The 144,179-nt window shown below is 42.8% G+C and overlaps 3 protein-coding genes across 3 annotated transcripts; 2 read left to right on the forward strand and 1 right to left on the reverse strand.

Annotated features, from left to right (window-relative positions):
* Positions 1-12,821: 12,821 nt before the first annotated feature.
* PRKAA1 (protein kinase AMP-activated catalytic subunit alpha 1) lies at positions 12,822-38,508 on the forward strand (the record flags this gene model as incomplete). The annotated part of the gene is made up of 9 exons (XM_084277993.1): positions 12,822-12,966; positions 23,040-23,181; positions 25,758-25,851; positions 27,765-27,909; positions 28,944-29,031; positions 29,897-30,121; positions 34,422-34,908; positions 35,249-35,375; positions 38,264-38,508. Exons 1-9 carry the CDS (start codon positions 12,837-12,839, stop codon positions 38,506-38,508), a joined length of 1,683 nt encoding a protein of 560 aa, XP_084134119.1. The 5' UTR covers positions 12,822-12,836.
* A 3,745-nt stretch (positions 38,509-42,253) lies between these two features.
* On the forward strand, positions 42,254-102,300 carry TTC33 (tetratricopeptide repeat domain 33). The gene is made up of 5 exons (XM_084278101.1): positions 42,254-42,308; positions 43,010-43,238; positions 72,957-73,038; positions 85,026-85,157; positions 101,613-102,300. The coding sequence occupies exons 2-5, from the start codon at positions 43,018-43,020 to the stop codon at positions 101,961-101,963; spliced, it is 786 nt and encodes a 261-aa protein (XP_084134227.1). The 5' UTR covers positions 42,254-42,308; positions 43,010-43,017; the 3' UTR covers positions 101,964-102,300.
* Positions 102,301-126,543: 24,243 nt separating this feature from the next.
* On the reverse strand, positions 126,544-135,506 carry PTGER4 (prostaglandin E receptor 4; the record flags this gene model as incomplete). The annotated part of the gene is made up of 2 exons (XM_084278619.1): positions 126,544-127,137; positions 134,676-135,506. The coding sequence occupies 2 exons, from the start codon at positions 135,504-135,506 to the stop codon at positions 126,544-126,546; spliced, it is 1,425 nt and encodes a 474-aa protein (XP_084134745.1).
* Between the last annotated feature and the right edge of the window lie 8,673 nt (positions 135,507-144,179).

Here is a 144,179-nt window from a genome sequence, read left to right on the forward strand (position 1 = left end):
GCCCAGGTGCACAGCCACTGCTCTTACCAAAACATTCCCAGGCACAGCACAGTAAGATGATGAGCAGTACAGCACCGGAGCAAGCAACAAAAGCAAGTAGCTGACACAAATGAGCACTTAACTCTACCACAGAGTAAAGCAAGGAAACACCATGGCAAGCACAGGAGCCTGTCAATTCATAGATAAACAGCAATGACAGCTATAAATTTGATCTAGCACATTCCAATCAAATCTGTCATTATCTCAAACCCTTTGTGCTCCAGACTGGGGAGGCCAAAAAAGGTCAAGGTTTAATCCCAGCTGGCAGTTAAACCCCATGCAGCCTCTTAGTCACCCCCCACCAGTGGGATGTGGTAGAGAATTGGAAGAGTGAAAGTGAGAATGCATGCATTGAGGTAAAGACAGTTTAATAAGTAAAGAAAAAAGCCACACACACAAGCAAAGCAAAAGAAGGAATTCATTCACCACTACTCACGGGCAGGCAGATGTTCAGCCATCCCCAGGAAAACAGGGCTCCATCATGCCTAACGTTGACTTGGGAAGACAAATGTCATCGCTTCTTTTTTTGCCAGCCCCTTACATTCTGAGCACAGTATCATATGATATCCTATTGGTCCACTGTCCCGGCTGTGTCCATTCCAACTCCTTGCGCACCCGCAGCTCATTGGCTGGTAGGGCGGTGTGTGGCGCAGAAAAGGCCTTGACTCTGTGCAAGCACTGTTCAACAACAACCCAAACATCTCTATATAACAAAAACATACTTTTATTATCAGTGTGAGTTTCAGCACAAACCCAAAACATAGTGTCATACTAGCTATTATGCTGAAAAGTAACTCTATCTTAGATGAAACCAGGACACTTTGTTACAGCATAGTGCTCTTCAAAACTTTGTATGAAAGGGCTGTTTTACTCTCAGAAAATTGCTGTGTATGGAAAAGAAACATTTCAGTTTATATTCCCAAAACACTATGGAATGTTGAACTGACTGTTTCTGGGCTGTGTAGTCTTGAAGCTCTCATGTCTGCAGCAGTTTGAAAGGAAGTCTAGAACCAAATCACACATGGTGTAAATTGCTCTAAGGAATAAATATGCATCAGGAGAAGCTCCATGAGGTGTGAGTGTGTGGTGGTGCACTGACTCTGCTGTGACCTGCAGTAGATGTTGATTCAGTTCTGTCTGCACAGCACTGTGTAAATTGAAGCCACTTATGTCCATATAGAAAAAGTTGGTGCTTCATTCTAAGCAGCTCAGCTGACAGGTGATCACATCTTCTGGGTTCTTCCTTGATTGTTCAGCTATTCTGTATCTCTAAGGTGTGCATAGCGAGATTCCTTATGCTCTGACCCTCTAGAGGTCAGATACCTTTAAAAATACATTTCTGATGTGTATCATAGAATCATAGAATCATAGAATTGTAGGGGTTGGAAGGGACCTCGAGAGATCATCAGGTCCAACCCCCCTGCCAAAGCAGCTCCCTAGGACATATCACTCACATAGGCGTCCAGACGGGTCTTGAATATTTCCAGAGAAGGAGACTCCACCACCTTCCTAGGCAGCCTGTCCCAGGGCTCTGTCACCCTCACTGTGAAAAAGTTCTTCCGCATATTGGTGCAGAACTTCCTGTGCTCCAACTTGCAGCCATTGCCCCTTGTCCTATCCCCACAGAGCACTGAAAAGGGGCTGGCTGATTCCCCCTGCATCCCCTGCTTCAGATAATTACAAACTTTAATTAGGTCCCCCCTTAGTCTTCTCTTCTCAAGGCTGAACAGTCCCAACTTACTCAGCCTTTCCTCATAGGGAAGATGCTCCAGCCCCTTAATCATCTTCGTAGCCCTTCTCTGGACTCTCTCCAGGAGATCCCTGTCCTTTTTATACCAAGGAGCCCAGAACTGGACCCAACACCGAGCCCTGGGAAACACTGCTAGTAACAGGCCTCCAGTCAGATTCTGCTCCATGAATCACAACCCTCTGGGCTCGGTCCGACAGCCAATTCTCAGTCCACCTCACTGTCCACTCATCTATCCCATGCTCTCTCAGCTTTGCTATCAGGATGTCATGGGAGACAGTATCAAAAGCCTTGCTGAAGTCAAGGTAGATGACATCCACTGCTCTCCCTCCATCCATCCAGCCTGTCATGAGATCGTAGAAGGCTATGAGATTGGTTGATCATGATTTCCCCTTGGTGAATCCATGCTGACTACTCCTCGTGACCTTCTTCTCTTCCAATTGCTTGGAGATGGCATCCAGAACAAGCTGTTCTGGTGAGGCTGACTGGCCTATAGTTACTAGGTTCCCCCTTCTTGCCCTTTTTAAAGACTGGAGTGACATTGGGTCTCCTCCAGTCTTCAGGCACTTCTCCTGTTCTCCAAGACTTGTTGAAGATGATAGAGAGCGGCTCAGCAATCACCTCCACCAGCTCCCTCAGCACACGTGGATGTAACCCATCTGGGCCCATGGATTTGTGTGCATTAATCCCTTTGAGCCGCTCCTGGACCTCCCCTACTTCAACCAGAGGGAAATTCTTCATTTCCCAAACACTGCTACTTTCATCCAGTGTCTGTGGATCCCGGGGGACCTTTGAAGTGAAGACCGAAGCAAAGAAGGCATTCAGTATCTCCACTTTCTCAGCATCCCCCATTAGCAGGACACCCTCCTCATTCAACAAGGGACACAAATTATCCCTGGTCATCCTCTTACTATTCACATATCTAAAAAAACCCTTTTTATTATCCTTTATGTTCCTTGCCAGCTTCATTTCCAAGAGGGCTTTAGCCTTCCTAGTTGCATCCCTACAGGCCCTGACCACATTCCTGTATTCTCCCCAGGTGCTCAGACCCTTTTTCCACAATTCGTAGATCTTCTGCTTGTCTTTGAGTTTACTCAATAGCTCCATGTTCATCCATGCAGGTCTTCTGCCTCTCTTTCCCGATTTCTTGCTCAAAGGGATGCATTGTTCCTGTGCTTGGAAGAAGCACTGTTTGAATAACAGCCAGCTCTCACAGGCTCCCATTCCTTCAAACAGCAGAGGAATGCTTAAATCAATCTTGGAAGCAGAATTCAGGATGGACTTTCCCAAACCCTCCTGCAGAACATTTCTTGGGGAAGCACCTGAACCAATAATCCATGTAATCCAAAATGATGGAGCTGGGAAGGGACAGAAGGCATCTCCATGCAGGCCTTCAGACAGCAGTCCTCTATGTAGAGCATCTGGGATACCAGAACAGAAAGGATGTGATGCAACACAAGGGACTGGAATGTATGTGAGCAGTGCAGTACCACTCTTCTCAGATGAAGGGTATGATCTGCCCATGGCACACTGTCACTTTGCACGAGCACAGAGAGTACTGTGCAGCGAAGACAAGCCAGGCTCCTGTGGCAGGCAGCATGCTGGAGAATGCACCAACATGTCACAGACAGTAAGCAGCATGAATACTAATCAAATGGAATTTCAAACCTGGGGAAAAAACTTCAAAGGTAATGCAGCATTTCTCCTGTCAATATGTAGCATTAAAAGCTTAGATCCAAGCTGGAAGTGTTGACAGGGTAGAGGTTTCATATCAGCTTTTTTAAACAGAGATTTGTTTCCAATATCTGCCTGGAGTACAACAACACTTCCTGAGGGAAGCAATAAGTGAGATAAAATGTATTTTCACAAGCACTGGAAATAGTCAGCACTTCAGGTGCACTTATGTGTCAGACCTTCCTGAGGGACCTGGGCTTAGCTGAACATTAGAAAAGTAGGTCCTGCTATACCATGTTTCTTGTTTTTCATCACTCTTCTCTAGGGCCTCTGGTCTTTTATGACTGACCAAGGTGTAACACCTTGGCAGAAGTCATTTCTAGCACCTGTGTACTTGAATATTTTCAAAGCTGAAGCTATGAAAGCTATTTAAAGCAACTTTAAATTTCATCTGGAGCGGGGCTTACAATAGACTCAATGGCAGCTTTTGAATTTACTGTCAAGAATATAAAGCTTGTCTCCTTCCATGTGGCAGAACAGTGAGGAGAAAGCATGCCACAGACACATCTTTCTATCACCTCCCTTACAGTGGGCAACACAGGGGAGGTGCTGACCTCCTCTCTCTCTGGTCACCAGCAACAGGACAGCAGGAAATGGGATGAAGCTGGGCCAGGGGAAGTTCAGGCTGGACATTAGGAAAAGGTTCTTCACTGAGAGGGTGGCCTGCCCCTGGAACAGGATCCTCAGGGAAGTGGTCAGGACATCAAGCTTCTCAGAGATCAAGGAGCATCTGTACGAGGCTGTTAGGCATATGGTTTAATTTCAGATGGTCCTGTGAAGAGCAGGGAGTAGGACTCAATGATTGTGATAGATCGCTTCCAACTCTGTACCACAAACTCATTTTCAATAAAACTAGGTGATACAAGCCACATTCAGTTTTTCTTTGCATAATTTTAAATATGCTAAAAAAAGAGTTTACACTGATGACAGCTCTATTGTCCTGGACAACATAATTTATAGGTATTTCCTGGTTAAACACCACATTCGAGTTTCATATTTGATGAGCAGAAAGCTTTTACTTAATACATTCAGACACATGAATGCTAGATAAATATTTCATTGATAAAAATTTCTATGATTCATTAAAGCAATAAATTGAAATTAATTAAATAAAACCCAATTTGGATACAAATCCCCAAGGTGACACAGGTGGTGAGGGGACTGGAGAAAAAAATGTTATAGGGAGTGACTGCGGGAACTGGGGTTGTTTAGTCTGGAGAAGAGGAGGTTGAGAGGAGACCTTATTGCTCTCTACAACTACCTGAAAGGAGGTTGTGTGGAGACAGGGACTGACCTTTTCTCCCAAGTGACAAGTGATAGGGCAAGAAGAAATGGTGTAAATTTATTATTAGGAAAAACTTCTCCAGGGTTGTTAGGCATTGCAATGGACTGCCCAAGAAAGGGGTGGCATCTCCACCCCTGGAGGTATTTAAAAAATGGTTAGATGTGGTGCTGAGGGACCTGGTTTAGTGGTGGTTGGTGGGTTAAGGTAATGAGTGGACCTGATGATCTCAAAGGTCCCTTCCAACAAAGACAATTCTATAATTCTATAATTCTATGATTCCATCTCAAAGTTCATTATTACACACAACTTCCAATATTCAGGATGTCTTTATGGTGGCACAGTCTATTCAGTAAGCATTCTGTCTTGCTGATGAAATGTTTTTGGTTTACTGCACACAAGACAGCAAGACATGATTGGGATCTGCAGTATCAGAGGGGCCATTCTTCGGCTTAAGACCAAACAACTGCAACCAAAGTGTACACATGATATAGAGAGCTGTTGAAAAACGTAGTCTTTGCTGGTTCATATTAGCTTCAGCAACTATTTCCCGTCTGCAAAGACTACTCAGTGTAGAATACTTTCATTAAACATGCAATCTCAAAACGATTTCCATTTTTAATGGATTCTCTTCATATTGCAGATGTAAATTTGAGAAGAGAAATTATGTCAAAGGGTAAATAAAGACTCAGGAAAGGCAGCTTCCAAAATGTGTTGCGATTATCTCTGGGCAAGCACATGTCTACAAATTGTAAGGAACTTAGCAAACACCAAAGCTTGTGAGCAGGAGTGTAAGCTAGTGTAAGATTGAGCAATAACAAGGCAAAGCAACAGAATAAAAGGTCTGCTCTATTGGAGTGAATTTTCATATTTTCAAATGAGCAAAGGGCACATGTTGGTGCTGCCCAAGACCTGAGCCTGGAGGGTGGCTTTGTTTGCTTAAAGCACTTTTTCCCTGACTAAAGATATGTTTTTTCCTGTTACCAGAACAGCAATGTCACTTGTGGCTCACAGGGATCATGGTGGTGGCTGTTATTTATTATAATTTGCTGGAATGAAAGCTACTGTATAGATCCTTACTTTGCTAGGAGAACTATTGCAATGTTAGCTACCCAAAAGTATTGCTGTGCTGCCAGAAGCTCCATCTCTGATGAGAGGTTTTACACTAAATGAAGGTACTTCTCCATGCGTGAAGCTTTATTCTTAACATAAAGCAGCTTCATAACCCGTGTTCTGCAAGATGGAGGTGCAAACCTGAACGAATCCACTTCACAGTACTCACAGGTATGCATTCTGTCACAGAAAGACTGGTTTAAGGCACTGAGTAGGAATTAGAAGCTGATTAAAGAGTGAAAGAATGGCAGCTATTCATGGATCTTGGTAGAAGGACCAAGAATGACTAGAAATTGTGCAGCTGTTGCAGAACTGTGCGTTGTGGGGTTTTAGGATGAAGTAAAGCCAACATGTGAAAAATAACACAGCAGTACAGCACTAGTAGTTTGATTTCTCAAACGTAGGCAAGTTCTGTATGGGGAAATGGTGCAAATATTTTTAGAAATAAAGGTTAACTTTTTTACTGAGACAAAGAAAGTTTTTGGTATAAAATATCAAGTAGTTTAGTACTTGATGAGAAAAGTTCTGGAATCAAGGCCTGATTTAACAATTTATTAAAATAGTCCTGATTTTTATATCTTCACAGTGTAGTTTTCTCCATCAAGGGTAAAATTAATGACACTTTGAAAGCAGTGGGAAGTGTTTTCAAACAATGTTGCCGCTGTTTGTAAAATCTCAGGTCTTTTTTGATTTCTTCTCATCCCAGCATCTTGGCTGTAATGAAGAACAATTCAACAAACTGAGAACTTTCAGTAGACAATATGACGGTAATGGTGGGTTTTGTTTGTTTGCATTTCTTAGTGATTGGTCTGGGGAGCAGAAAACCTCTCATATATACTAATTAGTTTTCTCAGTAGGCCTACACATATAAAATTAACAAACTTTTTTTTTTTTCCCCAAGTTCTGTACGAGATTGCTAAAGGGATGGAACCTTTGAGTTGTGCTTGAGTCATGTGGGAAGCTGAAGCAGCTTAGTGTAGAGAAGGAAGAAGTAAAGAGATTCCGCAAAGAACTCCCTAAGTTAGTATTCTTCTTAAGGACTTGTAGTTTACAGATCATCCACAGTATCTAGGCTATAGGTATTCATAGACTAATCCTTACTGCAGTTTGAATAACAGTAACTGAGATTATTTTTCAAATTTTGTCTCATTTGATTGAGGATTTATAATTTGTTTAGTCACCTTTACAATAGCAGCCTTTTCCACCTCACACAGAAGATACTGCACTAGTCTTTTATTCCAGAACTGATCTTATTAGTGTGGTTGATAATGTGATATATTCATGGATTCACAGAATTGCAGGGGTTGAAAGGGACCTCAAGAGATCATCAGGTCCAACCCCGCTGCCAAAGCAGGTTCCTTATGACAGATTGCACAGCTTGGTGTCCAGACAGGTCTTGAATACCTCCAGAGAAGGAGACTCCACAACCCCCCTGGGCAGCCTGTCCCAGGGCTCTGTCACCCTCACTGTGAAAAAGTTCTTCTGCATATTGGTGTGGAACTTCCTATGTTTCAACTTGCAGCCACTGCCCCTTGTCCTGTCTCCACAGAGCACTGAGAAGAGGCTGGTCATTTCCCCTTGCGTCCCACACTTCAGATATTTATAAACATTGATCAGATCCCCCCTCAGTCTTCTTTTCTCAAGGCTAAACAGCCCCAGTTCATTCAGCCTTTTCTTGTAGGGTGGATGCTTCAGGTCCTCTGTTTTTCTTAAAATACTTTTAAAGTTCATACATGACGTCATATCAGAAATCCTGTTAGAGTGCAAAAGGAAAAAAAAGTGAAAAAATTTTACATTTTTATATGAAGTCCAGACACTTTTTTATACTTATCAGTAAACATAACTATCATGCAGTCTCCAAGTATCATTACCCTCAGCAGTGCAGACATGACTAATTAATTCTGTAAATTCAGTTTTAAGCAAACTAATCTAGCATAAATTCAATTTCAATTTTAATTTTATTGAATTTATGATAGATTAGTTTAAAGGCATTTTTGGGAACTTTGATAAACAGTTAATATCTATTAATTATAAAGATTTTAAGTTGGTTTATGATAGGCATAGCAGCCGAAACTCTCAGGATGTTCCATTACCTTTACTGCTGCTATTTGGAGACTGTATTTCAAGACAAGCAATGGCTGTCAGAACATGAGCATCCAACCTCAAACCTTTCTGCATAGGAAGAGGGAGAATGTCACAGAAGCAGCACTTTTTTAAGCTTCTATGGTAAAAGCCTATGTTCACTGAAATTAAAATGTCATTTTGATTCAGCCATATTTTGTGCCAACAATTAGAGGTGTTCTGAAACACAGGATGTAAAGTGAAGATTCTTCTTTTGATTCATAGAAACATAGAATCATAGAATGGTCTGGGTTGGAAGGGACCCCAAGGATCACAGAGCTCCAACCCCCCTGCCACAAGCAGGGCCACCAGCCTCCAGGCCTGGAGCTACACAAGGTTGCCGTTTTGTTCCATTGGGATATTTGAACCAACAACTTATCAGTGACTTTTGGTCAGAATGTCATGAAGTTGCATGTATTTACATGTGTAATGTGTGCATGTGTAAAGAAAACAAAGTAATTTTTTTTTTTTTTTTTCCCAGGAGAATCCTGGAGTGTGTGCACTGGGAAGTACAAACCAGAGATTTGACTCAGGGAGTGCCAGGAGACAATAGAGAATAGGAGACTGAGAAGACCAAAGCAGTATGGTTCTGCCTTTCAAACAAGCACGCACCCACGGTAGTGTACAGATCTTTGAGACCTTTGCATTCCATGCAAAGTGAAATTCAGTTTTCACTGGACTCTACTGTCACTTTCCTTTTTGCATTGGCAAGTGGAAGCATTATGTTATTAGGACAAAAAGTGACATAACAAGTCTTTCACAATTTGCAACAAGTCTTTCACAATTTGCAGTCTGCAGCATAGCAAAGTTACAGATTTGTGTAGATGCCACAATAATATTTACTTTTCAGTGCTAGTTTCTATGCTTCAGTTCATGATAAGATACTCTGACTTCTTGGATTTTGCGATGGAGAAACACATAAACATGTTTTTATCACACAACCCTTGTGCAGAACATGCTATCACAGAAAGTAATGTTGTGTCTCTTCTTGGCTTTTTTTTTTTTGGTTGTTTGGTTTGGTTTGGTTTTGGGTCACTTTTTTTTAGGATGTTAAGTCAGTTAGATCAGGAGTAGTCATTACAGATTTTGCAACTACGTTATATGCATACGGAGCAATTACGGCCTTTTTACTTAAGAGGAGTAAGACGGGAAAAAGAAGTGCACATTGGCCACAATCTCTTGTCATCTCAAGTAGGAGTATTAAAAATTTCGGTTTTAGTTGTGTAGCTGTTTGAATGTAAGAAAACCACTTTGACATTAATGCAAACTAGTCAGCACAACTAATGACAACAATAATAATGACAAAAATAGCATTACTGACTGCTTCCTTATTCTGCCACTCTGGCATTACATGTCCTGCCCCTCTCCCCCACCCCCCCACCCCCCCCTTTTACAAAAGATCTCCACCTTCTTCCTCAGATTGTATGTAACAGTGTGGAATAATTACTGGAGGTGACTATAAATTAAGCTTACATTCACACTTTAAGAAAAGCTTCAACATTCTTTCAGGAAACTTCCAGGGTGAAGACCAGCTGACATGTCAACATTTCATTTCACAAAAAGTTCCCTAGGTGATCTAGGAGGCTGGCAACATCAGGAGAGCTTGATGAGACAACAGTAGACAGAGGGTAGAGTGGAGTGGAGATGCCACCACTCGGCTCCGGGACCTGGTGTGCTATTGTGCCAGGAAGCTGCATTGTTTCTGCCCTGAGTGAGAACTGAACCAGAACTGAGCTAGCAGTTCATCACTGTCCTGACAAGATCGTGTTCTTCATGTCAACTTTTGCTCAATATAATATCATTGTAATACAAAAGCACACCTTCATCCAAAAAGCTACCCGCCTCCAAGGTGCGGCCACCCATCACTGAGCCTGTGCTCTGAATTTCTGTTAGGCCTATACATTCGAACATGAAGCAAGGAAAACTTACACCAATTACAACAAAGATATGTGTGACTACAGTCACTTAAGGTCCACCTGATATATAAATTGCTATATTGCTCAAATAGTTTTATGGTCCTCAGGGATGAGGAAGCAGAACAGAGCTGGCAGATCTTTAAGGATGTTTTCCATAGAGCACAAGAGCTCTCAGTTCCCAGATGTAGGAAGGGAAGAGAACAGCTTGGCTGAGTTGAGACCTGCTGATCAAACTAAAGAGCAAGAGGCAACTGCACAAGCAGTGCAAGCAGGGACAGGCAACCTGGGAAGAATGTAGGGATTTTGCCCGGTTGTTGTAGGGATGAGGTCAGGAAGGTGAAGTGCAGCTGGAACTGAACTTAGCAGGGGATGTAAAGAATAACAAGAAGACCTTCTGCAGGTATGTCAACCAGAAAAGGAAGGTGAAAGAAAATGTACCTGCTGTGATGAATGAAAATGGTGACCTTATATCAACAAAGAAGGAGAAGGTTGAGGTACTCAACAGCTTCTTTGCGTCGGTGCCTCAATCTTCACTAGGAACAGTGCTCCTCATCCCTCCTGGGTCAGTGGACAGAAAGATGAAGCACAAGACTTCCTCCTATTGTAGGGGAAGATCAGGTTCATGATTACCTGAGGCACCTAAACAAACATAAGTCTGTGGAACCTGATGAGATGCATCTGGAGGGATTTGGCCTATGTGGCTGCCAAGCCACTCTCCATCATATATCAAAAGTCATGGTGGTCAGGGGAGGTCCCTGGTGACCGGAAGAAGGGCAATGTTGTGCCCATTTTTAAAAACAGTAAAAAGGATGACCCAGGGAACTACTGACCCGTCAGCCTCACCTCTGTACTTGGAAAGATCATGGAACAGATCCTCCTAGAAACTACGCTGAGGCACATGGAAGACAGGGAGGTGATTTGAGACAGTCAGCAAGGCTTCACCAACGGCAAATTCTGCCTGACCAACCTGATGGCTTTCTATGATGGGGCGACCGCATCAGTGGACACAGGAAAAGCAATGGATGTAATTTATCTGGACCTCTGTAAAGCCTTTGATACAGTCCCGCACAACATGCTTCTCTCTAAACTGGAGAGATATGGATTTGATGAGTGGACTATTCAGTGCATAAGGAATTGGATGGTCACATCCAGAGAGTAGTCATCAATGGCTTGATGTCCACATGGAGATCTGTGACAAGTGGTGTCCCTTAGGGGTAAGTACTGGTATTATTTAATATCTTCATCAATGACATTGGTGGTGAGGTTGAGTGCACCCTTAGTAAGTTTGCAGATGATACCAAGCTGAGTGGTGTGGTTGATGTGCTAGAAGGATGAGATGTCATCTAGAGGGACATGAACAAGCTGGAGAAGTGGGCCCATATGAACCTCATGGGGTTCACCAAGGACAAGTACAAGGTCCTGCACCTAGATTGGGGCAATCCTTGCCAAGAATATAGGCGGGGAGATGATGTGATGGAGAGAAGCCCTGCAGGGAAGGACTTGGGGGTACTGGTGGATGAGAAGCTTGACATGAGTCAACAACACACACTCACACCCCAGAAAGCCAGCTGTATCCTGGGCTGCATCAAAAGGAACGTGGACAGTAGGTCAAGAGAGGTGATTCTTCCATTCTACCCCACTCTTGTGAGACACCACCTGGAGTACTGTGTCCAGTTCTGGGGTCCCCAACATAAGAAGGACGTGGAAGTGTTGGAATGGATCCAGAGGAAGGTTGTGAAGCTGATCAGAGGGCTGGAGCATCTCTCCTATGAAGACAGGCTGAGAGAGTTGGGGTTGTTCAGCCTGGAAAAGAGAAGGCTCCAGGGAGATCTTATATCCTGTACCTGAAGGGGACCTACAAGAAAGCTGGGGAGGGACTGTTTGTCAGGGAGTGCAGTGATAGGACAAGGGTTTTAAATTGAAAGGGGGTAGATTTTGATTGGATATTAGGAAAAAATTATTCCCTGTGAAGGTGGTGAGGCCCTGGCACAAGCTACTCAGAGGAGCTGTGGCTGCCCCCTCCCTGGTAGTGTTCAAGGCCAGGCTGGATGGGGATTTGGGCAACCTGGTCTAGTGGAGGGTGTCCCTGACAATGGCAGAGGGTTGGAACTTGATGATCTTTAAGGTCTCTTCCAAACTGAACCATTCTACAATTCTATGATTACATATGTATGTATAAGCTTCTGCTTGATCTTTTTTAATTTCTAATTTTATTAAAAGGACTTATAGTAATTTCTAGTAATTTCCAGAGTCATTCTGTTATTTTTTGACTCCTTGTTCCGCTATTTTTTGGCTGTCACGTTTCACTAGGCGACCCCAACATTATTCCATATTAACACAAACCAGATGGACATATATCATACTCTTTAATTACTCAAATAAAACCCCACATATTACTTTTACTTTCCTTGTTTTGACTACTTTACATTTTACAATGTTACTTTGTTCTATGTAATGCAGATTTTAAGGGAGTAAACATTACAGGCAATCCCCACGATGCCTTCCACCCTATGTTTTGGCTCAGGCTTATTTTAATTACTTGGTTTTATCAAGTTTGGTTTTGGCTTGTGTTTTGGGTTTGTTTGGGTTTTTTTTTTTTTTTTTTGGAGGATTCTTTGTATTTACTTTGAAATATTTCAGAATTTCTATTCCATAGCAATGATAAGTGAGGCGTAATTGGTTTAATCCCATCAGGGTAGAAACACGGTTTAATTCACCAACAGTTCACACAGCACTCAGGCCACCCCTCCGAGCCGCAATGGTTCCTGCCCGTGGAGGGCGGGAAGGCGGTAACTGCGGCGTTCGCTTCCGGGTTCCCGTGAGGGCGAGCACTTTACAGCTGCTCCTCCCCCGTCGGCGCTCCGTCCCCGCGCGGGCGGGCACTATGCGCAGACTCGGCCCTTGGCTCAAGATGGCGGCGGCGGATAAACAGAAGCACGAGCACGGGCGGGTGAAGATCGGGCATTATATCTTGGGTGACACGCTTGGCGTCGGCACCTTCGGCAAAGTCAAGGGTGAGTGTCGGGGAGCGGGGTCTCCGCCTGCGCCGCGGGGTGGCTCGGCCCGGCCCGGGTGTTGGGGAGCGGGCAGCGCGCGGGGCGGGCGTGTCGGTCTGGGCAGCGGGGTCTCTCCCGCCGCTGCTGCTCCGGGGTCGTCCCGCCGGGGGTGGATAGCGGTCGAGGCCTGTCCGGGGCGGGGGAGGTGGGCGCCACGCACACGGCCCCGGCTCGGCCTCGGTCCGTCTCCCGCCCGGAGCGCCGCGGCGGGCTGAGCTTCGCCCCGGGGCGACTCCGGGAAACCTGAGCTGCTGGGCGCTGCCCGGCCGTTCCCGCTGGGCCGGGTGAGTCACTGGGCTGCGGCGGCGCTGGCAGCGCGGTCCGACGGGGGCGGAGGGAGAGAGCGAGTGCGGGGTGGCCCGGGCAGCCCTCGGGAGGCCTTTCACGGCCCGTTAGCGCGGCGGCTGCGGGGTGGGCGCCGGTGCTCGGGAGACGGTGCCTGGCGCCCTGCGGGGGCCGCTCGCAGAGGGGAGCGGTGCGCCGGCTGGCCGGGGGCGGGACCCGCAGCCCGCCGCGGGAAGTAACGGCTGGGCAGGGACTGCTTTCCCTTCCGCGGTGGCGGAAACCGTTCCTAGAAGCTAGCGATGCTGCGCTTATTTAAAACCACCGGATGCGTAACGAAAATAGGCAGTCGAAGTTCTTGAGCTGCTTGCACATGGCGTTTTGCTGCTGAAGTGCGGCCGCTTTATGTCCTTATAAGGAAGGCAAGCCTTCTTCCTTCTCAGAGGGAGAAGTGAGCATGGAAAGGTGAGCCTGGGATTGCCTGTGTCAGCTGCGTTGCCAGCTAGTCACAGACATGGAGAGACTTTATGCAGATCCACCTAATCAGTGGTTATTGAAGCTTTTTTCCAGCTCCAGCTTTAAATAAATTTTTCCCAGATGCCGTGCAGCAAGTTTGAAGCCTATTAGAAATAAGATGGAAATGAAAATCTTACCTGATGCTGTCCAACGCAGGTGGTGACACTGTGCCTTAGCTTACACTGTTCTGCAATGTTGTGAGAGATGTGTTCAAATATTGGGGCATGAAAAGTGAAAGCATTCTTTCACAACTGGGTTAGGCTAGACTCAAAACTTCATAGTAAGTTGGGGTTTTTTTATTATTAACTGTCCAGGTTTTCATCCAGGATACAGTTAGCTTTCACAGGAAGCTGTGAGGGACACAGCCAGGATAGCTAACCCAAACTAGCCAAAGGGATATTCCAAACCATATGATGTCATGTTCATTATGTAAGGGGGCAAGGAGTGAGTGAGTGGTCAAGTGGTGCTCAGCTGCTTTTGGGGGCTGAAGCACAACAGGCTTGTTTGGCACCCAGTGTGGGACATGAAGGTCATGAAGTAGTGACGGATCAGACCTGAGCATGTTAAAACAAATCTCTTACAGGCATTTGTGATATTAGTTAAGTAGCTGTTGGTCACAGTGGTGTTTTGCTTGTTCGTGTGATTGTATTATGTAAACCTGTGTTTGGTGTATGTGTTCATTGTGGCACTGTTTATCACCTCTGGTAGAGGGGTTTTGCATTTTGCTGTACCACGTAATATCATCTTATACATAGAATCACAGAATCATAGGGGTTGGAAGGGACCTCGAGAGATCATCGGGTCCAACCCCCCTGCCAAAGCAGCTCCCTAGGACATATCACTCACATAGGCGTCCAGACGGGTCTTGAATATCTCCAGAGAAGGAGACTCCACCACCTTCCTGGGCAGCCTGTCCCAGGGCTCTGTCACCCTCACTGTGAAAAAGTTCTTCCGCATGTTGGTGCAGAACTTCCTGTGCTCCAACTTGCAGCCATTGCCCCTTGTCCTGTCCCCACAGAGCACTGAAAAGGGGCTGGCTGATTCCCCCTGCGTCCCCTGCTTCAGATAATTATAGACTTTAATTAGGTCCCCCCTTAGTCTTCTCTTCTCAAGGCTGAACAGTCCCAACATACTCAGCCTTTCCTCATAGGGTAGATGTTCCAGGCCCCTAATCATCTTCGTAGCCCTTCTCTGGACTCTCTCCAGGAGATCCCTGTCCTTTTTAGACCAGGGAGCCCAGAACTGGACACAATACTCCAGATGGGGCCTGACCAGGGCAGAATAGAGGGGGAGGATCACCTTCTTGGACCTGCTGGCCACACTCCTCCGGATGCACCCCAGGATCCCATTGGCTCTCTTAGCCACCAGGGTACCCTGCTGGCTCATGGCCAACCTGTCGTCTACCAGGACCCCCAGGTCCTTCTCCACAGAGCTGTTCTCCAGCAGGTCGTCACCCAGCCTGTACTGATACAAGCGGTTATTCCTTCCCAGGTGCAAGACTCTACACTTGCTTTTGTTGAACTTCATCTGGTTTCTTACTGCCCAGCTCTCCAGCCTGTCCAGGTCTCTCTGGATGGCAGCGCAGTGTTCCTGCGCGTCAGCCACTCCTCCCAGCTTTATATTGTTGGCTTACTTGCTGAGGGTGGATGCTATTCCCTCATGATAACATCAGTGGTCATGAGTATGAGCTGGTACTTGTGTCTTTGCTGTTATGCCCATGCCTCAGATGACATCTCTCAGAATTGATTATTAATGGTACCCTATTGATGGGAAATACAGGGGGTACTTTCTCTTGTTGCTTCATCTCCCCTTTTTCCTTCAGGATGGTTATATCAGTTTTTGATAATTTTGAATACCTTTTATTATTCAAACTAATATGCTCTTATATCTCTGTCTCCTGAATGTGTTCCAGGTCTTGTTTAGGGTTACAATAAGCTCTTTTAAGAATAAGACTCCGAGATCTGCCCTGAGGCTGGATTAGTCATGAGTGGCATGGCACATGGGAGAACATGGGGAGGTATCTAGAGAACTTCTCACCTTCAGTGGTTTGGAACTTCACTCCTGAAAAACTACAGGACCCCAGTGAAGTGTTATAATGTCTGAAAATGCTGTGGCTGTTCCAAGGAAGTACAACTTCCTGCACTGTGCTGGGCTCAGGCTGGTATCTGTCACACACGGCTTGGTAGGAGACAGCACCATCAGCCCAAGAGGGGGAAACCAGAGTGGCAGCCACTGTGGTGGTTACTCCAACCCTGGTGACAGGGAGTGCAGCTGAACAAAAAAGGAAACTAACCCATGCCAGTGTCAGCCTATACAGAAGAAGAAATGCACTAGAAATAATTTTCCTTAGTAAGGGATGATGATGAGCCAGGGCCATCATGAGAGTGGGAGGAAGAGGTAGAACCAGAGATGATCCCTGTTTCTGAGTGAGCTGTGAGATGTGAAAAGCTTGCAGCTGCCTTCCAGTAGAGCGCATTATGACCTGGCTGCTCTGATGCTGGGATAACGGGGCCAGTAACCTGGAATTAGAGGGTAGGGAGGCCACACAGCTGTCTAGGAAAGAAGGTATTGACAAGGTGATTGGGGAAAAAACACACAAGCCCTCAGAGTCTGGAGGTGACCTCTGTCAAGCGTGAGGGAAGCATATCGCCGAATGGAAGATGTATGTCATCCGGGCAACTGGGCCACTACAGAGTGAGGTATCCAGTACCTGAGGGAATTAGCCATGCAGGAGATGGTTTATTATGACCTGGACAAATCACACATGCCATTGATCCCGATGAAGTCCAGCGTACACAACCCACGTGGCAGAAATTTATATGGAGCGCACCACTGTTGTGTACCAACTTCTTGGCAGTGATGGACTGGAAAGGTGAATAGGCACCAACAGTGGGTGAAGTGTCTGGCTGACTCCAGCAATATGAAGAAAGTCTCCCTTCCTTGTCTCAGCTGTGGGAGAACTGTTGCAGGAGAGCCATCAACTTGGAGAGAATATGTCCTATTCCCCACCTGGGATAGATGGGGAATGGAGACATGGAAGATGCCATGGCCTGTGTTAAAGCAAGCTCGTGGTAGGACCTGCAGCCCATAGTGAGAGACAGGGAGAAAGACCCACACTGAACAGGTTTGCTGGGGGTGGGTGTGTGTTGGATGTGGGCATTATGTCAGTGGTATAGAATAAGGGGTGGATTCTGTCCTGGTTTTTGGCTGGCATGGAGTTAATTCAGAAGAAGCTGGAGGGGATACAGCCAGGACAGCTGACCCAGACTAACCAAAGGAGTATTCCATACCATGTGATTTCATGCTTAGTATAGAAGGTGAGCAGCAGTGTGATTCTTAGTTGCCTGCTAGGGCTAAACCACACGAACCTAAGGGATTGTTCATAATTATAACCAGTAAAAACCCACTGTTTATCCAGTTATATCTGATACGCTAGATCTTCCTGTTGTATGTTCTCTGAACAAGCTCTTTCAGCTATTGGTATCTTCTGAAGAAATTAATGATGTATGGAAAATAAGATGTTTGTCTCTATCTAGGAAAGCAGCAGGTAACGTTTTGAGAATAGAGCCCTTCAAGTCCCCTCTTTTCAAGACAGGTTTATACAGTTACATCCCCGCTCCCAGCACTTTAGGAGCAGTGGCCACACGCTGGCAACTGAGTTACAGTTCCTTTTCTTGGGAATTTAGCATCTTAAATAGAGAGGAAAGGGAGACAAGGCAGAAGGCAGGCTTCAGATTATCTTTCTTTGTGGAGAGGCTATGTGGTTGAGGGGAAACGTTTGTGTGTTGGTTGTTCTTTTTCCTGCAACTGCACTGCACAAAGCTAAAGTTGTCGTATCCATAAATGGTTTAATATGCTCTTAAAATTATAGAGAATGCTGTTGCACTACTGTGGCTGTTCTCTGCATTGGCAACAATGTGTCTGATCTTCAATCTTTGAAAGATGGTCAATTTTAGGAGCCATTGTTATAATCTCGATATATTATTGAACATTGCTTCTATTAATATTTCATTAAATACAGTTAGCTTGAAAAACTCTAGTAAAAAAACCCCACAACCTTAGGGTTCCAGTTTTATTACTGCTTTATTTCCATAATATCCCTCTGCTTGCCTTATTTGATGTTAGGTGTTCTTTTAGGCTGCTATCGATTATGTAAAGGTACACACATGCATGTATGAATATATTTTTATTAAGGATGGGGGAGAAATCACCTTGTGGTGAAATGCAGCATCATTCTGTGTACTGAATACCTGCCTTTAATGGCTTGGGAATTTATTCAGCATCTAGAAGCAAGTGTTAGTATTCCTGGACTAATGCTCTGTTTCCGTTAAAAAAAAATGCTTTAAGTATTTTTTTTTTTAATTTTATCCTAGATGATGTACTGTGTTATTTTGCCTTGCTTTAGCTGTACTTAATAAAGGGCATATTTTATCTCTGCTGCACTGTTTCTCTTCTAGAAAACACATTTTCATACCTTTACCAGATCTATGAATGTTTTCCTGCTGTCTTCAAAATTTTCCTTCTCCGGTGACTGATATGGTTTAATCAATTGACAGTAAAGTGAAAGACTTTAACAAATGTGTCCATTGTTTTGATATTCACATGAGCTTAAGGAAAACCCTAACTGGTGTGGTGTGTCAGGCATATGGCATCTTGAAAGTGGGTCTTTAATTTTTAACTGTGGTGACAGCTCGAAAATATGGAACTGAAGAACTAGTGCTTTACTTAATTATGTGATATCTACCTTTAACAGCTATTCACCCTGACACTTGTTTACTCTTCTGCCCTCACAGATAACTGCTACTGATCTAACGGGGTTTTTTCAGTATAACTATTCATCTGGCTGTACTTGACTGTGCCTCATGTGGACATTCATGGAGGAGACAGCTGTTTCTAGTCCATACCTAGGCAGAACTAAAATGCTACAGAAGTGAAAACTTAGGGTAAAAGAGAGTACTAGATCTAAATCAATTATGTAAGTAATATTGTTACTTAAACTTTACCAGGATTCAGTGTGAAACTTCTAGTCCTGTTTTAATTTAATTTAAAAAAATAATCCAAACAAAACACTGTTGGGTTTTGTGCTGAAACCAAATGCAAACTTTATTTAAAAAATCTGGAAATAAAAGCTAATTTTCATAAAAGCTTCCTCTCTGGAGATATTCAGCACCCCCCTGGACACTCTGTTGTGCAACCTGCTCTAGGTGATCCTGCTCTGGCAGGAGGGTTGGACTAAATGATATGCGGAGGTCCCTTCCTACCCGTACCATTCTGTGATTCTGTGGAAAGGAAGAGTAGTCTGTCTTCCAGTGACTTGTACTGAGAAAACAAGGGATACTGCTTAAATACATGATGCTTGTTTCAGTCTGTAGAACTAGTTTAAAAACCGTGTTCTGTATACTGCAAAACCAATCTAACTAGTTAGATTGCAGTCTTCTGGGTCAAGGCAATGATCATAGAATCATACAATTCTATGATTCTAGGGGTTGGAAGGGACCTCGAGAGATCATCGGGTCCAACCTCCCTGCCAAAGCAGCTCCCTAGGACATATCACTCAGGCGTCCAGACGGGTCTTGATTATTTCCAGAGAAGGAGACTCCACCACCTCCCTGGGCAGCCTGTCCCAGGGCTCTGTCACCCTCACTGTGAAAAAGTTCTTCCGCATGTTGGTGCAGAACTTCCTGTGCTCCAACTTGCAGCCATTGCCCCTTGTCCTGTCCCCACAGAGCACTGAAAAGGGGCTGGCTGATTCCCCCTGCATCCCCTGCTTCAGATAATTATAGACTTTAATTAGGTCCCCCCTTAGTCTTCTCTTCTCAAGGCTGAACAGTCCCAACATACTCAGCCTTTCCTCATAGGGTAGATGTTCCAGGCCCCTAATCATCTTCATAGCCCTCCTCTGGACTCTTTCCAGGAGATCCCTGTCCTTTTTAGACCAGGGAGCCCAGAACTGGACACAATACTTCAGATGGGGCCTGACCAGGGCAGAATAGAGGGGGAGGATCACCTCCTTGGACCTGCTGGCCACACTCCCCCACATGCACCCCAGGATCCCATTGGCTCTCTTAGCCAGCAGGGCACACTGCTAGCTCATGGCCAACCTGTCGTCAACCAGGACCCCCAGGTCCTTCCCCACTGAGCTCTTAATGATAATGCTAACTGATGGTATTGTGCAGTAGTATGCTTTTACACAGGGTTCACTGGGTCTTTTGGGTTTGGTGAGTTTTTTATTTTTTATTAGTGAAAATGATTTAACTCCTAGTTTAAAGACTACTGTTCTCTGAGCCTTGGCTTGGCTTTTCAGCCTGTTGCGAAATTGTTCCCTTAAATACAGCATATGCTTGTTCAGCCCTCTTTTCTACAAACTTCATGACTGCTAGCTGTATTTCATAATAATGTTCTATTTACTCTGAGTGGACTGGTAATTAGTTTTTTTTCCAGTTGAAGACCAGTCTGAAGACCTGCTGAACTGAGTTTATAAACTGTTGCTCCTACATTTCAGTTGAAAGATGTTACTGGTGCTTTGAAACTGTCACTGTATTGGAAACGCTGGTGTGATACATACCCATAGTGAAGCTTGAAGGCCATTGGTATTGTCAGATAATAAAGGAATATAGGGCGATAATAGGTCTGTAATGTGAACTTTTTTACAGTGATTGTTTTTAAGGACTGGAGGCTGGTTGCAGATTAGGGTGACTAACAAAAGTTTTGATTATTCATAATTTGTTAGCCTTCCCTTCTGTAGGTAAAACTTCTGTCAAGAGATACTACAAAATAGCTTTTGGAAAGGTAACACTGGCTTCTCTTCTAGCTGATGTTATCACCTGAGGTCTCGCTTTCAGGGATGTCTTTATTTTGAATTCAGTAGTCAGCAGTCTGTTACCAGGTAGTGCCTGCTGTTTTGCTCATAGCAGGGATCTTGAACCATATCCAATAAAGCAGTTTTATTTCATGAAGTAGATGTTTATTGGAAACTTGTATCTTTAAAACTAGATTTATTATAATCTTAAATTGAATTTTAAAAAGGGAAGGAAAAATTACTAAATAAAAGATTCAGCTTGAAATGTCTTAAGTGAACAGGCTTTTTGGATTTTTTTTTGCATCTGCACAAAACCACAGTATGTTTTCATTGCAATAATGTATTCAAAGTTGGCAAACAGAGTTGAAGAAGCTGAAAAAAAATGTTGCTTTCTTCCAGTCAATGAATAAAATCAAGGCTTGAGGCACAGAATCTTAAAAGCCGTGACAGCTAGGATTAGTTTCAGTCAACTGCAGATGTTGCTGTTTAATTACTTTGAAAAATGCGTTTTTGAAAAACTTTTATGTGCCTTCCATGTTGAACATCAGTTGTTATAGATAATAAATTACTTTCTAATGTTTTTCTGAGCTTTATTGAAATTCTAGTTTGTTGAAACTAAACTGACAAATCAGAAACTAAACAAGTTGGTTGATAAATGAGTCATTATAACAAATTGCATGTCAGAACTGAGTATTTATATTCTAAGCTGTGTAATTGCTACTACTTACTTTACTTTTTAAAGCAAAGGAAGATGTAAATTTGTGTGCCTTAGTTTCTAAGAGTTGTTTATTACCAGTCAAACAATGTTAAAATTTAACTTAGTAAAGATTATTTTTTGCATTTCTTCAGTTCACTATTAGTAGGCAAGGACTCTGTAATTCAAAAGGAATAGTTGTTTTTCTGATGTTTGTTAATGATTCATTACTACTTAAGGTTTGATTTGGCTTCTTTAAAACTCAGCCACGTTTGAACTGAAGAAAACAAAGGGTGTGTGACTAATTGTAGGTCTGGTTGAAAGCAAATAATCCTCATAGATGATGGTTGATTTTTACAGTTCTGGGCACTCACCTACCAATACTTTGTGGTCTGTGTAGAATTTGGGATGGATGTGGGCTTTGTCTGGCTTTCCTCTGCAGTGTAGATGTGCCTGTCCAGTGTTGGCCATTGTGGTAAATTTTAGGTAATAGCTCCACTGAATGAGGGGATTGTGATGATCCGGGGTTTTGGTAATCCACTACTTAGTTGCTTCCCTGCAGGAGTTTGTCTTAACTGCTTTATTTTGCACAGTGACTATCTCTTTGTTATAAGAACAATTGCTTTTCTTCATTTTTGTCTCTCAGCGAAAAATTTCTTCTCACATTGTTTTTTATCTCAATGCAGAAGCAAAAGGTCTTTAGTTGGGAATGAGATTTACAGATTAATAGGTGTTTGCTAATTCTATCAAAATTATCAGTTGGCTGCAGGAAGAAATTTGTACATCACATTTTCCCATGGCTTTATTTAAATGAAGCTTGAAGCCCAGGTTTACTTAAATTCTTAAGTGAGAAAAAGCAAGGTAGGTAGGGAGGTTGTGTAGTGGAAGAGATACTTGCAGTGGTTTTTCGAAGAGGGAGGGTTGCAAATAAGGAAAATATTCTTTGCAACTTTGTTTCAGCTACTTCCAAGAGCACTTGCAAAGTTGAGAACTTTGAGTGGTAACTGTTGCTGAAATATTGTATGCTTGTAAGTTCCTCTGTTGAAAGAAAAGTTAAACTCTCCTGGAAATAGCAAAACCGTGAGGTTTCATGTTTACATTGCTGATTTTAATGAATATTGGCTTTTATTTTGTGCATTTCCCATAGCTTTTGTCACTTATTTTATATAATAAAGCTCTGGTGTTTGCTGCACAGAATGTGGAACTTATATAGGGTTAGACTGCCCTGAGTACAGACAGATAATTGGACTTTTTTTTTTCGACTAAACTGATCAGATACTGTGGAGTAATTGCTGAAACAAACAGGCTTGAGGGTCAGATGGCAGTGACTTTTTTCAGTGGGGACAATCCTTGCAGATAATGTAGAAGAGGTGCAGGAGAACATGTCAGAATGGGTTACCAAGGGAGCCAGAAGCTTGGAGTGAATCGCACAGGACGAAAAAATGGTCTTTCTAATTAGTAAGGATGACAGTATTTTGGGATATGCTTTGATAGTGGAAAAATGTTATGCTGCAAGGCTCCTGAGGGTTAGGTTTAAAGTTTTTGTTAGATATTCATCTTCTAGTGATAGAATTGTGGCAAAAATTGCACTAGGACTGAAGAAATTACATCAGGTTTTCAGTGGGGGATGTGGAATGCTGACATCTTCACTTGTATTTCTTGACTGCTGGCAAAATGAGTGAATAATGTCTTTATGGAGCAATTGAAAACCCTGGCTAAATACTTCCTTGTTCCTTGCAGTTGGCAAACATGAGTTAACCGGGCATAAGGTTGCAGTGAAGATCCTGAACCGACAGAAGATTCGCAGCCTTGATGTAGTAGGAAAAATTCGCAGGGAGATTCAGAACCTCAAGCTCTTCAGACATCCTCATATAATTAAGCTGTAAGTTGTGCTTGCTCTAATAAAACACTTAAGCAGTAATCTCTTTTTGGTCTCACTGATTTGAAATGTGTTTAATGGTCAGTACTGCTGACAGTGTCTTGACAGAGAAATAACCAGCTTCCAAGTATGTGATGTTTTCAGTGTGCTCTGTAATGCGTTTTCACAAAACTGGTTTTCTCTGCAGGCTGTAAAGCTTCCATTATGTCTCTGCTTACGGATTCTTTGGACTAGTATGTAAAAGTAATGGCATGATAGTTCTGTTAGCATCCGTCTCTGTTTTTGTCTGCTGCTTCAGTTTTCTTTTTCTTGTTACACTTAATCCTTTTTCAGCTCAGAAAATGAGTTAAAAACAAGATTGTGAAGGGCATTTCTACAGTAAGTTTATTGGGTTTTCTTTCTTATGTTTTTAGTGATGTGCTGGTCACTGGTCTGCAGTTTTTCTGTGTATGTTGTGCTCTGCAAGATTTTTCTGAAATAAGGATGTGTAGTTCGTTAAATGTGATAGATCTCTCAGAATTCTTCAATATAGCTGCTACTACTTGTATAAATGTGGTATTTACAGTGTGCTTGTTGGTCAGTAGTCCATCAGTGGCGTTCAGAGTACAATTAAGTATATCCCAGAGTAGATAGATCCCTTATGGGTGGTCTGAGGAAATACAAATAAAATTGATATTTTTTTTTTAAACTTTCATTTCCTGTAAGGTTAACCTGCACCTTCAGAGTGTGGGTGGCTTTCACTGTCTGAAACATGATGTTGATAGTTTTTTCTATTGTTAGTCTTAGGACCCTGGTGCCACTAACAGATGCCATCCATGTAACACTGCTTTTAATTTGGCAGCAGCTCTTACTGAAGCTAAATTCGATTGTGTTAGATCAACTCATTAACTTCTTCAGTGGGTTAGTTTTCAGAAGACTATTGAATTGTTTTGGCTGCAAAATTGCTAGTGCTGCCAGTTAGAGTTCATGAATGAGTCCAAAGGACAAACCTGTAGCCAAAACAAAGTAGGAAGTGTCAGTGTACTGACTGAGAAATGGGGGTGGAACAGGAATATTTGCTTATAGTGTTGCTACATTGTTGAGTCAGGTTAACACATTTCAGATCTTTCTGGGGAGAATTTTTTTCCTCTTGCATGTGGAGAGAGGGGATAACATATAGGATATAATGGGAAACTTCATGGATCCCCAACTTCTCAGTTGGTCAGACTGCTTTTCTTAAAGGAGAAGGATTATTAACCTGTGTGCAAATAGCATTTGAGTTTGATACTGTTGTACAGGTAGACTTGCTGGTAACTCAGGACTATTCTGCTTGTGCTGTTTGGAACCGGCTTGGCGAACTCCTTGATAACAGGTTTTAAGATATGTGGGGTAAAGGTAAATGTTCAGCTTAATACTACAAATTAGGGTCTACTTTGGAACATTGCTGCACTTCATGAGAAGTTTCATACACAGCTCTAGCTGTATATACAGTTGCAAGCCTGTTGCAATAAGACTTTCCTTCTGTAATGTGCTTTAAATAAAAATCCTTTGAGGCATCTCCTCTGTATTTTTTTACCTCTAACAATAGAATGCATCTTGTTTTCCTACAGAGAATTGCCTCTTTTTGCATTCTGGTCATCTTTGCTGTGTGGTTTGATAACCTTATTTGTACTGTAGGTATGTAAGGGTTCCACAGCCTCATTTTCCATAAAAAATGAGATGTCTGTAGGGAACAACAGCTGTAACAGGGTTTAAAAGGATTAACATACTATTTCTGTAGTAGTGAGTTTTGAAGATCTTGTGTTGATTACTTTCTCAGAAGGATATTGAGGTTATTGAAATGTTACACCATAATACCAAGCTGTTATGAGATACATATATGTGCACACACATTCACTTGGATAGTCTGAACTCACTGCTATCTTTGGAGTTACAAATAACGTGTCCCACGAGTCTTCCTGAGTAAGCTGAAGCATGTCTGTAAGCTGAAGCACATCTGTGTTCCCCTTTGCCTTAGAACTGGCATTTTGAAAAATGTTGCAGTTGTTTATTTATGAATTTTGTTATTTATTACAATTCAGATATTTGCATGCTTTAGTGAGGTACCTTGAAACACTTCTCAACCCATTATTGCCTCCTGTCTTCTCACTGTATTTGATTTTTGGATGAAGTGTTACCAGTGTTCATTTTCTTGTGCCATTGAACACTGAAAACTTCTGACTTCTGTAAGGGGAAAAGAATTAAACAAATTTTAGTTAGGGATTTGTGGAACGAAAGTGTATATTTTTGAGACTCTATCAAAGTAGTTTTGAATTCCTTTCTCACTGCACCAAGCTTTCTGCAAGGCAGCACTTAGGACTAAGTCCTCTGAAAGTCCGAAGACTGATAATCTGGTGGGGATACAAGTTTCCTCTAGTCTTAGCAATGAGGTCATCGCATAGTGAAAGGAGAATATGTAGCTTCTGAAAATTGCTGTCAATTGGCTGATAAATATTTTAAAGTTCATGTTTGTCTGACTTTTTGCACAACTTTGGTTTTGACTGGATGTAACTAGCATCTTTTACTGAGTGCATAGACTAACAGATGCCTTCTCTTATCAGGTACCAGGTCATCAGTACACCAACTGATATTTTCATGGTGATGGAGTATGTTTCAGGAGGAGAACTGTTTGATTACATCTGTAAAAATGGAAGGGTAAGAAGTAGTCCAACTCTACAGATCAATGACTTGCATTTTGTTACTGCTTTTCCAATATTCCTGTGTCACATGACATTGAGGGTACAGGCAGGTTCTTTTTGGGGCTCACTGGCAGAATGGTATAATAAAAACTAGTAGGGTAGCACAGGATTTATCATTAGAGAGTACAAGTAGTTTAAATACAGTACAACTTGTAAGTAGTGTAAAACAATTGACAATACAAGTTGATGTATGATTTCTAATTACATAGACCATATGCAGATGGGGTCAAATATTAATATATGGTTTACTGTATCAATGTAACAATCGCAGTCTACACTCAAAATTCATATGAGAAATGCAAGTTGCTTGGTCCTCGAAGGAGAGGACAGTGGAGGTGCACCTGGGACCTTCAGGGCCAGTGAAGAGCAAAGTAGTGTGCTTGGTGCCCAGAACCTTGAGGGAGGGCAAGAAAAAAATGTGTGGTTTGTCTGCTTGGTTCACAGAACCTTCAGGGCTGAGTGAAAGGCCCAAATATGTGACTTGTTTGGTCACAGAATGGCTGCTTACCTCATAAAATTATGTTAGTTATGCTAACCACATTACTGGGGGCTAGGAGCAGGGGGTACTGGTCACACCCTGTTAAATGAAGGTTTGGTTCATGTATTCAGGATTCATTTTGCTGTTAGCAATTAAAGTATACTTGATGACTATATCTTGTTCTGATGTAAAAGTGTTTGTATGTTAAACCTGTTGCAGATCTGTATGAATTAATTTGTCATAGCATTTTTCCTCAGTACTGATACTCATATGTTAATTTGCAATTACTGGTGTACAAACCAGATGGATGTGTTTTCAGCTGCAGTAGCTGAAAACTTACTTCTTTAAGATAACCAATTATTATGGAAAGGTCTCATTCTGCCCTTGTTACCTTTGTTGTCTGGGAAAACAGTTTTTGTGAGAGCTCTGAACTAACTTCTGACAAACTAGATAGCCAGGGTATTTTTTAGTTCGTTGTTAGAACAGACTTTGACATTGTTTAAGGCATGTTCCCAGTTGTTGCAGAGTGGCTTGAGAAGCAAGGCCATGAGCCTGTGGAGCAGTTGTTCAAGCAGTCGCCTGTGTAGTTCAGTAAGACTGGGCCCCACACCGTCTTGGTGAGAACAGAAGGGTCAACAATCGGTCAGCGTTATTCTTGTGTATCATACAGCATGGCCACAAGATGTGGGAGTAGGAGGTGTGATAAGGATTCAGTGCTCCTGGGACTGAGAAAGAGACATGATTCCCAGGCTGCAAGATGGGTGGAGTATGTAAATGTAACCTTTAGTTAAGAGCCTACTAGAATACAAGTATAACATGTGGTAGGAATAGTATAAAAGGAAGTGTCTGCTTCCAATAAAGTTGAAGTGCTTTATCAATCACATTGATTTGCAGCATTCTTCCCTCTGCGCTGCCACACCCAGTTAGTGGCCATATAACTCTACTGTTTGGGACCAGCTGTTAGCAGCATAAATAGCATCTAAAATACCACTTCTGTGCTGCATGTCAGCAGCTTTTGTCAACTTAAATCTTACACTGTGCTTAAATGTCAAAGTTGATTGATATTGCAGTTGAAGAAGGTTAATGTTTGGGTGCTGATGTTTCTAGCTACTGAGTATGTAGCATCTGCGTAAGCAATTTCAGAAGTGTGATTGGGAAATTTCAGTGACTTTCTGAGTTGGTGGGCATGTTTTGTTTTAGTCTTTTTAGAACCAAGATGGGAACAAAATGATGCAAGCTATGAGGCTTTTTCCTGCGAGTTCTGGCAATCTGTTCTGTGAAACTGTAAATGAGAATTTGGGGTCATGTGAAAATTTCCTGTAATCCATATAAACAAAAATCAGGTTATCTTCCACTGTCTCATAATTATTTAAAACTCTTGTCCGTTTTAGCTTGATGAGAAGGAAAGTAGACGTCTGTTCCAGCAGATCCTTTCTGGTGTGGATTACTGTCACAGACATATGGTAGTACATAGAGATCTGAAGCCTGAAAACGTGTTGCTTGATGCACACATGAACGCCAAGATAGCTGACTTTGGTAAGCATTGCTATTCTATATGTGATCACTTTTCTGGTGTTCAGTTCCTGCTAATTACTATGGGAAACATTTAATAAAATGTGTATACTTTAATACGCTTTTGGTGGGACACAATGCAAGAACCTGAAGAGTAAGAATGTAAAGCAAAATCATGTTCCTGCACACAGCGTTGTGGCAATCAGTTAATCTTGACTAGTGTATTAAAGAAGAGCTTACTAAATGCTTTTGTGTTGTGGACTATGAAAGCTGTCCAGACTGTATTCTTTTCTCTCCCCTGCTCCTCCACCCCTCCCCAGCCTTAAAAGGCAGACTTCCTTGGAGACTGAGTTCTTTTGTTTGTGGTAATCTTGATCATGTAACTGACTGTGAGAACAGTAGAAGATATTTCCTACAGCTCTTCTGGAAATGGAAGTTCTTTGGTACTAGACTATACTGAGAGTTGGTGAATGAAGATGGTCTAGTTCTAAAGTGCGCTTTAATTACTAACAGTTATGTAAAATACAGCTGCTGAACTGCAGTGGATCAGGAACCAGCTGAGCAGTGTTGGTGTCTAAATTGTAATGAAGTAATATGTGCTACTCAGTCCCTTTATTCTGTGTAACATCTAGAATTTTAGGCAGTTCTGTGGTAGCATCTTCTACTTTGGTGTTTAGAAGTGAATGTGTTTTTTAAGATTTTCTTGTTAATGAACAAAACCCTATCATGCTATTCGGCTCCATTTATCTTAGAGCAACTTTGTTCTGTATCATGCCGATGACATCATAGGTTTGAACTGGTTTTGTCTTGGAATTAATATGTTCTCAAACATTTCTAGGTTGTGTGCTGTAATGGCTTGATGTTACTCAAATTTCTGGTAAACTAAATGGAGGATTATGGGGTATGCTTATGTAAAAATTATAGTAATGCCAAATAATGTTACTTAAATTTGTTAGTTTTCTAACTTCAGTTACTAGTGATTTGTTCTAGGTGGTATATACAGTGTGAAATCATTTTTGCTCTCTGAAGATTTAGTAGTTGCTCTTGTACACTTTCAGGTCTATCAAATATGATGTCAGACGGAGAATTTTTAAGAACAAGCTGTGGTTCCCCTAACTATGCTGCACCAGAAGTAATTTCAGGAAGGTAGTTTCTTTTATATTGGATACATCTGTGCATGTACTTCAGCCATTTTACTGCTTGATTCTAAAGGCTACTATTGACAAGCTTGATACAGAGAAATTGTGGGCTGAATTTTTAGTTGTCTTGCCAACTTTTAATTAGTACTTAAGGCTTCTAAGAACTAGCTTTGAATAGTTCTTGTAAGGTGGAGGTGATGCCTAGTGTCCCAAATCCATCATGTACAGTGTGCCTGAACTGGTTTAAAAATCTCACTTACAGCTCAGGTTTTTGAATTAGAGGTATGGATAAATTACAGGTAAAATCTGTAGTTGAGCAGTGAAGTAACTGATGCAGAGTAGATAGTCAGCATGAAGATAACTTGTCCTTTTTTTGGATTTTATGAGTGTTGAATCTGCTGCTCTTGGCTACCCATCCTAGCTGATTGGAGGCCAAATGTCTGTTTTATTCAGGCACTAGCACAGAACATGTGACAAGTTATGCTTTATAAAGTTTTCAGCCTCCCAGCTTTGGGGTATAGATGACTGAACAGATTTCATTAAGAGGGAAATAACTACACGTAACATGCTTTCTTAGTAGTAGGTGTGAGTTTCTTTCAGTTTGTCATTGTCTTAAATTGCATTTGTGAATACAGTGTTACACAGGAGAGAGGAAAACTCTGCACTTGTGCCCTGTTAGGTATTTGAAGGAGAAGGATACTAAAGTTCAAGGGAGGCATAACATAGAACTAAGAATGGTATATGCTTGCAGATGAATTCTCTCAAGTTCATAGAACACACTTAATTACTATGATAGAATGTAAGAAAGTAGACAAAAAAATACCTACTTAAATGTATTATACACAAATCACTAATAGTTGACTTTTTCCCAGGTTGTATGCAGGTCCAGAAGTGGATATTTGGAGCAGTGGAGTTATTCTCTACGCTTTGCTGTGCGGAACGCTTCCATTTGACGATGACCACGTGCCAACCCTTTTTAAGAAGATATGTGATGGTATCTTTTATACCCCTCAGTACCTGAATCCATCTGTAATAAATCTCTTGAAGCACATGCTGCAAGTGGATCCAATGAAGAGATCAACAATCAGAGACATTAGGTAAAACACTCATTACTGTCTGATCGTGGGGTGCTGCAGTTATAATCTCAGTGCAAATATGCAGAACAAAGAAATCCTTCATGTAACTTGTCTGTGTTTTACAGACTGAGATGAAAAATTCAAGTTCAGGTGGTTTGACTTCAGCTCTGCTTGTTCTGAGCTCCAATCACCAATTAAGTATCTCTTGGAGGTCACAATAAAACAAATAATATACATTATACATAGAAATTCTCATAAGCTCTGGGTTTAGGACCACGCTGTAGCAAAGCTATTTACCTGCAGGATCATTTGCAAAAACAACACTCTATTGACTTATCTGGGGAATAAAAAGAAGTCTTTGCTGTTAAGAAGCCGCTATTCTGTACTGTAAATGTCTGAGAGAAAGTTACAGCTCTTTAATAGAAGTGGTAGTTATCGGATTAATATTTCTTCAGAATGTGAAAAATCATCTGTTACAAGTGAATAATCCACATGAAAGACAGCACTTTCTAGCTTCGAAAGCCTTGGCATGAGTTTGTGTATGAGTGATAGTTACTGTGTTGAACACTGGTAAGTTAAAGCTTGAGGACATTCTGAAGAAGGTGGCTGCTTTGACAAGTGTGCAGTGGATTGAAGAAAAAAAACAATTGGTAGTTGGTACAGCTGTACTTCATGCAGCAGCTTAGTTGGGCTTTTGTTTCCTTTCTGATAAGCTCTAAGCAGAGAGCTCAAATATATACTACCTTAGTGAAAATGCTGCTACTTTTAGGGTTGAAAATTAGGAAATGGGCGACGTTTGTGTTCTTTCAGTAGAACAAACTGTGATGTGTTTATCCCTTGCTACTTTATTACAGTGGGTAGTACTTTCATGCAGAAATCAAAACACTGAGATCTCAGCATTGTAACATTGGAGTGTATAGGAACTTAGCTTACCTCAGTCAAGGTAAATAAGTCTCAAAGAGAAGTGGTGTGAAAAAAATGTTGAAAAACATTGGTTAGAGAACATTGGTAGATTTTTTGATCCTAAACAGTTCAAACCTATTAGCTATAAAATACATCACCTCTGAGCTTAAACAACAAAATGAGTTTAATTAAATACCTTAGTTATTCTGGGGGACTGTATGTGCATACCAGAGGAGAGGCCTACTGCAATGAATAGTAATAATAATTCCTCTGGGTTCAGTCATGCAATTAGGGCTGTGGTTTGTAGTGGTATAGGAAAAGCTTTTTCTGCTTCCAAATTACCTGGTTGCTTCTGATGAAAGTGTATTTTGCTCAGTGTGTTTGTTGTGAGGCATCAGGATCATCACACTGGTGAGAACTTTGCTTGTGATTTCTTCATAGTAGCTTGTAAAGGGCCATGTTTGGGATTTGTGCTGAAAACAGTTTGATCATGCAGAATGTATATTTTTTTTTTTTTTACTGTTGAACAGTGCTTGTGGGATGTCAGGGCCTTTTCTGTTCATCACACTGCCTTCTCAGTAAGTAGATTGGAGGTGCACAAAAACTTGGGATGGGAGACAGTTAGGACAGCTGACCTTAGTTACCCAAAAGGATTTTATTTTCTATCATAGAACATCTTGCTCAGCAACAAAGCTTGGAGGGAGGTTGGCATGGGTGAGCTGCTGCTTGGCATCAGTCAGTTGGTAGTTTTCATTTCTTTTTTCTGTGTTTTATTTTCATCTTTTTCCTTTTTCTCTTGTTTTTACAATTAAAAAAAAATCTAAGTATTAGTCTGTTTTTATCTCAGCCCATGAGTTTCTTTCTCATTTTTACCCATCTTTATTCTCTGCCCATCCCTCTGGCAGGGAGTGAGCAAGTGGCTGTGAGATGCTGAGTTGGTCTTTGGGGTTAAACTGCAAGAGTCCTTTTTGGTGCTCAGTGTGAGGTTTGAAGGGTTTCAGATAAGAGGTTTTGCTAGAGCAGATGGAATTTATAATTTTTGTATCTGTTAACGGTGGCTGGTCACAATACCCATTTATCTGTTCTTGATATCATCTGGTCTGTGCCATGTTCCCTCTTTTTGCCCTGCAAGGCTCATTTTGGCTCCTGCAATTGGCTCTTTTCTGTAGGCCTTAATGATGCTTTGTCTGGGAGATTGATTGCTAGAACACTAGCCCTGAGCTTATCTGGTGTTTGGGCTTTGTACTCAAGCCATGACTGGGTACAATCAATTATGCTTTTTGTCCAGGAGGGCTTGTTTTTTGTGAGTATAGTGTTTTTTTTGTTTCGGTGGAGTGTTTTTTGGGGGCTTAGGTTTTTTGTGTGTAGGAAATGTGAAAGGGACCTTCACTACTAACTTCTGTGATGTTTTCTCCCTTGTTACAGTAACTCTTCAGTGTGTTGAACATGCTGCTGGTATTTCTTAGAAAAAGCTGAAACAATATTCCTAAGATTTTTAGCAATATTACCTGGGCCCTATGGCAAGGCATACGGGAGAATATGGGCAGGTATTCAGAAAGCTTCTCACCTCCGATTGGTCTAGGACTTCACTCCTGATCAAGTGCAGGATCCTGATGGAGCAGTAGAATGTTTGAAAAAAACATGCCCTGACTATTCCAAAGAGTTACAACTTATCACACTGTTCTGAGGCCTGCCCCACACCTACCAAATGCTGCCCAGTGCTACGCAGGCTGTCATGGAGAAGAGAGGGACTGTGGACTCAGACTCAGCCTTCAACTGTATCAACCACGCCTGTAATTAAAAAGAAATGATCAAAGTGGGAGGTCAGCTCATTTAGTAAGGGATGGGAAAGCTTCTAAGGGGGAACAGGAGAGAGAATCAGGAAGGGCAGCCTATTCTGCAGCAGAGCAGTCCCAAGAACAGGAGGAAGAAGAGACTGGAATCATAAGTAGAACAGAATCCACTCTCTTCCTAAGTAATCTGTGAGGTTTGCGTAAAGACTTCAGCTGTCAGCCAGGTGAGTTAATTCTCAACTGGTTACTCTGGTACTGGGATATTGTGACATGTAGTCAGGAATTACAGGGTTAGGAAGCCCAACAGCTGGGATTCCTTGCCTAGGGTTAAGGCCATGACAAAGGGATTGTGAAAGGGGCAGAAGTTCTCTGTTTTGGAAGCAACTGCTGTCTAGTGTGAAATACAGGTATCCATCCCTTCAAGGAAGATCTTGTAAATTCCCATAGCAAAAGAAGGGAGGTATTCATATCTGTGGTGGAGGTGATCTATAACAGCCTAACTAATGACAGGGCTTCCAAAGACCTGGATGAAACCGGATACATTGCAGTTCACGTGTCATAAGTTTGTACCAAGTGCACTGACATACATCTGCACCCTGGCAGTAATGAGCTGGACAGACATGAAGGCACCAGCTGCAGATGTGTTGGCCAGACAGCTCCAGTAATTTGAAAATCTCACTTCCTCCTACAGGCCAGCATCTCTGCTGTGGAGAATCTCGCACGTCTCACTTGTTCCCTTCTGATTCTCCCCTCCACTGGGGTTGGGCAAGTGACAGAGCAGCTGTGATGGTGGTTAGCTGTTGGACAGGGTTAAACCATGACATCTGTATAACTGCTCTTAAATCTGTAGCAAGTTTTTATGCTATAGGCTAGAATACTTTCAAAATAATTACAATGCCATACCCACTGGCTCATTTAGCAACTTATTCTAGGCACACATGACAACAATCTTACTTTTTCTGCATGATTGGGCAAGGTAAGTACTTGGTTCTTTCTGTATCTTTCCCTTTTATGAATACTGCCCATGGATACAGTAAAGAAGTACCATTTGGTGGTTTCACAGCTTCCTTCAACTCTTTAAGTCTTGAAGGGGCAGCTGGGGATGTTCTGAATTACAAAAAGGATAGCTTGTGACTTTAAGGATGTTAAAATCTGTGTGCAAGCATGTACCAAAAGAATTGCTTGGTATCTGCACTTCTTCTGTTATGTATTGTTATGTGTGTACTTGAGGAGGGGCAACTCAAGTCTACAGAATAAGAATTTCAGTTGAAAATATCTCCAAACTAGCATAGCGGCAGTAAAAAATACGGCCGTTTGTATATAAAGCTTGTTGATGAGTTATACAAAGACATTTCTCCAGCTCAGGTAGTTGAAACACTTACAGGAAAGAATTTTTTTTTTCCCCCAGTCTCCTGCAAAATGTCTATCACAATTCTGTGAAGGAGGGGATTGCTTTCCATTATGTGCAGCTTCATTGTCTGTGCTGCATAGAAGGAGGCTTGGACTGACAACTTTGGTTCTTTTTCTACAGATTCAAATTAATGTTGTTTTTTTTTAAGAATTAACTATTAGAAAGGTTTGGTTTATTTACATATACTTAGAATTTGTGTATTTTTACATCTTAGGGAGCATGAATGGTTTAAGCAGGACCTTCCCAAATACTTGTTTCCTGAAGACCCATCTTACAGCTCTACCATGATTGATGATGAAGCCTTAAAAGAAGTATGTGAGAAGTTTGAGTGCACTGAAGAGGAAGTGCTAAGTTGTCTCTACAGCCGAAATCATCAGGACCCATTAGCGGTTGCTTATCACCTCATTATAGATAATAGAAGAATAATGAATGAGGCCAAAGACTTCTATTTGGCTACTAGCCCACCTGATTCCTTTCTTGATGATCACCATCTGTCTCGCCCCCATCCTGAAAGGGTGCCATTTTTAGTAGCTGAAGCACCACGTCCCCGCCATACTCTTGATGAGCTCAATCCACAGAAGTCAAAACACCAAGGTGTCAGAAGAGCCAAGTGGCACTTGGGAATACGGAGTCAGAGTCGACCAAATGATATCATGGCTGAAGTTTGTCGAGCAATTAAACAGCTGGATTATGAATGGAAGGTAAAAGAATAAAGTATCTTTACAACAGACAACAGTATTGGGTTTTTTTGAGCTGTGTTTTGTATAGCATGCGGTGCAAGAAGGGTTTTGGGGGAGGCTGTGCATCCTGACAGGAAAAACAGTCTTGCTAAGGTGTATGACATTTCTGTTGGTGGCTGTAGAAATGGTTTTGGTTAGATTTTTTTTTTCCCCATTACTTAAAAAATCCCAAGGTAAACCAAAGTAAAGCTGCAATAGGTAAGCCTGAATTCTCTCCATACTAGTGAGTTGAAGTGACAAAACCAATATGCAATGCTTCTCCAGCAGTTCTGGTTGCTAACTCAAATCTCTTTTGTACCAGGTTGTAAATCCATACTACCTACGTGTTCGAAGGAAGAACCCAGTGACAAGTGCGTATTCTAAAATGAGTCTGCAGCTGTACCAGGTGGACAGCAGGACATACTTACTGGACTTCCGTAGCATCGATGGTACGTGAAGGCTTGCATTAGTTAATGGGGCTCTACTGGAATGAATCCTAAATGCAAACATACCTTTGCTCGTTTGTTTAGAGTGAAGGAAGTGTTGGGCTTTATGAGATTAAGCCAATCGAAGATCCCTGTTAGAGTTAAGTTATTCTTGCCTGGTCTAGTGTTCTTGTGATCAAGATTAGCTGCTTCATCCCATAAAATAGTAGCTTTTTGGCTGTATCAACTGAAGTGCTATATTTTATCTGCACCAGCAGGAACACTTCTACTGCAGAAAGGGGAAGGGCTATGAGAGGTGAGATTTGGATCAACCTAAACTTCCTTTGGAGCCTCACCCCCAAATGTAAACATTGATTTAGATCTGAAGTGAGTAATACTTCCTCATGAAGGTAAAGCTTGGTATCTAGGCATTTAAATTTCACTTGGATTGTCCGCTGCGGTGCTGGGTCTGGCTGAGATGGAGTTAATTTTCCTCACAGCACTCAGGTTTTAGTAAGAAATGTTACTTTTTACACTCTGTACAAAAATGTTACTTTTAGTCACAATGTTGTGGCTCTTGCTGAGCAGTACTTAGATAGTATCTAGTTTTACTTGTTCCTAGGCTTGGGGTGAACAAGGAATTGGTGGGGACAGAGCCTGGGGAGCTAGGCAGATTGGCCTAAGGGATATCCCATGCCCTGTAATGTATGCTTAGCCAAGAAACTGAGGGGATGGACCTTTGGGGGGAAGGTAGCCTTGAGAATGCCTGGGTATCAGTCTGCTTTTGGAGAGGTAGTGGGTGGTTTGCATCTCTACTCTCTCGTTCTCCCTCATTCTCCTTCTCTTTTGCTCTTGTTGTCTCCTCTTATTCACATTCTCTTGTTTGCTCTCATTCTCTCCCACTTTCTCTTGTTCCTGTTCTCATTCTCTGGTTCTTGTTCTCACCTGGTCTTGTTCTCAGTTGCTCAGCCTTGTTCTTTCTCTCTCTATATCTCATTGTTTTGTTCTCTTATTAACCTATGCCTGTTTCCACCCATGAGTTTTCTTACTTTTGCCCTTCCAGTTTTCTCCCCTGTTGCACCGAGGTACAAGCTGGTGGGCGGAGTCAGTGTACCAGTCCTAGGAGTAGACAAAATTGGAGGTAGGAGTTGTACCCTTGCAGTGAATGAAGTCTTGAAAGGTATACCCCATGGAACGAGCAGTTTTGTAGAGTGACAGTAACAGAACGTACCTTCCTTAAAAAGTCTGGAGGAACTAATAGAGACTGGCTGTAATGCTTGTTTGTGGGCATCATAAACTAAAGTAGTATTCCCTCCAGCTAATGGAATAGATTACGTGCCTGGGAGAAAACAAGCGGCATGGAAAAAGGATTTACCGGAGTGGCTGGATTATAGTCTAGGGTGGCTAAGGCCACATCTTATGGCAGTGTAATCTGATCTGACTTGTTTGTGCAGTCCTTGCCTTGTTCCTTCTGACAAAGGCACCTGACTTGCTTAGATCCAGTGATACTTGGTGTGCTACTGGAAAGGTTGGTTAATAAACTCTGAGACTCAATTTTTGAGCTTTAGAAAGCAGATGTTCTTCATTGAAGCCCTGGATGAACCAGGGATCACTCCAACATAATGTGCACACTAATTCATGAAAGGTGGTTTGTACATTCACTAAGTCATTTACATATACATCAGGTTTCCTGGAATGGTCTTGGAACTAATCATAGTATTTGCATTTTCATTACACATGCACTTTTAGTCTCTGAAGCTCTTCTGTGAAGGTCTCGGCTGGTCCTTTCATGTTCCCTAGTGGCTGTTTGAAGATCTTTGTGTTCTCTGAGTCTTTTCTTTCTTACATGGTCTTTCCATAGTTCACCACCTTCCACTGGTCTATCTGCACCCCTCCAGGATGTGTCAGTCACAGTTGTGAAATTTGTCCCTTCCATTTAATGTGAGACCTCTGTGTCTTTTGTGTGCTTCCTTCTCAGCCTGATGTCCCTCCTTCTGTTTTTGATAGCCATATGTTCTTTTCCGTTACACAACTACAGCTCAAGGTTTCATATCTATTTGTTATCTACTGGTTTTAAAGTTCCTTAAGCAAACACAAACCAGGCACAACGGAACTACTGTCAAGGCCACAATGGAATCTTTCAGCCTCTTTTCAAGATATCAGATGCAGGGTATGAATCACTCTTCTGCGCTGACCTACTGCAGTACAGGACAAATGCCATCCCTGTTTACTCGAGATGCCTGCTTAGAGACATACGGCTGGGGGAGGTTGCCGTCTTGGCCTCAACTCTTGAGGAAATACAAGCCAAGAACATGGACTTGCCGTCTGTCTTCCAATAGTGAAGCTGATTTGACTTTCCTTTCTCTCCACCATCTTTAACTGTTCTCTGTTTCTCTTACTGAACTGTAGTTTAAAGTAGCTTTGATGTGAAAATGCAGTCTTTCCTGTGTTCACTGATTTCTCCTGGAAATAACTTTTCTGGTGCCAGGTGATAGTCAAACTTACCTTTCTTTTCACTTTAAATACTGAACATACTTTGGTAGAATATTGCCTCTAATATGAAAGTATTTCCTCATACTGAAGGTAAATTTAAGCTGCTGCAGCTCAAATACACAACTTACTGAGAGGAAGAACTTCCAGAAGTGAAGACTAAATTAAACTCAGTGCTAGCTGTTAACGTGTCAAGGAGCTATAATAAAATTACAACTAATAATGGTGTTTAAATAACCAAATACAAAGAAAACAAAAATAGATGCTAGCAAAGAGCATCAGCAAAATGTTTGAACTGTTACCGGATTCAACCTTAGGATGCTGTCCTGTTTTTGTTAAAAGTATTGAGAACATGTTTGCTGTTACTGTAACTAGTTCGGTATTTGTACCTAATTTGCTTCCTCTCTTCCCTTGTCCCCAAGATGAAATTACTGAAGCAAAGTCTGGGACTGCAACTCCACGGAGATCAGGTTCTGTGAGCAACTACAGATCCTGTCAGAAAGATTCAGATGCTGATGTGCAAGGAAAATCTGTGGATACATCACTTACCTCATCGGTGACCTCTTCACTTGACTCTTCCACGGCTGACTTAACTCCGAGACCAGGGAGTCACACCATAGAGTTTTTTGAGATGTGTGCAAATCTTATTAAAATACTTGCACAATAATTTTGAAGATGGGCTTATTTCTTTTACAGCAATAAGCATGCCTAAATCATAGTCAGATGCTTCCAGTTATAATCAAATTAAATTAACTAAGGCGCTGGAAAAGCTAGCCACAGAATGCAGTTTGCACAAGGATTGAAATTATTATGGGCAGTTCCATGTATTACTTTGAAGCTGGAGTTAATTCCATTTGTCTGCTGTCCAATAGCATGATACAGGTACAGGAAATCACGTGCCCTTTGGGACAGTGTTTGTAACATTTTACATTGAGTGCTGTTAGGCTGCTTTAACAGCGGAGTTAGATGGACCTCCTTGGGTTTTCTCACTGGTAATATATAGCTCTGATGCACTGTAAGGAAATGTACACTTCCTAGTTCATTGACTTAAGTATGACTTTTTGGTCACAATCTATAGTTGTGCCTCAGTTGGTCAGAAGTATCAATAACATCTAACAGTAACGTGTTTAAATTGCTGTGTTTCTTCCCCCTTATTTGACAGTAAATGATAAAGTAGTTTAATGCATTATAATGTACTACTTCTAGCAACTGATAAATTCAATTTAATGCATGCAAATCTGCAAATCCAACCAGTTGGAAATGTGTGTAGGTGCTCTGTCATGCACTGAGGGAAAAGGTGAGAGTTAGTGCTGAGAAGACTTGGCACCCCATGAGCTAAAACAGAACCTGGAGCTGTGAAGGAGAATTGTCAGCCTGATTCGTGCATACATTTCAGTGTTGTAGCAGCACGGCAGCTCCCTGCTGCTTCTGCAGGCTGAGAATCCTTTTTCTTAGAAACATGCATGTAGTTAAGAGCACAGCTGAAGGGCTGTTGCATGCTATTCCAGAATCTGAAATTGACAGCTTATAAAAATATATGTCAATACTTTGATAGAGCTGTTTATCACATGTTAACGTAGCATATACTATACAGAATTCACTTTGCAGTTAAAACTGTATGCATAGATTAGGTTTTCCCAGGCTACCTTTATAAAAACTTTTGCTATTTGAATCAATTGTGAAATTATATAGTACATCTTTTCAGTTGAACATGGGAAACTGATCATGACAACCTGACTGGTAATATATTGAGAGTTTTCAACAGTAAGTTGTGATTACCAGTAAAAGAAATCCTTCTGCATTTATAGTTTTTGCAGTGTTTCTGGAAGAAAATGGAACCTTTTATGTTAAAATCACAGCTAGTACTTGCACAAAAACATTTAGTCTCTTGTAAATTTGATATAATTAGTCACAGTTCCGTTTTCATCTAGCACTAATAGATATAATCAGTAAACTCTGTCATAAAGTATTTAGTTCTGCATTCAAGAATTATGTTATCTTCAAAGTAAACTTCATGACCTGCTTGGTTTCAAAGGTTGCTCTCCCAGGGAGAGACTGGAAATCAAGACATTACTATGAACAGTTAAACCTGAACTCTTAAAACTTATGGGGATTCCTGCCAATCACTTGTGAGCCTGAGACTTCATCCACGGAGAACTGCTATCTATGGATAGAAGAACAGTTTGATCCAGGCCAGCTGGCTTCAGTCCAGAAGTTCATCTGTTATGAACATGCACAGAATCTGAAGAAACATAAAGCTGCTTTAAGCCCCAGAACTGCTGTAACTGTGTTCTGATCTGGGCAGTTGTGTGGTCTGTCTAGTGTGTAGGTACAAGTTAACAACTGTAGATGCTTGTCTTGAAGTGTCACACGCGGTCTCTGCAATGGAAGGTTGTATTGCTGTATCTCGGCGTGGAAGACTTTCCTTGTGTAAAGCTTGGGATTCAAACTCCTGAGGTTGAGATGTCAGCACGAGGGACCAGCTGCAAATCCTACTTTGACGTTCTGTTCTTAGTCTTGTAAGAATTTGATCTGATGTACTGAATAAATCAGTGTGTCATTTTGTTACCCTTCTATTTTGTAATTGCTAAATAGTGCACTTGTATAAATATAACAAACGCACAGGTTTTTTTATTTGTAGTAATTCTCATCTAAATCTGGTTTGGGATCACTTTTGTGTATGTTAAACTAAATGTAAATGGTATCTGCTCCTGGTTTGCAATGTGACACCTTGCACTTGTGGTCAGCATTACAAGGTGCAAATAGCTTTTCATTTTTATATATATTTTTTTGGCCCTCTTGTGCATTAAGACAGATACGTTCTTTCCTCTGCCTTGGTATCTGTAGGCTAAAATAAGTTTCTGGCGGAAGTATGCTGTATACATAGTTTTAAATAAAGTAAACTTTATTGATATGATAAATCAGTTATAATGGCCAAAAGTTTTCTTATTGAGATTTTTATTAAAAAAAAATGGGGATGAGCAAGGAGAAAGGGGACTGGCAGTCTGGGTGAACACAGAACAGTTGTCTGTATTGTGACTTTCCTCTGTAGCTGTTGCTATTGAAATGGCTTTCTTCACGTGGTCCTACTGATGGCACAGGCACCGCACGGGTGTCTTGCCCACAGGCTGTGAAAAAAAATTTCACTGAGAAAGTGGTCGGGCTTGTAAGGAGGCAGTTTATGCAAATGCACAAATTGATCCATTATGTTACTCTGTGTTCCTGAGCTTACTCCTCTTGGAGTACGCTGAATGATCTTGCCTTTGCATTGTAATTTTTTTCAAAAACATGGATGAAACTGATTGTCCATGTGCAATATAACTCACTTGGTAGTGGATAAAAAGTCATCTTGGTGGTGCAATATTAAAAAAAACCCAACTTTCATGTTTGTCTTGATATGAGTGTTTGATACAGAAGTGGAAATAAACTTTATTTTCCCAGTTAATTACCATTGCAAGAGATGAACAGATGTGCCTCCTTCCTGTGTGAATTTCCTTTGGCAAAGCTGATTGGCAAAACCGCTTGTTTATAACTGTGTAACTTTTTAAACTTTTAAAACTAAGTAAACATGAAATGCTGAAGCATCCTGTGTGCAGCCGTGTGTCTGCTGTCTTGTGGCGTGGCGCGTGTTCCAAATGACCAGACAAGGGCTGTTACACTTGCTGGAAGAACCCTGGGGCAGCAGCTGCCTGCGGCGAGCACGGCTGGGCAGCCTGGCCCCCACCGCTTCCCCGGGAGCCCTCCTGATAAAAGCCCCTGGGGCTGGAAGGGGCACCGAGTGCTCGGTGTCAAAGTCCCAGCTACCCTGCGCCGCCTCCCGCGCGCCTGCCACCCCTTCCACGCCCCGCTGATGCTGCTTTTGCCTTGGAGTTTGCCCCTGGAGCTAGGGGGCAGCCTGCCGTTCTTCTTCCTTCTCGGGAAAACAAAGCCCAGCCTTGTGTTCGCCGTGGGCGTGTTCGGCGTGGGTGTGCTTGGCGTGGTTTCTCCCGCGCGGTATTTCCTGCCCGGAGCCGCCCGCCCGTGGGGCGGTCACTGCGCTCTCGGAGCGGTGGGTGACCCCAAGGTGCGGTACCCGCCAGCCTGTACGCGATGCCTGCTGCGCTGCGGCACGGCGGCGGCCAGAGCTGCGGAGCTGCACCGCGCGCCCCTCCCCTCCCCTCCCGCTGTGCGGCAGGTACCGGGGCAGCCGGCATCGCCCTCAGCGCCACAGCGCTCTCCTACGGCGCCCGGGCACCGCCCGCTGGGCTATGGAAAGCTGGGTTTCAGCTGCGCTTGCGCACGCCCTCCCCGAGCCGTTGCTGGGGAACTACAGCTCCCAGCGGCCCCGGCACCGCGAGAGGTGATGGCCGCTGCTGCCGGCCCGCCCTTCCGCTTCCTGCCGGCCCGCCTTTCCGCTTCCTGCCGGCGGGGAGTCAAAGGCCGGGCGTACGTTCCAGCAAAAGAGACGTGTCTGGAGGGGAGCAGAGGGTGGGTGCCTCCTGCCTGGGGCTTCTCCCGGGTCTTGAACCTCGGGACCGTGGCGCGATGTCGGGGCCCGCTCCGGCGGCAGGCAGGGTTGGGGTGCGGGGAGCCGAGGCAGGACGCGGCGTGCCTCAGCCCGGCTGCCTGCTGGTCCCCTGCCGCCTCCCCGGCCGCGGGGCTGGGCCTCGCTGCCGGCCGCGGGGCTGGGCCTCGCTGCCGGCCGCGGGGCTGGGCCTCGCTGCCGGCCGCGGTGAGGCCTTCATGGGGCTGGGCCGGAGGCGCTTCGGGCGCCGCGGTCACGGTTTGCGCGCCCGTCGGTCCTTGCAGCGGTTCTGGCCGGCAGCCGCGCCTGGGATGCGTCGCTCGCCTTGGGCCGGGTCGTTCCCTTTCCCTTTATGTCAGGTGCCTGGTGTGTTGGCTCCAGTGTTATAAAGCTTTGTGGTGTGTCCCAGCTGGGGCCTCAGTGGCACAGGGCTTGGGTGTGGTTTTTGGTTTGTTTTTTCCCCTGTTGTTTTCCAGATAGAGATTATCCTCCAGCTGGGCTCAGAGTTCTAGTTTCCTGCCTGACTTCCCTGATGAAGCAGGCAAGCAGAACTTAGGTAGAAGTCTGTTGCGTGTTATTGTTCTAAAATGAGTGAGGTGCATTTTTTCCCTCTCTCTGTTTAAAAGCCAAACTGCTTAACTGCTGAAAATATATTTCTCTCTAGTGCTCCAGATGGCTTCGTTTGGGTGGAAGAGAAAGATTGGTGAGAAAGTTTCCAAAGCCACTTCTCAGCAATTTGAAGCAGAAGCAGCGGATGACAAGGATCTGGCCGATGATGATGATGCCAGCTGGGTGCATGCAACTAAGAGGAGAAAGGAGGTTCTCTTAGAAGACTGTGTTAAGAAAAGTAAGGAGCTGAAGGATGAAGGCGCAAGTTTGGCTGAAAACAAGAGGTACTAGTGTTATGTTACTGTTTAGTTGACTGAATAAGCACCAAATGGTATTTTAATTCCTTCTCTAAAGATGAGGTAATTTGGTAGCAACTGGTTTATTTTCGGGTTTGAAAAGGGATCATTCCTTTTCTTGTACCTATTCTGGCTGGTACGAAATGAACTGTTCCTGTTGACGGTATTGGCAGCAGTGAAATTAGGTCTGTATTCCATCTTGGTTTTGTGTGTTCACATGAAAAAAAACATCATAGAAGGAGAGAGATGAGAAATAGATTAGACAGGAAAGTAGAGAGTGTAAGTAAGGTAGAATGATATAAGCTCCACTATAGGTAATGCTTTAGCTGCTCAGACTTCTCTCTCATAAACGTGCCTTTTCTCTTACTACATGTAAGTTTATTTGCAGTGCCTAGGCAAATACTAGAAAGCAGATAATACATCTTTCTGATGCCTTTAGAAAGTCAGGTTCAGGTACCTGCTCTGAGCGTCTTAGTGCAGTACTGAGCCTTGAAACGTCAGCAGTTTTGGAAGGATGTTGCAAAGCTGTTCCATTGTCCTATCGTGCTTATAGCAGAAAGTACCTTTGGAGCAGGGTTAGAAGCAGGGAAGAGGGACTATAAATTAACTATGTAATTTGGTTTGATCTTCTCTGTAAGTGGACAAATCACTTTCAAGAATAGTCTACTTGAAAATCTTGAGAATGCTTGACATCTAAATCTGGCTTGACATTACTTGTCTGAGCATCTCATTGTCTTAGATCAGATGTAACACTATTTTCCTGGAAGAAACAATTCCAAATTGTCAATGTGTGCTCCTGTGCTTCCAAACTTTTTGTGTTAAGAAAGTCAATGCTAAAAGGGTTTCCTGGGCAATATGGAGGAGAGAATAACATTGGCATTTAAAGAAGGCAAATTTATTTGTGATAATAAATACACTGCATGTGGTCTGGTCTGATTTAAAAAAAAATGAATAAAAAAGTGTCTTTGAGGAAAGACCTCTGTTAAAATATTGAAATACAGTTTCTTCTTTACTGTTCACTGTTCAGGTGGCAGCGATTCACTTCTGTACCTCCCTTTGTGTTCCTGAGTTCTGGAATCCCTGAATAAAAACTTGAAGCCTTTGTCAGTTGACTTTAAATTGAAACCAAATATATCTAAGTCAACCTTATGCAGTTACTGCATTATAGATACTAATATAGTGGTAGCATGCTTAAGTCAGTTACATTAATATTGGAAGCTGAAAACTGGAAATACACCAAGTAAAGAGTCTATTATTATTATAAGAGCTACTAAGAAACACTGAATAGCTTATAGCAAGTATGATGAACAAGTTACAAGAAATAAAAATGCACCTTCTGTGGGGCATATCCCACTCATGTTAACACTCCTATTTAATTCTGAGGCTTAAAGGAAGTTCTAACTTGAAATTATAGTTTCCATCAATTACTCCTGCCCACTGTATAGTCTGGGCAGTTATGGTAGTACGGTGCTGTCAAAGTACCTACCTTTCAGGCAGGTTTTTCTCTTAAAAAAAAAAAAAAGAGGAGGAGAAAAAGATTAGGGGCTGAACTGAGAGTGGGAGAGTGTAATGCTTTAACAGGTGGAATAGCTGACATACCACCACAGGGAACCTGAAGCAGCCTGAAAGGAATGTTTACTCTAGTGGAAGGTGGTTTCTGTAATTGTGCTTCAGACTTACATGGTCTGTTGCTTAAATATACATTCCTCTATGACATAAGCAGATTCAAGTGGGTAATTAAATACTTAATGGACATTGTTTCTTGAAATATCAAAGAATGATAACAGTTAAAGGAAGATTTGAGTTGGGTTGTGTAGCATTCAGATGAAAGGATGGTATCTGCTCTGTTGAAGAAACTCAGAAGAGAAGCGAAGACTTGATCACTGAAGGGTAACTAAGGTGGTATCGTGGTGCTGGAGTGGAGTGAGGAAGGGGATCCTGAAAGGAAACAGACTTGGGAGGAAGCTGGAGGATAAATAAAGGAAATCATGGAAAGCAGTACATTCAACTTCACTTTCATCGAAAAGAGACTCTGAGGTAATGTGCATGGCAAAATCAATGTGAAGAGAATTTTCTAAGCATATCCACTGTTACCTAGCTGGAACAGTGATTGCCACTTGTGTGCTTAGTTACTCTGTTAGGCTACCTTTCTGGTAAGGCAAGGCAGCTGTGGTGTTGCACCCCTGCCATGATTTTGTTATGCTGCATGTATGCAGCGAGTCTGTGAGTGAGGGAGATGTGATGCATTTGTGCCTGTAATGTGAGACTCGGTGCTTCCTGGGGGAGAGGAATTAATGGGCTGCTTGGGTGTCAGGATTTGTACAGACTGTTTTCTTTGCCCACTGGCAGACTTGGGAGCGGCACGGGTGAATTGTTATGGAGGTAGCAACCCTCTGTGGATTTTCAGTGTATGTGGGAGACATGCACAGAAGAAAAATGGTGCTGAGGAGAGCAGTTTCTGGTCCGTATTTTAGTCTTTCAGTGGGTTGGGAAGAAGGAGAGAGACTACCAGGAGCAGGTGCTGAATTAGCTTGGTTATCCCAGCAGGTATGTTACCATGGAAGATGTCACCCTGGAAATTTTAACCTAGAAACTTGGTCTGTAGGCAGATGCAAAGTTGACTTGTGGATAAGTGATGTCACTGTCAGAGCAGGAAGAAGAGACAGATATGTGGAAGTAGTTGTACATTTGTGTGCTCTTTTGGTGTGTGTGAGGGAAGAAGTAAATATACACATGGTCTTTTGGGAAACAGTGGAAGAAATGGAGAGTATTTTAGAGGAGGAATTAGTTTTGCTTGTATGGAACTTAGAAACGCTGGCATTTCGTCCAGCTTGAAACACCAGTATTGGTGTGCCCACATACACTTGGACTCAAACAAACCTAGCAATTCCTCCTGCCCTCTGGAGCCCCAAGCAAAGCTGGAGCCATAATCCAGGTTACATTTTCGTGTTGACAGTCCTAGGCTGTTCTAAATACAACACAGTCCAAAAGGATAAAAGTTTACATGCTCAGCCTCAGTATTTTAATCACAGCTGTTGGTAAGCACGGTGTGTTTTGACGTGTAGGTAGAGTAGTCTTAAGAGCAAGCTTAAGAACAGGTTTAAGTGAGATGAGACAATGAAGTACAATGACCTCAAACATATGGTGTGTAGAGACCTAACAGCGATGGCAAGAAAAGCTGCTCTCAGACTGGTATCTCAGTACAGTTGAGTTGCATATTCGTATGAATGGCTTTGCCATCCCCTGTGCTACAGGGGCATCCACAAACTACCAGCATTCTGTACTGGTCCAATAGGTGGAGACAGACGACTTCTCAGCGGAGCCTGGGTGTGGAGGAATGCTTACCTTCGAACTTCCCTTTCTTTTGCAGACAGACTTTATTAGGTTTAAATTCTTACTGATTTCTGTTTGATTTTTCAGTTTTCCTAAATAAAAAATGATACTTCTCTGTCTTCTGATGATATTTAATTACTATTTCATGGTGCGTTTAGTAGTCTCCATCTCCAAAGGTAATACTGATTTGGGAAGATCATATTTTCAACTGGAAGCCTTACGTTTTGGCTGAGCTTATAGAGATTCATCTAAGCTAAAATAAGTAGTTGTGTCCATTTGTCAGTTGATGGGTAAATTAGACTGATTAATAAGGTTTTACTCTTTCCTTCTGCTTTTGCAGCAACAATTTAAGTAAGGACATGTGAAATTGCTATGAGCAGACCACATAATGGGTCAATTTTAATGAAATTTTTCTGGAGGAATTAATAATTAATAATTACTTAATTTAATTTTGTAAACTGTTTTAAAAAATTTAACTTTTGTAAAGTGGTATTTATCCAGCATTTTAGCAGTTGGACTTTTTTTTTTCTGATGCTAATATGCCAGTGTGATTTCAACATGTGTAACTTAGGATTCCTTACCTTTATGAGCTGTAATAGAGTATGTCTTTTTCACTAGGCATTGTAAGGAGTCTCTGTCAGATGAGAGGCCTCTTCCTTGAAGTAAAGTGTGTTTAATGTAGTGGCAGGTTAAGTGTTGTGAAAATATATTTAGGAGATGGAGCATAAGAGTAATACCTTTCTAAAAACAAGTTGAAACACCTTTCTGTTTTGTTCTTACAACACTTGTATTTGTATATGTCCACATGGGACATAACAACCCCATGCAGCGCTACAGGCTTGGGGGAGACTGCTGGAGAGCTGTCAGGCAGAGAAAGACCTGGGGGTGTTGGTTGACTGCAGGCTGAATATGAGCCAGCAGTGTGCCCAGGTGGCCAAGAAGGCCAATGGCATCCTGGTTTGTATCAAAACCAGTGTGGCCAGTAGGTCTAGGGAGGTGATTGTGCCCCTGTATTCAGCATTGGTGAGGCTGCACCCCAAGTACTGTGTCCAGTTCTGGGCTCCTCACCATAAGAAGGACATTGAGGTCCTTGAAGGAATCATGAGAAGGGCAGCCAGGCTGGTGAAGGGGCTGGAGGGCAAATCCTGTGATTTGCTAAACAGCTGGGGCTGTTTAGCCTGGAGAAGAGGAGGCTGAGGGGAGACCTTATCACCACCTACAACTACCTGAAGGGAGGTTGTAGAGAGGTGGGTGATGGTCTCTTCAGCCAGGTGACAGGAGATGGGACAAGGTGAAATGGCATGGAGGTGTGCCAAGGCAGGTTCAGATTGGACATTAGAAAAAAAATCTTTTACTGAAAGAGTTGTCGGGGCTGGAACAGGCTGTCCAGGGAGGGGCTGAGTCACCTTCCCTGGATGTGTTTAAAAAAAGGGTTGATGAGGTACTTAGGGATATGGTTTAGCATAGGATGGGAATGGTTGGACTTGATGATCTTTAAAGGTCTCTTCCAACCTTGTGATTCTATGATCCTGTTCAGTTTACCTGTGTATTTCAGGTTTAGATTGTGATAAGCACTTTTTTACACTGATTAATAAGTTAGGAAAACACTGAAGTAATAACATTACTTTCAGAGTATCTTGATAATTTGTTTTGATGCAACTAACATTTCAGAGGGCAGACATAATTATGTCACAATTGCCTTTCAACTTTAAGTCAATAAAATTGAAGTTGCTTAGATAATGTAGTGTTAAAATAGTAGTTTACCAGGAGTTCTGACAGTTTTTTAGGCAGAAACCACTAAGCAGTTTAACAAGCAGAATTGCATTGCACAGTAGCCTGTGAAGTGGGGTGTGTTAGAGAAGAGAGAGGTTTAGGGATCTGGTTGCTTTTTTCTTTTTTTTTTTTTCTTGCCCATGTTATCTCCTTCAAGCTCAAGAGTGGCTCATCTTGATGAGTGGTAAATCAAGAAAAGGTGATAGGAGTCCTGAGTGGAGGTACAGGCAGTTCCTGACAAAATCCAAACTTGAAATCAAAATGTACAAGATACAGTAGCAGCATCAGGAGACTCTGCCTGAGTATGCAGGGAGGTGGTTAGAAAAGCCAAAGACCACCTGAAGTTGAATCTGCTGAGGGGTGTGAACTGCAAAAAGGGTTGCTTTGGGTGTAGCTGGTGTAAAGCAACACTGTGAAAAATGTGGGTCCTCTCCTGAATGGTGTAGAGAATCACAGAATGGTTTGGATTGGAAGGACCCTTAAACATCTAGTTCCAACCCCCCTGCCATGGGCAGAGACACCCTCCACCAGACCAGTTTGCACAAACCCCCGTCCAATCTGGCCTTGAACACTGCCAGGGAGGGGGCAGCCACAACTCCTTGGGGCAGCCACAACTCCTCTGGGCAGCCTGTGCCATGGCCTCACCACTCTCATAGGGAAGAATTTCTTCCTGATGTCTAACCTAAATCTACCCTCATTCAGCTTAAAGCCATCACCCCTTGTCGTATCACTACATGGCCTTGTAAACCAGTCCCTCTACAGCTTTTCTGTAGGCCCCTCCAGGTACTGGAAAACCTCCCTGGAGCCTTCTGTTCTCCAGGCTGAACAAGCCCAACTTTCTCAGCCTGTCTTCACAGGAGAGGTGCTCCAGCTCTGATCATCTTTGTGTCCCTCCTCTGGACTCACTTCAGCAGCTCTGTGCCTGTCTTCTACTGGGGACCCCAGAGCTGCACACAGTACTCCAGGTGGGATCTCAGGAGAGTGGAGTAGAAGGGGCAGGTTAACCTCCCTTGGCCTGCTGGTCATGCTTGTTTTGATACACCCCAGGACACAGTTGGCTTTCTGCTCTGTGAGCTCAAATTGCTGGCTCATGTTGAGCTCCTCATCACCCAGCATCTCCACGTCCTTCTCCTTAGGGCTCTTCTCGATCTGTTCTCAGCCCAGCCTGTAGTTGTGCCTGGCATTGCTCTGACCCATGTGCAGAATCTTGCACTTGGCCTTGTTGGACTTCATTTGGGCCCACGTCTCAAGTCAGCCCAGGTCCTTCTGGATGGGATCATTTCCCTCCAGCAGGTTGACCACACAACACAGCTTGGTGTCATTGCAAACATGCTGATGATGTGCTCAGTTCCACTGCCCACATTGTGAAGAAAGATGCCAGATGGCACTGGTGCCAATACCAACCCTTGAGGAACACCACACATCACTGAACTCCACTTGGACATTGAGCTGTTTACCACCACTTTGAGCACAACCATCCAGCCAATTCTTTATCCACAAAGTGGTTCATCCTTTCAATCCGTGTCTCCCCAATTTCAAGGCAAGAATGTCATGGTGGATGATGTCAAATGCTTTGTGCATCATCCCTTATGCACCAATTCTGTAAACCATTCATAGAAGGCTACTGAACTCATTAGGCATGACTTGCCATTAGTGAAGCCATGTTGGCTGTTACCAACCAGCTCCTTATTTTCCATGTGCCTCAGCACATTTTCCAGGAGGATCTGATTTATCACAGAATGACAAGGTTGGAAGAGACCTATGATCTTGCTGGACACAGAGGTGAGACCAACCAGCCTGTAGGTCCCCAGGTCTTATTTTTATTCCCCCTATTTTAGAAATGGGTGTTACATTTTCCCTTTCCAGTCAGTGGGAAATGTACTGCCATGACTTCTCAAGTGTAATAGAGACTGGCTTAGCTCCATTGTCTGTCAGGTCTCTCAGGATCTGTGGATGCATCTCATCAAGTCCCATGGACTTGTGCAACTTCAAGTTCCTTAGATGTGACCAGAGCCCTTGCTGGTAAAGAGTGAGGCCAAAAAGTTATTGAGTAACTCGGCCTTCTCCATATTCTGGGTAACCAGGTGTCCCACTTCATTCCAGAGGGGGCCCACATTTTGCCCTTGATGTTCCCAGCCAGATCAGGGTTTTAACTTTCCTAACTTGACCCCTTGCTGCTCGGACAGTTTCTCTGTATCCCTCCCAGGCTACACGCCCTTGTTTCCACCCTCTGTAGGCTTCCTTTTGTTTGAGTTTGCCCAGGATCTCCTTGTTCATCCGTGTAGGCCTCTTGGTGTTTTTGTGTGATTTCCTCTTTGTTGGGATTAAAGGAGATGATCCCTGAATATTAACCAGCTTTCTTGAGCCCCTTTTCTCTCTAGGGCTTTATAGTGTGGTTATCTACCAAGCACATCCATGAAGAGGCCGAAGTATGCGCTCCTGAAGTCCAGGATAGTGGGCTTGCAGTGGTCCTCCTTGGTGCCCTGAGGATCTCGAACTGCACCATTTTATGGTCACTACAGCCAAGGCTGCTATTGAGCTTCACATTCCCTACCAGGGTTTCCATGAGGTGAGAATAAGGCTTAGCACAGTACCTCTCATTTTCTCCCCTATCCTTTGGAGGAGGGAGTTATGATGAACGCAGTCCAGGAACCTGTCCTTCCTAAAGAGCCCGTATCCTTCCATTTCAAGACTCCAGCCATAGGAGCCATCCCACCATGTCTCTGTGATGCCAGTAAGATCATGCGCATCTCCAACTCCTCTTGTTTATTCCCCATGCTACCTGTGCTTGCACAGCATCTTTTAAGTTGGGCCCCTGATAAAGCTGGTTGACTGGCTGGAGTGGCTGGAATTCCTTTGAGGTATTTCACTGGTGTTTCCCTGTTGGCTCCTGTTACCTCAGGAGCCCCTGGCTCATTTCTATAAGACTTCAGGTGTGCTGCAGTGTATCCAGTATGTCTCTGAGCAGCAGTCTTGAGAGCCTACCCAGTCACTCCAGTCTTGGCATGTCATCCTACAGCTTGTTGCAGGTAAGCCTGACATTATCCCCTTCCACTTTCAAGCCTAGTTTAAAGCCCTGCCAATGACTTCTGCAAGCTTCTGAGCAAAGACCCTCTTTTGTTGTAGTGACAAACGGTACAGAACAGAACGAGATACTCAGTGTCTTCTTTGCCTTGGTTTTTACTGATATGGTTTGCCTTCAGGAACCCCAGGCCCGTGATACCCAAAGGGAAGTCTGGAACAAGAAAGACTTACTTACCCTTGGTGAACGAGGATTAGACTATGAAATATTAGACAAACCTGAGAAACATGAGTTCATGGGACCTGATGGGGTTGATGAATACTGATGGAGCTGGTTGATGTCATCACAAAGACCCTTCAACTGCATTTGAAGGATCATCACAAGTGGCAGTCTTTTCTGATGAGTGCTAGAAAGCAAATGTCACATTTTCCTGAACGGTAAGGAGGAGGTTTCAAGGAGTTGCATGGTCATGAACCTCAAATCTGTCCCTGGGAAGATGATGGAGCACATGATTCTGAAACATAGGAAGTACAAGAAGGTTATTTGGAGTCTCTGGTATCAGTTAGAAAAGGGGAGATCATGCTTGGCCAACCTGATAGATAACAGATTGACCAGAGGATGGTGTGGACTTTACATACTTGTTTATACTCAGAATCCAAGTAGACAATGACCTGAGCAACCTCTTTAGCTGACCCTGCTTTGAACATGGTGTAAGACTAGATGACCTATAGAGGTCCATTCCAATCTTGGCCATTCTGTAATTATACCACATTAAAACTGCAGATGCATTTTGAATACAGACAGTTGTTCCTTAAATTTGGCTGTACAGGTTGCTGGTATGGAACCTTTCTTGGTGAGTGGGAAACTTTTTTCAGTTGCCTTTTTTTTTCCATTTTGTTTCATTAATCTATATGTCTTTGGTGGAATGCTGTGGGTATAAAGAGAGATGGGACAAAATGAGCAGTCCTTGCTCTGCCTTCTTCCCATCTCTGTCTGCTAACTGTCCTAATTTAAAGCAAAGATGTAATATGAAAGTTAGAAAACTAAAAGGATTGATTCAGTACATAACCTGTGAGTATGCAAATTTAGCTTTTACTTCTGGCTCCTGTCTAAAGTTCTGTTAGGCTGCTGATATTTGCAACAGTGTTATGGTTTAGCCCCAGCTGGCATCTAAGCACCATGTGGCCACTTCCTCACTCCTCTAATCCAGTGAAGAATCCAAAGAAAAAGGTAAAAATCATGGGTTGGGATAAAAAGTTAGCTAGGACAGCAAAGGGAATGGAAAATAACAACACTGATCCTTACAAAAGAATATACTATATACATGCGCGATGCAGTTTACTCACCTCTGGAAACTGATGTGTAGCCACCTCCTCTGTGTCTGGGTCCCCTTATGTGCTGAGGTTGACATCATATGGTATGGGATACCCCTTTGGCTAGTCTGGGTCAACTGTCCTGGCTGTATCCCCTCCCAGCTTCTTGTGAAAATTAATTCTGCCACAGCCAGAAACCAGGACAGTGGCCACCCCTTATTCTATATCGTATGTGTCATGCAGAGAACCTGTCTACGCCTTCCATTTAGTCACTATCACTCTTCTGTCTTTTGTAGATACATATATATGTGCATATACAATTCCCTTAGTCTATAAGACATCCCTCTAAAATGTCCACTGAGTTCATTTAGTCCATGACTTTGGCCTCCATCTGTCGCAACAGTCTCTGAGGGTGGGAGAGATAGTGTGGGGGGTTGTCCTGTTGCATGCTGCATCTGGAGCTCACTGCTGATAGCATCTCTTCTATACGAGTAGTCTGATAGCCTACAAAATTGGATTTATAATTAAGTGTAGGGGACATAGTTTCATCATAAGCATTTTCCAGCTAAGACAGTGTAGTAAGTACTCCCTTCTACTGTTCCTTGTAGGCTGAAAGTAACTGTTTGGTATCAGTCAGTCTTGGATATAATTTGCATGCTGGACATGTCAGATATGGCATGGTCTTCCATATAGTGCTTGGCTCATTTCATAGTGAATAATTAATACCAGTGTTCTCCAAATAAAATGAACATTTTAAATCTCAGTAATTACTAGCTTTGATTAGTTTGAGTGTTTTCTAAGGTCAGTTATGCAAAAAGGCAGTGAAAATAGGTAGGCTTATCACTTCTCTCTAAGTAAAGCTGTAAAGTATGAATAGGGCCTTGATTAAAATTGTTTTGACCTCTAGTCAAATTACCTGGTCACTTTTTAGTGTTGTTCAATGGTTAGCATTACTGTTTCTTGTGTGTAGGTATATCTACCTTCCTTGCTGTTAGCTTCCTGGAGAATGTCTTTCACATGACACCCTCACTAAACCGAGACAGAAGGTCTGTGAAGTGTAACCTGGGTGCAGAACATATGAGCTGAAACAGAGAAGGCTCTGAACAATTAAGGAAGAGTAACTTCTTCCTCTGTTTCTGGGGGAAAAGCATGTTGCAGCTTCTCTTGTTAGTCAGAACATACAGTTTGTTCTGCAGACCTCTTAACTTTTCTATAGAACAAAACAAGTGTAGAGAGTTTTAAAGTAATTAATACCCCTGTGTAAACTGCCATGTGAAGCAACACCTTAATTTTTGTCTTTATTTTTTATTGCAAAGAGTTGCTTCCTGGTGATGTATCTAGTTGTCTTTTCTCTCTGAGGAGGAAGTTCTATGCACAGTGTTTGTTTAAAGAAGTTCCTCTGTTTAAATTGCAGTTTATCATTAATATAGCTGTTTTCCCTTTATTCAGGCAAGCATTATTTTCCAACAACTGGTTATGAGTTGGCAAAGCAGGAGTTCAGTATTGAGATTGTTACTAATTTAGCACAGATTTTTCTGGGAGTGACTATAAGAAGAATTGTAGATTATTTAAGCTGTACACAGAGTTGGAGTAATTTCATTAGGATCTTTATGTTAGAATTATTGTTACTTGAGGATGTTGAATGTGGCATTGTAGCACCCACCTGTCTTGAATGAGTGTATTCAAAACCCACCTGGACATGTCCTTGTGTGACCTAATCTTGGTGATGGGGCTGCTCTGATGGGGGTTGTACTAGATGATTTTTGGAAGTCCCTTCCAACCCCTGACATCCTGTGATTCTGTGAGTGTGTACTTGGATAGGTATGCATCTGTAAATAGAAACAGAAGGAATATTCATAGAACAACTGCAGTCTGTGGAAATGTTTTTTTGTTTTTTTTTTTCTATTTTCCTTGAGTAGAAAATGTAGATCAATTGCTGCCTATGTGCCATGCTATGTAACTTGAGGCCTTCAGTGGAGTGAGCCAAGATACGGGTCTCTATTTGTTCAAGATCTCTTCACATTGTAAAGAGAAAGAAGCATCAACATAATTAATCTCATTTAAGAGCTTAAACTGTGATTTTGAGGTTCCTTTTGCTCACTGTTTACCCTATAGATGTGTTACGCATGTACTAGGATCATTTTGTGATGCTTTTCCTTTCCTGTACAGGTTGGCTGTGGACACACTGTGAGGGTGCTGTCTGGGCACAGCCGTAGCATCATAGGCTCACAGAGTGGTTTGGGTTGGAAGGGACCTCGAAGACCATCTGGTTCTACCCCCCTGCCATGAGCAGGGACACCCTCCAGTAGACCAGATTCCCAAAGCCTCTTCCAGCCTGGCCTTGAACGCTGTCAGGTATGGGGCTACCACAGCTTCTCTGGGCAGCCTGTGCCTGTGCTGCATCTCCCTCACAGGGAAGAATTTCTTCCTCATATCTAATCTAAATCTACCCTCTTTCATCTTAAAGCCATCAACCCTTGTCCTATTACTCCACGCTCCTGTAAACAGTTCCTCCCCAGCTTTCCTGTATACCCTTGAGGTATTGGAAGTCCACAATAAGGTCTCCCCAGAGCCTACTCTTCTCCAGGCTGGAAGAGCCCAGTTCATTCTCAGCCTGTTCTCAGGAGGACAACCCTCTAATCATCTTTGACACCCTCCTCTGGACTCACCCCAACAGGTCCATGTCTGTCTTGTACTGAGGATCCCAGAGCTGGACACAGTGCTCCAGGTTGGTCTTCCCAGAGCAAGGTGGGGGTCTCATGAGGGTGACATGCCAAAAAGCACTCTGTCACACTGAGAGTAGCACTGCTCAGGTGCCTTTGTCCAGGGACGTTCCCCAGTACTCTGTGAGTACAGATACAGCCTGTGAGGCCACAGGGTGACAGAAGCTGTCGTGTCAGTGCTTTAGGTTAGATACATAAACTTCAGTGGTATAAACTGGGTCTGACTACTAATATCTGTTAGAGATGAACGATAGTTTGTGTTTTACCTGTCTTTGGATTTAAGTTTAGAGAGTCTATTTCTTCTATGGGTGAAACATAATTTACAGAACTTTTGAAGTTAAAAGCTGTTGTAATCATCGGACACTTGTTATGAAGTGTTTCTTTGAAAGTGAACTGCTTGGACATGTGTCTGTTTACTTAAAAAAACCCTCTCACACTTAAATATGTAGAATATGTTACTGGAATTCAAGAAACCTAAAAACTTGATTAAGTATATATTTTATATATATATATTTCTCTATATAGAGAGGAGTCATGCCTGACAATTTCTTCTGTCGTTCTGATGCATGTGCAGTTACTGGAAAATAAAGAATAATTGCCACTGATTTTTACATTTAATTAAAAAAAAAGTAATCTTGGTAATTGGTAGGGCAGGAATTGATACTTCCTGAATTTTTACATTGCTAGCTGATTCTTTGCTTCTGTTTCATTCCTAGCACTCTTTGCAGACGGCTTTTTTTATTACCTTAATATTTGCATCTAATCCCAGAATAACTCTGTGGTACTACTTAACAGGAACTACATAACATGGTGGAGTATAAATAAACGATATAAAACATAAATATGGTCATTTTATTATTTTTGTTATTTATTATGAAAATATTTTACACTTAATTTTTATTACTTGTTATCATAGCTGTGCTTGGAAAAGTAATTTAAAAAATAGGAAAGTACATGTGCTGGAATATGTCTTGTAAATTATACACAAGTAGACTTAATTACTCTTTTTATTATTATTTTTTTATTCTTTTGACAGTCTGTGTATATCCCACTCAGTCTTTGAGATCTGTTTTCTCAGCAACACTTGGGATGTTTTCCTGGGTGTGAGGGATAGTAAGTATATGCAGCAGAAGTGCACATGGTACATTTCGTTTCCTCTCTGTGCTGTGTTGAGATGAAGTTCCCCACTCTGAGTTTCTCTAATAGTTGGCTTATTTGTTTTCAGAGTTGATCTCTGAAGCTGTCTTCATTCTTTTGCCCTCGCTGCATCTTGATGTTATAAACTCACTGGGGCAGGAACCATCTTTTAAAATAGCAGGCACGGTGGCAGCACTGTTGCTGTCCTGCAGAAACCAGTTTCTGCTAGCAGGGCTGTGCTGGCAGATGGCAGCTACTTTAATGCAAACAGGTACCTAGCAATTAAAGAATGTGATTCTGACCTGAGCTAAGAGATGTTGGCCATAACTACAATTAGACATTCTAATAACACAGCTATTAAATGTGGGGGATTCTATTACGTATATACACAGCATAGCAAAATCTAGTAATTTGCATTAATAATCTCAACAGATTTTACAAATATAAGATGCTGCACCTTTCACATCCCTTGCTTGACAGACAGTGGCAAGAGTGAAAGTGCTGCTGTTAACACAGAGAATCCCAGATAGGGTAATGAGATTGTGTATTGCCATTTGGGTCCTGTAAAATGTGATTGTATAGGATTTTTTCCAAGTTACAGTTTTTGGTTTGTTTTTTTTTTTTTTTTTTATTGCTCAGCTCTGCTGATATTTTACTTGAATAATAAAAACTTTTTATTTAGAAATATTTTTTTCACAATATTATTTCTCTTCATAGGGGAAGCTGCAGGGAAAAAAATAAAGTTGCGTCTTAATTTCATACCTTGGTCCAGCTGTTCTTAAACAAAGCCTAGTTATTGTTACTGTCAAAGGTAATATTCCCTTCCACCCCCTTTGCTTTCACTGTCTTCCTGGTTCATGGAATTTCATTTTGAAACAGTAATTCAGTATCTCTTAGATGATCCTCTTTGAACATGATGCATACCTGATGTCCATATCTTATAAAATGGAAATGGTCTGAATTTAAGAAATGATAATTTTCTATCAGCACATATTTCAGGAAGAAGCAGCAGGGCAAACAATTTGTTTTGTTACAATGATCGTGGTTTCTAGACTATGTCACCATGTTTTCTACCTCCCTAACGATGTCCATTTATTTGCTGGTGTGTTATCAAAGTATCTTTAAACTGGTAAAAATGCTTGGCAGTAAAGGCTCAGAGTAAAAACTCCTTCGGAACAATGTCTTGTTTGGTCAGGTCTTTTGAAAGGTTAGTTCAAATGGTGGGAAACGTCAAGAACACTAGATTCTCTTTTTTTCCCCCTATGGAAATATTTGATGTAATAGGAGTACTGTATTGTGTATTATCACCAGAAAAATTACTTGTAAGGATCTTGTATGCTAACATATAGTTTTCAAATTAATAATAAATTGAATTTATTGTGGATCTTGACTTTCTCTACTGCTTTTTGTCTTGTTCATTTCTCTACATGGGAGTCAACTATTTAGTACTTTTGTAGACAATTGTTAAATTATATCAGAGCTGAGACAATTGAAAGCAAGGGCTGGTATACATGCTACCTAGCTTTGGTTGCTGATAGGTCAAGTACCTAATCATAGGTCACAGTTCTGTGTCAGGTTAGCTGATTTCAGTCAGGGCCAATGCAACCCAACCCTCTTGGCCTCTCATTTCCACCCCTTTGCAGTAATCCCATTTTTTTTGTCCTGCCTTCAGGAGGAGACAACTCAGATTACCAATTTCTCACTGGACTGGAGGGGAAACCTAGCTGTAAAATAGCCTCTTCCTGGTTGCTGGCTCTGATTTGGGTCATGCTTTTTTTTGCCAAAATAGGCAGGAAAATGGGTGTTTTCCATTATATAAGTGGCCAAACAGTAAGGGAAGTGGAGACAGGTTAGTTAATTTACGTGGTATTGTTGTATAGCTGTTGCCCTTGTGTTACTGCATTGTACCTGTAAATTGAAATGGCTGGCTGTGTCTCTTCACTTGCAGGCTAGACATGTCAGGTTTTACACTTCAAAGTGTTCACTCCTTCAGAGTGAGTCGAATTCTTCTCTCCGTTTATCACAATACCTTGAACAAATTGCCCTTACTTGGTGTGTAAGGGATGGTGCTCATGTGCAGTGCACTAATCCCATATAGTGACAGAGGTAATGCACCCCTTCTCTCTTTCTTTCTGAACAACAGTCACTGAAATTTGAGTTTAGTGAAGAAGTGAGGTTTTTGTTTTGAAGCCAGTTCAAACAGCTAATTTTTACAGGCAGCCATTCTTAGTGTGTCTTGGGTATGTTTCCACACAGTTTTACTTGTTCAACTAACTTGCATATCAGCTGGGAATAGAAACCTACTGTAGTAGACCATGGCTTAAGCCTTTTGTCCCTTGCAAAAATTAAGAAATGACAGCTATGACAAAATGCAGTTCACAGCTGTAGGGGTTTTTTTAAGGAGGTTCTCTGAATAGATGCTGGGTCCACTATCCTGTTTTCCTGTTAAAAATGGAAGACACACTTTGAATATGTTAAGTAGCATAAACTTAATGAAATGAGTTCTGCTCTCAAGGCTTCTCTGTAGGAAGCTGTATTTGTCTGGAAACTTTAATACAAACCTGCCTTTTCCTGGCAGTTGGCTCTTGTGGTGATTATAAATTCACCCTCAGTGGATTTGGATGTTGACATAGATGTTTCTATTTGTCTTCAGTCTGTTGATAAAATCGTTCTGTTTGTCAGAAGGTCAACATTTTCTGGTGTTGCTTACATGTAACTTACTTTCCTGGATATATTATTCGAAATATTGCATGTTCTAGAATAGAATTGTAGTTCAGATAAGTATTTCAACTTTCAGTCTGCAGAGGGCATTTCTGATCTAAAGTTAAATAATACCTATAGAGATTTCAAAAGGGACATAAAAAAGCAACTTAATAAAGAAAACACTTGCCTAAAGTGTTCCGGGGGCGGGGGGGGGGGGGGTAAGGTCACATACTGAGATTGAAATAAAATTTTTCCAATATAGAAAACTTTGTTTTGCTTTTGCTAGGCAATTTTTCTCCCATTGCCAAATAGAAAAAAACTATTCATAGAGTTCTCAGTATGAAGATAGTAGGAAGCTATTTGCTTAGGATGCCATAGTGAATTCAGTTTCATGACTGTCACATATGTCTTGTAAGGACTATGAGGTCCTCCAAAACCCAAACATATATTTGAGATGATAAAATTTAGCTATCGTGTAAAGCCATTACAATATAGTGGTGTCACTGCTGCCAAAATAAAGCACTCTTCTTTGTGTTTGTGCAGCCAAATTACACTGGTTGGTGTTTTAAAGGAAACTAGTATTTGGACAGGTCTTCACTGGATCAGACTTGTTGACTTGGTTTAGGAGGCAAGAGCTGTTTTGTTGGTGCAAAGCAGGGACAAGAAAGTAGACTGAGATGAGGAGAGTGCAAAGTTACTTTCAAAAACTCACAGTGACTTTACAACTTCTCTATTTGCTTTTTAGAAATGTGGCAGAATTCCGATGCTTCTGTATTGTAGGTGGAATAAAATTAAGAGGTTTCAGATATTATTGTAGCAGATGATTTTTTTTGTAGTATTCAAAGTGAGAAAGGAATTCCATGGAAGAAGTGTTGTTAACACTAAATGCTAAATGAATACTAAAATAAGAATAATAAATGTTAAAATTTCTGAGTTAATTTACAGAATAAATTGTTGTCATAAAACCTAAGGAAGTTTTAGGTAAATTACTATTATAAACAGCTATTACATAAAGCATTGCAGAAATATGGGACAAAACTTTATCCTGTCTGGTTTTGTTTTTTTTTTTTTTTTGGGTAATTTATAACTTTGGAATATACTTTAACTGATTGTAAGATGTCCAACTTACTTAGTTTTGGTCATCATATTCTGATAATAAATTGAGAATGAGAGAATGAAATTTTAAATCTTGGGTAAAGCTGGGGAAAACCACCAAGGTAAGTGCATTTCTCAGAGTAAAGAAAACTTATTAAGTTTGTGGATAGTAGCTACCACTACCATCGGGGAAGAGGATTTGTATAGAGATAAGGCTTTTGCTGGTAAAATTTAATTATGTTTATCTAATCAGTGTTTAAAGAGAGAACGTAGTAAGGAATGTATGTTAAAGGGCATATTTTCCTAATTAAAAGACATGGATCCTTTCTCTTAATGCAGCGCTGGAGCTATCAAGCTCTGAGTGCTTCCTTTTTTTTTTTCTTCAGGAGAAGGATCTTCCAGTTCTCAGATCCATTACAGCTGTGTGTGCTATTGCAAAAAGCTAGTGTCAGTTGTCCTGTTTACTTTTCTGAAAGTGTTGTAAATCTGTAAGTAGTTTAATGGAAAGGGAGTCCTTCCAGAACTAAAATGCTCTTTCTAGATGTTTTGTTAGGTAAAGCATAGGCTTTGAGTCATAAAATATGAGGAAGAATTAATTTTAGAAGTTAAGATTCAGAGGCATAGGATGTTGTGGACTAAGTTGCCAAAGTATTACTATTCAGTAATTAATGTAGATAAAACCACCTGAAATATTAATCTTCTGTTGAATCTTTAATGTTTCATTTTGCATGTCATGCTGTGCTCTGGGAGAAGGAGATCATTCAAACACTTCTTGCTGTTACTGTCTCTTGATAGGCGCTATTACGTTTATGCAAGATCATCTGCCAACAAAAATCATCAGTCTGAATCTACTGGTTCTTGTAAAGGTTGCTTATCAGTAGAAACACAGCAGCATTGTACATGACTAACTAGCTCTGTCGTGGGAATTTGAGCACAAACTTGCCTCATCTGTCCCTTTAGAGAACATTTTTGCCTAGTGACGCTGAGACTCATGACCGCATGTCTCTGCAGTGCTGGTAGTGAGAGTTCCCACTCTCCTTGCCACTTTCCTGTGTGTGATTTGCATGTTAGTCATCTTGGGGTGTAGAAGTGTCTGATACATTTCTTTAGATCTGGATGGTGACATCCAGTGTCTATACAATCTGTGCATGCGTTTGTTTTGTTCTAATAGGTAGATTGTGTTGCTTGTTACACATCAGTATTCCACTTACTGTGGGAGACTTGCTGGTTTCTGCTGACTACTATACGCATTGGTGTTTACAGTCATTTTACGTCAATAGCTTCTAATAGTTCTATGTGGGGAGGTTTATAGGATATCTGTCTACTTAACTTATTGGTAATTTCATGAAAATAAATGAAAATTGCCCTTTACGTCTCCAAATGCCACGTTTCCTCTGTCTCTATATCTTTCTTTCTGTTTTTTCTGTATAACTTCTGTCATTATTACTCTGTGATGTTGACATCAGTAAACATTGTAAAGAGGCCAGAAGTAATGGAGGGAAAGAAAATGAAGGGGAATTACATTATTTAGTAGAGATAAGAAGAGCATGTCAACTAGATGAAATGGAACTGCTCAGAACAGAATGTGAGCAGCCTATTGCCTTTTGTGTGTCATCTCTCCCAAAATGTTTTGCTCTGTTAATACCCTGCCCTTCAGCATCATATCTTGACAGTAAGTCATTTTGGGGAAGATAAAGACTGGCATCTAAATACAAGAAACTTTTTTTTTTTTGTGCTTTTTTTGGTGCTGTTGACAGCTTTTGACTTCTTGCTGTGGTTCTGTGACTGTTTTCTGAGAACCAGTAGGATCATGACATTAGGTAAGAGCGACAGAGCTGTCAGCAATCTGTGGACAAAGAATTAAAAGGTTAAAAGGATTAAGTGCCTGCTCAAGTAAGGAAAAAAAACCCAGATGACACCCATCCTTCTAGCTCTACTACTGTGTTTTTAAAGGCTATCTGAACAAATAAATCTCAAGACTGGAATATGATCCCAAAATTGCTTCAAATGCAGCACACTGGTTTTCCTTCTACATTATTCTTGCTGCTTTCAGAGGAACTACTGTTGAAACTGTTTTGAGGAACTAAAGCTTTGTATTTAAAATTTCAGCAATACAAATACATTACTTCTCTGTGAATACTGAAAATATTAAAACTACTGCAAAATGTGATACTTCATAGAATCACAGAACCACAGAGTCACAGACTGATTTGTGTTGGAAGGAACATTAAAGCTTGTCTAGTCCCAACCCTGCTACCATAGGCAGAGACACTCTGCACCAGACCAGGTTGCCCGAACCCCATCCAGCCTGGCCTTGAACACTGCCAGGGAGGGGGCAGCCACAGCTTCTCTGAGCAGCCTGTGCCAGGGCCTCACCACCCTCATAGAGAAACTTTATATTAATTTTTAGCTTCTGTTTAGGAATCTAAAGTAGTGAATTTGTGTTACTGAAATTATACATTTACTCCTCTTCTGAAGCTTTTAAGATTATGATAGTCAGTTCTTACTGCTTAAATAATGAAATGGCAGATTCAGGAGTAATAAAACTTGTATTTCTGTTCTTGATTTCAATTTGCATGTGTAAACCTCCGTTCTGCTCCTATTTGGCAGTGTTTATTTTGGCTTCCTACAGAGCACTCTCCCATAAAGTGACAGTCAATACCTGATTTTAATTATGATATGTTTACCCAGAACACTGTGATTTATAGATGGTTGTGAAGCAGCTTCTAGACTCTGCAAAGGGTTCCTGAGGTGTTTTTGTTCTAACTAGCTGTCTTATTTGATGCTAATGTGGAACATGAAAGCATTTACATTTTTTAATGTTAACTTGTGTTTATAATATATAATCTATATTTTTCCTTATAATGCTCTTAAATGATCACCATAGTTCTATGACATACTAAACGTTTTCTTGTGTGAGAATATTTCTCAGTGGTGTGGAAGGTCTTGACAATTTCTGTTCGTAAGCACTAGTATGACTTACAGTATATGTGAATATAACAATTATTTCTTCCATATCAACAGTGCTATTCACAGCACTGTCTTTTTAAATAGAAAAATGATTCTCCTGATCTGTTTTTAAGACAAACAGGTGTGCTATATCTGTGTAGTCATAATTGAAAATTATTTTTAGTATAGGTACTGGAGAAGTACAGGTAAAAGGTTTCAAATGTGCACTGTGATGAATTAAGATCTGTTGCAGAGCTTTTTACATTCTGCTTTGTAACTACTTGACAGTTTTGTGTTAATATAGGTAGAAATAGCTTATTTCTTTTGACTCCTTGCAGTGGTTTGACCCTGGCTGGAGGCCAGACACCCACTGAAGTCACTCTTATCACTACCCTTTTCAGGTGGACTGGGGAGAAAATATATATTGAGTCTTAGGATTCAAGATAAGGACAGGGAGAGATCATTCCGCAATCAGTGTCACGGGCAAAGCAGGCTCAACACAGGATAAAGGAAAGGAAACTCATAATTTATGACACTGCATTGCACATCCAGTGACACCAGAGTCAGGTAATGAGAAGTGTGACCAGATCTTAAAGCACCTCTCTCCACCCCTCCCTTCTTAGCAGACTTGGCTTTAGTCAGGATTTTGCTCCTCCCTCACCCATCCCCCCTTCCCCCCTTTCCCCTTTCCCCCCACCCCATGCCACCACCCTGCATTGTGGCATGGGGGGGGAGGCGGGGAATGGGGATTTCACTCAGTTCCTCATGTGTTGTTTTCCTTCTTAGCTGGGTTGGGGGGGACATTCCTGATGCCCTTCCCCTGCTCCAGCGTGGGGTCCCACCCACAGGAGAGACTCCTCCACGAACTTCTCCGACATGAGTCCTTTCCCCTGGGGCTTCAGCTCTTCCCCAGCAGCCCCAGTGTGGGTCACTGCTATGGGTGCAGTCATAAATCATAGAATGTCTCTCAGGCCCAGACTGTTCCAGCCTCGTCCTCCATGGGGTCACAATCCCTGCACCCTACCCTCCCCCTCCTGCCACCCAGCAAACCTATTCCGGTGAGGGTGTCTGTCTCTCTCCATCCTCCATCTGCAGGCCCTGCCAGTGGCTTCCTCCAACGCAGGTCATAGCATCTTCCACATGTCTCCACCCGTTCCAGTATGGGGCCTCTCCACAGGCTACAGGTGGGGTCTCTGCTCCCCATTACCTTCCATGGGCTGCGGGGAGACACCCGCTCCACCATGGGTTTTTCCAGGGGCTTCAGGGACATCTTTTTCTCCAGCACCTGGGGCGCCTCCTCTCCCCTCCTTCCCTGGCCTTGGTGCCTGCACAGTTTATTACACCTTCTCACTCCCTTCTCTGGGGGCAAAAACTGGCTGCTTGCATTTTTTTTTTTCTCCTAAATGTCATTCCCAGAGGCTCTGTGACCATCGCTGATGGGCTCGGCCTTCTTCAGTGGTGGATCTGGCCTTGAGCCTGCTGGTGTTTGCTCTGTGGGGCCTGCAGAGAGCTTCTGGCTGCTTCTTGCAGAAGCCGCCCTGCAGCCCCGTCCTCTGCCAGAACCCTGCCACACAAAATCACAACATTCCTTCCTAAGGTCAAGCATGTATCCATACTGTAGTCTTTAACTTTTACATGGTAAAAATCTACATACTGCTCACTGTAGGTTATTAGTTAATATTTCTATAGGTAATCAGGTATTCAGGTAGAGATGGCATACAGTCGTCTTGTTTTCATGACAAAACTAAACCAGCAAAACCACCACTTAATTGGAGGAAGCATAATAAATTCTTCCAATTCTGTTGCTCCGTTCTGAATCATAGAATCATAGAACTTTAGGGGTTGGAAGGGACCTCGAGAGATCATTGGGTCCAACCCCCCTTGCCGAAGCAGCTCCCTAGGACATATCACTCAGATAGGTGTCCAGGAGGGTCTCGAATATCTCCAGAGAATGAGACTCCACCGCCTCCCTGGGCAGCCTGTCCCAGGGCTCTGTCACCCTCACTGTGGAAAAAGTTCCGCATGTTGGTGTGGAACTTCCTGTGCTCCAACTTGCAGCCATTGCCCCTTGTCCTGTCCCCACAGAGCACTGAAAAGGGGCTGGCTGATTCCTTCAACATCCCCTGCTTAAGATAATTATAGACTTTAATTAGGTCCCCCCTTAGTCTTCTCTTCTCAAGGCTGAAGAGTCCCAACTTACTCAGCCTTTCCTCATGGGGGGAGATGCTCCAGGCCCTGAATAATGTCCTGCTGTCTGAGTTAACAGCTTGTACATAGAACTTGTTCTATTAACCATTCTCAGTTACAAATTACACTACAAAGTTCTCAATACTACCAAAATTAATTAAAATTAGCCGTGTAAAATAAAGTATCAGTTCTTTTGACTCTTTGGGGCATTTTTATAGTATCATTTGAAAAGATGAGGCCTTTGTGATATCTTTGAGATTCTAACCATCTTAAGGCGATCTTATTGCCTGTAAATAAATTCCTCTTTGTTACATAAGCAGACAGTGTCTAAAATTTTGTGATTGGCATGTTTAAGATTTTGTTTAGTAGTATGCAAGTTGTTTGGGGTTTTCCTGAATGTAAAGGTGGTTCTTTTTTTTTTTAAAAAAAAAGAAAAAATACGTGCTCTGGCCCTGCTTAAACCAGTGTGTGTCAGTCAAGTGGATAATCCTGTATTAGAGTTGAAGTAATTATTTCATGTTTGAAGAATAAACATGAGCATATGCACATACATACTTTCCGAAGCCCTTCTTAAGGACAGAGCTCTGAAATCATGGCCACTGATAGCACCAGACTACAAGGGACAGACACTAAATTAGTCTTCAATTAGCAGGAAGAGAATTGATTATCAGCCGGATGTGTTGCATTTGTATGGCAAATTTTCTGGTCTCCATACAGATAAGTGCAGTATCTGAGTGGGGTGGACCATAAATCACTTATTACCAGATTGTAAAGAAGAGTATAAAATAAGTCAAAGGTAGCAGGGCCCTCAGCTTACAGTTCAATATAAAAAAATATTTGTGAAAGACATCTTATGGCAGACTGTAAAGGGTTATCACTGTTCACTCCCCATTGTTATCTAGTACTGTTCCATTAACTCCTCTGTAAAACTATTTACTGCGGAATATTCTATTTCTGGGTCACAATAAAATAATTCTAAAGTAGTAGTGAGGTTTTTTTTTGAGGTTGCTTTTTCATGTTGCATGTGAGGAAATTAAATGTTATTCCCACATGAGAAAGGAAATCTGTCAGAGGCAGTACCAGAGTCTTGATTTTGTGGCTTTTGCTTCTGTGTATGTTACAAGAAATCTGTCTCCAGTACTGTTTTTTGTACCTTTTCTTCAATAAAGATCACTTCAAAACTGAATTTGCCTAATAGATGCAGAGATAAAACGTATCCATATTTACATATGTGGCTGAAATTAAAATCAGAAAAATAGCAAGTAGAATTTATAATCCTAGAGTGGTAAGACATTGGAAGAGGTTTCCTGGGGAAACTGTGGCTTCCCCCACCCCAACAGTATTCAAGACCAGGTTGGATGGGGCTCTGGGCAACCAGTCTAGTGGAGGGTTGGGACTAGGTGGACTTTGAGGTCCCTTCCAGCGCAAACCGTTCGATGATGCTATGATCTTGTAGCTTAGCGCAGTGACAGGTGGTAATTGCTTTTGGCATGTGATGAAATGGTATTTTCCCATCTGTTCTTCCGGGGAAGTTCTTAAGTAGGTAAGTCTATCTAAAATGTTTTGGTAGCTATTTAATTTTGTGTTCTATACAACTGATTTACATGCAACAGAACTTTATATTTGCTGTGTAGGAAAAGACTTAGTTATGTAAATTGGACTTATTTACCAGCGTTAGCGGCCTGATATTGGGGGCGTCTATGTGCAAGAATGGTAACTGTGATGAATACTTCGCTTTGAAATGATGTCTATTAGCTACGTTCATGCTGTTGTTTCAGTGTAGCTTCTCAAAGGGCAGTTACAGCACACTTGTTTGTTTATGCATGCATATGGTCAAGTGCCGTTGAAGAATGGTCATGCAGCTCTTTACCTGTGGTGATTAGTGTGGCCATACCTAAATCTGTTTATTAAATTTAAATGTTTTAGGGGAAGTTTTAGTAGATGATAAAGCAGTAAGTTTTAACTTTTTTCTGCATCATCAGAAGTAATGTATGGCATACTCTTTACCATAAAGCAGCTGTGCCTTTGAGCTGCAGTAGTGATGATTCATAAATAGTGTCAGAATTGTCTGCAGTTTAAAAAAGATAAATGGTAGTGTTACTAAGGCTTCAAAAGAACATTTGCTATCGTACTTCATGTGTTAAAAGACCTACCAATCTTGTGAAAGTTACAGATGGGTTTAAACATGCTGTATGGCACTAAGTATGGACAAGAACTTTCTGTGCGCAGTTAAGCAAACAATTTCCTTTTGCTGTTCCTGCGTACTGTTCTTCTCCAGATGCTTCTATAAAGTGCCATACACCTTCCTCCCCACCCCCACAGAGGAAGTATGTTACTGTTAGAGCCTATCTGGGTTAGAGGACTGAAGTTGTGAAACAAAAAAAAAAGCCACATTACATTAATTTTCCTTTATTTTTAGCTTTTTCCTTCACTTGTTCTTTGAAACTGTTCTTCCACAGTCCACACCTGCTTCATCTTCCTACTTAAAAAGAAAGTCTATTCCTGTCATCAACTTCTGCTTTGCTTTTCATTTATCTTTCCATGTACTCTGCATAATTACTGACCAGTGTTCCCTTTCTCTAGTTTCCACCAAAGTCTGAATTCGACCCTACACTAGATTAAAATTGTTCTGGCTGGGGTTTCTGATGGCCACAGACCATTCACGTTTATCCTCTATGATACATTTGACGAATAGCTGTATTCTTTTTTTTTTTCTCTTGCCTTCCTAGCTCTGCCTGACCATGTTTTCCTCATACTCCTGTAACATCTGATTGCAGGCATGCCCCTCCTAGTTTCTTAAGGATTCCCAGGGGTTAAGTTGCTTTATCCCTTCTCCTGACACTGTAGTCCTGTGCTTTGCTATTCTCCTGCGGGACTGCCTCATTTTGCCTGAATTTGATTCCCTGTAATTTCTTCAGTGTATCTCCAGTATACTTCCAGCATCATGCTGACCATGCCCCATCTCAATCTGCTCTTGAAGCATCAACTGTGACAAGCCTGTCAGCTGCAGGATTCTTATGTCCCACGTGATCTGTAGTGATGTTTTTTAGCATTGTATGCGTATGTATGATTCACAACCTGATCTCTAGTGTAACTTGAACAGGGTTTGGGTTTTCTTGTTGGGTTGGGTTGTTTTTTTTTGTTTGTGAGTTGATGGGTTTTTTTCTCCTTTGTGTTGTTTTTAACCCAGAAGCCTCCAGTTTAAATAAATTCATATTCCCCTTAAAAATATTTAATGATTTTGTTTAAGAGCTCAAGAGATCCTGTTTTCCCAGAAGTGGTGTTAAAAAAGTGAAGTGTAAGCATGAGATGTTTGTTGCAGAAGTTTAGCAAGCTGTTGTAAAACGTGCCAAGTCTGTATAGCTCACAGATGGTCAGTATCACATCTGAAGAGAGCAGTTTTAGTACTTTTGGGAAGCTATGGGATTTCATTTGCTGTTAAATAAAAATTAGTAGGATCCCTCAAGACTTCTACACTGAAGCCATCCCAGTTGTATCAAGTTCTAAATAATTTATTCCTTTTTATGGCATTGTGATAAAGAAGGAAAAGTTATAATTAAGTTCTGGTTGTAATTGTACTTTATTTTTTTGTAGTGAGGTGTACTATTTAACTGAAGGACTAAGTATACTGCACTTCTCTACTCATATAAATAGTAGTCTACTACTTCAAAATGTCATAGTATTTTACTTAAAAATGTGTCATATTGCTGGAGTTTGGTGCTTAGTTGCAGTGTATGTACAGGTTAGGGTTTTACTTTTGCTGCAAATATTAATTGGATATTTTATAAAATCAAGATACGGTCATTACTAATATCCTATTACTAATATTTGTTGACTTCTTTACTGCTACATTAGATAAGTTTTTACAGGCTGATATTTCAGTATCATATAATCCCAAGGAGCCTCAATTCAGGCTTTTTTCAACTCCTGCCTAAAGCAAGGTCAGCTAGAGCAAGTAGCTCAGGACATTGACTAGTAGGGTTTTGGGTATCTCCAATGACAGAGATATGTTTGAACAGAATTTCCTGTGCTTCAGTTTGTGCATATTGCTTCTTGTCCTGTCACTGGGCATGACTAAGGAGAGTCTGGTTCCGTAATCTTAACTCCCTGCCCCCTTTCTAAACTGGGTATTTTTACACTTCAGTAAGATCCCCCTTGACCGGTCCCTTCTCCAGGCTGCATAGTGGCATCTCTCTCAGCTTCTCTTTACGTGACACATGCTCCAATCTCTCAGCCCACTTGTAGCCCATTGCTAGACCCACTCCAGTACAACCATGTCTCTGTCATGCTGGGCAGAATGGAACTGGACCAAGCACTGCAGATGTGGCCTCAGCGGAAATGTAGATCACCACTCTGTCTGCTGGTGGCACGAAGGCAGCCCAGGATGCTGTTAGGCTTCTTTGCAGCAAGGGCACATTGTTGGCTCGTTGTCAACTTCTTGTCCCCCAGCACCCCCAGGGTCTTTTATCTGCAAACCTGCTTTCCAGTCAGTAGACCCCCATCCAACTGGTGCATGGGCTTAATCTCCACTTGGATAAATATTGAAGGCTTTTGAAGAAGGTTTATAACATCGCCAGTGGATGGACCTGTGGTTTTTGATTCTCATTCTTGTTTCTCAGATGTTATTTTTGAGGCAAATTAATTTTTAAAATGCTAGGGCTCCTATTTTTCTGAAGGGACATAAGATTCAAATGCATGCTGCTCTACATCAGCTGTGCCACAGCATGTGTTCTGACCATGTGTCCGTATCGGACATGTGGGAAGAAGCTGATGTAGACCTCAGTGAAACAGCATTGAGGTGGAATTTGTTACTTCACTGTTGCCAGCCACGATATGGCAGTTCTTGCAGCTCAGCTAATGTAGCCACTCACCTCTGTAAGCTTATTTACTTGGTAAGAAGAAAAATGGGAATAACAGATGGAATGTTCATTAAATTTGTGTTAATTAAACCCAAACTTCATATTTATATTGAAATTTTCATTTTCAAAACTAGTACTCCCTCCTTATAACAGTAGAGGTCCCATGCAGTTCAGCTCAAAAAGTTAGTGAGAGACAGTAACATGATCTATTTTTAATTATTTCTTTTACCACACTACCCTTATGTTAGCTCACTTCTTGTTTCAGCCAAGGTTTATGGTTTTCATAAAACATTCACTGGAACATTGACTTTACAGCTATATCTTTTATGCCCAGACAACTTTTTTTTTTTCAGTAAGGCACTTGATATTTAATAGAGTATATAATCTTTTCCTTTGAAATAATAAGGTAGAAAATTCTTGGATTAATGGGCTGTCTTCATAGAATGGCTATTTTTCCTACATTTGCATTACTAGAACAAGCATTGCTGGGATTCTTTTAATCAGAACAGTGTCCTTAGTTTTTCTGGGAATAACAGAAGATCTTTTTTCCTGAGAATTTAAAAGAATGGTCATGTTTTATCAGAATTTCTTAAGGAAATATATGCACTGAAAAGGTCAGTATTTCACAGCCATGTGGGTGTGTGATATACAGCAACCAGTCTTTTTGAGCAGGCAGTTTAGCGTGTACCTGCAGACAAGTCTTCCTTCTCCAGCCCTCTCCCATTGTCCTCTTAGTCCTGGGAAGCAATTCCAGGATTCTGTTACCACTTCTCCTGGCTGGGGATTTCCTGAGTCTCACAGGCAGAGTCGAGTAATTTACTATTCAAACACAGGACAGAAGTAGCTCAGCATTTCTGTGAATGGACAACATCCTTTCCCTTACCGTCTTCCATCTGTTGGCGGACAGTTGATAAGCTGGCAGCAAAGCTCAAGAGGATTTGGAGGAATCTGTGCTTATATTTAGCACTCCCTTCAGAGGCAGCATGTTCTTGCTTTGAGGTTTTATTCCATTCAGATTAAGACTTGATCTCCATTTAAGTAGAAATTAAGATTCCTGAAATGCAGACTTCTGTATTTTTTTATTCGCAGAATACAGGTGTGGTTCTTTCCTTTCTGGTCAGTGATATCATTTATGTATTTGTTCTGTTTTCCAAAATCACCTTTTCCTAAACTCTAAGCTCACAGTATTGAGCTTTGCTGCACAACTGAGCTGAGGACATCCCTTACTCAGGTAGATTTTTATGCTGTGCCTGTGGTAGGTTGTGAACAAAACTATACTCTTCAACTCAAAAAGCAGTTCTTGCTAACAAAATGACAGCTTAAGGCTTCTCCTGACATATGTAGAAAATCTGGTGATGTGAACACTTGCCCATGGGGAATGAACTGAGGTGGCAAATGCACAGCTGGTGGCTAACCTTTGTGAAAATGTGAAATGTATTCATTGAAAGATACTTTCCTTAGTCCTCATACTTGCCAGTGTTGTTTAGAAACTAGCGATACCTGAATCATAAGAGTGAGAATTTCACTCCAGTTGCATTTTTTTTCAAATTTATTGTTGTATTTAGAACTTTCTGAAGCTTTTGTGTGACTGCTCTGGAAAACTTGGAGACATAATATACAAGCCAGGGGACTGAGAAATGAGGAAGCAAGACTGGGGGAAGATAACTGTTTCCATGTGAAGCGTGTATGAAAATTACTGTAGTTTTACGTATACAATGTTAAAATTGGACTTTTAATACATCTGAAATGTATCTGTTGAGTAGCTTTTCTTACATTTGCAGTGAAATTTATATAAATATTGTAGTTCCTACACATTTAGGTAACAAAGGTGGATATTGAAGCAGATTCTGAAAACTCGTGGTGTCTCACAGACTACTTCATGTTAGTCCGAGGCCACCTCTAGAGCTGAAGGACTGAGCCCGTGTAGCAGAATCTTACTGTACTGTTACAGTTCTTCAGTGTGGTGCAAAACCCTAGTGTGCTTTTGTCCAAGTTTTGCCTTTTTGTTTTGCCTACTTGGTATTGTCTTTGGTCGACTCTTCTGTTTTGTTCTGTTTTCAAGGGAAGGGGAACAGAACATATTACCGATCTGCTGTCTACTTTCCCCCCAAAGTGGAGTGATTTCAGTACCGCTGTTTACTTTCAACTTCCTTCCCATATTTATATACCAAAGATACTCAGATGTCTTGGCATCTCACAGTACAGAAAAGCAGGAGGGCCACTCTGATGTTTCAGCCTTTTGAGACTGAGAAGAAATTTTAAATTATGACTGTAACAAGGCATGTTGGCTTCAGATTACATTTCTTTGTGCCTGACTAAGGATGATTTTGACAATGAGTGGAATTTGGCTCACTTCAAGATTTCTAGTTTTAAGTCATTGCTTTGCCATGGGTTCCCTATGTTGTTTTGTATCTTCACTTAAGGGCAGTTGTACAGCAGTACTTAGCATCTATTTGATCAGATAGTTATCCAGCTCCTGAAAACCGTTCAGCGTGTCTTACAGGCAAGTGGTTAGAAAAATAGCACTTAATTTAGCACAATGTCAGGATATGAATAGAAATATCTCATGTCTTTTTAAACATAGTGAGACTGTAATATTGTTTCAACTACAGGTATCGAGAGGCTATTCACAAGTGGGATGAAGCAATTCAGTTAACTCCAGAAGATGCTACGCTTTATGAGATGAAATCACAGGTAAAGCATGACAGTAGTTTATTGGTTTAGAAATTAAAAAAAAAAATTGTGCTTGTGAACAGATACTGTGCAATGTTGTCTAGTTTTAGTTTTTCCCCCCACAACAGGGAACATGAATTAACACAAAGTAATGCTGTTATCGCAGTCGATCACATTAAACAACATGTATTTGTTAGGACGCGATTTAGGCTACTAATAGGTATGAAAATATTCTGTATTAAATAAAATTGCTTTTCTGCAAAACTAATTTTAATGTAGGTTGAGGATGAGAACAAGAAAGATATGGCTTCTTACATCCATGTGATAACACATGTGAATGTGATATGGAACTTTTAGGAAGCTTCTGTGGTGTTTAGTTTTAAAGTCTTCATTGCTGTTGTTGTTCTTTTCTGGTATAAAAACCAAGACCACAACCCCATCCCAAACAACCCAAACCAAAACCCGAGTGCCAAAAGAAACCCCAACAAAACCCAAAGAGCAAAGCTGCCTGTTTTCCAAGGTGTGGTGACTGTTCTGTTTTTCCCTGCGTTCTATCACATCTCCTCACAGTCACATTGTCTGTGAAGAAGGTCTGATTCTGCAGAAGAGTTAATTGAATAATCATAAGCTTATTTCAATAAGTAATGAAGGATGCTTTCATTTTATTCAGCTGCTGGATGTTTACATCTTACTTGGTTTTGTATTTAGCTTGATAGATACTGAATTGTTTTTAAAGTTTTTCTTTGTGAATTAGTTTGGGGAAGTGTACTTTTGGATTGTTTTATCAACATACATGTGCAGAAGGGAACCAGATATACTCTGAAGAAGAGCTTGGGGAGGGGTGTATATGAAGGGCTGATTTCTGACTCGATTTGTTAATTTGAATGATGTTGGTCATAAGATGACTAGTTACTTTAAATTTACTTTCAATTTTTCTAGTGCAATTCTCTCATTCTGTGTCCTACATGATGCTGAAGAGTGGGAAGTTTTCTCCCCGCTTTCTCACTAGGCTAGATTTGTAGTCATTCAGTTCTTCCTAACCTCTGAAAGAGGAGGCATAGAATCATCCAGTCATCATGGTTGGAAAAGACCATCAAGATCTTCAAATCCAACCGTCAGCCCTACACCACCATAACCTGTAAGCCATTTCCTGAAGCATGGCATCTGCCTGTTGTTTTCGAACAGCCCCAGGGACAGAGATTCCATCACCTCCCTGGACAGGTTGTTCCAATGCTTCACCACTCTTTTAGTGAAGAAATTTTTCTTAATACCTAATCTGAATCTCCTCTGGCACAAGTTGAACCCATTCCCTTTTGTCTTGTCACTAGTTCCTAGGGAGCAGAGGCCAGCAGCAGCCTCACTACCACCCCCTTCCAGGTAGCTGTAGAGAGCCATAAGGTCTCCCCTCAGCCTCCTCTTTTCCAGGCTGAAAAGCCCCACCTCCCTCAGGCTCTCCTCATAAGACTTGTTCTCCAGACCCCTAATCAGCCCAGTTGGCCTTCTCTGCACCCTCTCCAGCACCTCCATGATTTAACTCTCTTTAACACAACTCTTTGGACCTGGCCATCCAACCAGTTTATTATCCAGCAAAGGGTATGCAGATCCAAGCCACGAGCAGCCAGCTTCTCTAGGAGGATGCCATGGGAAACTGTAATCAGCAGCCTTGCTAAAGTCAAGGTAGGAAACATCCACAGCCCTTTCGTCATTCAATGTGCAGGTCATCCTGTTACAAAAGGAGATTAGGTTAGTGGGGAAAAACAAAACCAAACCCTCACTTAAAATATCTTTATACGTATTGTTTAAACCTTGTGGAAGTCCTGCAGTGGCGCTTTCTCTTAATCTGGGAATACTTAGAATCAAATCTGTGTATTATTTATGAAGCATACTAATATTTATGGATCTCCTATATGATTTAAGTGCTTGACTCTTACGCAGTTAGAGTTCTGTGGTAACAAAACATTTTACACATATAAAAGTCAATTGAATATTTACTTCTGTTTGGATGCCTTTACATCAGTGCTAATCTAAACAAAGGGTCAGTCTAGCCAAGTATCCTGACAGCATCCAACAACAGATGGCTGGAAGAGTCACACAGATAGTGCAAGCATGTAGCAGGACTTATGCTCTGGTACTTTTCACACCCTTCAGCAAGCTTTGGCTTTGGGACTTCACTGTTTTTAGAGGTGCTTCAAAGATTTTTCTTCAACAAATATCTCATGGTTTTCTGCTGTCTTGTAAACTTCTAGCATCTGCAGAGCAATGTGCAAAGGGGTTCCAAATCTTAATTATGCACTATTAGAAGTGATAGAAAAATTTAATTCTGCCTAATTCAGCTTTCCAGTTTGCTGTAAAGTAGCTGTTCATTTGTGGGTTTAATCTTTAACCCTGCTATTCCATTCTACTAAGATGTGAAAATAGGATTGGTCCTAGAAGTTTTTTTTATGCTATAAAGATTTAACTCTGTTTTCCATAAAAGAGACCATCTAAGGTGGTTTCTGCTAAGTTAAAAGGAAACAGTTTATATGCCCTGATGCTGGCTTTTTAACACAGAATGTTTTGAAGCCTTTGTTTTTCAAGTTGATTTTGCTGTTGTTGACTTAGAACAGTGTTGAAAAGGACAGTTACATTCAGTGGGACAAATTAGTGAATACCTTTCTTCAAAAGTACTCTATTCAGTTGAAATTATACAAATATTTTTACAGTGGAAATGACAAGACAACAGGGAACTATATAGCTTATCAGAATCCAAACTATGATGCAGTGACTTATGCAAATGCATACTTAGTAAAAAACATCCTTCAGTCGTCACTGCAGCTGCAGTACCTCATGCTGAGGGAACATTGCTTCCTTGGCACCCCAGGCTCTGTGTTTCAGCTGAACGGCAAAGGTGGGTTGGAGGAATGAGGTCCATGGCTTTCCTTCTGACCTGGAGGAGCTGAAAATCTGTCAGTGTGACTCTAGTTCGTCTTGTCTGTGTAACGAAACCACTGGAAAGCTGAAATAATAAAAGAACTTGGGCCTGTGCTTTCACTGTGCCTCTGCTTCCTTTCCTGAGGGGGAGAAGAGTGCTGGGCAGTTGCACTGTGTGTCTCTGGTTTCAGCTTCTGATACTGCATAACTTTCTTGTTGTGGTTTTACCCCGGCTGAGAGCTGAGATCTGAGATCCACGCAGCTGCCTGCTCCTTAAAGGAAAAGAGCAGGGAAAAGGGAAGAGGGGGGGTGGTAAGAGGTAAGGGAAGGGAAAAAGGAAGAGGAATGGGCAAATAACCCCAAAACCAAGAAATAAGAGGCCCGTGGGTTGGGATAAGGATAGTTTACTAAGATAACAGAAAGATACAATATAACAATGCTAACAGAACTTCAAAGCAAAAATATATGAAGCTGTTGATACACAATGCAGTTTCTCACCAAACCCACAGCTCAGGCCGTGCCACCCAGAGCTCTCCCAGAACCCGACCGTCCCCCAAGAACCGCGCGTCCCGGAGCCGCCCTCGGCCTTCCTCCCGTCAGCCCCCGATATCCTGGGCAGGAAGTAACTGGCGTGGAATACTCTCTTTGGTCAGTTGGGTCACCTGTCCTGCTTCGCCCTTCCTTTCTCATGAAGAGCTGAGACAGTCCTTCACTGTCTGACAGCAATTAAAAACATCAGGGTGTTATCAGCACTACTCCCATTTTACTCTCAAACACAGCATTCATCCGCTGTTACAAATGAATTTAACTCTCTCCTGACCAAAACCAGGACATTTCTTTATGCTGTGAATGAGAACACAAGAAAGGTTTATATTCAAAATACTATGTATTTATACAATTATATAGTCTTTTTAACAAAAGCTCTTACCTTGAAATTGGTAACATCTCTTTAATACACACAAATAATTATTACAGATTTGTTGTGGTATGACTTAATGCCTACTGGACGCCGATTAGTGTGTAATTCAGTATCCTTCTACTTTTAAAGACACTAATGCCAATTGTAAAAATCTGTTTTTGCTAAAAGTATTTTGCTACGTAACTCAATTTAAAAAATACTGTATTATTATTTAAATTAAACTGTCTTGGAGCTAACTAGTTATTCCAATTGAGCATACCAATTACTGCAGCTATTGCTGTGTAGCTAAATAAGAAAGCTTTGGTAGCTCCAGAAGAACTGTACAGCAGCTTCAGCAAGGGGTGCTGGACCAGCATTGGGCCTGCGAAAATCTGCCTGCCTTGGTAGATGAGTCACATTCTAGAGGAGGTGATTGATGTTAAGAATGAGCTTGAAATACACAGGGTCCTTATGGTCTATACTGATGTTCTTTCAGTGAAGAAGAGTCTCCTCATGAAGTAGTTTCTTTGGAGAATTAACATTGGTTGGATTGCTTTGCACAGACTTGAATTTCTGTGTATCATCCTACATTATTAGGATGGTCTTATGCGGGGTTGTATGGCAGCTTCCTCCATTGTTAGTATGTGCTTTCTCAGCAGCAGAGTTACATTTTAAATACCCTGTTGTTTAGTGTGCACCTCAGATAAATATGCTAATGACCCCATAGGAATCTGTAAATATTTATGGCAAGTTCTTAAAGATCTGTATTTTAACAGATGTGGGGCAAATGTCTTCTCAATATTACTGAGCAGCGGAAATAGTGTTTAAAATTCCCAGTTGTCAATGACACTTGCAGTAAGTGTGTTTCCAGACAAACATATGGGAATTGTGGAATTGCTCAACTGCTTCAAAAGCCCATAAAAGTTGATGAGATATTTTTCCATTGCTCTCAACTACTCTTTGATCCATTTAAAAACAGATTGATTGTGGTGTGTGGAGAGGTTAGGGATGCACTTGAGCTGTTCTTTGCGTGCAAGATCTTTCAGTGTATATACTAGATATTCCATCACCAGCCTAAAGTGCTTCCCTGTTGCAAGCAGAGTGACTGGCAAGTAAACTTCTATGCAAGCAGTTAATTTCTATATTTTTGTTAAAAAAAATCTTTAAAAGACCTCACAACAGTCTAGTGTTGATTGTAGTTACTAGATAATTAGTATTAAAGTGTATTGAAAAGAGCATATGAAGATTACCTCTAGTAATGTAGTCAGTTTGAAATTTATGAGCTAAGTTTCTTAAACATTGACTGGACTATTTTATTGCTCCTTTGAATTACAAAGCTGGAGGAAAGGACTTTGACACATCCTTTGAATTTGGGTATGGACGTTTGTGTACTGGACCATGTGATACTACTTCTTGGGCGAAGAAACATGTTAGTCTCTTGGGAATCAGGCATTCTACTACTCTACACCACTCATAAGATTTTTCCTGAATTGCATTGCTTATCCAGTGATACTTATGCCTCAAATTTCAGATAACATTGTCAAACACATGGTGCAACTCTGATAGGATCCCTGAAGTACACATGATTTTTTTTAATAGATATTTATAGAAACAAGTAAATAGAAGCATAAACAGTCGGGTTTGTCTCCATTTAAAGCAAATTTTGGATGTTGGAGCAAGTCCAGAGGAGGGCCACAAAGATGACCAGAGGGCTGGAGCACTTCTATGAGGACAGCCTGAGAGAGTTGGGCTTGTTCAGCCTGGAGAAGAGCAGGGTCTGTGGTGACCTTATTGGAGCCTGCCAGTACCTCAACAGGCTGACAGGAAAGCTAGAAAGGAGCTGATTACAGGGGTATGGAGTGACAGAACAAGGGGTAATGGGTATAAACTAAAAGAGGGGAGACTTAGATCAGATCTGAGGAAGAAATTCTTCCCTGTGAGGGTGGTGAGGCCCTGGCACAGGCTGTCCAGAGAAGCTGTGGTTGCCCCCTCCCTGACAGTGTTCAAGGCCAGGCGGGACGGGGCTTTGGGCAACCTGGTCTAGCTGAGGGTGTCCCTGCCCGTGGCAGAGGGGTTGGGACAGGATGATGTTTAAGGTCTCTTTCAACCCAAACCATTCTCTGATTGTTTCGTTCTCTATTTGTCATCAGCTGTCTGAGGATCCAGTTTCTGTACAACCATCATCCTCAGTTTGCATTCATTGAACAGGACCAGCGTTTCATTTATATCTATATGTTTTTAACAGACCAAACCTATCAGACTCATATTCAAGCCATTCCATTTCTGTTCTCCTAAAGATTTTCTTATTCTCCAACTCAGTGAATAAATAATATCAACTTCCACCCATGCTTCTTCCTGCTTTAGGTTCTCAAGACACAATCAAGACTCTCAATCCCAAGTTTACATTATAATAAATCAACTAGTAATTGATGATTATTGTTAAATGGTAGGTTTGGTATTTGTTGTTTGGTTTGGTTGGGTTGGGTTGGGTTTTTTAACTGGCAGGTAGTGAGAGTTCCCCTCAGAACTTTGATACACACTCCAGAACGCTATGTGGCAAAAAGCATTGCTGTGTGGTGGGAATTGCTTCACAATGTGGATAAGTGTAAACTGCTTATGGGCGGGAAGAATTTTATTCATCAGTGTTTTAAAATGGGGTTTTGGATGGAAGAAGGAATTGGGTCAGTTTCACTGAACTTGGAGTGTATCTACAAGCAGTGATTCACATTCCAACCCGGTGAGCCCATCTAAAACCAGGACTTACTCAGATTCATAACACTTCCAAACTATTGTGGGTAGGAGAGAATGGGTCATTCTGCTGCCTGGATTTTTAATACTTGGTCAGTTCCCGCTGGCAGTTGCTAAGTGTAATTGGGTTTTTGTTTTTTCCTCACCGAGTTCTTCTAATTCAACTATGTTTTTAGAGCTAGATCTCTCCAACTTAAGCCATTGTAGTGGCATGGATGTTCCTTGTAAGTTGATGTTGGAATAAAATTAAGTTCTGAAAATCTACCTACCGAACATCAATATAAGATATTTCCTTCTAGACATTTTAAATATGTATGTGCCTGAGAGTTTTGAGTTGTTTTTTTCTGCTTTTTAAGATTTTGTGTATTGTTTGATTAGTTTTAAGAATGTATTCTAAGGAAGTATTATCAATATAATTGCAAACAAAATCAAATATGCAGTGGGATTACTTAATTGTGAAACTGGAGTGCCTTCCTGCTAATAAATTTTGCAAAAGAAAAGTTATCTGAGAAACTATTTAGAGAGCAACAGGAAGGGAATAGAATCTTAGTGTGTCAACTCTTAAAAAGGTGTTCATAAGCAAACACTGGTACCCTCATCTTTGATTCTGGCAAAATAGCCCTCTCTTGTCAGCTTGCCTCAGGAAAGAGCTGATTAAAAACCTGTTTTGCTTCTAGGATCATCTTTTATGAAGGTTTTCTCCAGCAAACTTTTGACAGGCTTAATATCTTCGTGCTGTCAAATGACAAAGTTGTATTTCTGCATTTTCCTTAATGTATGGCCATCTAAAGACTCTTTAAGTGGATGCTGAAACATAGAGGAAGAGGGATTTAAATGTATTTTTCAGTCATACGTAGCTTCTCTGTGAAGCATTGTGCTATTTGATCATTGAAGAATATCTTAATGCAGCTGAACTAATTCCTCTAAAAAGTAAACTTCTGTTTAAAAAGAAATATTCCATATTGTCTGTTTTAATGGTTTGCAGTCTTTTTAGAATAATGGTTACTTGTTCCTGGTTTTGCTCGTAGTCTGAATGCTTTCCTGGAAGTAACTAGCAGAGGCTGACAATTCTCTGCTGTCCAGAAACACCCACAATATACACACTGAAATTGGTGTGAATGTAATTGGTATGGAAAGAGACTGCACGAAGTTACTGGTGAAGTAATGCGGTTGTATGTGGATCTCGATTGATACTGGGGATAGCTTGCAGTTTGGAGTCAATTGTACTGAAGCAGTCAGTAGGGGATTAAAAGTGGGTCAAGAGTTTGTTGTATTAAGTACAGTAGAGCTCCCCAAAACAAACACTACCGACACAGAGGAGTTCACTTTGCTCTTTTACTCAAAGAATGTGCTTATCTTGGAGGGAGCCTTCGTGTGTGTCTTCTTTCTTCTGTTTTCTACAGAATTAAGTGTTTAAAAACAATTACTGAAGTTAAATGCCTCAAGTGTAGAAAACTTATAAAGAAAAGAAATTATGATGAGAGAAGATTGTGGAAAGGTAAGAGTAGCAGCAAGCATTCTGCTCAAATTGGGTGTAAGGACTGCTACTGGTTTCCAGATTCATGTTTTGATCACACATCTGAAAGAAAAAGATTACTAATTTTCTGATCAGCTCAAGTATTTCAAGCATATGGTCTGAAATTCAAGAAGACCCGAGGGCATGTTTGTAAGAGGCAGAAAAATAGACCATTACGTTGATGCCACGTTGGAGTAAATAAAATAAGAGTAATCTGTTAAAAAGGGGGTACATAAAAGGAAAGAAATAATACAAGTTGTTAAAACAAGGGAAGAAAATTAAGTTGTTTACAGTAGAAAGTGGGGGCAAGACTTTGAACAAGACATTATAAAGTCTTATTTTCTACAAAGTCAAATGGAATTTGGTCCATTATGTGCGATGTATAGGGATCAAGGACCAACAATAAAAAGAACAGGTAGCAAAATAACCTTGCTTTTAAACACAGCAAAAACGTAAATTTATGTAAAGGAAGAGAAAATAAGAATGAATCTGTCATGGTAATGACAGCACTACAGTTAAATGGCAGTAAGGTCATTTATGAAGGAGACAAGGAGTTTATAATTCTAGGTATGTTTAAATTAGCAGTGAGTTGCGCAAGAAGATCTGAAATACAATGCAGGTAGTATTTAGGAGTAGCTACATCCTTGAAAATAAGCCTCACACCTTCTATTGTCATGCAGAACTCAAGATTATTACATTATTCAAGTATGTATAAATACCGATTTATATGATGTATGGAATTAGAAGTATGGTTGTGGGTTTTTGTTATCCTGAACCAGCTTAACATCATACCAGTCTAAGAAATGCATGTTTTGGTGAAGGCCACTTCCCTCTTTTTGGAGACAGCCTAAGGAGTGACAATAATCCCTTAGGTACTTAAAATGGAGACCACACTAGGCTGTGTGTAATGGGGGGTTGGTGTGCATGCACATAGATTTGGTGCTTGACATGCCTGTATGCCAAGTATGCCTCTAGCACACTGCACAACAAAGGGGGCTACAGCACACATGGTCCTGTCTGGCTTTGTCCTGGCCATGAGGCCAGCCCCAGTGAAAGGACTGAGCACCTTGTTGTGGACGTGCAGGAGGAAAAATGATGCTGGCAGTGTTGGGTGTTGTTTTTCCTTTTCAGCATGACTTTCTAGATGCAGAGTAACTTGAGTGTTTGCTGGTTCTGTTTCAAGTAGCAGTGGTATCTAGCATACAGGTGTGTGTTACTGAATTGATAATAATATCACAGGGAGAGTAACCCTCAATAAGGTTGCACACATTCAGGTCTGCCAGCATGTGTTAATTTTGATAATCTCTTCATATGAAAACAGAAGTGTGTGAAAGTAGTGTCTTTAATGAGTTTATTCTTTCATAATGACTGACCAGTATAGCTGAGTCATTCTGTTAACTGAAAAAACCAGCCGTGCTGGGCAAAATGCATGCAAATTCGAATTGCTATTTGTAAGTTCCTCAAGAAACTTAATGCTGTAGTTACTAGGAGCACAGGAATTATCACCAGCATTTTTAAAGCAGCTGTTCAAATTATCACACACATCTGCTATAAAATAGATTAAAGTACAATTGGTCTTTTATTATTGAGGTCAGATTCAGTAAATAAAGCAGTACAATTCCTTTACAATCTACAAAAGATTTCCTAAACGTATATATTTTGTTACTCTCTTGCAGTAGGAAGTACTGGTAGGAAATACTGAACACTCTGGGCACATAATTTTTCTGTGAGTGTATCTTTCGATTTGTTTTCACTCAGGAGAATAAACACATTACAGGATTAATGTGAAAGCTACCTCATGGGTGCAGAATCAGTCTTAGTAGGATGTACACCTATCCCGCTAGCAACAGTTTGATTCATTTCACAGATCTGCTGCAGGTAAGAGAAGGTGCACACAAAAATGCAGCTGAGCTGAGAGTTTTGGAAAAATACACGTTATTCATCACAAACTGTTTACAAAGCACTGTTGAGGATAAAAGGAAAAATTACATACACCTGTGGGTTGTTTTAAAAGACTTTTAGGTACTTATAAATTCCAGTGTACAGCCTATTAAATAGAAATGAAGAGAAGCCATAGGACTAGTCTTCAGAAAAATTTAGTCTTATAAACAGCAGGAGTAGGGATCCAATGAGTTTGTCAGAAGCTACACTTCCCGTGTTTCTCTGGTACAGGATTACCTTGCTGCAGAAAGCTACCCCCCCCCCCCCCCGCCCCCTTCTGTCCTCAAGTGAGTGCAATACAGGTACTTTAGGTTAATGGAATATTAAGATTATTGCATTTGAATCTTCCTGTACTCCACAGTCATATTTTTTCTATTTAACATATCATAGAACAGCCAGGTTAAATGCTTTTTATACTTCAGCAGAAGTCCTAATACGTTCTAATATTATTCATCATGCTCGTGGGTCAGTTGGGATGAAAGTGGTTGCCCACACATGAGTCTCACTCCTGTGGTTGACATTCTCATCATTCTGCAGGAATGCAGTTGTCATTTGTTTCTTACACTGGTATCTATCACCATAGCATGTGGGTGTCTGAACTCATGATCTCAGAGTGATGCAGGTCCTCAGGTAATGTGCCAATCTCATGGTGGTCTTGGAAAAACAAGGCAAGATTTGAGCCATATTGTATATTAACTATGATTTACAGGCTCAGTTATGCAGATCCAATACAAGGAGTAGAAAACTATGGTAACAGGCTGTCACTAACCTGTACTGCTGAGTAAGAGAGATTTCCACATCCGGAAACCACTTTTGGGTGTTGTTTTTTTTTTAAACAGTGTAGGTGACTTCATGTCTAAGTTAGGCTTTGCTATTGCAGAATGCTTACTTTCCAAATGCAGCTGTCATTGTTAAGGGCTGTTTCCATGCTGAATTACAGGGATGGTTGCTATAATTGTATCATGTGCACTGCAACTGTGTTGGGTAGATTCCAGTCTGCTATTAAAAAGCAGAACCCAGGAGTTTTGTTGAAAAACTTGCTTATATATCGTTTTTAATTCTCACTGTGTGTGTCCTTCAGAGTACTCTGTTATGCTTTTACAGAGTATAGGGGTTTTAGGGAGGAAGAGAGGGGAAGAGACACCTTCAGAAGCAGTTCATCTCCTTCTCATAGAATTGCTGAAACAGATCAAGTGAATCATCTTCTAGCAAGCCTGTTTCTCTCCATGAGCTATGGGATGAGTGGGGGTAACGGTCTGGGATTATACAACTGATGTTTAAACAAGGGGAAAAAAACCAAACAAGAAGGTCCAGCAGGTCCTTGGGCTTTTTATGTTGGGGTCCCCGGGGACAGGAACCCATCTAGTGTACTGTGTCCTGCTCTGGGGCCCCCAGTGTAAGAAGGGAATGGAGTGAGTCCAGAGGAGGCCACAAAGATGATCAGAGTGCTGGAGCACATCTTCTGTGAAGACAGAGTGAGGGAGTTGGGCTTGTTCAGCCTGGAGAAGAGCAGGCTTTGGGGTGACCTTATTGCAGCATTCCCATACCTAAAGGGGCTGACAGGAAAGCTGGAGAGGGACTGTTTACAAAGTCATGTAGTGACAGGACACAGAGTAACGGGTTGAAACTGAAATAGGGTAAATTTAGATTAGATGTAGGGAAAAACTTCATTCCTGTGAGGGTGATGAGGCCCTGGCACAGGCTGCCCAGAGAAGCTGTGGCTGCCCCCTCCCTGTCAGTGTTCAAGGCCAGGTTGGGTGGGGCTTTGGGCAACCTGGTCTCGTGGAGGGTGTCCCTGCCCAGAGCAGGGGGGTTGGGCCTAGGTGATCTTTGAGGTCCCTTCCACCACAAACCAGTCTATGATACAAAGGTAGGTGAGATGAACTCTCCTTGGTTATTAAAACAATGGTGGTTGCCTGGGTGTTCCCAGAAAATGTAATTCTCTTTCCACTTTTGCTTATTCTTGTTCCTTTTATTTTTCTTCTCCTCTCATAGGTCTTGATGTCTTTACATGAAATGTTCCCAGCAGTGCATGCAGCAGAGATGGCTGTCCAGCGAAACCCACGTTCTTGGGATGCCTGGCAGACTTTGGGACGTGCCCAGCTTGGATTAGGAGAGATATCACTGGTAGGAAAACAGACAACATTAGTACACTGAACCTGTAAGCTGCATCTTCTGAGTTGTGTGTGAATGAAAGCATGGAACTACTCAAGGTAGCTGAATATCCTTATGTAAGCTGAAAGTAAGCAAGAAGGTGGTTGTTGTCTCCAGTATTGCCTCCACTTCATTGTCCTTCACAAATGCTTCCTGTGTGGTTTTGTTGCTGGGTTTATGGAAGCCATTTGTGTTATATAATGTGTTTATGGGGTAGCTTTGTGCAACAGAATGACTGTGGTGACATAACTGCACATACTACATTCTGGGTATGGTACTGCTACAGCACAGCTCAGCACAGTTTAAAGATGAAGGTACTGTGAAGTCCCAGTCAATATTCAGGCTCATAAATTTAAAAGTTCACTCATAATGAACTTGTAGTTTACTCATGGTGAACTTTTAAATTCACTCATAAATGCTAACAAATTCCAGAATCTTGTTTCCCCTGGCTCCTACTTTTTTTGCTTCAAGTACAGCAAATCATACGTGCTCACTCATTCATGCTTTCCTCTGTCCCCTTGACCCTGAATGCTGGCTAAATTGGCTGAGATGCTCTGCTGTAGCTGGAGCTATATGGCACGGTGCTGTCTTGGCCATTTAATGTGATGCAAAGCGAGACTGCCATGTCAGATCACACTCTGCCTGTAGGCTACACACCTTTAGATAATGTCAAATGTGTCGTGTAATAGTTTGCTACTAGTTAGCATGGAAACATAGTGAACTTTTAAATTCAGACGCATTCATAAAAGCTCATCAGAAAAATAATTCTTCATAAACTCCCAGTTAGAAAAAAGATACCATTTAAATTTTATTTCTGATAAAAGCACCTCTGTGCTGGTTTGGTAGACATACATCTGTTGTTAGAGTGTTTTTGCAAAGTAACAATGTTTGGATAAAACATTTTCAAGGAAAAAAGAGAATTTGAGAGATGCTGCAGATCATGTAGTAAGGAGCAGTATTAAATAAACCACAAAAATATCAAACCCCAAATGATGAGAATAAGAAGACAAAAGTTGTGTTGCAGCTGTGTAGCGTGCTACCTTATGTTGTTGCAGTATCATAACATTAAATATTTAATATAAGTTCATGTATATCTGCATCACATAACTGATGACATTCCATGGTTTCTGTGATAGCAATGATAAGAGTATGTCGTCTGTCCTGCCTGGAGTTAGAATTTGTAAATATTGTTTTCTTTTTAGGCATTTTAAATTGTTGCTGTAAATTCTGAGGGTTTAAAATGCATTCAAAGTTTTATTTTCTGCAGGAATCTTAGGTAACTGATGATGCTTATTCTTTAAAAAATGCTACAATGACTGTAATGTGAATTTCAGATATTGATATGCCCATATTAGTTATAACACCTGGTCTGCTCACCAGATCCCATAAACTTTGTCTACTCTGGCACATCACATCACACCAATAGAAGTCGTTAACTTGAGTTAATAGTGTTGGGGACCTGGTACTCACACATTATTAATTTATTTTACTTCAGAGTAGCCCTTCAGGTGCTCTCTTGGAGCACATTGTCGAGCTTAATCAGAAAGGAATCTAATTTTTGTAGCTCAACATTATTCCATGATGCAAACCAAAGCTTTTTAAATGGGAACAATCACAGCACATTGTTCTTCTGGAACGAAATGCTTCTATAGGTGCCTTTGTAATTGTATTGACTTTACTGTCTGTGGAGAGAGGGAGGAGGAGTTATCACCTGGTAGTCTACCCTCTGAATGTTTTTGTCTCTGAGGAAGCAGCCCAGAAGTGCCAAAAAGACCTGTTGGTGTCCCAGTGCCTTAGTACTGGCCCTGAGTCATAGAATCACAGAATCATAGGGGTTGGAAGGGACCTCAAGAGATCATCGGGTCCAACCCCCCTGCCAAAGCAGCTCCCCAGCTCATATTACACAGACAGGCGTCCAGACGGGTCTTGAATATCTCCAGAGAAGGAGACTCCACCACCTCCCTGGGCAGCCTGTCCCAGGGCTCTGTCACCCTCACTGTGAAAAAGTTCTTCCAGATGTTGGTGCAGAACTTCCTGTGCTCCAACTTGCAGCCATTGCCCCTTGTTCTATCCCCACAGAGCACTGAAAAGGGGCTGGCTGATTCCCCCTGCATCCTCTGCTTCAGATAACTATAAACTTTAATTAGGTCCCCCCTTAGTCTTCTCAAGGCTGAACAGTCCCAACTTACTCAGCCTTTCCTCATAAGGGAGATGCTCCGGGCCCTTAATCATCTTCGTAGCCGTTCTCTGGACTCTCTCCAGGAGATCCCTCTCCTTTTTATACCAAGGAGCCCAGAACTGGACACAATACTCCATGTGAGGCCTGACCAGGGCAGAATAGAGGGGGAGGATCACCTGCTTTGACCTGCTGGCTACACTCCTCCGGATGCACCCCAGGATCCCATTGGCTCTCTTAGCCACCAGGGCACACTACTGGCTCATGGTCAACCTGTCATCAACCAGGACCCGCAGGTCTTTCTCCACTGAGCTGTTCTCCAGCAGGTCATCCCCCAGCCTGTACTGATACAAGCAGTTGTTCCTTCCAAGGTGCAAAACTTTACACTTGCTTTTGTTGAACTTCATCTGGTTTCTTACTGTCCAGGTCTCTCTGGATGGCAGCGCAGTGTTCCTGCGTGTCAGCCACTCCTCCCAGCTTTGTATCATCGGCGTACTTGCTGAGGGTGGATGCTATTCCCTCATCAAGGTCGTCAGTGAAGATATTAAACAGGACTGGACCCAGCACCGAGCCCTGGGGAACACCGCTAGTCACAGGCCTCCAGTCAGATTCTGCTCCACAAATCACAACCCTCTGGGCTCGGTCCGACAGCCAATTCTTAACCCACCTCACTGTCCACTCATCTATCCCATGCTCTCTCAGCTTTGCTATCAGGATGTCATGGGAGACAGTATCAAAGGCCCTGCTGAAGTCAAGGTCGATGACCTCCACTGCTCTCCCTCCATCTACCCAGCCAGTGATGAGATCATAGAAGGCTATGAGCTTGGTCGAGCACAATTTCCCCTTGGTGAATCCATGCTGACTACTCCTCATGACCTTCTTCTCTTCCAATTGCTTGGAGATGGTGTCCAGAACAAGCTGTTCCATTACCTTTCCGGGGACAGAGGTGAGGCTGACTGGCCTCTAGTTACTAGGTTAATTACACCAGGTCGTTCATGTTGCTCTCAGCCTTTGTGAACTCCATCTTGTCCATGCCCTCGCCAGCGTACCAGTGTAGGAAGGCCTTTCAGCGGAACATGACAGTGAACTGCTCAGAAATGCGTTTGAACAGCTCCTGGATGGCTGTGCTATTACCAATGAAGGTGGCTGACATTTTCAGGCCACGAGGTGGAATGTCACAGACTGCCTTTCTGACTTTAGGCATATTGAACTGCCTTCTGCTTAACATATTCTCACATACAAAGAGGCACTCGGGGAGTTATTTTGAAATGCAGATAATGTTCACTATTTATTTTTGAACCAGGCAATTTTTGAGAAATCTTACAAGATTAAGATTGGAGGAGTCTTAAAACATAGAATCAAGGAATGGCCTTAGTTGGAAAGGACCCATAAGGATCATCAAGTCCAACTCCTGGCTCCACATAGGACCAGACAAGTCAGACCGTGGGACTGAGCGCGTTGTCCAGACGCTGCTTGAACTCAGTCAAGCTGGGTGCTGTGATCCCTTCCCTGGGGAGTCTGTGCCAGTGCCCAAGCTCCCTCTCAGTAAAGAACCTCTTCCTAATATCCAACCTAAACCTTCCCTGTCCCAGCTTCATGCAGTTACCATGGGTTCTATCTCTGGTCACCAAAGAGAGAAGATCAGTGCCTGTCCCTTCACTCCCCCTCATCAGGAAGCCATAGACTGTGACGAGGTCTCCCCTCAGCCTCCTCTTCTCCAGGCTGAACAAACCAAGGGACTTCAGCTGCTCCTCATAAGACTTCTCCTCTGGACCCTTCTCCATCCTCATTGCCCTCCTCTTGGCACTCCCCAATATTTTTATGTTCCTCTTGTACTGTTGCACCCAAAGCTGCACACACAGGACTCAAGGTGAGGCTGCATCAGTGCAGTGTAGAGCTGGGCAGTCACCTCCCCGAACGGGTTGGCCATGGTGTGCTTGATGCACCTCAGGGTAAGGTTGGTCGTCCTGACTGCCTGGACACACTGCTGGCTCATGGTTAACTTTGCTGTCGACCAAGACCCCAGATCCCTCTCAGCATGGCTGATCTCCAACATCTGATCCCCCAGCCTGGGTGTGCAGCTAGGGTTGCCTTTTCTCAAGTCCAGAATCCGGCACTTGCCCTTGTTAAACTTTGTGCTGTTGGTGACTGCCCAGCTCTCTAATCTGTCCAGGTCTTTCTGTAAGGCTTCTCCAGCCTTGAATCAACAGCACCCCCCCAGTTTGGTGTCATCTGCAAATTTACTTCAGACACCCTCTAGTCCTGAGTCCAGGTCATTTATGAAAATGTTAAAAAGAACTGGGCCTAAACTGGAGCCCTGGGGAACCCCACTGTGAAAGGTCACCAGCCAGATGTAACCCCATTTACTGTCACCCTCTGAGCCTGACCTGTCAGCCAATTGCCCACCCCAAAAAAGCTTAAGTGATTTCATAATCATTGAACCTGTGCAGACTTCTTGATCAGGTGATCTGAGTCATAATTATCCTTTTCCAATTAGCTTTTCAGTACTGTAATTTTCTAAGCTTGTCACTGCATTATATTTTTTTGCAAAAAATGTTAATAGTCAGGGCTTTTTAGTAATGCTTTGAGATTTTGGAATTACTACCCCTCTCAAGAGCAGCTTCCTCTCTTTGTTTCATTTCTCCCCCACCAAATGTCTGTCTTCACTACCCACATCCTGCCAAACGGTCTGTTGAAAATACGTTTATTACTTCACAATGGATGATGTACTACTTCTTCTTAGGAACAAAAGAGTTTACTGTATTTCAAGTTTCCCAGGTCTAAAATAAATCATCAAAAAAAAGTCTGGTTTATGTTGTGAGCCGCATAATATATTCACTTTTTTGCAAACAAAGGAAGCTTTGGTTTGATCAAACTTGTGACAGAGTAAGAAAAATTAGCCCCTTTCTATTTAGCTTTTATAAAAGCTGCTGTTGGCTCTTGTTTATGAATGTACTAAATAGGGTAATTCAACAGTAATACTTAATTAAATACTTGAAGAAAAAGGAAGTTCTGCCTGCCCACATTTAACTTTATTTCTCTAAAGGCTGAAATTCCTTGAATTCCACAAATTAATTTGCAAGAGCACACTTGTGTAAACTTTGCAGTGTGATGTGGGAACTGTAGAAATGTGGTCAGGCTTGCAGTATCTCTACTGTGTTGGTGATGAGAACTAAGGCAGTAAGTTTCCTACTCACCTTTCATTAGAACAGTTTTGTCCATGAGTCTGGGTGAGCCCTGCACTCAACAAAACAAAGCAAAAGCAGCATTAAGAAGTGGCCAACTGGAAGCAACTTGAGTCTCCCTCCTTGGAGAAATTCATAAGCCATCTGGACATGCTCATGGGCAACCATCCTCTGCTTGTTGGCCCAGATAACCTCATCTGGCCTAAACAGTTCTGTGATTCTGTGACTTAATCTTACCACATTGTGGCTGGGCCTCCATGTCAAATCTGGGATATTTAGGATTACAGAGGTGACCATGCAGATGTGTAAATATGAACCTTTTTGTTTGATGCTTTGAAGTAGAAGCCTTGGCAGCAGGAGTCCTCACATCAGCCATTTTCTCTTATTTCTCTTGAAAGAAATAGTTTCTAGGTGTTTCATGTAAAGATGGGACTATGTACTAGTAGATAGATTCCTGCATTTTATTGGAATGCAGCTAATTAACAGAACTGATTATGAATTTGAGAGAATTTTCCAAAATGTTATTAATGTACATGTGTAAAGATTTTGATAATCAAAAGGAAACAGGTTGGCTTTCTATTGAAAAGCATGTAGGTCTGTGCTTCAGGTTCTGTTCCTGTTAACTTGATGGGATAAATAACTCAGATTATTTTTTTTAATATAAAGTTGTATGAGAATAAAGTATTTAATTACACTGCTGTGACTATCATCCTCCTAGGCATGACAAAATGTGTGCATTATCCTATAGCAATGGAATATTTAATCTTATCATTATATTATTATAGTTGACTCTTCTTCTGTTCATAAATGAACAGAGAAAGGGGCAATGCAATTTTACAAATCTCTGTTTTATGACTTTGGCCTAGAATTTCTTGTTATTCCTTTACAATGTTTGTGTCATGGTTCAAATGATACTGCTTTCCTTAGCAGGATTTGGTGAAAGAAAGTTCTTTTGAGAATGAAACATGTGACAGAGCATTTTGCTGTCTTGCCTGTTCCATCTTGAAGTACTCACCAGCCACATACACATTCTTGTGCATAGTATTGGGGAGGTACTACATTAGAAAAAATTAGAATTACTTTTGTCAGTTACAGTAGGATTGTGTCAAATTATTTTCAACAGCTTGAAACAGTCCTACACAGCTATAGATAATACCCAGTAATATGGGCTTTCCCAGGTGTCCTCTGCTAGTCAAGCAGTCTCCAGCTACTAAAGTGTCATTTTTTTTTTAAACAACCACTCTTGGGAGTCATAAATATATTTTGATAACCCACCTAATGATTTGTGTTTTTAATGCACAAAAGTATCTTCTGCTCAAAAGCAGTTTTTACTTTCAGTCAAGTAAACAGAAGGGCAAGCAAGTCTCCTATGGTTCAAATGACCTTTCTGCTACGTTTCTTGCAGGGGTGCTCGGTTCTTCTGAGCGTTGCCCACTGACTGAGCTGGGGCCTTCTGTTACTTATTCCTGTCAGATGCTCAGACATTTTGAGCTGTGATGATGAAGTGTGTCTTCTCAACATTTAGATGAAAAGTATTAGCTAGAACAGGTGCAGAGTAAGTGAGAAACTGTGATTGGGGAGAGAGTTGTTTGACCATTGTAATAAATTTTGCAGTATAATTTGGTAACAGGTCAATGTTTTCCATCCTACTGGGTTTTCCTGATTTGCAAGTTAAGACCACTCTTATAACTGCAGGCTATATTTTCTTGGGCTCAAGATGACGATTTGTAGGATGTGATATTTTTTGTTGTTGTTCCTTCGATCATTATGTCCATGCCCGCAGTAGAGCACAGTGTACAGATCTCTGGTGGAAGCAGCCTGAAGCAGTTAATTCCACAGAGCAAGCTGTAGTGTCTTACAGGGCTGGTCACTGAGGTGTAAAGGCAGACAAAGCAGTAAGTGATGTGAGCAAAGAGGGCTGGAAAGCAGTGAGCTGGTGCAAAAGGAGACCTGGGAAATGGGAAAACATCATCAAAGCAAGAGAAAGTACAAGAAGGCGATAAAAACTTCTTCAAAGGAAGAGGAAGAAGGAAGCTGTGGAAGTGAGGAAGAGGCACCTTGAAGAGAAATTTGAAGTGGACAGAGGCTGATAGGAAATTTTCTGAAACTCTAGTTAGTAGAGAGATCACAGAATCGTAGGGGTTGGAAGGGACCTTGAGAGATCATCGGGTCCAACCCCCCTGCCAAAGCAGGCTCCCCAGGACAGGTTGCACAGGTAGGCATCTAGACAGGTCTTGAATATCTCCAGTGAAGGAGACTTTAGATGTGTGTGTCGTGGTTTCACCCTGGCTGAGAGCCGAGGTCCACGCAGCTGCCTGCTCCTTAAAGGAAAAGAGCAGGGAAAGAGGGAAGGGGGGGGGGGGGGGGGGGAAGGGAAGGGAGGGGAAAAAGGAAGAGGAATGGGCAAATAACCCCAAAACCAAGAAATAAGAGGCCCGTGGGTTGGGATAAGGATAGTTTACTAAGATAACAGAAAGATACAATATAGCAATGCTAACAGGACTTTAGAGCAAAAATCTATGAAGCTGTTGATACACAATGCAGTTTCTCACCAAACCCACAGCTCAGGCTGTGCCACCCAGAGCCGTCCCGGAAACCAACTGTCCCGCAAGAACCGTGTGTCCCAGAGCCGCCCTCGGCCTTCCTCCCGTCAGCCCCCCGATATCCTGGGCAGGAAGTAACTGGTGTGGACTACTCTCTTTGGTCAGTTGGGTCACCTGTCCTGGCTTCGCACCTCCTTTCTCGTGAAGAGCTGAGAAAGTCCTTGACTGTCTGACATCAACTAAAAACATCAGGGTTTTATCAGCACGGCTTTCATTTTAACACTCAAACACAGCATTCCATCCGCTGCTACAAATGAAGTTAACTCCATCCTGACCAAAACCAGGACATTATCCACCCCTTATTCCATACCATTTACGTCATGACCAGATCCAACCATTTCTTTTTGTGTACAACCAGTTTCTTGTTTCAGACACATATATATGTATATACACATGTATACACACACATGTGCATACAGGTATTATTCCCTTTCTCTATGGACCATTCCTCTGAGTTTGTTGAGTGAATGAACATTTAGTCTATGATGATTTTCAGGCTTCATTCGTCGTAACAGCCTCTCATGGTGTCAGTATGCGCTACTGGATCGTTGCATGCTGCATCTTAGGCTCTCGACTGATACACCTGATATGGTCCATGTTCATAGTCTGTGAATCAAAGATGTTCATTTTCAAAGGGAAGGAGGAAAAAGTTCTTGGAATACCAGGTCTTGGTCCCGTCATCGCGGCACTCTTCCTTCATTGACTTGTATGACTCTGGCTGTAACTCCTTTGGTACAACATGTAACAACATACAGCAATAATAGCAATAATGAATGTACAGTAATGGGTTATTTAGCAATTACTATAATACAATTTCTACCTTATTAATTATATTGGCTATTCTCACCTAAAATCAAATCCCTTTGAGGTACACATCGAACTTCTCTATCCTTCTGCATCACCCACCAAGTACAACCAGGTCCTTGAGCAAAAACAATCTCAGACATGGGTTTACCTTTGCCTGAAGCAGGGATGACCCAAACCATCTTCCCTAATAAACTCTTCATATGCACCACTGGGACTCTGTCTCCTTCTACAGTACGTGGAAATTTTGACTGGGCAGGACCAGCTCGATTGGTGGATACCCTAGAGTTAACTAACCACGTGGCTTTGGCTAAATGTGTATCCCAGTATTTGAATGTTCCACCACCCATCACTTTCAGGGTAGTCTTTAAGAGCCCATTATATCGTTCAATTTTCCCAGAGGCTGGTGCATGATAAGGAATGTGGTACACCCACTCAATGCCATGCTCTTTGGCCCAGGTGTCTATGAGAGTGTTTTGGAAATGAGTCCCATTGTCTGACTCGATTCTTTCTGGGGTGCCGTGTCGCCATAGGACTTGCCTTTCAAGGCCCAGGATTGTATTTCGTGCAGTGGCATGGGGTACAGGATATGTTTCTAGCCAGCTGGTGGTTGCCTCCACCATTGTAAGCACGTAACGCTTCCCATGGCGGGTACGTGGGAGGGTGATGCAATCAATCTGCCAGGCCTCCCCATGTTTGTATTTCATCCACTGTACTCCATACCAAGGGGGCTTCAAATGCTTAGCTTGCTTGATTGCGGCACACGTCTCACACTCATGCATAACTTGTGCAATAGCATCCATGGTTAAGTCCACCTCTCAATCTCGAGCCCATCTATATGTTGCATCTCTCCCTTGATGACCTGAGGAGTCATGAGCCCATTGAGCTATCAACAATTCACCTTTACGTTGCCAGTCTAGATTTACCTGAGCCACTTCAATCCTAGCAGCCTTATCTACCTGATGGTTGTTTTGATGTTCCTCCATGGCCTGACTCTTAGGTACATGGGCATCAACGTGACGTACTTTTACAACGAGCTTCTCTAACCGGGCAGCAATATCTTGCCGTAAGTCAGCAGCCCATATATGTTTTCCTCTACGCTGCCAGTTGTTCTTTTTCCACTGCTGCAACCAACCCCACATTGCATTGGCTACCATCCATGAATCAGTATAAAGGTAGAGCATTGGCCACTTTTCTCTCTCAGCAAAGCCCAGGGCTAACGGTATGGCCATCACCTCAGCAAACTGGCTTGATTCACCTTTTCCTTCATGGCTTCTGCTACTCGTCTTGTAGGATTCCATACATCAGCTTTCCATCTTCGATGTTTCCCCACAAGGCGACAAGAGCCATCAGTGAACAGGGCATATCGCTTCTCATTCTCTGGCAGTTTGTTGTAAGGTGGGGCTTCTTCAGCCCGTGTTACCTCCTCATCCTCTGGTGACATCCCAAAATCTTTGCCTTCTGGCCAGTCTGTGATCACTTCCACGATTCCTGGGCGATTAGGGTTTCCTACTCGAGCCCGCTGAGTAATTAGTGCAACCCACTTGCTCCACGTAGCATCAGTGGCATGGTGTGCAGAAGGGACCTTCCCTTTGAACATCCAGCCCAACACCGGCAGTCGGGGTGCCCAGAGGAGCTGGGCTTCAGTTCCAATTACTTCTGAAGCGGCTCGAACCCCTTCATAGGCGGCCAGTATTTCCTTTTCTGTTGGAGTATAATTGGCCTTAGAGCCTTTGTAGGCCCGACTCCAAAACCCCAGCGGTCGACCTCGAGTCTCCCCTTGTGCCTTCTGCCAGAGACTCCGGGTAGGGCCATTCTCCCTGGCTGCAGTGTAAAGCACATTTTAAACATCTGTCCCTGTCCGGACAGGCCCAAGGGCCACTGCATGGACTATCTCGCGTTTGATCTGCTCAAAGGCTTGTTGCTGCTCAGGTCCCCATTGGAAATCATTCTTCTTCCAAGTTACGTGGTAAAGTGGGCTCACAATGGGACTGTAGTTTGGGACATGCATTCGCCAAAAACCTGTAACACCTAAGAAAGCTTGTGTTTCCTTTTTGTTGCTTGGTGGAGACATAGCTGCTATTTTATTGATAATGTCCATTGGGATCTGACGACACCCATCCTGCCATTTTATTCCTAAAAACTGGATTTCCTGCGTAGGCCCCTTGACTTTGCTTTGTTTTATAGCAAAGCCAGCTTCTAGAAGGATTTGAATTATCCTTTTTCCTTTCTCAAATACTTCCTCTGCTGTATTGCCCCATACAATGATGTCATCAATATACTGCAGGTGCTCTGGGGCTTCACCCTCTTCCAGTGTAGTTTGAATTAGTCCATGGCAGATGGTGGGGCTGTGTTTCCACCCCTGGGGCAGACGATTCCATGTGTATTGGATGCCCCTCCAAGTGAAAGCAAACTGTGGCCTGCACTCTGGCGCCAGTGGTATTGAGAAGAAAGCATTTGCAATGTCAATTGTAGCATACCACTTGGCTGCCTACGATTCCAGTTCATACTGCAGTTCCAGCATGTCCGGTACAGCAGCACTCATTCCTGGAGTGACTTCGTTTGGTCAGTTGGGTCACCTGTCCTGGCTTCGCCCCTCCTTTCTCATGAAGAGCTGAGAAAGTCCTCGACTGTCTGACAGCAACTAAAAACATCAGGGTGTTATCAGCACTACTCCCATTTTAACACTCAAACACAGCATTCCATCCGCTGCTACAGAATAAGTTAACTCCATCCTTACCAAAACCAGGACAGTGTGCCTGGGCACAGAGAAACTGATGAGGAGATCTTTTCCTATCAACTGCTTCAGGCCATTATCTTCCTATTCCATTCTCATACCTGCAGGCTCAGCCAGAGGACATCTGCTGAGTCACTCCAGGGGTGATGCATCTTCATCCACACTACAAATTCCCTGCAGTAAAGAACTTCCAGCCCAGGAGGATTAAGCTAGCGTTGTTTCACAGAGATGTACCAAATGGAAACAAAGACATTCATGGCCTTATAACTTGACCAAGTTGCAATAGGTATATTTAGTCTTCTGCATCAGGAAAATTGCCTACTATGTTTCAAGTGCTTTCTGAAAACATGAGAACACCAGAACCTTTGAATAAAGGGTTTAATAAACATAAGAACCACAAAATATTAAGTGTTCACTTCATTTTTTGAAGACAGAAGAATTATTTTTTGCTTAAAATCAGTTTCCAGATAGAAACTGAAACAGAAACTGAACAGAAAAGTTGCACAGAGAAGTTCAGTCTATTTCAAGTTAAAATAGATAATACCTACCATTCAGATTATATGATATAAACTATTAAATTAGAGTAGAAACATCTGAAATACTTGATTTTTTTAAATTTAAAGAAATTTAATGAGGACTCTTTAAATAAAAGTAAAATTTCATTATGTTTACTATAAAAAGTTGTTATTTTTGTTCACAGTGAGTAGTGGAGGAATTTAGAGAAATTCTAATAAAATATTATCATAGAATTGTAGAATGGTTTGGGTTGGAAAGGACCTTTAAGAGTCTCCTAGTCCCAACCCCCCCTGCAATGAGCCAGGGACATCTTCAACTAGATCAGATTGCTCAGGGTCCCATCCAGCCTGGTCTTGAATGTTTCCTTGGGGCAGCCACAGCTTCCCTGGGCAACCTGTTCCGGTGTTGCACCACCCTCGTAACAAAAAATGTCTTCCTAATACCTAATCTAAATCTACACTCATTCAATTTAAAGCCATTTCTCCTCGTCCTATTGCTCAGTGCCCTTGCAAACAGTCCCTCCCCAGCTTTCCTGCAGGCCCTTTGAGGTACTGGCAGGGTGCAGTAAGGTCTCCCTGGAGCCTTTCCTTCTCCAGGCTGAACAAGCCCGACTCTCTCAGCCTGTCTTCATAGGAGAGGTGCTCCAGCCCTTTGGTGATTTTTGTGGCCCTCCTCTGGACAAGCTCCAACAGCTCCGTGTCATTCCTGTACTGAGGACCCCAGAGCTGGACACGGTACACCAGGTGGGGTGTCACCAGAGCAGAGTAGAGGGGCAGATTTGCCTCCTCCTATCTTCTGGTCATACTTTTTGTGCAGCCCAGGACAGAGTTGGCTTTCTGGTCTGTAAGCACACATTGCTGGCTTATGTTGAGTTTTGCAGTAGATTTTGTAGCGGTCTTCCCTACAGAAGCAAGAGCATCTATGTGAGTACATACAGATTTAAAATACCTTAGTCCTTACGTGCAGGGTCTCAAAGACCACAGCTGCTGTTTAAAATGAGGCTAGAAGTACCAAGTTTATCTAGTGCCATCACGTGTTACTATAATGCTAGACGGGGGAAGGAGATTTACATATCCATCCATTGGAGAATTACAGCTAGCCCTGTTATTTTTTTTCTTCTGAATGTATAAAAATGAATGGCTGTGGAAGCAGTTTTGGTGGCATCATGAAGTTTTTTGTGGCTGACAGTTCTCTCTTTCTTAGTGTTGCACTGCTTCTTTAAAATTAATTTCTCTGCTTTTTTTGGCCACACTTGAGATTTAATTTTTAATTATTATATATTAATAAAAATGTCACACATTAAATCCTTTTTGTAATAATTTACTAAGATGATTGTGTTATGCTCTGTTGTATGAATCATCAAGGCAGCTTCTAAGCTTATCAAATGTTACTTCACATTTGATTACTTTGTTTAATGTTCTTTATTGTGTATTAACATAACTATATAGGCAGGTTTTAATTAGGGACCCTCTTTCATGGAAAATATAAAAGCAGATGGTGTTTGATTACATTTTGTTTTCAACAGAAATTAAAAAAAAACCCGACTATTTATTGTTTACTTGTAGTTCATCTATCACTGGGAAGCTAGCAAAGTTGATAAAATAACACTGTTTTGCAAGAAATAAACTGCAGTCCTTCTTCTGTTCAAAGTTCAGTATGCCGCGACGGAGAGAGACAGGGCACAGCTTGATGCAAGCAAGAGTCGATTTATTGTAAAGAATCATTCCTTTTTATATGCTCTGCAGACGGCTGCTTTCTTTCAACCATACGGTGTTCGCGGGCTACATCTGATTGGTCAATGTTTTGCTGTCGCAGCAGCATCTCTATCTTATCATGCTAATACACCACAAATAAAAAAACCGCCATTATTTATTGTTTACTTCTAGTTCATCTATCACTGGGAAGCTAGCAATGTTGATAAAATAACACTGTTTTACAAGAAATAAACTGCAGTCCTTCTTCTGTTCAAAGTTCAGTATGCTCCTACTCTTCAGAACTGGCTGTGGACCAATAATAAAGTATTTTTTTTTTTCTAGAACTAAAAGGCTGCCTATTACAACACCATTAATACTGACAGCATAATCAGAATTTCTTAAATCTGATTTGTGTCTCTTGTCAGCTGCATTCACATCATGCAGAGTTCATACATTAATGTGTGCCAGCAGAAGGGTGAATTGGCCGTTTCTGTCAATGTACATGAATGGTTGTAATTTTTCCAATTAATTTGTATGCTTTAAGTATTTATACATTACACCAGACTATCTAATTCAGCAGTTGCTCCTATGTCTTTGAAGTGTTTAAATGCAGAATCCTTCCCAGATACAGTCCAAATCCATTTCATCACTGTTTTCCCACCCTATGGGAAGGATACCTTGTCACCCAAGAGTTTGGTCACTCAAGTGGCCGTTTCCATTACTCACCAGGCATAACCAGCAGTGTAAAGTACACATAACTATAAGTGGGTAAGGTCAGTCATGACCTTTTCACTGTTAATGTAGGTATATGTAACGTACAGTTGTAATTCTTGGTCCAGCATTTTTCCAGTAGTGCATCAAGCTCTTATTTTTACTGAATATCACATTTACTGGATTAGTCTTTTTTTTTTTAAATATTTATCAACTAATAGTCTCCCTGCACTTCAGTCAAGCCTTTGAGACAGTTTCTCACAGCATTCTGACTGAGAAACTGGCTGCCACTGGCTTTGACAGGTGGACCTTCAGCTGGGTTAAATACTGGCTGGCTGGATGGGCCCAAAGGGTGGTGGTGAATGGAACAAAATCCAGCTGGAGGCCGGTCACAAGTGGTGTCCCCCAGGGCTCAGTCCTGGGTCCAGTCTTGTTCAACATCTTTATCAATGACCTCGATGAAGGGATTGAATGCTCCCTCAGTAAGTTTGCAGATGACACTAAGCTGGGAGGAAGTGCTGATCTGCCTGAGGGTAGGGAGGCTCTTCAGAGGGATCTGAACAGACTGGACTGATGGGCTGAGACCAATGGGATTAAGTTTAACAAGGCCTAGTGTGGAGTGCTGCACATGGGACATAACAACCCCATGCAGTGCTACAGGCTTGGGGGAGACTGGCTGGAGAGCTGTCAGGCAGAGAAGGACCTGGGGGTGTCGGTTGACTGCAGGCTGACTATGAGCCAGCAGTGTGCTCAGGTGGCCAATGGCATCCTGGCTTGTATCAAAAACAGTGTGGCCAGTTGGTCCAGGGAGGTGATTGTGCCCCTGGAGTCGGCATTGGTGAGGCTGCACCTCGAGTACTGTGTCCAGTTCTAGGCTCCTCACCATAAGAAGGACATTGAGGTCATGGAAGGGGCTGGAGGGCAAATCCTATGAGGAGCGGCTGAGGGAGCTGGGGATGTTTAGCCTGGAGCAGAGGAGGCTGAGGGGACACCTTATCACCACCTACAAGTACCTGAAGGGAGGTTGTGGAGAGGTGGGCGATGGTCTCTTCAGCCAGGTGACAGGAGATAGGAGAAGGGGAAATGGCATGAAGCTGTGCCAGGGCAGATTTAGATTAGGTGTTAGGAAAAAATTCTTCACTGAAAGAGTTGTCAGGGCCTGGAACAGGCTGCCCAGGAAGGGGTTGAGTCGCCTTCCCTGGATGTGTTTAAAAAAGGGCTGATGAGGTACTTAGGGATATGGTTTAGCATAGGATGGGAATGGTTGGACTTGATGATCTTAAAGGTCATTTCCAACCTTGAAATTCTGTGATTCTGTGAACTTCTATGTTGAGCGTTTTTATTTGTGGGACTTTTCTGAGTTGAACTGAAAGACAGGAGAAACAGTATCCGCTGTATTTAGTTGTATCAATATGACATGATTTGTACAATTATAGGAGCTCTTTCTTAGAGCAGCTTTCCGAGTTGGGAATTTGTCTATTTTTCCCTGTTAAGTGTGTTTGCAACCACAGATCTGTTAGAGAAACTGCTTAATATGAGGGATGTAGGATTGCTGAAATATTAGTGCTGTATGTGAAATGATTGTGTGCTAATGTAAAAGCAGCAACATTAGTGATACTTTAAATCCCAGTCATCCCTTTTCTGCATTTCTTTAAACCATACCCGCCTGCTTTTGCCTTATCTTATATCTGATGACAGGAAGAAAGTGAGACAGGGAATCACCAAAACAGAAATTATTTTTGCTTTTACATTTTTAGTTATAGCACTATTTTTGACATGTGAGCTTTTATTTGTTCTGTTGTTGCCAGGTTGTTCATAACTTCTTGGTAATTTCAGACATTTGGACGCACGGTGGTTTCTGGGTAACGCTGCTGTTGAACTTAGCTGAGGGAGAGTTGTTCCGCTTTTGTCTTTGCTTGAATTGTTTTTTTTTTAATTTCTGTGATGAATTATGAATGCTTTAAAGTCTCCAATCCTTGTTTCTTACATATTCTCTTTACAGGCAATCCGAAGTTTCCAGGTATCCTTACACATCTTTCCAATGAACCCTGAATTGTGGAAAGAGGACCTTTCCTGGGCAAGAAAACTACATGAACAACAGAGGGTAACAAAGACTGAGGCAGTGCCAGCACTGGCAATAGAAAAAGAGATTGCACAGGAATCAATCCCAGACTATGACTTTGAAAGTGATGAAATTGTGGCAGTGTGTGCTGCCATTGCAGAGAAGGAGAAAGCTCTTTCAGCAGCTAAAACAGTAGTGATTGTGTCTGCTTCTGGCACAGTAGAGACTGTTACTGAGAAGGAGAATTGTACTACAACCCCTGATGAAACCCTTTTCATCAGAGCCCGATAGGTCAGCCTTATGGGTTGCCATACTGTTTTAAGAACTAGTGTTATTTATTGTATCCAGCTTGCTATGTTTTTATTTAAACAGTGGGAAAGCCTACAGAGTTTTAAAGAATTGAAGCTATTTTTCTTATGTAAATTGAAAAAGCAGTGACCTGAAATGTTCCATGGTTTTGGAGAAGAAAGCCAAGAGTTGATTCCAAAAATCTGATGAACAAATGCAATGTTAAAATGTGTAACTACATTCTAACAACTGCTTTGATCTTTATGTATTTCATAATTTTACAAGTTAATGTCTGCATTTTCCTAGTAATTAATAACCTTTTATTTAAACAGTGAAAGAAAAAGGGAATTTTAAAAAATCAATTTCAGTCCTTGTTCATTAACATTATTTTTCTTCCAGTTAAAGTGTGAACTGTTCTCTGTTATTGAAAGTCTGTATTTTCATTAGGTTTACTTTTGCAATAAGGAAGTTCCCTATGAAGCAGAGTCAGATTATTACTTCACTCGTATGTGTGTGAGAGAGACCTGGCATTTAACTTGCAGTCAGATGAAATTGGTGTTAGCCTTTATGTTGCTTTCATAGGTGAATGGGTTAACCACTTTCTGATTAGACGTAAGGAAATGCTACACCAAACAAGCCCCTGAATGCTTAGCTATTACTGATTGCTTCACCAGAGGAAAGAACATTCAGCTGAGACAGAAACTGGCCTTTGCTTATGTGGTGGTTTAGCCCTGTCTTAACACTACACCACAAAGAACAGTGAAACGGGAGTCGGGAGCGTGACCAGATCTTAAAAGAAACGCAGATCTTAAAACACTTTCCCCCCAACACTCCCTTCTCAGCCGACTTCAGTCAGGATTTTGGTCTCCTCTTCCCTCCCCTTCACAGGGCAAAACAGACTCAACACAGAGTGAAGAAAAAACCCACTTTTTTTTATTAACACTACACCACAAAGAACAGTGAAACGGGAGTCGGGAGCGTGACCAGATCTTAAAAGAAACGCAGATCTTAAAACACTTTCCCCCCAACACTCCCTTCTCAGCCGACTTCAGTCAGGACTTTTGTCTCCTCTTCCCTCCCCTTCACAGCGCAGGGTGGGCAGGGACTGGGGAAAATGGGGTTCTTGGTAGCACCTTCCCCCCACCCCTCCATTCTAATCAGACTTCCCTTTAGCCATTATCTTGCTCCCTTCTTCCCCCACTAGCAGTACAGGGTGTCAGGGACTGGGAAACGATGGGGTTCTTGGTTACTTCTTCATGAGCTGTTTTCCTTTTCCAGATCTTAAAACACCTCTACCTCCCACACCTCTCTCCTTAGCAGACTTCACTCTAGTCATGACTTCACTCCCTTCTCCCCTCCAGTTGCAGCACAGGGGGGCAGGGACTGGGAGATGGAGGGGTTCAGTCAGTCCCTTGCAAGTTGGTTTCCTTCTCGGCTTGGGGAGCAGGGGAGGCATTCATTCCACACACCCCCCCTGCTGCACTGTAGTGTCTCACCCACGGGAGACAGTCCTCCACGAACTTCTCCAACATGAGTCTCTTGCCCCAGGGCTTTATCTCTTCATTCAGCTGCCCCACCGTGGGTCACTGCTATGGTGGGCAGTCATAAATCACAATGTCTCCCAGTCCTCTGTGGGGTCACCAGCCTCTCCATAGCAAACCTGTTTGGTGCAAATCTCTCTCTCACTCATCAAGTGCTGGCAGGGGCTTATCCCAACATAGGGTCACAGCATCTCCTCTATGTCTCCACCTGCTCCATCCAGCGTGGAGCCCCTCCACGGGCTGCAGGTGGGGTCTCGGCCTTTTCCATGGGTTTCTCCATGGGCTGCAGGGGCATCTTTCTCTCCGGCACCTGGGCCGCCTCCTCCCCCGCCCTTCCCAGCCTTGGCGTCTGCACAGCTTGTTGCATCTTCTCACTCCCCTCTCCGGTGGCAAAATGCGCCTGTCAGCAGGTTTTTTTCTCCTATATGTGATTCACAGAGGCGTTATGACCAGCTCTGATGGGTCAAAAGCAACTTTGGCCTGGAATTTGCCATTGTTGGCCGTTTTGAAGCTGGCAGAAACCTGTAACTGCTGCTTACAAAAACTGTCCCAGCAGCACAGCCTTTCAAAACTGCAACAGTTTATCACAAGTGCTGTGCTACAGGCATGGCCAAAAGCAAAATGGTGGGAGTTGGAAGTAGCTGTGTCTGGACTGTATTACATTTGGCCTTTTCTTGCCTACTGAGGCTAATCTGATAAAAGGAGCCAATTTGGTTTTCCTGATTCTTGTGACCTGCTGTTTAAAGCATGTTCCTAGTGAACCAGCTTTTCAGGCCAGCATTTACCGAGTCTCGCTTTTTATCCTTTCTGGATTTTGGGTGCTGTGATGGGTGTTCACATTGTGGTAAGTTAGAGGCTTTGTGGAGGAGGTTTGTTTAGTGTTCATCTTTCTTCAGAGGAAGGTGGACGTTGGTTCCTCACACGGGCAGCTCAGAGAAACCGTGTCAGGCTGTTTCTGTGTGCTGTCTGCTGAGACTGCTCTCTTTTCAGTGTCTCAGAGACCCTAGTGTAGAGATAGATGATCGATTCCTAACCAGACTGGAAAAACTATCACCTGGGGGATTCCTGGAAAATTCAGGATTGGGAACATGTCCTTTCTACATGATTTTGATAACATTTTGCTTAATAAAAACATATTGAATAGTAGTTTTGAAGACAAGCAAAATCTTTTGAAGTCAGTCATCTTTGCATTCATAAAATCTGATCTCTCTTTTCAAAGTAACATATTTTTAAAGGAAATAATGCTGCTGAAGAAGCATAGTGACTTTTGTAATAGGACATGTAAAAAAACCTTATCTCAGATGATACTTTAATATCTTTATTTAAGATGACACTGTCTTTAGAGAAATTAATTATCCATTTCAAAAACTTAATTGCGATGTTGTACATACTAAGTTTTCATTGTTTTTTGCAAGATTCTTACTGAGTATATTTTTCTATGTATATGAGTTTTTCGAACTGTGCTTGCACATGTGTACACGAAAAGTTCACACTTTCTGATGTCTCCTGAGCATTCATTAAGTACAGGGACTAAAAAAATATGTTAGGAAATCTAAACCATAATCATGCTACACTTTTATTTGTTCATTCAGTTCAGAAATAGATCTTAAGTGCTTACGGAGTAAGTATTTAGTTAAGATACCTTTTGACATATGATTTAAATTGTTCCAGTTGAAGAATTTCTTGATCTTATTTTTCCTCACAACTTAAATAAGACAACCCACTCAGCCACGGGAAGAGTTAATATTAAAAGTATTTGGACAGATTTCTTCAAAAACACACCCTTCTCAGCCGACTTCAGTCAGGATTTTGGTCTCCTCTTCCCTCCCCTTCACAGGGCCAAACAGACTCAACACAGAGTGAAGAATAGACCCACATTTTTTTATTAACACTACACCACAAAGAACAGTGAAACGGGAGTCGGGAGCGTGACCAGATCTTAAAAGAAACGCAGATCTTAAAACACTTTCCCCCCAACACTCCCTTCTCAGCCGACTTCAGTCAGGATTTTGGTCTCCTCTTCCCTCCCCTTCACAGGGCAAAACAGACTCAACACAGAGTGAAGAAAAAAACCACTTCTTTTTATTAACACTACACCACAAAGAACAGTGAAACGGGAGTCGGGAGCGTGACCAGATCTTAAAAGAAACGCAGATCTTAAAACGCTTTCCCCCCAACACTCCCTTCTCAGCCGACTTCAGTCAGGATTTTGGTCTCCTCTTCCCTCCCCTTCACAGGGCAAAACAGACTCAACACAGAGTGAAGAAAAAACCCACTTTTTTTTATTAACACTACACCACAAAGAACAGTGAAACGGGAGTCGGGAGCGTGACCAGATCTTAAAAGAAACGCAGATCTTAAAACACTTTCCCCCCAACACTCCCTTCTCAGCCGACTTCAGTCAGGACTTTTGTCTCCTCTTCCCTCCCCTTCACAGCGCAGGGTGGGCAGGGACTGGGGAAAATGGGGTTCTTGGTAGCACCTTCCCCCCACCCCTCCATTCTAATCAGACTTCCCTTTAGCCATTATCTTGCTCCCTTCTTCCCCCACTAGCAGTACAGGGTGTCAGGGACTGGGAAACGATGGGGTTCTTGGTTACTTCTTCATGAGCTGTTTTCCTTTTCCAGATCTTAAAACACCTCTACCTCCCACACCTCTCTCCTTAGCAGACTTCACTCTAGTCATGACTTCACTCCCTTCTCCCCTCCAGTTGCAGCACAGGGGGGCAGGGACTGGGAGATGGAGGGGTTCAGTCAGTCCCTTGCAAGTTGGTTTCCTTCTCGGCTTGGGGAGCAGGGGAGGCATTCATTCCACACACCCCCCCTGCTGCACTGTAGTGTCTCACCCACGGGAGACAGTCCTCCACGAACTTCTCCAACATGAGTCTCTTGCCCCAGGGCTTTATCTCTTCATTCAGCTGCCCCACCGTGGGTCACTGCTATGGTGGGCAGTCATAAATCACAATGTCTCCCAGTCCTCTGTGGGGTCACCAGCCTCTCCATAGCAAACCTGTTTGGTGCAAATCTCTCTCTCACTCATCAAGTGCTGGCAGGGGCTTATCCCAACATAGGGTCACAGCATCTCCTCTATGTCTCCACCTGCTCCATCCAGCGTGGAGCCCCTCCACGGGCTGCAGGTGGGGTCTCGGCCTTTTCCATGGGTTTCTCCATGGGCTGCAGGGGCATCTTTCTCTCCGGCACCTGGGCCGCCTCCTCCCCCGCCCTTCCCAGCCTTGGCGTCTGCACAGCTTGTTGCATCTTCTCACTCCCCTCTCCGGTGGCAAAATGCGCCTGTCAGCAGGTTTTTTTCTCCTATATGTGATTCACAGAGGCGTTATGACCAGCTCTGATGGGTCAAAAGCAACTTTGGCCTGGAATTTGCCATTGTTGGCCGTTTTGAAGCTGGCAGAAACCTGTAACTGCTGCTTACAAAAACTGTCCCAGCAGCACAGCCTTTCAAAACTGCAACAGTTTATCACAAGTGCTGTGCTACAGGCATGGCCAAAAGCAAAATGGTGGGAGTTGGAAGTAGCTGTGTCTGGACTGTATTACATTTGGCCTTTTCTTGCCTACTGAGGCTAATCTGATAAAAGGAGCCAATTTGGTTTTCCTGATTCTTGTGACCTGCTGTTTAAAGCATGTTCCTAGTGAACCAGCTTTTCAGGCCAGCATTTACCGAGTCTCGCTTTTTATCCTTTCTGGATTTTGGGTGCTGTGATGGGTGTTCACATTGTGGTAAGTTAGAGGCTTTGTGGAGGAGGTTTGTTTAGTGTTCATCTTTCTTCAGAGGAAGGTGGACGTTGGTTCCTCACACGGGCAGCTCAGAGAAACCGTGTCAGGCTGTTTCTGTGTGCTGTCTGCTGAGACTGCTCTCTTTTCAGTGTCTCAGAGACCCTAGTGTAGAGATAGATGATCGATTCCTAACCAGACTGGAAAAACTATCACCTGGGGGATTCCTGGAAAATTCAGGATTGGGAACATGTCCTTTCTACATGATTTTGATAACATTTTGCTTAATAAAAACATATTGAATAGTAGTTTTGCACACAAGCAAAATCTTTTGAAGTCAGTCATCTTTGCATTCATAAAATCTGATCTCTCTTTTCAAAGTAACATATTTTTAAAGGAAATAATGCTGCTGAAGAAGCATAGTGACTTTTGTAATAGGACATGTAAAAAAACCTTATCTCAGATGATACTTTAATATCTTTATTTAAGATGACACTGTCTTTAGAGAAATTAATTATCCATTTCAAAAACTTAATTGCGATGTTGTACATACTAAGTTTTCATTGTTTTTTGCAAGATTCTTACTGAGTATATTTTTCTATGTATATGAGTTTTTCGAACTGTGCTTGCACATGTGTACACGAAAAGTTCACACTTTCTGATGTCTCCTGAGCATTCATTAAGTACAGGGACTAAAAAAATATGTTAGGAAATCTAAACCATAATCATGCTACACTTTTATTTGTTCATTCAGTTCAGAAATAGATCTTAAGTGCTTACGGAGTAAGTATTTAGTTAAGATACCTTTTGACATATGATTTAAATTGTTCCAGTTGAAGAATTTCTTGATCTTATTTTTCCTCACAACTTAAATAAGACAACCCACTCAGCCACGGGAAGAGTTAATATTAAAAGTATTTGGACAGATTTCTTCAAAAACACACCCTTCTCAGCCGACTTCAGTCAGGATTTTGGTCTCCTCTTCCCTCCCCTTCACAGGGCCAAACAGACTCAACACAGAGTGAAGAATAGACCCACATTTTTTTATTAACACTACACCACAAAGAACAGTGAAACGGGAGTCGGGAGCGTGACCAGATCTTAAAAGAAACGCAGATCTTAAAACACTTTCCCCCCAACACTCCCTTCTCAGCCGACTTCAGTCAGGATTTTGGTCTCCTCTTCCCTCCCCTTCACAGGGCAAAACAGACTCAACACAGAGTGAAGAAAAAAACCACTTCTTTTTATTAACACTACACCACAAAGAACAGTGAAACGGGAGTCGGGAGCGTGACCAGATCTTAAAAGAAACGCAGATCTTAAAACGCTTTCCCCCCAACACTCCCTTCTCAGCCGACTTCAGTCAGGATTTTGGTCTCCTCTTCCCTCCCCTTCACAGGGCAAAACAGACTCAACACAGAGTGAAGAAAAAACCCACTTTTTTTTATTAACACTACACCACAAAGAACAGTGAAACGGGAGTCGGGAGCGTGACCAGATCTTAAAAGAAACGCAGATCTTAAAACACTTTCCCCCCAACACTCCCTTCTCAGCCGACTTCAGTCAGGACTTTTGTCTCCTCTTCCCTCCCCTTCACAGCGCAGGGTGGGCAGGGACTGGGGAAAATGGGGTTCTTGGTAGCACCTTCCCCCCACCCCTCCATTCTAATCAGACTTCCCTTTAGCCATTATCTTGCTCCCTTCTTCCCCCACTAGCAGTACAGGGTGTCAGGGACTGGGAAACGATGGGGTTCTTGGTTACTTCTTCATGAGCTGTTTTCCTTTTCCAGATCTTAAAACACCTCTACCTCCCACACCTCTCTCCTTAGCAGACTTCACTCTAGTCATGACTTCACTCCCTTCTCCCCTCCAGTTGCAGCACAGGGGGGCAGGGACTGGGAGATGGAGGGGTTCAGTCAGTCCCTTGCAAGTTGGTTTCCTTCTCGGCTTGGGGAGCAGGGGAGGCATTCATTCCACACACCCCCCCTGCTGCACTGTAGTGTCTCACCCACGGGAGACAGTCCTCCACGAACTTCTCCAACATGAGTCTCTTGCCCCAGGGCTTTATCTCTTCATTCAGCTGCCCCACCGTGGGTCACTGCTATGGTGGGCAGTCATAAATCACAATGTCTCCCAGTCCTCTGTGGGGTCACCAGCCTCTCCATAGCAAACCTGTTTGGTGCAAATCTCTCTCTCACTCATCAAGTGCTGGCAGGGGCTTATCCCAACATAGGGTCACAGCATCTCCTCTATGTCTCCACCTGCTCCATCCAGCGTGGAGCCCCTCCACGGGCTGCAGGTGGGGTCTCGGCCTTTTCCATGGGTTTCTCCATGGGCTGCAGGGGCATCTTTCTCTCCGGCACCTGGGCCGCCTCCTCCCCCGCCCTTCCCAGCCTTGGCGTCTGCACAGCTTGTTGCATCTTCTCACTCCCCTCTCCGGTGGCAAAATGCGCCTGTCAGCAGGTTTTTTTCTCCTATATGTGATTCACAGAGGCGTTATGACCAGCTCTGATGGGTCAAAAGCAACTTTGGCCTGGAATTTGCCATTGTTGGCCGTTTTGAAGCTGGCAGAAACCTGTAACTGCTGCTTACAAAAACTGTCCCAGCAGCACAGCCTTTCAAAACTGCAACAGTTTATCACAAGTGCTGTGCTACAGGCATGGCCAAAAGCAAAATGGTGGGAGTTGGAAGTAGCTGTGTCTGGACTGTATTACATTTGGCCTTTTCTTGCCTACTGAGGCTAATCTGATAAAAGGAGCCAATTTGGTTTTCCTGATTCTTGTGACCTGCTGTTTAAAGCATGTTCCTAGTGAACCAGCTTTTCAGGCCAGCATTTACCGAGTCTCGCTTTTTATCCTTTCTGGATTTTGGGTGCTGTGATGGGTGTTCACATTGTGGTAAGTTAGAGGCTTTGTGGAGGAGGTTTGTTTAGTGTTCATCTTTCTTCAGAGGAAGGTGGACGTTGGTTCCTCACACGGGCAGCTCAGAGAAACCGTGTCAGGCTGTTTCTGTGTGCTGTCTGCTGAGACTGCTCTCTTTTCAGTGTCTCAGAGACCCTAGTGTAGAGATAGATGATCGATTCCTAACCAGACTGGAAAAACTATCACCTGGGGGATTCCTGGAAAATTCAGGATTGGGAACATGTCCTTTCTACATGATTTTGATAACATTTTGCTTAATAAAAACATATTGAATAGTAGTTTTGCACACAAGCAAAATCTTTTGAAGTCAGTCATCTTTGCATTCATAAAATCTGATCTCTCTTTTCAAAGTAACATATTTTTGAAGGAAATAATGCTGCTGAAGAAGCATAGTGACTTTTGTAATAGGACATGTAAAAAAACCTTATCTCAGATGATACTTTAATATCTTTATTTAAGATGACACTGTCTTTAGAGAAATTAATTATCCATTTCAAAAACTTAATTGCGATGTTGTACATACTAAGTTTTCATTGTTTTTTGCAAGATTCTTACTGAGTATATTTTTCTATGTATATGAGTTTTTCGAACTGTGCTTGCACATGTGTACACGAAAAGTTCACACTTTCTGATGTCTCCTGAGCATTCATTAAGTACAGGGACTAAAAAAATATGTTAGGAAATCTAAACCATAATCATGCTACACTTTTATTTGTTCATTCAGTTCAGAAATAGATCTTAAGTGCTTACGGAGTAAGTATTTAGTTAAGATACCTTTTGACATATGATTTAAATTGTTCCAGTTGAAGAATTTCTTGATCTTATTTTTCCTCACAACTTAAATAAGACAACCCACTCAGCCACGGGAAGAGTTAATATTAAAAGTATTTGGACAGATTTCTTCAAAAACACTCCCTTCTCAGCCGACTTCAGTCAGGATTTTGGTCTCCTCTTCCCTCCCCTTCACAGGGCAAAACAGACTCAACACAGAGTGAAGAAAAAACCCACTTTTTTTTATTAACACTACACCACAAAGAACAGTGAAACGGGAGTCGGGAACGTGACCAGATCTTAAAAGAAACGCAGATCTTAAAACGCTTTCCCCCCAACACTCCCTTCTCAGCCGACTTCATTCAGGATTTTGGTCTCCTCTTCCCTCCCCTTCACAGGGCAAAACAGACTCAACAAAGAGTGAAGAAAAAACCCACTTTTTTTTATTAACACTACACCACAAAGAACAGTGAAACGGGAGTCGGGAGCGTGACCAGATCTTAAAAGAAACGCAGATCTTAAAACGCTTTCCCCCCAACACTCCCTTCTCAGCCGACTTCAGTCAGGATTTTGGTCTCCTCTTCCCTCCCCTTCACAGGGCAAAACAGACACAACACAGAGTGAAGAAAAAACCCACTTTTTTTTATTAACACTACACCACAAAGAACAGTGAAACGGGAGTCGGGAGCGTGACCAGATCTTAAAAGAAACGCAGATCTTAAAACACTTTCCCCCCAACACTCCCTTCTCAGCCGACTTCAGTCAGGACTTTTGTCTCCTCTTCCCTCCCCTTCACAGCGCAGGGTGGGCAGGGACTGGGGAAAATGGGGTTCTTGGTAGCACCTTCCCCCCACCCCTCCATTCTAATCAGACTTCCCTTTAGCCATTATCTTGCTCCCTTCTTCCCCCACTAGCAGTACAGGGTGTCAGGGACTGGGAAACGATGGGGTTCTTGGTTACTTCTTCATGAGCTGTTTTCCAGATCTTAAAACACCTCTACCTCCCACACCTCTCTCCTTAGCAGACTTCACTCTAGTCATGACTTCACTCCCTTCTCCCCTCCAGTTGCAGCACAGGGGGGCAGGGACTGGGAGATGGAGGGGTTCAGTCAGTCCCTTGCAAGTTGGTTTCCTTCTCGGCTAGGGGAGCAGGGGAGGCATTCATTCCACACACCCCCCCTGCTGCACTGTAGTGTCTCACCCACGGGAGACAGTCCTCCACGAACTTCTCCAACATGAGTCTCTTGCCCCAGGGCTTTATCTCTTCATTCAGCTGCCCCACCGTGGGTCACTGCTATGGTGGGCAGTCATAAATCACAATGTCTCCCAGTCCTCTGTGGGGTCACCAGCCTCTCCATAGCAAACCTGTTTGGTGCAAATCTCTCTCTCACTCATCAAGTGCTGGCAGGGGCTTATCCCAACATCGGGTCACAGCATCTCCTCTATGTCTCCACCTGCTCCATCCAGCGTGGAGCCCCTCCACGGGCTGCAGGTGGGGTCTCGGCCTTTTCCATGGGTTTCTCCACGGGCTGCAGGGGCATCTTTCTCTCCGGCACCTGGGCCGCCTCCTCCCCCGCCCTTCCCAGCCTTGGCATCTGCACAGCTTGTTGCATCTCCTCACTCCCCTCTCCGGTGGCAAATTGCGCCTGTCAGCAGGTTTTTTTCTCCTATATGTGATTCACAGAGGCGTTATGACCAGCTCTGATGGGTCAAAAGCAACTTTGGCCTGGAATTTGCCATTGTTGGCCGTTTTGAAGCTGGCAGAAACCTGTAACTGCTGCTTACAAAAACTGTCCCAGCAGCACAGCCTTTCAAAACTGCAACAGTTTATCACAAGTGCTGTGCTACAGGCATGGCCAAAAGCAAAATGGTGGGAGTTGGAAGTAGCTGTGTCTGGACTGTATTACATTTGGCCTTTTCTTGCCTACTGAGGCTAATCTGATAAAAGGAGCCAATTTGGTTTTCCTGATTCTTGTGACCTGCTGTTTAAAGCATGTTCCTAGTGAACCAGCTTTTCAGGCCAGCATTTACCGAGTCTCGCTTTTTATCCTTTCTGGATTTTGGGTGCTGTGGTGGCTGTTCACATTGTGGTAAGTTAGAGGCTTTGTGGAGGAGGTTTGTTTAGTGTTCATCTTTCTTCAGAGGAAGGTGGACGTTGGTTCCTCACACGGGCAGCTCAGAGAAACCGTGTCAGGCTGTTTCTGTGTGCTGTCTGCTGAGACTGCTCTCTTTTCAGTGTCTCAGAGACCCTAGTGTAGAGATAGATGATCGATTCCTAACCAGACTGGAAAAACTATCACCTGGGGGATTCCTGGAAAATTCAGGATTGGGAACATGTCCTTTCTACATGATTTTGATAACATTTTGCTTAATAAAAACATATTGAATAGTAGTTTTGAAGACAAGCAAAATCTTTTGAAGTCAGTCATCTTTGCATTCATAAAATCTGATCTCTCTTTTCAAAGTAACATATTTTTGAAGGAAATAATGCTGCTGAAGAAGCATAGTGACTTTTGTAATAGGACATGTAAAAAAACCTTATCTCAGATGATACTTTAATATCTTTATTTAAGATGACACTGTCTTTAGAGAAATTAATTATCCATTTCAAAAACTTAATTGCGATGTTGTACATACTAAGTTTTCATTGTTTTTTGCAAGATTCTTACTGAGTATATTTTTCTATGTATATGAGTTTTTAGAACTGTGCTTGCACATGTGTACATGAAAAGTTCACACTTTCTGATGTCTCCTGAGCATTCATTAAGTACAGGGACTAAAAAAATATGTTAGGAAATCTAAACCATAATCATGCTACATTTTTATTTGTTCATTCAGTTCAGAAATAGATCTTAAGTGCTTACGGAGTAAGTATTTAGTTAAGATACCTTTTGACATATGATTTAAATTGTTCCAGTTGAAGAATTTCTTGATCTTATTTTTCCTCACAACTTAAATAAGACAACCCACTCAGCCACGGGAAGAGTTAATATTAAAAGTATTTGGACAGATTTCTTCAAAAACACTCCCTTCTCAGCCGACTTCAGTCAGGATTTTGGTCTCCTCTTCCCTCCCCTTCACAGGGCAAAACAGACTCAACACAGAGTGAAGAAAAAACCCACTTTTTTTTATTAACACTACACCACAAAGAACAGTGAAACGGGAGTCGGGAACGTGACCAGATCTTAAAAGAAACGCAGATCTTAAAACGCTTTCCCCCCAACACTCCCTTCTCAGCCGACTTCATTCAGGATTTTGGTCTCCTCTTCCCTCCCTTCACAGGGCAAAACAGACTCAACAAAGAGTGAAGAAAAAACCCACTTTTTTTTATTAACACTACGCCACAAAGAACAGTGAAACGGGAGTCGGGAGCGTGACCAGATCTTAAAAGAAACGCAGATCTTAAAACACTTTCCCCCCAAAACTCCCTTCTCAGCCGACTTCAGTCAGGATTTTGGTCTCCTCTTCCCTCCCCTTCACAGGGCAAAACAGACACAACACAGAGTGAAGAAAAAACCCACTTTTTTTTATTAACACTACACCACAAAGAACAGTGAAACGGGAGTCGGGAGCGTGACCAGATCTTAAAAGAAACGCAGATCTTAAAACACTTTCCCCCCAACACTCCCTTCTCAGCCGACTTCAGTCAGGACTTTTGTCTCCTCTTCCCTCCCCTTCACAGCGCAGGGTGGGCAGGGACTGGGGAAAATGGGGTTCTTGGTAGCACCTTCCCCCCACCCCTCCATTCTAATCAGACTTCCCTTTAGCCATTATCTTGCTCCCTTCTTCCCCCACTAGCAGTACAGGGTGTCAGGGACTGGGAAACGATGGGGTTCTTGGTTACTTCTTCATGAGCTGTTTTCCAGATCTTAAAACACCTCTACCTCCCACACCTCTCTCCTTAGCAGACTTCACTCTAGTCATGACTTCACTCCCTTCTCCCCTCCAGTTGCAGCACAGGGGGGCAGGGACTGGGAGATGGAGGGGTTCAGTCAGTCCCTTGCAAGTTGGTTTCCTTCTCGGCTAGGGGAGCAGGGGAGGCATTCATTCCACACACCCCCCCTGCTGCACTGTAGTGTCTCACCCACGGGAGACAGTCCTCCACGAACTTCTCCAACATGAGTCTCTTGCCCCAGGGCTTTATCTCTTCATTCAGCTGCCCCACCGTGGGTCACTGCTATGGTGGGCAGTCATAAATCACAATGTCTCCCAGTCCTCTGTGGGGTCACCAGCCTCTCCATAGCAAACCTGTTTGGTGCAAATCTCTCTCTCACTCATCAAGTGCTGGCAGGGGCTTATCCCAACATCGGGTCACAGCATCTCCTCTATGTCTCCACCTGCTCCATCCAGCGTGGAGCCCCTCCACGGGCTGCAGGTGGGGTCTCGGCCTTTTCCATGGGTTTCTCCACGGGCTGCAGGGGCATCTTTCTCTCCGGCACCTGGGCCGCCTCCTCCCCCGCCCTTCCCAGCCTTGGCATCTGCACAGCTTGTTGCATCTCCTCACTCCCCTCTCCGGTGGCAAATTGCGCCTGTCAGCAGGTTTTTTTCTCCTATATGTGATTCACAGAGGCGTTATGACCAGCTCTGATGGGTCAAAAGCAACTTTGGCCTGGAATTTGCCATTGTTGGCCGTTTTGAAGCTGGCAGAAACCTGTAACTGCTGCTTACAAAAACTGTCCCAGCAGCACAGCCTTTCAAAACTGCAACAGTTTATCACAAGTGCTGTGCTACAGGCATGGCCAAAAGCAAAATGGTGGGAGTTGGAAGTAGCTGTGTCTGGACTGTATTACATTTGGCCTTTTCTTGCCTACTGAGGCTAATCTGATAAAAGGAGCCAATTTGGTTTTCCTGATTCTTGTGACCTGCTGTTTAAAGCATGTTCCTAGTGAACCAGCTTTTCAGGCCAGCATTTACCGAGTCTCGCTTTTTATCCTTTCTGGATTTTGGGTGCTGTGGTGGCTGTTCACATTGTGGTAAGTTAGAGGCTTTGTGGAGGAGGTTTGTTTAGTGTTCATCTTTCTTCAGAGGAAGGTGGACGTTGGTTCCTCACACGGGCAGCTCAGAGAAACCGTGTCAGGCTGTTTCTGTGTGCTGTCTGCTGAGACTGCTCTCTTTTCAGTGTCTCAGAGACCCTAGTGTAGAGATAGATGATCGATTCCTAACCAGACTGGAAAAACTATCACCTGGGGGATTCCTGGAAAATTCAGGATTGGGAACATGTCCTTTCTACATGATTTTGATAACATTTTGCTTAATAAAAACATATTGAATAGTAGTTTTGAAGACAAGCAAAATCTTTTGAAGTCAGTCATCTTTGCATTCATAAAATCTGATCTCTCTTTTCAAAGTAACATATTTTTGAAGGAAATAATGCTGCTGAAGAAGCATAGTGACTTTTGTAATAGGACATGTAAAAAAACCTTATCTCAGATGATACTTTAATATCTTTATTTAAGATGACACTGTCTTTAGAGAAATTAATTATCCATTTCAAAAACTTAATTGCGATGTTGTACATACTAAGTTTTCATTGTTTTTTGCAAGATTCTTACTGAGTATATTTTTCTATGTATATGAGTTTTTAGAACTGTGCTTGCACATGTGTACATGAAAAGTTCACACTTTCTGATGTCTCCTGAGCATTCATTAAGTACAGGGACTAAAAAAATATGTTAGGAAATCTAAACCATAATCATGCTACATTTTTATTTGTTCATTCAGTTCAGAAATAGATCTTAAGTGCTTACGGAGTAAGTATTTAGTTAAGATACCTTTTGACATATGATTTAAATTGTTCCAGTTGAAGAATTTCTTGATCTTATTTTTCCTCACAACTTAAATAAGACAACCCACTCAGCCACGGGAAGAGTTAATATTAAAAGTATTTGGACAGATTTCTTCAAAAACACACCCTTCTCAGCCGACTTCAGTCAGGATTTTGGTCTCCTCTTCCCTCCCCTTCACAGGGCAAAACAGACTCAACACAGAGTGAAGAAAAAACCCACTTTTTTTTATTAACACTACACCACAAAGAACAGTGAAACGGGAGTCGGGAACGTGACCAGATCTTAAAAGAAACGCAGATCTTAAAACGCTTTCCCCCCAACACTCCCTTCTCAGCCGACTTCATTCAGGATTTTGGTCTCCTCTTCCCTCCCTTCACAGGGCAAAACAGACTCAACAAAGAGTGAAGAAAAAACCCACTTTTTTTTATTAACACTACGCCACAAAGAACAGTGAAACGGGAGTCGGGAGCGTGACCAGATCTTAAAAGAAACGCAGATCTTAAAACACTTTCCCCCCAAAACTCCCTTCTCAGCCGACTTCAGTCAGGATTTTGGTCTCCTCTTCCCTCCCCTTCACAGGGCAAAACAGACACAACACAGAGTGAAGAAAAAACCCACTTTTTTTTATTAACACTACACCACAAAGAACAGTGAAACGGGAGTCGGGAGCGTGACCAGATCTTAAAAGAAACGCAGATCTTAAAACACTTTCCCCCCAACACTCCCTTCTCAGCCGACTTCAGTCAGGACTTTTGTCTCCTCTTCCCTCCCCTTCACAGCGCAGGGTGGGCAGGGACTGGGGAAAATGGGGTTCTTGGTAGCACCTTCCCCCCACCCCTCCATTCTAATCAGACTTCCCTTTAGCCATTATCTTGCTCCCTTCTTCCCCCACTAGCAGTACAGGGTGTCAGGGACTGGGAAACGATGGGGTTCTTGGTTACTTCTTCATGAGCTGTTTTCCAGATCTTAAAACACCTCTACCTCCCACACCTCTCTCCTTAGCAGACTTCACTCTAGTCATGACTTCACTCCCTTCTCCCCTCCAGTTGCAGCACAGGGGGGCAGGGACTGGGAGATGGAGGGGTTCAGTCAGTCCCTTGCAAGTTGGTTTCCTTCTCGGCTAGGGGAGCAGGGGAGGCATTCATTCCACACACCCCCCCTGCTGCACTGTAGTGTCTCACCCACGGGAGACAGTCCTCCACGAACTTCTCCAACATGAGTCTCTTGCCCCAGGGCTTTATCTCTTCATTCAGCTGCCCCACCGTGGGTCACTGCTATGGTGGGCAGTCATAAATCACAATGTCTCCCAGTCCTCTGTGGGGTCACCAGCCTCTCCATAGCAAACCTGTTTGGTGCAAATCTCTCTCTCACTCATCAAGTGCTGGCAGGGGCTTATCCCAACATCGGGTCACAGCATCTCCTCTATGTCTCCACCTGCTCCATCCAGCGTGGAGCCCCTCCACGGGCTGCAGGTGGGGTCTCGGCCTTTTCCATGGGTTTCTCCATGGGCTGCAGGGGCATCTTTCTCTCCGGCACCTGGGCCGCCTCCTCCCCCGCCCTTCCCAGCCTTGGCATCTGCACAGCTTGTTGCATCTCCTCACTCCCCTCTCCGGTGGCAAATTGCGCCTGTCAGCAGGTTTTTTTCTCCTATATGTGATTCACAGAGGCGTTATGACCAGCTCTGATGGGTCAAAAGCAACTTTGGCCTGGAATTTGCCATTGTTGGCCGTTTTGAAGCTGGCAGAAACCTGTAACTGCTGCTTACAAAAACTGTCCCAGCAGCACAGCCTTTCAAAACTGCAACAGTTTATCACAAGTGCTGTGCTACAGGCATGGCCAAAAGCAAAATGGTGGGAGTTGGAAGTAGCTGTGTCTGGACTGTATTACATTTGGCCTTTTCTTGCCTACTGAGGCTAATCTGATAAAAGGAGCCAATTTGGTTTTCCTGATTCTTGTGACCTGCTGTTTAAAGCATGTTCCTAGTGAACCAGCTTTTCAGGCCAGCATTTACCGAGTCTCGCTTTTTATCCTTTCTGGATTTTGGGTGCTGTGGTGGCTGTTCACATTGTGGTAAGTTAGAGGCTTTGTGGAGGAGGTTTGTTTAGTGTTCATCTTTCTTCAGAGGAAGGTGGACGTTGGTTCCTCACACGGGCAGCTCAGAGAAACCGTGTCAGGCTGTTTCTGTGTGCTGTCTGCTGAGACTGCTCTCTTTTCAGTGTCTCAGAGACCCTAGTGTAGAGATAGATGATCGATTCCTAACCAGACTGGAAAAACTATCACCTGGGGGATTCCTGGAAAATTCAGGATTGGGAACATGTCCTTTCTACATGATTTTGATAACATTTTGCTTAATAAAAACATATTGAATAGTAGTTTTGAAGACAAGCAAAATCTTTTGAAGTCAGTCATCTTTGCATTCATAAAATCTGATCTCTCTTTTCAAAGTAACATATTTTTGAAGGAAATAATGCTGCTGAAGAAGCATAGTGACTTTTGTAATAGGACATGTAAAAAAACCTTATCTCAGATGATACTTTAATATCTTTATTTAAGATGACACTGTCTTTAGAGAAATTAATTATCCATTTCAAAAACTTAATTGCGATGTTGTACATACTAAGTTTTCATTGTTTTTTGCAAGATTCTTACTGAGTATATTTTTCTATGTATATGAGTTTTTAGAACTGTGCTTGCACATGTGTACATGAAAAGTTCACACTTTCTGATGTCTCCTGAGCATTCATTAAGTACAGGGACTAAAAAAATATGTTAGGAAATCTAAACCATAATCATGCTACATTTTTATTTGTTCATTCAGTTCAGAAATAGATCTTAAGTGCTTACGGAGTAAGTATTTAGTTAAGATACCTTTTGACATATGATTTAAATTGTTCCAGTTGAAGAATTTCTTGATCTTATTTTTCCTCACAACTTAAATAAGACAACCCACTCAGCCACGGGAAGAGTTAATATTAAAAGTATTTGGACAGATTTCTTCAAAAAATGAGACATTCTCTGGCTAGCAGAGGAAATGTGTGAGAACCTGTAAGGTGTGTGTTCATTTTGAAGGGCCTTGTCTATCCTCCAACATGTGTATTCTTTCATTGTACTTACATTTGCCTCGGGTTTATGTATTTACTCGCGCAGGAAGGGCTGCCTCCCTTCTTTCCAGAGCTCTGTGTTATCACAGAATCTGTTTCCACCAAACTGATCCATAAAATTCCTAGTGACTTCAGCACTGCTGGGCCAACCTAATGGGGAGGTGTGTGTCTGGACCCCGTGCTGGCTTCAATGGGGGGCTGTTTCCATCCCCCGTACTGAATGTGTTTTCCTCTGAGTAGGTTATGAGTTCTAGGTATTGTCAGGATCGTAGTGTTTTGTAGAGCACTGTAGAGCAGGTAAGTTCGTGTGACACTGTTAAACTGGGAGGAAGTTCAAAGATTGGTGATACCAATGTTGTTTTTGTACAGCATGCCTTGTTTTGCATGTATGGGATTTTTTTGATCTGTTTGAATAAAATACTGACTTCTCTGCTGCTTGCTGATGCCTGTTTTTTCTCTTGGTTGTAACAAGAGTCAGGGTTACCACTGACCATTTTAGAATGTTACTCAATCAGCTGCTTCTGTCTCTGCTGAACATGTGAATGTCTTATAGTAAAAGAAAAAAGCCAAAGATATTTCAGGAAAAATGTTTGATACAAAATAGTGCTCAGTGCTTTTAAGCCTGTCAGGGGGTGGAAGGCCTTTGTTATCAAAAATATCTGCAAAGCACACTCCCATTTTTTGCCATCAGGAATGGTCTTTATCATCACTGTTGGTCTTTATCATCACTAGCGGCAGTGGCTGCAGTAGATTCCATTTGTTTGTCTTCCATTTGAATCATATATTAAAGTGAAGTGTTGGAACTATTGTTAAAGAAATAATCTCAACAATGGTAGGTTGATAAATTTTGCTCAATTTAAAATCTATAATAAAACATCTAACTATAACTTCTTCCTTGAATCCCTCTATAAGCATTGGAAAAAATACACAGCCTCAGAGGGCCATTCATGTGCCTTGTGTTAGATAAATATCTTAGAATGAGTTGAATCAGCCTCCCAAGTGCCTAATTATTTCCATTGACTACAAAGAAAGCTGAAGGTAACTGACTGGCAGAAACAGGGCAGATGAATTCCACTCTTACAGATAGAGATAAGTATCTTTAAAAATCTTAAACATAGATTATACTGAGAGACAACGAGTCTGGCAGTGCTAGAGGGTAAAAAAACTTATGGATCAGATAACAGTGTCTCTTAATTTGATAATATCATGAGAAATTGGATTTTTAAAGTAGTTATGGAGGGGGAAAAAGCAAATACAACAGTTTCCTCGATTCTTCTAGTTCCTGAAAGTTGTCTGAATGTCTGTTGGTGTTGGGGATCAAGGTGATGGTAGTACCATTAGAAACTTACCTGGTCATAAAGTAGATGTGTTCCCCCCCAAATTTAAAGCCAAAGGGCAGTCATGGAATAGCTATGAAATTATAATAAGCATAGTTAGGACTAGAGCTGAAGGAAACAGAAGCATGTGTGCTTGGTTTGTTGGCAGGTTACAGACACCATGTGTTTGTTGTAGGTCGGTATCATGTTAACATCTTGTTCTCAGGTGGACTGGAGTCCTTGGCCCGTGGTATCTCCAGAGAGGGCTGGTTTAGAAGCAGGAGGAGCTTATGACCATGAATGGTTGCTGGATGCTGCCACAATGTGCTGGCTGATTTTCTAAGAACCACAACTCTAGGAGATCTAAGAGTTATCAAGGATAACTGGTCAAGAAAAAAGATTAGAGATGGGGCGTGAGTTGACTATTTTGGTTCAGAAAGCAGGTGATGTAGACTTCAGTTGGTTTCCAGATCTAGTAAAGCCTGCAGATCTATAACAAAACCTAGGAGTGGAATAGTCCGGTGGCAAGTAGTAGCTCTAGTAGTAAATCTGCCTTGAAGTATAATGCAGTTGCACTTGTGTCTAGGAGCAGAACTAAAAACTTTGTAGAAGGTTTAGGATGATGGCTGGCACCATTTGAAGACAGTGGATTACACTGGATTGATGCAAACCATTTGGCACTCTCCCACATGACATCTTTGTCTTGAGATTGGGGAGACATTGATTGAATGCAGTGCATAAGGAATTGGCTGGATGGTCGTACTCAGAGAGTTGTGGCCAATGGCTCAATGTCCAAGTGGAGATCAGTGACATGTGGCATTTCTCACGGGTCAGTGTTGACACTGGTGCTGCTTAATATCTTTTGTCAGCAGTATGGACAGTTTGCCTATGACACCAAACTGTGTGGTGTGGTTGACAGGCAGGGGGGAAGGAATGCCATCCAGAAGGCCTTGACAGGCTGGAGAGGTGGGCCTGCATGAGTCTCATGTGTCAAGTGCAAGGTCCTGCGCGTGGGCCAGGGCAGTGCCAGGCATAACTACAGTATGGGTGGAAAACAGATTGAGAGCCCCGAGGAGAAGGACTTGGGGGTGTTTGTAGACAAAAATTCAGTATTACTCAGCAGTGTGCACTTGCAGCACAGAAAGCCAAACACATCCATCACAAGAAGTGGGACAGCAAGTCAATGGAGGTGATTCTGCCCCTCTGGTATGGTGAGACCCCACTTGGAGTGCTGCGTCCAGCTCTGGGGTCCCCAGTACAAGAAAGACATGGACCTGTTGGAGTGAGTCCAGAGGAGGCCACAAAGATGATGGGAGGGCTGGAGCACCTATTCTGTGAAGACAGACCAAGAGAGAGTGTTTACAAGGTCATGTAGTGTCAGAACAAGGGGTAATGGGTTTAAACTAAAATAGGGTAGATTTATATTAGATGTAGGGAAAAATGTCTTCCCTGTGAGGGCAGTGAGGCTCTGGCACAGTCTGCCTAGAGAAGCTGTGGCTGCCCCCTCCCTGGCAGTGTTCAAGGCCAGTCTGGATGAGGCTTTGGGCAACCTGGTTTGGTGGAGGGTGTCCCTGCCCATGGCAGGGGGGATGGGGCTAGATGAGCTTTAAGGTCCCTTCCAACCCAAACTGTTCTGTGATTGGTTTTGGCATTGTGTGTATAGCACCAATTTGGGTTAGGCAGCACTGGTGTTGCAGAGATGTGTAATCTTGGTGTAAAACAGGATCCCACAGCCTCCCTTCAGGTTCTGCCCAGAAACTGCCTCCAGAAGAGGGCTGAGTACAGCAGAAACTAATGCTGTGGAAGCAATTCACAGAGCTGTGGAGTTTAACCCTCATGTTCTAAAGGTTAGAGTATTACTCTGTTTCCTTCTGGACCACTTTTTATTGTCTTCTGAAAGAAGCCATGTTACATTATCATCTTGTTATTGAAGCCTATCTAGTCCCATGTTCTCTTGCAACTGGTTATAGCTCCAGCTGCTGTTGAGTTGTTAAACACACCAGTGTTTATATCACCAGTGTTTGGTGGTTAGCATTAGTTGTTTGCAGTGGATGATGATCGAGCAAGGTTTTTTTCTGTGAGAAATTTAAACTCAGAATTTCTAACTTGATAGAAAGTCCAGTACAGCCCAAGCCCTCTGTCAGTATGTCCTACAGTCTAAACCTAGGCCCAGTCATAATGCCCATCTGTTACTGTTCAGAGAATCAAATTTATCTACGAACTTCCATAGAACCCACTCTAGTCTTGCCGGTGGTGGGTTGATCCTCCAAGCCCTGCCACAGGGCAGGGACTTTGAGTTAGGAGTGAGTTATTGGGGTGTGCTATGTGGGTGTGAGGTTTAGAAGTACATCTGGATGGAAAGGGTTCTGTGAAACTGTGGTTTGGGGCGTGTGGGCAGGACAGGCTGCTGGAAGTGAGGATGGGACTGCCAGTCACAGGACTAGCAGGATGGAGTCAGGGAGATAAAATTCTGGTATGAGGATTTTTTTAATGGCAAATTAGTCTATTTTCTGCGACCACAGAGGACTGGGGAAGGTAGATAGAAATGACAGGCTGTTTTGGGGCCATATGGATCTCAAGACAGAGTGTGGAAGGGAGCTATTCTGTGGGCGAAGGGAAGCCCTTTTGAACGTGTAGTAACAGCTCATAATACCTAGGAAGAAAGTGGCCTTTTAACTGCCAAACTAATCTCTACAAACTTCTGGCTTAATTCTACAAGAATTGCTATGCTTGGTGAGGCTGAGGAAAGTAATTCAGTAATGTGCTTGTGGTCAGCATGGAGGAGCGTGCCAAAGTTGAGTGGGACTGTCAGGCAGGTGAGGAGGTGTAATAGTCTGTCACCCTTAACACGGGCACACTTGCCTGGTCCTTTTAGCTGGTAAAGTCCTTCCGAATGCCCGTCTGTGTGTGCAGCAGGCAGCAGAGGTGCTCCCGTTACATCTCTGTGCACTGCCAAAGCCATGGCAGGCAGCTCTGGTACTGCTCAGGAGACTTGGTAATCCGTGGTCTGGTTGAGAAGGTTGAGCTTGTTACTGGGGGAGTTAGTGTTACAGTGTGTGTGCTGTGAGCCAGTCCACTACTGACAGAGCCCAGTGCGGTGTGCAGGAGGAACACCTGGGGCTGAGGTTTGCTGAGGGATGCTCGAAGGTCAGCTACTTAAGAGGGTCTGTTCTTGTGGCTCTCCCAGGCCACATGTATTTGTCATCAGTAACAATGACAAACAATAAAAAAGTAATTTTAATAATGAAAATAATAATTGTAAGCACTTGCATATGTAAATGCTTGCTATGCTTAATTCTGCCATTGCATGCAGTACTGGGTGTGCTGCTTCAGGCCAGCTGCGAAGTGTGGTCCAGTGTTGGTGCAGGTGGTGTATCTGCAGGTGGCACCTTCCCACTCTGCCAGGTACTACTTCCTGTCTTGGGAAGTACGATGAGTTATTTCTATTTCTTAGTCATTAGTAAGCAAGAGACCACAGTTAAGTGGTTTAATTGCAAAGAATTCAGGCAGATACTCAGCTGGAGTAGGAATGTGAGTAATACTGTTCTCCAGCTTAACTGGTGGAAAAGTGGCTTCTCTTTGTGTAGAGATTTAACCTCACTTTCCACATGTATCAAAGCTCAGGTGCTCCTGTTAAAAGAAAATAATGGAGCAGGCCCGAGGTTTAATTGTGTATAATTTTTCTTATTTTTGTTTGTTTTCATGGCTCTGTGTCAGTGCTCTGGGGCACATTCCTGAAGGAGGCTGCCTTGTGCCAGTGGTGATCATTCAGAGGTGTTTTGGGAACCTGGAGAGCAAAGTAGGTTTTGACAGCAGCTGAGTTACAAGTGGAAGGCTTGTTAAGGTGAGGAGTTAGCACTGAATGGCACACTCACAGAAACTTGTGAGATAAGCAGAACATTTCCATTTAATTGTGATCTCCAGTACAACTGCTTAAACATAACAACATAAGGCTCAAGATTACAATAAAGCATTTCACATGAAAACACTTTAAGCAGCATAACATGCTTAGTATTTGACAAAACATCCTCCAAATATCTGTACACAATTATTTTCATAAACAGTGTTTCTGGAACAAGATCTAACCCTTACAACATAAAACACAAAAGTCCTTTTTGTCAGTGGTTAACAGCTGGTTTTGGTGATGTGTTTGCCATTAAAACTCTAGGAACAAATGATTTTCAAGGGCTGCAAGACAAGGATATGTTTCTATATAACCTATACTTTTAAATGAAGATTCTGCTTCCATGGTTTTGTACATTTATTGGATGGAGTATCAGATTACACAGTCATAAAATTCTATTTACTATTTAAAGTAAAATGATAAATGTTATGAAAAAATACCTTTATTACATCAGTGATGCTTTAACTAAAGTGAATATTAAGACTATTAACCAGGGGTTGAAAGTTTTTGGCCCTGATACTGAAAGCACTTCTATATGTCCTTAACTTTACATGTAAGGAGTCTCCCGGGCAGCAGAGGGACTACTCTGATGGGCAATGTTAAGTGTGTGCCTAGGTGTGTGCAGAATGTGGGCCAAAGTACTCAGAGAGGCGCAGATGTGTTATACAGAGAAACGTTCTCAGCACATAAAGTCTGGCTTTTTAGTATGTACATACACTGAAAAAGAATATTCTTAACTGAAAAGATGTGTTTTCTTTTTCTCTCTTAATAGCGCACATATTCCCATTTCACTCAGAAAGTGCTTGTGTATTCCCAGCTAGAGAATTCTCTCATCAGCTGTGGATAACCAAGAATGTCTTATCAGCAGGAAATACTGGGGGAAGAGAAGGCTGGCAATCGTTTCTATATACCTTGTATTAATAAAAACCCTTCTCACAGAGAAGAATAGACTTTTAAATATTTTCAGTCCTGATATATATACAACGGTAAAAATTCACATTTTCACACTTTAGTGAGACACTTTAAAATCTTCCCCAGGCAGCTCTCAGAGTAGCTGGGTCTGGTTCCTAGCAGCTGCCACACGTTCAGCTCTAGTACCAGAAGCTTAAGCTCTTGATAGCTGAGCAACCATGGGGAGAGAAAACACAGTTCTACCAGATTTGGAAAGGGAAAGAAAAAAAAAAAAAGAAAGAAAGAAAAAAAAAAAAAGAAAAAAGAATGTGATGGGGCTTTCTATTTCCAGAGGCCCAGTAGCTCTCCTGTGTCCCAGAACAAGACAAGGCAGTTCATGTTTCTGATCCCGTTAGACCTGCCTTGTACCATTGCTGATGCAGTGTCTGTTCCACACAGTCCTCAGTAGTCTAAAAGAAACATACCCATCACATGGCAAGGAAAAAATAGCCCTTTGGAGCACAGCTGAACTCCTCTCCCCTCGAACAGGCAGAACACCTATCTATTGCACCAGTTTTTCCAATGTACCAGGAAGTATCCCCAGGGTTGATGCCTTTCACGGCTATCTATATACACTTTTCTGATAAATTCAGTGTCTCTGTGGGAAAGGTGACCTGGAGAGGGCCACCCTTGGAAGCAGAGGTAGCCCCGCCACCAGACCCAATTTCGTTCACCAGGAAGACACTCTCAGAGTCCTGTCCCTGTGAGGAGTCCGAGGTCTCCGAGCTGCGAAGCGTCCTTACTGACGTGGTGTCGGACTGAGCCAAGCTGGCACTGGGGCCTGGAAGCAGCACACGACCCCCAATGCTGCTTTCGCTTAGCTCCGGAGGATAGAGCAGCGTTTGTGAGGTGCTGCTGATCTCCCTCAGCTCGCGGGAGATGAAGGAGGGTGACTGACTTGACATGGCAGAGGAGGTCCTGTGGCCATCCACGCAGTTGAAATTGCTCCCCGAGTGCTGCCTCCGAGCCCCTCCGATGCGGCAGAAGAGGCACTTGATCTTCTCGATGGCTTTGCTGAGCACTGTCTTGCGGAGAAGGATGTAGACCCATGGGTCCAAAATGGGGTTCACCGAGGCAATGCGGATGGCTTGAAGGTCAGGGTTTTGACTCACATCCTTCACTGAATCTGGCTGGTACAGCTGGTTCACAAAGACACGGACCTACCCAAGGAGATCGGGGAAGCAAAAGGCACGATTATACAGTGACATCAGGAAATAAAAGCACACTTCAAAGCAGAGACCTAGATTTGGTACTGCAAGCTGTGACAAGAGAAGGAGCCGTCACAGGCAGGCTTCTCAGATTGACAGCCATTAGGTTGTTTTTGGAAATAGTAAAAAAATCAGAGAGATGAATCTGCTGTAAATTGGCCTTTGTTACATGTAGAAAAGGAATGGCTCGCTCTCCTTCCCCTCATAATTAGTCCTTTAATGTCCAACTTCTGTCTGGTGTTTATAAAAATGCCTTTTCCTATTAGAACTCAGGAGCAAACAAGTAGCCTTGTATCCTGCTTACTTTATATACCAAGTCTGCGCTAGCTGCAAAGAGATACCTGACTCCTGAGGCCTAGACAATCAGTTTCTCTAGCAAAGGTCTAATAATAATTTGCTTAGAAACAAAATGAAAAGCAGATTATAATCCAAATACACTAGATTCTGGAGACAAGGCCAGAGCTGTTGATTCCCAAGTTTAGAAATGCATTTTGCTGGTACCCATCCTTACTGGAATTCTTTGCATACTCTCAACCGTCCGCTTGCTGCACCATGGCTTTAAAAAGAGAAATGTTAAAAAAAAAAAGGTAAACAAAAGTCCCCCGGATGATAGGAGATTTTTAACAGGTCGAGATGATGAGATGATTGCAGCACTGGACTGAAGTGGTCTGCTCTCCTATGTAAGCCAGCATTTTGGTTCTACTTACAAATGCATAAAACTACAGATAAAGTGGCCAAGAATTTAAGGTGTTGAAGCTGCTGCATGAAATGACCAATTAAAGATTTTATTTTATCCTACACAAATTTAAGACTGGAGGATCCTGTCTTCTGCACAGAAATCTGTTCTTCCTTTGAATCCACAAAAAAAACCCAGTAACCTGGTCCCTCTCTCGGTTTAGAATCGACTTTTGTAAATGCTACTGTGAGGTAAGGCACAGTCCAAATCTTCGATGCCGGTTTTCCGTGTCACTATGGAGGATGGCATCATACTGAGCTTATGTTGACCAGTGCCAAATAGCTGTTCTCCATTTTAACAAGGCCTATGCTGTGCCAAATTACAGGAAAGTCTAGGAAAGACACTGAAAGCAACTGCTGAGGGAAGATGCTGTTTTCTTCAGATTCCTTACTGTAAGTTAAAATAAATCCCTTCATTATCTTATCTGATACAGTAAAAATGTAGTAGTAAAATTATGAGGTTTTAAAAATCTCATCCTTGACTCTGGAAATAATCAGGTCTTCCCTAGCCAGGATACTAGAGACATGGAGGCAGACAGGCATTTCAATAAACAAGCCAAACTACAAGAGCCCTCTTAAGTCACTGCAAGCTCAGCACGTGAAGCCATCCAAGTCCAGTGAAAAATCTCACGATTCCCTTTGAGGAAATTCTCCTGCAGCAAGACAATGTGGTGGCAGTCGGCTTCTCCGAGTCCAGAGGCCGTGTGCTCCGAAGTGCTGGATGACATGTGCTGACAGTAACGCCGAGTCCCTCTCTGGGAGCCCGATGCACAGAGTCTCTCTCGAACCGGTTTCCCGATTGCTGTATTCACTTTCTCTGGGTTTATGGGTAACAGAACCTGCCCACGGAGTTAAAAGTGTGGGAAAACCCTGAATTTGTACAGCTATATATATATTCTCCATTACTTTCCTAATGGTTTCCAACACTGCAGGTGCCCTTTTGGCGACTGATTTATTGACCTTATTTTCCTGTTGAGCCGAAGACCTGAGTCAGGCACTCAGAGGAGCACTCCTGTGGCCGCTGCACCTCACGGTACTGTTTCTTCCTGGGTTTGGTTTTTCTTTTTTAATTAAGATTTACCCACCCTAATTTATTTATTTTCAATATTGGTTTTATATTAGCCCCCCGCCGACACCCGTCACTGCGGGGTGCAGCGAGAGGCCCAGCCCCGCAGAGGCCGGCACTACCCCGTGGAGGGCACCCAGGGACCCCGCACCAACGCCCTTAACCGAGGTCTGTAGCGACTCGCTGGGGGGTGCGCCGGGGATGGCGGCCGGGAGCCGGCCTCTGCCTCACCTGGCCGGAGGGAGGACACCTTCCCACCGCTAGGTGGCACGGCTGTCCCACGTCACAGCCTGCAGCCCCAGCGTCACTGCGCATCCCGTCCCGGCGCGGGACAGCCAACGGCCGGGGGCAGCCGCGGCTGGATGCTCCGGCTCGGGAAAGGAAGGGAAGCCGCCCGCTGCCCGCCGGAGCGCGGCAGCCGGGGTTCCCGCTGAAAGAATACGGTAGCGTGACGTCGCCTGGCGTCGGCGATACCCGCTCTGGGCTGCCGGCCTGGCCGTTCCCGTGAGCTGCTTTCTGTGCCCCCCGCGAACCGACCGGAGGTCGGGCGTGCGGCTGTGCAAAGGCCGGCTGCTTCCCCAGGGGGTTTAACCTGTGACGTGACGACGCTTCCTCCCACAGCGCTCCTGTTGAGTTTCTGCAGCGCCTTTTCCTTATGACGGGGGGTACACCCTGGCAGTGCGTGAGTGTGGCCCTGCGTGTGTGCGGGCGATCGTTGGACGGGTGCGTGCCCCGAGAGCCGGGAGTCCAAAGGACAGCGCTGTGGGAGTGGAGGCCTCCCAGCAGCTCTCAGGGCTCAATGCAGTCATTACCAGGAAGATTAAAGGTGTGACAGGGAGGGGTGTTTGCTGATAAATTCACCCAGATCACAGAACCAGAAGGCACACTGTGAGGACTGCTAAGGAAATGCACGGTTCAGCTTTGGAGACATGACTTTTTGTCGGGATTTCTTTCTTTAAGTATTTTTTTCCCCCAACTTTGCGCTGTAGTTACACGTCAGGGATTTAATAGTGGGATTGGTCCTTTGATAAGCATCGTGTGGAACTGCGGTACCTACTTCACCTCTCTGTGCCTACCTGGCAGACTTTATGGAAAGACAAAAATGTCTTTTTAAGTGCTGACTCTGTGGCTGAAAAAGACAATCGCTGACTGCACAGCACAACTTGCTTTATGTTATCCCTGCATGCTTTAATTCCCTTTAACAGACCTGAGGCACGTACAGGTTAAAGATTCGTAAAGTGGATCTATTTAGTGAAAAATTACACTGTACAAAACCGTCTCTCCTTTCCAGAAAGCTGCCCCAGAATGTCCCATGCATTTATCAATTCAGACCTTTGGCTGGGATTACATACTAATCACAATAAGCTAAAAATTAATGTGTCGGAATGTAAATTTTATAATGCCTTTTACATGGTGGTGAAACAGCATTTACTGACATATCATCTACAAAAACAGCAAGAGATGTATCATGTTTTGGCTACACGTCTTCTACTGCAGGAGGTAGCACAATAAAGGATATTGTCTTGCATCTTCCAAGTCAGTGCCAACTAAGTGGAATCCACCACTACATTAGCTAATCTGATGCTTGATTTGAAACCCTAATTAAAGAAAGAAGGAAACTAGAACAATTCAGACATCAAAAGGATGAGTTTTGCGTGCTAGTTGTGTAGCTGCAGAATTCAGGCAATGCACCTTAAAAGCACTGGCAGCTTGTTTGCAGCTGCGTTAAGCAGCACACAGTGCGAAGGTCTGCTGAGTTTATGCTCAAGTGATAGGTACTTGTAGGATCAGAGTCCTGTGTGCTGTTCGGTGATTTTCCTTATTACTAACTACAGATGGAAATCATTATTTCAATTCCCATGAAGTACAATAAAGTGACGTTCATAGTTAGGCAGACTGATAATTCTCTTCGTAGCTTCTACCTGCCCTCAACCCTCCCCTGCTCCCCCACACTGACAGGTTAAAGCTACAAACTGTATTGTATTAAGCAGGAACAAGTTTTTTAGCTTTACAAGCCTTTGCTTTTCAAGCACTTAGTGTCTGCTCGGTGTCTACTCCTCTGCTCAAAAATCCTGCCTGCCACCTTGCTGTTGGCTGTGTACAGTCCCTGATGTAAGATAAGTTGAAAACAACCAAGCTGAAAGGAAATAAAAACTTTTTGATCAATTAAACATTAAGTTAGAAACTCCTAATTATTTCACGCAATCAACCAGATGTACAACCTGAAATAAAATGTATTTGATTTCTTGCTTCGCTGTAATTGAACAACAAATATTCAGTGTTCAGGATCACAAAAATACCACGCCGTTAAAGAATCCTGGAAGTGTCTGGCACACTGCTGGAGTGAATTACAGACTTCCCAGTAGCGTGTGCCTGTTCACTCCTGAAAGAATTTGTTTGTTTTTTAAAGGCCAGATAATAACTGCTGCTCTACTCTTGACAAAATCCCTCCTAGCGTAACTTACTCCCTACTTCTAACTCTATTCAATTCTGTTTTCTAAAAATTCACAGTATTTTAAACCATGAGATAACCAGTGCAGGCTGCAGAAAAGAGTCGGTGCTCAATTTATGTGTTTTTCTTATTTAATCTTTAAATTATTGTCAGATTCTTCTCCATGCCTTTCACATCACTTCCTGCACATTGGCAACAGATCAGGTTACATCAAAATATTCCTCTCAATAACGTTTTTCATTGTGCTTTTCTTCCCTTGAAAAACTTGATCAGCCTTCTCCGACAAGTTTACTCAGCATTTTGCACAATAACCTTTAATTTTGTTATAGCACTTGTTGTCACTGTAAAAATTTGTTGATTTTATGAATAAATCATTAAGACACTAAGCAACCCTACTTGCAAACTAAGTGCTAGAGCATCTCATTATTAAAACCTGCTGTTCTCTGTGACTCAGCTTGCTGTTCTGTAACCACTTTTTAAATCAAGGCAAGCCTTTGCTTATTAATTCAGGGCTATTTAATATTTTAAGAATTGAATTTTTTTTCCCAAACCCTAATAAAGCCTGCTGGGTTGCCTCTGTCTGCTGTTTCATTATGTTGTACAAGTGTTAATTCTAAAACGTTGGAAGTTGCTTTACTTTGACTTAAGTGATGGTTTATTCAGCTGAAATCATCAGTAGGAAGTCAGCTCACCAGAAAACTCCAGTCACAAAGCACCCTCTGAGCCTGCTTTGTGTATCTGAATCACGCCACCACCACTTTGCCACTTGCATGTTCCTGATGACTGCCAGGCTGTCCCGTTATAGAGGAGCCTCTCGCTCGGTGACAGCTCCCTAAACCCCCTCAGAGTCATGAAAACGTGCAACTATATTAGCTCTTTACCTATCTCTGCTAGTGGCTCCTTCTAGAGTTGCGTAAAGGTGTCAGCAATCTTAGTTCTTATCTCAGTTCTTAACCTCAGTCCATATGCAACCAGAAGGCTTCATACAGTGGCACACGCAGCACTACATCATGGCACAAAGAAGCATATAGGGCTATACCTTACTCCTGCAGAGCGGGCAGGCAGATGACATATAACGACTACTTAACAATTAAGAACTTCAACCACACTGGACACTGTGATGATGTGTATATATGTGGTTGTGGTGTTTGCATTTTTAAACACAAAGTTTCCTTTCTTTTCTTAGTCGCCCAACTGAAATGACAGCCTCCTGCATCGCTTTAGATAGAGATGTTTTGCTTTAGCAGGGAAAAGCTAACTTATGCAAACACTCCCAAAGTAACACTGTGACTTTATAAGTAAGTAGTGAAATCAATCAGAGAGCTACACAACTTCATCACCTACAACTTCACATACCTACTGTTATATACAAGTTTTTCCATTAGCTACTGTTTAAATAATAAACTTTTTGCCCCACCAAGGTTCATTAATTTTAACTGTCAGCAATCCAGTTCCTTTTCTAGTAACGCCTCCCCCTTGATTTTTCCCTTTTTTGTCTTAATATTCTGTAAAAAACTGCCTGGCTCCAAAAGGCTGCTTGTTTTTTTCGGAAAGTGCTGAACTCCATCAGCTGATAATCCTGTATCACATTACGACAGGGTATTCAATTCCCAAAAGCTGTTCTCTGCCTTTACCAGCATCTCTCTTGAAAACACAATATTGTTCTTTTGAGAAGTAGCTATCAGAATATCAAATTAATAGAACTAAATACTGTCAGCCCACGGCTTTGGTGCCTCTGTGACCTGGTGCAGCAAGCTGGCTTACCCCTGCAGCTTCTGGGGCTGGACTGCAGGGCAGGTTGTGTGCCCTTCCTCCACCTGAGACACGTGCACCTGCCAGAGACACCCTGCGTGCCACTCGGACGGCACCTCTCCGCTTCCCTGGGATGTCGAGCACCCCACTCCATGGCACCGCGCTCGCTTCTGCCGCGGCACAGCACAGAGTGACCACGCCGAAGGACAGAGATGGCCGTGGGTGACAGCCGGGGCACTGGTGCTCCAGCACAGCCACACTCCACTGGCTCCTGTTTATGTCAGTAATGTGGCAAAACTGGCCCGAGCCTTGTGATTACAGGTCCTGTGAAGCAGGGGGCCAGACTCGCTGGCCTCTCCAGTCCCGCGCACATGTGCGTCTCTAAATTTCCTTATGGTGGTATATGTGCTGCTGGTTTTGTGTCTGCAGCTGGCCAGCTGTATTTCACACACCTTGTAGCCCCTCTGTGACAGAGAGAGCACCCTACTGACTATAAACCCTCTTAAAACCTTCCAAAAGCACTTTCTGTGTGACAGCCACTGCTTGGCTCCCTATGCTGTTTTGGAAGGTGGAGAATAGGGCAAGCCAGTTATTTGTTTAACGTCTCCGAGCCAAAGGAGGCGAGAAGTTCACCAAGCTTTATTACAGTGGGTGGTAAGCAAGAACTGAACCTACAGCTAGTTGGGTTTTTTTTTTGTTTTCCTTGGAGATAAAGGTGGAGGAACATAAGTGGATCCTGCATGTTCAATTTACTGACGCTAATTGTATCAGAAAATTAGCAAATGGCTAGTGGTAATGTTGTTTGACATTTTGGTACAGTCTCCAGGATTATGTGGGCCAAATTCCTCCCAACTCCCATTTAACTCAGCATTACACTGATGTGTGGTTCCACCTACTTCTCCCACAGTGGGGAGGTGCTGGAGGGATGTCTGTGTCAGATCTGCCCCAGAGCTGGTGGGTGATTCCCTCAGGAGGGGAAGCTCAGCTCAGGTTTTGGGTGTGAAGCACCTTGTGCGTTGCCAAGCAAACAGAGCTCTGTCCTCCTTCGGCACTTCAAGGACCGCTGTACCCTTCAGCAACAGCGTGCACATTTTTAAAATACAGTAAACATCCAGAAATGCATGCCAGACCCAAACCTCACTTATCACGAATTAATTTTGGAAGTGAACTTTGAAGTGCCTTTAGCTCCCAGTAAAATTTCTTGCTGTGTGGATTCTATCTGAACAGTGGAAAAATTACTGAGAATTTTTGGCCCTGTATTTTACCCAAAGGAGCCTAGGACTTGGGATAAGCATGCTTCTTTTCTTGTAAATATAAATCAACACAAGTTTCTCTCACCATGCATGTATGCTGACAGCCTTTAAGTCACTCTAACAGTTTTTCAGCACCAGCTAAGTAGGAGTCTGCCCTATAAGCACAGACTAGGAGCAAAAAAGACTCAGCAGTGTGGGTGATGGAAAAGAAGGGCTGCATAACGTTACTCACCACCAGAGGAATGGAGCAGATGACCACCACCAGGGAAGTGGCAATGAGCAGAATAACCATCTGGATCTCTGCTCCAGCCATCCGACGGAAGCTCCGGCGTCTGCGAAAGTCAGATAAACGGCTGGAGGTGGTGTCTGTCCCCAAGGATGTGCGTCGCATGAACTGGCGGTGCATGCGAATGAGGGCCACGCACACCAGGATGTTGCAGATCACAGTGACCATGATTAGGAAGGAGCTGAAACCGGCGTACATGTAGGAATATGCTGCATGGGTGGCCTCCTTCGTTTGCCAGTCTATGAAACACCAAGTGTAAGGGTACTGCAAGGTAGATTTGCCGAGCCCCATGCTAGGGAGGGCGCAAAACAGCACATTGGAGGCATAGATGGCAAAGAGCGTGAGCCCTGCCAGCTTCTTGTCTACATAATGGTTGTAGAAATAGGCATGGTTGATGGCCAGGTACCTCTCTATAGACATGGCACAGATAATGCTGAGGCCAGACAGTCCAAAGAAGAGGAGGATGAAGGAGCTGTACTCACACAGTGCTGGTCCTCCCGGCCAGCGGTTCTGCAGGTAAGTGGCAATAGTGACCGGACTCACCAGGCAGGTCCCCAAGAGATCGGTGACCGCCAGCCCGCAGACCAGAGTGTAGAAAGTAGTCTCCTTCTGCTCCTTCCTGGATTTGCAGAGCACTACGATGGCTATAAGGTTGCCCACCATGCCGAAGATGAACATGACGGTGGGGATGGTGGGGGGCTTCCCGCCCTCGGCTCCACCGGCAGTGTCGTTGGCTGAGCCGTTCGCAGGTGGCATGATGGTGGAGTTGAAGGACATGATGCCCGTGCTGCTGCCGGGGAGTCAAGCGAAGGCAAGAGCAGGTCCAAAAAGGAAAGGCAGGGTAAGGAAGGGGAGGGTATAGCCTACCGTGAAAATAAAAACTAACAAGAGGGAGAAGTTTAAAAAAAAAAAAAAAGTGCTGTTTTGTCGTTAAAAAAGAAAGGAAAAAAAAAGTCCTAAGAAGGAGCCGAAGCCGGGTGCCGTCCGGCAGCGACCGACTGCAGCCGGCGGAGCGGGGGCTGGGTCTTCCTGCCGCCGCTTCCCCGCGCACACCGCAGCGCTCCGCCGCTCAGCCCGGAGGGGGATCGGGGCGGCCCGAGCGCGGAGCGGAGCCTCCTCACCGTGTCCCGCACCGACCAGCGGGGAAGGCTCAGCACGGCGCTGGGGCGGCCCTGGCCGGGCGGACGGCGGCTCCAGGTGCCCCCGGGGGCGGCGCGGGAAGTGCCGGAGAGCGGTGGCCGCCGCTCATTCCCGGCCGGCGCGGCGGTGCGGTGCGGTGCGGTGCGGGTCGCGGACGCCGTCTAACTCCCCGCGGTGCTCCCGCCGAGTTTCGCCGCGGAGGGCGGGGGCGGCGAGGGCAGCTCCCGCCGCTCCTCCCCGCCCTCTCGCCCCATTGGCCGTGCCGGCGAGGGCAGGTTGCGCGGGGCTGGGCGCGGACACCTCCGCCCGGGGCTGCCTGCGGGCGAGGCGGGGCGCCGGCGGGGGGAGGCGGGGGAAGGCGGCTCTTAGTGGCCGCGGCGAGGGAGCGTGCGGCGTTGCGCGTGCGGGCGGCGGGCAGCGGCCGAGGGCACCTGCCCGTTGGGCCCCTGCAGCCCGGAAGCCCCGTGTGTCCCCTCGGCCGGTCCTTCAGTCGTAAGGGGTGGTAGCGAGGTCTCCTCACGCGTTTCCCCTGCCGGACAGCGGGGCTGGACGGGTGCCCCGCGGCAGCCGCGCTTGCCGAGGCGCGGGCCTGGCTCGCCACGCTCCAGCGCCGCGCTCCGTGCTCTTGCTCCGGTCCCCCGGGGCAGGAAAGGGCTGGAGCCCAGCAGCCCTTCCATCGGCTGCTGATTCACGAGCAGCAGCTGGGAGAGACCGCTGCCGGGCCGTTTATCACGAAGATAAGGCAGGTGCAGTGGGGCGATACCGCAGCGAGCACGACAGCTGGCAGCGGGCACTTCTGCTTCAGGCGAGCGTGACCAGACCAGCGTCTCCTGCTGCCGAGAGACCTCCCGACGGGGTGTCTCTGCCTGGCCTCTGTCAGGGAGGTTACTAAACACAGGAAGGGTGTGTGTGCGTTCGAGGGAAGTGTTTATGTGTTTGTTTCGAGAACTTGTTTTATCTTGACTGAGAGTGTATCACGAATGAGCTGGAAATGGGGTTTCACTTGCCATCGGAGCCTCACGTTCATAGTTCAGCGTTCACACCTGGGCTGATGGGGGGACAGCAGTTGCTTTCATGTGGTGCTTGTGTAGTGGCTTTCACCCAAGCAGTGCTGGAGTCCCTCGTACAGAAATGCCTACAAAAACCTGCTGCCCCAACAGATGGGCTCATGGGTGTTTCTGCTGGAGGGGAAAGGGACCTGTGCCAATGCTCTTGGGTCGGGAATGAAGTTCCACACCGTTGTTCCGGGACAGACACCTAGATCCAGCTGGTCTAATGCCCTTTCTTGTATGTTTGGTGACACCAGTTACTACAAAGGATGCAAAACCTGTGCCCTGGAGCATGGTATTTATACCCTTATACACATCTCTTCTCTGACATAAAGGCAAAATGTAATATAAAAACCTTTTGTTTTATCAGTCTTGCTGCCTTCCCCATTCCCCTTTTTTAAAGTCTGAAAGTGATGCTGACGGACCTAGTAACACTCAGTAAAGTTACGATAACATCTGTGTGCATGGACAGCAGAAGTACTGACAGAACAAAACATACAGAGGAGAACAAGTGTGCGCTGTGGGAAAGACAACAGTTTCGGTTTTAAATGCTGGATGAGCAAACAAGAAAAAAGCAGGGGTTTTATTTGATCAGCTTTTTAGTATTCCCTAACTGCTTTGAAAACTAAAACTGTTTTAGAAAATCAGTCTTGAAATAATGTATATAAAGAAATGGTAGTGGTGGTGGTCTGTTCTGCTCAGAGAAAATAGGGTTTTTTTTTGCTAGTATTGACAGTTCACAAATTGGAAAACTACAAAGTTGGAAAATCATTCTGTCACAAGCATAAAACTACATGTGGGAGTAGAGGTTGCTCAATTAGGTTTGCCTAATTGTCAGAAGCAAATTATAAGCACTTCAAAATACTTTCAGAAGAAAGCACAGCACAAAACAGAGGTGGGTTGTGTTTTGTTGGCTTTTTTTTTCCTTTTAAACATTTTTTCTGACTGTTGCAGGACAGCTGACCTAGGTACAGAGCATGCTCTGAATTCAGGTGGTGTAATTGCACATGCTTACTCAATACTTCTTTCCTACAGGGTGAATTTGGTGCTCTGGTATTAGAGGCCATAATGTGGGATTAAGATAACGCAGGTGCAGCAGTCATTACTGGTATGGGAGAAGAATTAACCTTGCTTCCCTGCAGTGGTGCAAAGGGTTTTAATGATGAAGGGCAGAAAAGATCATCCTTGTTTCTTTGTTGCTGCCTTTTGAAAACTTTTTTTTTTTCTTACAAGCAGATCCAGTTGTATGAGGTATTCTGACTGCCCCTTAACAGTCTAGAGTAGAGGGTGCTTAGGACCTTCTGTGGGTATGTATGCATGGGAAGGAGTGAATTTTTGTTCTGTAAGGTCTGTCTTACAACAGAGACATATAAAGAAACTAATTAAAAATGCAGGAAAGCCAGGAAAATCAATGAAGAAACAGAAAAAGGATAGTTTTGGGGGTCAGGATAGTAAGCACAGTTTTGTGAAATAGTCTTAGTTCTTCAGAGAATGTGGTAGAAGTCAGTCACAGAATTGTGGGACAGGTTGCATGTGAGCTTACTGTATATACCCATTGTGGAATATCTTTTAAATTTATTAGAAAATTTCAGTAACTTCTGGAAGTTTCCCTGAGAACTAATGGTTCAGATATCTAGGACTAGATCTAGTCAAGATGAAAAGGTGTAATTACCCAAAAGCCTTAGTCTTCACAGCATAGAGGACTCTTAAAGTATATTGAAAAAAAATTGAAGAAATTCCACTTGCAACGTGACTAGTCATGCTGTCATAGCACAGTGTCGCACTTCATAGCATCCAGTAACCACCAAAGAACTTCTCTTTCAGTGGAAACCACTTAGGTGAGGAGCCAAAGTACCATGAAGAAAAAATGAAGGCTTTGGAGTGATAATAATGGGCAGAAAACAACCCAGTTGATTTAAGAAATACTAGACTAGGAAACATGGTGACTGAAAGTGATCAGGATGAACTTTTACTTGCCTCCGAGTAAACAATTTCTGATTTTAATGTTGTTACTACTAATGAGTCAACTACTATAGCTTGATTAGTTGGTCTGTGTAACTAACTTGTCATATTTCTAGGTTGGTAAAAGATTTAAATTAAAATACTTCTTTTTTTTTTTTTTTTTCTGCTTTCATGGTGTGGGAAGAGGGTCATACTTACTTTGTGTCTCTCAGCTGCCGTGTGTTATCCCTCAGAAAGCTACTTTACCTAGCTGATGGTTCCAAAACCTTACTTGGATGTGCTTCTGTGAGCTCTACTTCCAGAGGCACTGTGTGTTCAATGCAGCCAGTTTTGGAAACTTCAGACTGCTCTTAACATACTGCAAGTCTGAAAAAAGTTTTGCATGTTAAATTCCAATGAAATATCAGAAGTTCAGTAACATTCTTGACTTACTCAATAGTTAATGTTTCATGTTGCTTTTCTGCTTAATTTTTGTTCAGACATCATGCTTTTGACACAAAGTTTTTCAGGAAAAAAACAACCACTAGACTAAACTCTATGCCAAAATAAAATCATTATTAATAAACAATGGAAAGAGACTGAACCAAATGTTACATAACAGTCTTTCTTTAGTTAATCATTAGAAAAGAAAGAGTATAGAAGAAGTTAAAAAAATGTTTACAACAAAGTAGGGAATTCTGTAATGTAACTTGACTAGAAATAGCATGGTAAGTAGATAAAAAAAAAGTCTATTTTAAAGCATGTAAAACTTTCCTACCCACATATTTTCATTTATAATCACAGATAGTAACTATTAAATACATTTTGAGAGTTCTGGTTATTACTAGTATGACTAGCAATATTACTAGTACTGGCACATTTCCGTTGTACCTGATAAAGCATCTTGATGGATGGGAGATTTCCCTGGGTGGGGGAATTCTTTGGGGAGTGAGAGCAATCCACCCTACCCCCACTCCCACTCCCCCGCCTCTTCTCGTGGCATGACTGTCTAGGAGAGAGCTGCACACTGCCAGGGGATCTGATGGTGTACTGGCATGTGAGGCACCTCTGCACTCCAGTAGGATGCTATCATGCCAAAAACCACAGCTATATAATTTACTCCACAGTCATGTGTTCCGTATTAGTCAATCATGCTACTGAAGATTGGATTTTTTTTTTCCTGTTTAAATGATGCTGTTAATCTTTATAGTACACTGAATGACTTTTTCCTCTGTAATAACATTTGTCACTGCAGTGGTACGTGGTTCTATTTTAGCAGTTATGAGGTCTGCATTAACAGTAAAAATACTTTTTTTCCCCCTAATCTATTTCTTTGGAGCACTACAGATAAAATTAGCTTCTTCCATAATTGTTGCTTATACTGTTTTTTTTTTTTTCTCATTTCTTTTTTTTTTTAAGCTTGGCAGTTCTTACTTGCCTTTCAGAGGCCAACAGCATAAAAGGGAAATTCATAGAAGAGCCCTAAATAAACCAGCTGTCCACATATTTTCTTATTTTAGAGCACTTAAAATATTTTTGCCTGTTTCAGGTCTTACCTGCTGAGTTACAAGTAGGTAGCTAAGTCAGACCCTACGCAAATAAAAGTGCTATGAAATAAATTCTTCTTGGACACAAACTCTGGCACTTTCCCTCAACTGCACTGAGACCTTGTCAGACTGCTAGCTTGATTGGTTTTACAGGGAACTGTAGAACATGCTTTGTAAACATCAGCGATTGGAAGGCTTTCCTATTGTTTCTGCTTTCTGCAGTTGGCTGTGTGTGGCGGTTGATTCTGTTGTGAGGAGGTATGGTAATTGGTGGCAGCGGTAGGAGCAGAAACAGGCCAGCATTGCACAGGAAGTCATTATCTGGAAGGCTCTATTCCAGGCTAGCTGTCCAGCCCGTTTTCTGTGAGAGATCTCAAGACTCTTTCCAAGGATCCTGACTGTAACCCTGTGATGGTACCTGTGTGCCAGGGACTTCAACAAAATGTTAGGCTTTATTCTGTGGTGGGTGTTTGGGTTTTATTTTTATTTTTTCCTGCAGGTGTGGTAACAGGACCTGGGAGTGTGATAAACAACCATATTCTGTAGCTCTGAAGAAAGAACTGAAGCTGTGCATTTCCTTTTCAAAGCTGAAACTTTTATCAACTGTCAAAAGCGGCGTACCAAAGGCACCTGTGATGGAATCAGCAGACCTGTAATTTTTGCAGCCAGATTAACAGTCATGGAAGTGACTTAACCCATGATACGGTTTTGTAGCATTCCTTTCTTTGTTGTCATACTTGGCTCTGTGGTTGTTTTTTTTTTTTTTCTTTTTTTTTTTTTCCCAACACCTTGTAAAATAAACTGAATTTTCTTTGGAAAATGTGCTGTCTCTGTACAGATTGTGTTCTGTTTCTGTCCTGGTGAACCCCTCCAAGAATACGGTGAGTAATTTTGAAGTGAAATTTGTTTTGTTCTGTGAAGGTACCGAGACCATCTTTGGAAAGGGCAAAGAACACTTTGTAGTATTTGCTAAGGCTGCATGCTCTACCTCTGCAGCACGCAGGCTGCCTTGGGCATGTGATCCCAGGCTCGGTGTGAGTTACGATCAGCTGAAAGTTTAATAGAAGTTGCTTCTTGTACCATCCTGCCCACTATGGGGCTGGGCTTGAAAGCTTTTCCAGCTGTCAGGTTGGATTAACAACTAATAGTGCTGTGCAATGGCTCTTTCTTTGCCCAGTGGAAGAGCTCTCCCGATAAACGCAGAGGCTTGGAAAGGATGTTTCCTTTTTATAAATGTTTGCTGTTGCAATTATTCAGAAAGCTTTTGTACAGTTTTTTAATTACTGTATGTAATCAAATCTTGCACAAAGTGAATTATATCACCTTAGGCTTTCAATTCTGTAAGATTCCAGGACCAAGAAAAATAGCAGAAACCATGAAGCCGCTGTATACAATGTGTAAATCCAAAACTTGGGTCTGAGAAAAAATTCTATTTAATTGAAAAAAGGCTAATTTTGTGGGAATGATTCATGTATTTAGGTGAGTCAGTTACCTTTCACTAAGAGGTCGCTGGCTACAAAATCACTGGAATATACCCCAGCTTTAGTAGGCCTGATGCAAACAAAAAGCTGTATTCGCAGAGCAGTGCTTTTAAAAAGGCTTGCAAGAAGTTTCTAAGGAAATGTTTCCTTGCCTGTAAATTCTCTGTTATTCCAGCAGAGGGTAGTTTATCCTCTAGGAAGCTAGGTGTGTTGAAGGAATGATCAGGAAAGGTAACTTAATGATTCCCATTTCCTTTCATTTGAGATAGGACAATAAAAATTAACTGCAACAAGACTGACCTCATCAGATTAACAAATGCTGGAACATGCTGTTAGGCTGTGGTATGTTCTTAGGCTGGAACTGGAAAAGGTGGCCAAATTCAACAGTACTCCCACTTCTGTCCTAAAACCAAGCGCTTCGTTTGCCCATTAAGAATTACTACAGTTTACTTATGCTGACAACAGTTGTATTATCAGCCTACTGCTTAGAGCTGCTTTACTTTCATTTGTCAGCTAGTAAAGTAGATGCAACGTGAAACTTTTTTAATACCAACTGGGCAAAACCACTAGTTGAAGAATACTCAGCTTGTTTGTAGTTGCTTAAAAGCTCTGAGATCTGGACTGATGCAATTGTGTATGATTTTAGCTCTTTACTCTTAGGGCGAGGGTATCTTAGCTGTATGGTGAGACACACCACTGACAACCTGGTACAAAGTTGGGAGTGCATCTGCTGGGGGTAGTATATCTATCAGCCTTCTTTCTGCTGTTGTACTCACTGCTATAGCAGCTGCTGATAAGGAGAGTACATGTTTGTGGATTGTTATGATAGTACCTGCCTGCATCTGCTGTCTGCTGTACGGATAGCATGTGATGACTAGGAGGATGCTCTTTCTAGTTCTGATTTTAGATCAGTCATCAGGGAGCAGCCCTGCCAGTAAGCTTTGGTGGCTGTCAGTCTTGTAGTGCAGCACAACTCTTCTGATCTGAAAGCAGAGGAGGTGTGGTGGCCACCAAATCTGACAGGGTACCAGAAGGGATGGATGGATCTGCAGCTATTCTGTTGCCATAGTTCAGTGAAACCCTGTTGCTCAGAATTTGTTTCTGTTCAAAGCAGTGTTTCAGCTTCTCATGGATACAAACCTTTTACCTGATTTCTACAAAAAATAGTTTGGTACAGGGATCGTGGAATGAAAAGGCAGGAGGTACTGGGGCTGTACTTGAGGCTGCTGTGGGCCTCTGCAGATCTTGCTGGTGACACGTGACGTTTTTAACTCAGCCACTGATAAACCACCTAACTGAATAGTAAATAACAGCAACTAATATTTTTTTTTTTTATTCATCTTAGTCACAAACCTAATATAAGCAGTACTGTGCTGCTTATTTTAATCTGCATCATTTGCTCTGGAAAAAAAACAGGCAAACAAAAAAATGCTTCCATAGCATTACTGTCACTCAGATTTTTCCCTGTGATGTATGGGACTTTTTTCTTTTTTAAATTTATGTTAAAATCAGGTAGGTCTGTATGGCAGATCTAGCTGTATCTCTCTCTGTTACAGCCTCCTCTTTCCCTATCCCCCACCCCCTTTCTAGTTCTGAGTGTGTTTTCAGAAATGACACATTGCTGTTTTCTATTCATTGGGGAAAAACAGACTATATCATGGATGAATACTGTATCTCAATTTTTTATTTTGGAGAAATACACTTAGATCCAATTACTTGGATTGAATTTTTAAAGTCATATTCTACATCATCAGAGGAATACAAAAAAGCTTTTATGTGGATCAGTAGATTTATGTCATGCTCTCCAACGATTATACAAGAAGCCTAGGCAATTTATCTCTTAAGGCAGGAACTTTGTTTAGGTATCTCACTAATGTGGGACGATTCCGGGCTTGAGTACCAATCCAAGATCACTGTTGCCTAAACACTGAATAGACAAATGAAGGTGGAGGAACCTGGGACAACTTTTCCAAAGTCACACAAAGGGTTAGTGCCAGAATAGCTACTTGCCCATCTCTTGTGATCTCAGTTGACTCTGTTGCCTTCTCAAGTGGAAGTAGCTTGGTCTGGAGGAGACAGACCCATTTATAATTGATTTAATGTATTTAGTTTGAACTTTGTACTGTTTCACTGGTACACAGTTTGCAAAGGGCTAATGTCTGATGAATTGAGACTGTAGGCTTGTCAGAGGTGAAGATTGTATGTGCTATCATTTATTATGCTAACCACCCACTGCATTCTATAATAAACAGTTCACCATTTATTAAAGGTATGTATTCACTTAGTAATGTT

Source organism: Gallinula chloropus, assembly GCF_964237585.1.
Source record: "Gallinula chloropus genome assembly, chromosome: Z".
NCBI classification, from domain to species: domain Eukaryota; kingdom Metazoa; phylum Chordata; class Aves; order Gruiformes; family Rallidae; genus Gallinula; species Gallinula chloropus.

Excerpts from the sequence above, each read along its gene's own strand:
- TTC33 (XM_084278101.1), top strand. The coding sequence starts at position 43,018 with ATGGCTTCGTTTGGGTGGAAGAGAAAGATTGGTGAGAAAGTTTCCAAA. Across the intron at positions 73,039-85,025 it reads TTTATGAGATGAAATCACAG|GTCTTGATGTCTTTACATGA; the intron begins GTAAAGCATGAC and ends CTCCTCTCATAG. Across the intron at positions 85,158-101,612 it reads GATTAGGAGAGATATCACTG|GCAATCCGAAGTTTCCAGGT; the intron begins GTAGGAAAACAG and ends TTCTCTTTACAG.